Source organism: Pipistrellus hanaki, assembly GCF_964339955.1.
Source record: "Pipistrellus hanaki genome assembly, chromosome: 3".
Lineage (NCBI taxonomy): Eukaryota > Metazoa > Chordata > Mammalia > Chiroptera > Vespertilionidae > Pipistrellus > Pipistrellus hanaki.
In genome coordinates this window covers 37,231,101-37,372,477 of record NC_140505.1, presented here as the reverse complement: position 1 = coordinate 37,372,477, position 141,377 = coordinate 37,231,101, and the positions used below count along the sequence as shown (strand labels likewise).

The 141,377-nt window shown below is 40.0% G+C and overlaps 1 protein-coding gene across 1 annotated transcript; it reads left to right on the top strand.

The window, feature by feature from the left end:
* The first annotated feature begins 72,566 nt into the window (after positions 1–72,566).
* On the top strand, positions 72,567–130,554 carry IPO5 (importin 5). Its single transcript, XM_084880261.1, has 26 exons — positions 72,567–72,797; positions 80,594–80,674; positions 85,591–85,783; positions 90,480–90,582; positions 92,119–92,215; positions 92,803–92,907; positions 94,680–94,802; positions 94,888–95,008; positions 98,528–98,615; positions 100,322–100,428; positions 104,594–104,718; positions 104,811–104,900; positions 104,986–105,159; positions 108,077–108,295; positions 109,991–110,074; positions 111,714–111,846; positions 111,932–112,053; positions 113,274–113,370; positions 114,416–114,588; positions 115,699–115,810; positions 115,898–115,953; positions 116,952–117,074; positions 117,766–117,985; positions 126,358–126,586; positions 128,703–128,844; positions 129,798–130,554. The coding sequence occupies exons 1-26, from the start codon at positions 72,708–72,710 to the stop codon at positions 129,882–129,884; spliced, it is 3,294 nt and encodes a 1,097-aa protein (XP_084736387.1). The 5' UTR covers positions 72,567–72,707; the 3' UTR covers positions 129,885–130,554.
* Positions 130,555–141,377: the final 10,823 nt, after the last annotated feature.

The following is a 141,377-nucleotide window of genomic DNA, read 5'->3' as shown; positions in this document are numbered from 1 at the left end:
TGGTGATTCCCTAAGACCCCACTTCACCCATCTTGCATGCCCTCCCAAGCTGTTCCCAGTTGCTTTTCCATGTGAATTGCCTGTCTTGGCTCATGCTCCAGACTTACTTAAAATCTCTCAAACAAGCAACATCTGGCTTCAGTGTACCCCATACCTCATGCTAAGTGGCCTCAGGCCCAGTACTAGCAGCAGCCATCTGCAGATCACTTTGTAGCTCACATCTGGTGGTGCTGAGCAGAACACGGGTGGTAGCTCACCTTGACCTGTACCTCCTGTTAGGTCCCATAGCTAGAATACCTGGTAGACAGCTTCAGACCATGTCAAAGCACCACTACCCAATCACCTCTACAAGTGACACACTCAAGGGGTGGACTCAGCAAACACCAGCGCACAGCTAAACAAAGTCCTACTCTGTGGGGTGGGCCCCTGAACAGCTGATCCTCCATGGTGGTCAGTGGTTAAAGCCAGTCCTTGCAGCGAATCAGCCTGGAAATAAATCCCTGTGTCAATAGCAACCATGACTCAACTATAACAGGAAGGTGAATACAACCCACACAGGGTAGTGGAGAGGGCACACTTCATAAGGCCACTCTACCAAGCCCAGGAGACATAGCAGCTCTACCTAATTCACAGAAATAGCACAGGGAGGCTGCCAAAATGAGGAGACTAAGAAATATGTCCCAATGAAAGAACAGAAGAAAACTCCAAAAAAGAACTAAGCAAAATGGAGCTAAGCAATCTACTAGGTGCAGAGTTCAAAACATCAGTTATAAGGATGGTCAATGAACTTAGTGAGAACCTTCCTCAACAGCATAATAATAATAAAATAAAAAAAGACATGGAAACCATAAAAAAAAGAACCAGTTGGAAATGAAGGATACACTAACTGAAGTAAAGAATAATTTACAGGAAATCAGCAGTAGAGTAGATGAAGCCGAGAATCAAATCAACAATTTGGAATTTGAAGAAACAAAATCTACCCAATCAGAATAGCAAAAAGAAAAAGAAATGTTTAAAAAAGAAGATAGTGTAAGGAGCCACTGGGACAATTTCAAACATACCAATATTCAAATCATGGGGGGTGTCAGAAGAAGGAGAGAGAGAGGGAGCAAGAAATTGAAAGCCTATTTGAAAATAATAATAATGATATAAAACTTTCCTAGCCTGGTGACAGAAATCAATGTATAAGTCCAGGAAGCACAGATATTCCCAAATAAGATATTCCCAAAAGAGGCCCACACCAAAACACATCATAATTAAAATAGCAAAGGTTAAAGACAAAGAGAGAATCTTAAAAACAGCAAGTGAAAAGCAGTTAGTTACCTACAAGGGAACTTTCTTAAGACTTTTCAGCTGATTTCTCAACAGAAACTTTGTAGGCCAAAAGTGACTGGCAAGAAATATTCAAAGTCATAAAAAACAAGGACCTACAACCAAGATTATTCTACCCAGAAAAGCTATCATTTAGAATTGAATGACAGATGAAGAGTTTCCCAGACAAGAAATAGCTAAAGGAGTTCATCACCACCAAACTAGTATTACATGAAATATTAAAGGGTCTTATTTAAAGAGAAGAAAAAATATAAAAAATATGAACAATAAAATGACAATGAATACATATCTATCAATGAATGATTGAATCTAAAAAAACAAAGTAAATGAACAAGCTCAACAGAAACAGACTCATAGATACAGAGAACATTTTGATGCTTGCCAGATGGGGGTTGGGTGGAAAAGGTGAAAGGATTAAAAAGTACAAACTGATTGGTATAGAACAGTGATAGGGAGGTAAAATATAGCATAGGGAATATAGTCAATAATCCTATCTAATAAAAGACTGCTCAAGCCACGCCCACCAGTCACACCCACCAGCCAATCAGAGCGAGTATGCAAGATGACTGCAGCCACAGAGAGCAGTTGAGAAGCTTGGGTTTCCCCTGCAATGGAAGCCAAGCTTTCCACACACCCTGGCGGGCCTAGGCCTCCACCTAAGGATACAAAGTTTCAATTATAGAAGATAAATCCCAAGAAAAATGGCAGCAGCCACGGAGCATGAGAGAGCAGGATAGGGTTGCTCCTGGCAATGGAAGAAGCAAAGCTTTCCACCTGCTCTGGCTGCCCTAGGCCTCCACTCAAGGCTACAAAGTTTCAATTATAGAAGGTAAACAAATCCAAACAGAAATGGCTGCTGGCCACTGAGCAAGCAGAGGCTTGGCTCTGCTCTAGGCTACAAAGTTTCAATTGTAGAAGGTAAATAAATTCCAGATACCAGGGCCTCTGCTTGGGTAGCCAGGGGGTGTGGCTGGCCCGCAAACCACCACAGGCCCCTTGCCCAGGCTGCCCCATGCCCCAAGGGAACCCCCACCCTCATCCAGCTGGCCCCCACCCATGCACTAAGCCTCTATCCTATCTAATAAAAGAATAATATGCAGATTGACCATCACTCAAAGACCCTGCCCCCATGTGGACACAAGATGGCCATCAAGGGAGGGCAGTTGGGGTGATCAGGCCAGTGTGGGGTAGAGGGGGGACAGTGGGGGTTGAGCAGGCTGGCGGGGGAGGTAGTTGGGGGAGAGCAGGTCAGCAGGCAGAGGTGGTTAGGGGCGATCAGGCAGGCAGGCAGGCAACTGGTTAGGAGCCAGCGGTCCCAGATTGTGAGAGGGATGTCCCAGATTGGAGAAGATGCAGGCTGGGCTGAGGGACACCACCCCCCACACACCCCCGTGCAGGAATTTTATGCACCAGGCCACTAGTAATAATAATAATTGAGCTTCTGAGGCTGCAATTTCTATTATGAGCAGAAGTTTTGCAAATACATCTCACCACTCTGACTTTAAATTAATCTTGTATTGTCAGGATACCAGATTCTAAAATAAAGCCAGGGGTAATTTTTAGAATCAGAGTGAATGACAGAGCAAGCATGCTCAAAGTCAGAGTAAGACAAATGCCTCTGATGAATGAATCAGCAAAAAAAAAAAATCAGTTCAGTTCAAACTCCCAAAGTCAGACTCCACTATTTTTAGAATATGTAAAGGTTCTGCTAACTTCAACTCAAATTCCATGTAAAAGAAGAGGTGTGCAGGCGCTCAATTGTCATTGTAATATAAGAGGAAGAACTCTGGCTTTGGAGGAAGGGAAATGGACGTCAGTCCCATTGCTGACTTAGGTGGGCACATTATTTAACTTCTCTGAGGCTCAGAATCCTCTCCTTTTAGAGAGACAATAGTGCCTACTTTGCTGTGAAGAATCAAAGCTATATCCCCATCTACAGAATAGTCCTGCCATAAAGGAGACACTCAATAAACATTTACCATTCAAATAAATAATGAGATAAAGCACCTGGTATTTATTCACTCACAGGGGTGCTATATAAGGGTTAGTTCTTTCCTCTACATTAAAACCATGGTGAGATTAAGATCATCCAGGCGCAGCATAAAGAGTGAAAAGAGAAAGGCCCAGACTGAACAGCCTGCATAGGACAGACAGACCAGGCAATGCCCTGACCACTATACATAGGAAGTGCTAGGAGGTGGGTGACATCCCAGAGAGGGGAGATTTATAAATGCAGAGATAGCCACGGTGGATGCTGAAAATAAAAATGGAAATATGTCTGGGTAATTGGGAGATTAGGAGGTCCTTGGGGACCACGGTCAGGGCTCCAACAGAAAACAGATGGCAGTTCCAAAGAGTTTAATGAGAGTATTTACGAGGCTGTGGGCAGACTTATGGGAAAGTGGCCAAAGTGAAGTGGCCCTGGGCTAGAAATGGCAGGAAGCCACTAACATTCCTTAGTCGTAAAGGAGAAAAGAGAACAGATTCTCCCAAACCCAGTGCCTGTGATTGTAGAAACAGCTTTCCAACAAGAGCTGGAGTCTCAGAAGAGGAGGAAGCCACTGTCAAGCCCCGCCCTTCGAGACTGGGGGGCAGAGGAGGGACCAGTGCCTCTGATTCCTCCTACCTTCCATCTGCCCCACTGCCATATCCCTCCACCTTCCCACATCTCCCCATCCTCCATTTCCCCACCCTCTATTTTCCCCACCCTCCCTTTTCCTCCCCATAACTCCACTCTCCATCCCCCAACTCCATCTCCCTCACCCTCCCTTCTTCCCCATACCCCACCCTCCATCCCTATCCTTTATTTCCCCACCCTACCTTCTCCTCTCTATATGTCCCCTCCATCTCCCTCACCTTCCATCTCTTCTACTTCCATTCCTCTCGCCCTCCATCTACCCCACTCTCTCCTGTATCCCCACCCTTCACTCTCTCCACCTTCCATTACCCACCCTCTCTTCTTCTCCCCACATTCCCCCTCCATTTCCCTCCACCTACCTTTGCTCCAACTTCTATCTCCTCACCCTCCATCCTCCCCATCCTTCTTCCTCCTCAACCTTCATCTCCTCCCACACTCCCTCTCCCCACCCCTCCCCCATCTTCCACCTTACCCTACCCTCTCCACTAACCTTACTATCTTCCCCTAGAAGCCAGAGTCAAGGGATTCCAGCTGTCATCCACAGAGGTCAGCCTCCTGGGGAGGAGGGCATGGGGGGTGAAGGGGGAAGAGTAGGCGAATGGGAACATCCAGCATCAGATGAAAGAGCAATTTTAGTAGGGAGGTGGGGACAGGAGGAGAGAAGGTATGACAGGCCTTCTACCCACAACTTTGTGCACAGCTTGAATCTCTATATACATGTGACAAGAAACAAAAACAAACAACAACAACACATCTTTTAAGACTGTCTATTATTCAGAATTTTCACAAAGTTGAACTGGCCTTCCTCCAGCTGGTCTGAACTGAATTTTACTGCCTGCTGCAGATCAGGCACATTTAATACTGAATAAAAGCACCTCAGTGGCTTTATCAGATGGCAATGAGCCACTGCTCTATTCCTTTCAGATACTGTAATTCCAAAATCTGAAAACAATTTGAGAAAATACAAAAACAAAAGACAAAACAAAACAGCTATGATGTCTGCTCTGCGTCATCCCTGTGCAGGAATGAGAACTATTTTGGCTCCTTGTGCGAGTACAGATGTGTCCTGACCTACCTTCCCTCCCTGACTGCCCTGAGCTATCTTTGAAACTGGGTCTGTCCTGGGGCCCGTGTGTCCTCAAAAGCCTGGGTACTAAGGACAGAGAAGCATGGCTTTTGCTTTTCAGACCTGCCTACCACCACCATCAACCCCACATGCACACACACACACGCATACACATTCACATGCATGCTCTGACACATTTCACGGTGCAATCTGCAACCACCTCCACACGTGGAAAGCCTAAGTGTATCAGCCCACCGGGAGCAGAAGCCAAACTGCACTTTCCCAGCTGAATGTCCACAGGCCAAGGAATCAGAAATCCTGGTGCAGGGAGGCCTGGCAGCTCCTGGGTAATATGGTCAGTGCATTAACTCTACAGCCGCTGCCTGACTGCATCAACAACTCGACAACTCTGGCTTGGTTCATTTCCCCCCAGGCCCTGTGCAACACATTCTTTGCTAGCAGTGTCCCAGACCTTGTGAATGTGAAGTGTGGCAGGGTCAGGGACAAGAGGCTTTATACTTACCCTCCCTCCCTTCAGGAAATTCCACCCTTAAACATTTGGATTGGACCATATGGAATTGCTGTTATTCTTAGGTCAAAAATGGTCAAATGTTCGTCTTCATGTAATTCAACCTAAATCAGAGAAAGGACCAATAGTCAAAGCACCAGCTTTATGAACGGCTTGGAAAATGCCCCACAATGTTCCAAAGACCAGGCTCTCTGGAGAAAATTGGGTTCAAAGACACTTATGACCAAGGCCTAAGTGGAGTGTCCAGTTGCCTTTGGCTAGAATTGATAAGGAGGGCTGCAATACCCCTCCCTCTGGAGCACAGGGAGAATGGGAACCCCTCGCCCCCTACCAACCAGGAGGTGATTCACCGAGTTGTGCCCGTGGCCTGAGTGACTTCATTAGAGGTGACAGGAGGTGATAGGGTTGCTCCTTTTCTTTACTTTGAACCCTGAAAAGAGACCACCATACAGGTTGCCCTGCATTAGCCTGAGGAGTAAGTATATCAAGGCATATCTGGAAGCACAATGTGGCTGTGATGCTTACTTTTATGTCAACTGGACTGGATTAAACACAATTCCTGATGTGTCTGTGAGGGTGCTTCCAGGTGAGATTAGCATTTGAGTCAGTGGACACAGTAAAGTAGATTGTCCTCCACAATGTGGCTCGGCATTATTGAATACACTGAGGGCCTGAATACAATTAGAGGTGGAGGAAGGAGGAATTCTCAACTCCCAATTTTTTTCTGCTTACTGGCTTGAGCTGGGACATTAAATCTATTCTTCTGCCCTTGGACTTGGGTTTACACCAAGGACTCCCCTGGTTTTCAGGCCTTTGGACTTGGACTGAATTATAACCTGGGTCTCCAGCTTGTTGACAGCTGATCATGGGATTCCTCAGGTTCCATGATCACTGGGCTTCAGGTCTACCATTTAAGTCTTTACTTCGTTTTGTATCTTTTTTTAATTCTCACTCTAGGATATTTTTCCATGGATTTTTTACAGAGAGTGGAAGAAAGAGGGAAAGACAGAAGAAAATATCAACGTGAGAGAAACACATCAATTGGTTGCCTCTTGCACAAGCCCCGACTAGGGCCCCGGGCTGGGGAGAAGCCTGCAACTGAGGTACGTACCCTTGACCAGAATTGAACCTGGGACTATTAGGTCTGCAGATCATTGCTCTATCCACTGAGCAAAACTGGCTAGGGCTTTAATTCATTTTGGATAGTGGCCTAGTTTTATTCTTTTGCATATGGTTGTCCAGTTTCCCCAACATCATTTATTGAAGAGACTATTATTTCCCCCTTGTATATTCTTTGCTCCTTTGTCATAAATTAATTTAATTTTTTAAATCCTCACCCGAGGATGTTTTTATTAATTTTAGAGAGAAAATGAGGGAGGAAAAGAGACAGATAGACAGAGACAGAAAGAAAGAAACATGGATATGAGAAAGAAACATCGATTGGTTGCCTCCCATATGCATCCTGACCGGGAATCGAACCCACAACTTGAATATGTGCCCTTGACTGAAACTTTAACCCATGAATCTCCAGTGCACAAGGTGATGCTCCAACCAACTGAGCCACACCAGCCAGTGCTGTCATAAATTAATTGATTATATGCTAGTATGTCTGGGTTTCTTTCTGACCTGTCTATTCTATCCCATTGACCTATGTGTCTGTTTTTTTATTACTTTGTGCAGACATACCTTGTTTTATTGTGCTTTGCTTTATTGCGCTTCACAGATGTTGCATAGATGTTATAAATTGAAAGCAAGTCTATCAATGCCATTTTTCTAACAGCATTTGTTCAGTTCATGTTTCTGTATAACATTTTGGTAATTCTCACAATATTTCCAACTTTTTCATTATTATTTCATTTGTTATGGTGACCTTTGATGCTACTATTGCAATTGTTTTGGGGTGCAATAAGCCCAGCCCATATAAGATGGCAAAAATTAATCAATGTTTTTCTATTCTGACTGCTTCACCTGCCTAACTTTGCCCATCACTTTCTCTTCAGGCCTCCTTATTCCCTGAGACACAAAATGTTGAAATTAGGCCAATTAATAACCCTACAATAGCCTTTAAGTGTTCAAGTGAAAGGAAGAATCATATGTCTCTCACTTTAAATCAAAATCTAGAAATGATTAAACTTTGTGAGGAAGGTATGCTGAAAGCTGAGCAAATGGTTAATGCAAAGGAAAGTTCTTAAAGGACATCAAAAGTGCTACTCCAGAGAATACACAAATGGTAAGAAAGTGAAACAGCCTCATTGCTGATATGGAAGAGGCTTTAGTGATCTGGATGGAAGATCAAACCAGTTACAACATTCCCTAAGTCAAAGCCTAATCCAAAACAAGGCCTTAAATCCCTTCGATTCTTTGAAGACTGAGAAAGATGAAAAGCTGCAGAAGAAAAGCTTGAAGCTAGTGGTTGGTTCATGCAGTTTAAGAAAAGAAGCCATCTCCATAACATAAAAATGCAAGGTGAAGCAGAAAGTGCTGATGTAGAATCTTCAACAAGTTTTCCAGAAGATCTAGCTGAGATAATTAATGAAGGTGGCTGCACTAAACAACTGAAGCACAGTAACCTCAATCTTGTGTAGAAACTGTTGTTTGAAATTTTAACCCTGATATTTTGGCTTCTGTAAATGCTTGCCTGCTTAAATAATAAGGAAAAATAACTCCCATTCCAGAGAGGCCATAAACTATGCCCCAGACAGAGTTGTCAGTGGTGGCACCAGGCCAGGCCTTGAGATATGGTCTCATGGCTCAGTCCCAGCACACAGGACTTTTTTCTCAGAAGGCCCTGAAGTCTCATTCCAAATTTGGAAGACAAAGAGCTAAAAAAAAAAAAAAAAAGTATAAATAGAGAAGGCTTCTACTATGTTGGGGCCCAGAATTTGACAGAGGTATTCTACTCTGAGGCTGCTAGCGCTAGCATAATAGAAAGACTACAAATTAATTTGGCTTATTGATTAAGGCATCTTCTGGCTTAAAATATAACACAACAGATATATAATGTAGATGAAGCAGCCTTCTATTGAAAGATGATGTTGATACAGAATTTTTGGACTGGAACCCAGATTGTTTGTCCTCCGGAGTCAGAATGAATCCACTGACAGAAGGTGGGTTAGCAAAGGTGGAGATTTATTAAAGAACAAGTATAGACTTCCACGTAGGGAGTGGGGAGAGTCCCACAGAGTTCCTTTTTCCTATGGTTTATAAAGGCTACAGATCCATGTGCCTTGATATCCCCTCTGATTGGTCACTATTCCCTTAGACTGGTTACTATAGTAACTCCTGAGCTCAAAGGTCCAACCTCACTTGGGACATGTGAGGTTCTCTCCCCACTCCCCACTCCCCACTCCCACTTCCTTATTGTTTCCCTATTCCCTTTGGACTTCCTTCTTTTCCTTCTGGATGAAGGGCTTCCTTCTCTTTATTTTGTAAATATAGAACTTTTTCTGTTCCAGCTCCCTCATTCTTTTTTTTTAAAATATATTTTTATTGATATCAGAGAGGAAAGAAGGATGGAAACATCAATGATGAGAGAGAATCATTGATGGGCTGTCTCTTGCACGCCCCCGGACCAAGGACCAAGCCCACAACCTAGGCATGTGTCCTTGGCTGGAATCGAGCCCGGGACCCTTCAGTCCACAGGCCAACACTCTATCCACTGAGCCAAACCAGCTAGGGCTCCCTCATTCTATGGAAATGTACCTGTTGCAGCTTTTGAGCTTCCCTATTCTATGGAAATATACCAGCCCTGTGCTTCCTTCATGGTCCCCTTAATTTCTAAATTTTCTAAAATTTCCTGAAACCTGTCTTTTTCATCTCCCAAAATTCCTGTTTCAATGTCATCTAGAACTTTCACAGCTAGAAAGGAGAAGACAATGCCTGGCTTCAAAGCCCTTAACAATTAGGCTATGCCCTAACTGGTTTGGCTCAGTGGATAGAGTATCGGCCTGGGCCTGAAGGGTCCCAGGTTCAATTCCAGTCAAGGGCACATGCCCAAGTTGTGGACTCAATCCCCAATGAGGGGCATGCAGGAGGCAGCCAATCAATGATTCTCTCTGATCATTGATGTTTCTATCTCTCTCCCTCTCCCTTCCTTTCTGAAATCAATAAAAAACATTTTTTTTTAAAGAATTAGGCTAAATTTGCCTGTGTCTATAAATGGAACAACAAAGCCTGGATGACAGCACATCTGTTTACAACATGCTTCACTGAATATTTTAAGCCCACTGTGGGGACGCACTGCTCAGAAAAGCAGGTTCCTTTCAAAATACTACTGCTCATTGACAATCCCCTGGTCACCTAGTAAGAGTTCTGGTGGAATGTACAATGAGATTAATGTGTTCATGCCTGCTAACAGAACATTCACTCTGCAGGCCAGCGAGGAAGGAATAATTTCAACTTTCAAGTCTTATTATACTTATTATAAAATATACTTTCAAGGTTATGGCTGCCATAGGTCGTGATTCCTCTGATGGACCTGGGCAAAGTAAATTGAAACCTTCTGGGAAGTATTCGCCTTCTAGATGCCATAAGGACATTCACGATTCTTGTGAAGAGATCAACATATCCACATGAACAGGAGTTTGGAAGAAGTTGATTCCAACCCTATGGATGACTTTGAGGGCCTCTGGATCTTACTGGAAAAAATAACTGGAGGGGTAGTGGGGATAGCAGGAGAACTGGAATTGGAAGTGGAGCCTGAATATGTGACTGAATTCTACTGCCTCATGATAAAGCCTTAATGAGGAATAGCTTCTAATGGATGAGGAAAGAATGTGGTTTCCTCAGAGGGAATCTACCCTGGGGAAGATGCCTGGTGATTGCTGAGATGACGTGAAAGGATTTAGAATACTTCGTAAACTTAGCTGATAAAACAGCGACAGGATTTGAGAGGATTGACTCTAATTTTGAAAGCAGTTCTGTTGTTGGCAAAATGCTATCAAACAGCATTACATGCTACAGAGAAGTTGTTTGTGAAAGGAAGAGTCAATAGTGTGAGATCCCCTCTCCCCCCAAATGGTGGGCAGAGTTATGACATACTGGCATCTGCCACAGAGCCATCCCCAAGACATTGAACCACCAATCAGCACGTGACGAAGTGCCCTGGAGCCCACCCCTTCCTGTTCCACCCTGGTTCCAACCCTTTCCTGTTCCCCCCACAAAAGGCTCCCCCCACCCTCCATGTGCTGCTCTCTCCATCTCCATCTGTGGAGGCAGCCCAGCTGGGTCCTTTCTCCTCCCCCCCTCCTTCAATTCTGATTTCTCTACCTCCGTAATGAGTCCCACTCATTACTGGGGAATCAACTTTACTTTAATATGTCTTGGTGGTCAGTTTCCTGTGCCTCAAACCTTACAAATAGCTGTGGTAAACCTCATTGTTGTCTTATTTAAGAAATTTCCACAGGCAACCCAGTCTTCAGCAACTACCACCCTAATCAGTCAGCAGCCATCAACAGTGAGGCGAGACCCTGCACCAGCAAAAAGATTACAATTCACTGAAGGCTCAGATGATAGCACTTTTTAGCAATAAGTTATTCTTAATTAAGGTATGCAATAATGTTTTTAAACATAATTCTATTGCACACCTAGTAGGCTACAGCATAGCGCTAACATGACTTTTATTTATACTGGGAAACCTAAAAAATGTGTGTCACTTGCTTTATTGAGATATTAGCTTTATTGCAGTGGTCTGGAACCAACCTGCAATATGTCCGAGGCATACCAGCCTGTAGTATAGTTGAAATTAAGGACCGTCATGCCTCCAGCGATTACCAGTTATAATGAAATGCATTTTCTCCATTTGAAAAAGAAGACCGAGGGAGCTTTTTCTTCACCTCTGGGGGGTAGAGGCTCATGCTCCCCGGCCTTCCTCCCACACTTTTCTACCTGGCACCTAGAAATCTCTCTGTCCCTCCCACTGTGCTCACTTACCTGCTTCCCACATTATGTACATCCAGTTAGTTCACCATAAGAACTAGAGTTGGAATGAAATAAAGGCATTTAGAATTCCATACTGATTTGCTATTATAGGGATCTAGGTCTACGTCTCTTGGGAACACGAGTTGCTTTGTTCAAAATAGTCCCCAAGGTTACCATGGATATATTAGTACTGGATTAATTTAGAATTTCCAAAGTGAAAAGAAAAAAAAATCAGATCTTTTAATAACTATGGCCACAATCTTAAAAGACCATGAGACTAAGAGAGGGTAATCAAGAAATAGTATTGATGATATTCAAACCTTTTACATAGTTAATGGCATCTGAGCTGAAAAGGAGATTTACACAGTACCCATTTCCATGGGCTTTTTTGTAGAGACCTGGGCAGCTGACCTATTTCACTGTTTGAAGCAATGACATGAGCTCATATGTGACATCCTAACATCTGTAGGCTTGAAAATAATTTTGAAAACCTGCAGTTCAGCAGTTGGCATTTCACCAGAACTTTCCCAGTTTCCAAAAGCCAAATCTGTTTCTTATCCACTATAGACTGCCTTGTTTATCTTTCCCAGAAGAAATGGAATAAAAACTAGAGCATTTGCTTCAGATGATATATTATATATAATAGGACACTTAAAATTATCTTAGAGTAATAGTTTCTTATGAAAATTATATCAGGCCTAGAGTTTTATATATATATATATATATATATATATATATATATATATATATATATATATATGATGATAATCTACTACCCCAATTTTTATTGCACTTGATCTCTTCATTAGTAAATTAATAAAATGTCAGATAAGAGAAATCAAAACATCTAAAACAGGAAGACCAAAGATGATATATTTTTTAGTAATTACTTATAGAACCCTGAGAATAAATTTCATACTATTGATTATATCATACTTTTATTCAATAGGGGACAAAAAAATTTGGTGCCATCTGTATAGATATGAAAAATTAATTTCTTTTTACAAAGAGGAAAGGGATAGAAAATTGATTTTATACAATCCTTTAATTAAAAAAAGATGTTTCCACTATGGGAGAAAATTTTAATATTGCAGACATATTTTGCTGAATTCTAGAAGTATAGATTTAGACTGCCCTTTAGTGGTCAGATTTATTTCTGTGAGAATAATCTAGAAAACCCTCTATGTATATAAACTATCATGGGATTTAGGATAGCAACTGGCCTGACACATGCCTGTTGATTTTAAACATGTACCTATATTATTTGACCAAAATTTTAAATGCTATAGAAATGTTTTAAAATATTCAAATTAGTCCTGGCCCGTGTGGTTCAGTTGGTTGGAGCATCATCCCATACACCAAAAGGTCAGGGGTTCAATTCTCAGTCAAGCCACATACCCAGGTTGGGGTGCATGTGGGAGGCAACCAACTGATGTTTCTCTTTCACGTCAATGTTTCTCTCTCGCCCCCTCCCTTCCTCTCTCTCTCTAAAATCAATAAAAATATAAAAAGATAAAAGATAAAAAAGAGCCGAAACCGGTTTGGCTTAGTGGTAGAGCGTCGGTCTGCAGACTGAAAGGTCCCAGGTTCGATTCCAGTCAAGGGCATGTACTTGAGTTGCCGGCACATCCCCAGTAGGGGGTGTGCAAGAGGCAGCTGGTCGATGTTTCTCTCTCATCGACATTTCTAGCTCTCTATATCTCTCCCTTCCTCTCTGTAAAAAATCAATATATATATATATATATATATATATATATATATATATATATATATAAATAAGTGAAAGCAAATTATCATTTCCAGATAGTCCTCCAAATGGAATGCATAGCCACCTCTGTTATCGCTTTGCCAATGGCAAAAGCTCTCCTCTGTAAGTGTCTGAAAGTGCCCAGTTAAGCAGTTTTCCCAGGGGAAAACTTGAGGGGAGGTGTCAAAGGTCAAACAGCTACTCAAGTGCTTAAGCTGGCCCATAGTGCACCCCAGAGATAAAGCAAGATAAACAGAAGCTGCTGTCCCAGGCTATCGAAGGGAGCTGCCAACTAAGGGGATGTTCCCACTGAGACCACCTGTTCCTTGAGCAGGTGTTAGTGCTGTCATGACCTGTGGAGAACAAGCAGGCTCAGCTGGTGGCGATTACACACATACTCATCCCATGGAGCTAGTTGTCCGCCTGCCCAACTTATACTATAAAATGGGAGGTCTCCCGTTCATAATCAAGAGAAAGGCCAGATTGAGATGTTCTTTTTTTATAAAAAATTTTTATTGATTTTTTACAGAGAGGAAGAGCAAGGCATAGAGAGTTAGAAACATCAATGAGAGAGAATCATCCATCAGCTGCCTCTTGCACACCTCCTACTAGGGACGTGCTCGCAACCAAGGTACATGCCTTTGACCAGAATCAAACCTGGGACCTTTCAGTCCACAGGCCAACGCTCTAGCCACTGAGCCAAACCGGTTTCGGCCAGACTGAGATGTTCTTGTTCACAGAAAGACCTGCACCACCATTGCCTTCACATAGGTTAACTTGTAAGACAAAGAAGTTAAGCCGATGGTTATCAAGACCAGTTACAATAGACATATGATGAGACGCACCATCACTGGGAGGCAACATCAAAGATTAAAAAATTAATCTGTGGCTCTCTCTCTCATCTGGAAGAGCAAACGCTAAAGATCTTGCCACCAAATTCATATAAAAGTATAATGCTAACTTTTCTCTTTATATATATATATATATACTAGTATATTTTTATTGATTTCAAAGAGGGAGGGAGAGAGAGAGAAAGAGAGAGCGAGAAGAGAGAGAGAGAAGAGAGAGAGAGAGAGAGAGAGAGAGAGAGAGAGAGAGAGAGAGAGAGAGAGAGAGAGAGAGAGAGAGAGAGAGAGAGAGAGAGAGAGAGAGAAATATCAATGATGAGAGAGAAACATTATTTGGATGCAATCTTGTGATGGCACCAGTCCCACCTTCCATTGCCCTGCCACTGCTGCCACTGGTGTCCTCCCTCTGCAGGAGGCAACCGGGCAGGTCTATCAGGGGACAATGCCAGCCAGTGAGTAGCTGGCCCCACTCCCACAATTGCCTCTCCACCACCGCTGGTTGCTGCCACTCTCGCATCGATATCCCCCTTCTGCTCGCTGGCATGTGCCTTGGCTAGTCTGGCACCACCTGTTTGTCAGCCCCACTCCCTGCTGACCAGTCATTCTGCCGGTCGGCTCATTTGCATATCATGCTTTTATTATATAGGATAGTGTGGTTACCACAGTAAGTCTAGTAAGCATTTGTCACTGTGCAAACTTACTGCATTATGATTAACTATATTCCCCTGTGCTGTATGCTACATCCCTGTGGCTTATTTATTTTCTTTTTTTCTGTCTTCACTTCATTTAGGCAATCATATACTTTATAGAGTGTTCTCCCTGGTATTTCCAGTACCCAACAGGCCCCATACATAGGTATTACAATATTATTGACTATATTTCCTATGCTGTACTTTATATCCCTGTGACTATTTTGTAACTGGGAGTTTATACCTCTAATTCTCCTTCACCTTTTACACCCATTTTCTCACAACCATCCCTTCTAACAACCATCAGTTTGTTCTTTGTATGAGTCTGTTTCTGTTTTGTTTTATTTGTTCATTTGTTTAGTATTTTTAGATTCCACATGTAAGTGAAATCATGCAGTATTTGTCTTTCTCAGTCTGATTTATTTCACTTAACTTAATACCCTCTTGTTCATCCATGTTGTCACAAATGGCAAGGTTTTATTCATTGCTATTGAAGAGTAATATTCTATTATAATATATAGTGGAATACTATCCTATATAATAAAAGGCTAATATGTAAATTGTCCCCTCGACTGGGAGTTCAACCAGGAGTTTGACCAGAGGGAGGGGCCAGCTGGCCCAGTAAGATCAGCCCAATGGGGGCAGGCTGGCCAGACCTCACCTGTGCATGGATTTGTGCACCAGGCCTCTAGTCCTATCTAATAAAGATGAAATATTCAAATTGACCATCACTTTGTGACAAAGATGGCAGTGCCCACAGTCAATAAGGAGGAAATATGCAAATTGATGCAACAAAGATGACAGAGGCTGGGCCAGGCCTCTGAGCAGCTTGTGAAGGTGGAAGGCAGCTCTGGGCCAGAGCGAAGGCAGAAGGTGACTCCAGACAGGAGCGAAGGCAGAAGGTGACTCCAGGCCAGAGCAAAGGTAGAAGGTAGTGGCCAGAATGAAAGCCCAGGTCCCAGGTGCCAGCAACCAGGGGAAGGAAAGCCTATTCTTGCACAAATCTTCATGCATCAGGCCTCTAGTATATTATAATAGAATATACAATATCATATATTCTTTACCCATTCATATATCAATGGACACTTAAGTTGCTTTCATATCTTGGTTGCAATGAACACAGGGTTCTTTTGAATTTGTGTTTTTATTTTCTTTGGATAAATATCCGAAAGGGAAATTGCTGGATCATATGGTAGTTCTATTCTTAATTTTTTTTTTATAACCTCCATACTATTTTCCATAGTGGATGCACCAATTTAAAATCCCACCAACAGTACATAAGGGTCCCCTTTTCTCCACATCCTTGCCAAAAACCTATTATTTGTTGATTTTTTTTTTTATAATAGCCATTCCGACTGGTGTGCTGTGATATTTCATTGTGGTTTTAGTTTGAATTTTCCTGACAATTAGTGATATTGAGTATCTTTTATATTTCTAAACCTAGACTTATTTTATAATGGCCTTGAAGCAGACAGATGTAACAAAAGTCTGTTTCACTCATGGTCCAGTGGCCTAATCTAGACACGTGGCCTCAGTTCACTTACAAGGGAGACTGAGAAGTGGGGGAGCCCATGAAATATCTGGTGAGTATTGCCCTCTATCACACAATTGAATTAAAACAATGGAACCAGAGGACCCGCTAAGAAATGCCATTTATGTATAGAGATGACTATACCAACAAGGTACATGACAATCATGTAATGTTTTATTGTATCATTGACTCAAAAGCTCCACCTTTTTTTAATTTTATTATGAGAAAGTTTATTTAGAAAGTTAGAGGTAGACGTGAGCCAGCTGGGCTTTGTAGGCTCAGGAAACAAGTTATAGAGGCAGAAAGACCCGTGGAGCCTGGGCTAGAGAAAGGCAAAGGTAACTGTCTGGAGGGAAGAAGAAGGGGAGGAGGAAGATGGAAGTGTGCTTGCTAGTCTAGAGGGAGAGTGTGACTTTGACATTTTCAAGGAAGAAAGTCCTATAAAGAAAATGTGCTTTTGCCCAGCCTGCCAGTCAGCATGGCTCAATAGTTGAGTGTTGACCTATGAACCAAGCAGGTCACAGCTTGATTCCTGGTCAAGGTACATGCCCAGGTTGCAGGCTCTGTCCCCAGTTGGGCCTTGTCAGGAGGTAGCTGATCAATAATTCTCTTTCATCATTGATATTTCTATATCTCTCTCCCTCTCCTTTCCTCTCTGAAATAAATAAAAATATATTTTTTAAAAAGAAAATGTTTTCTGCTTCACACAGAGCAATGGGGACTTGGCTTTGGAAGAAAGTTCTTAAAATAATATATCAGGCTCATGCGTTGAGGCCATCCCTTCTGCTGCTGCTTGCTTTTGCCCAGTTTTCTCTTTCTTATAATAGTAACCAGCTTTGAAGCCAAAATATATTCTCTCGTTGTTCTTTAGAACACCCCATCTGCCTCATCCTTCAACACCAGACGTACTTCCAGAGCTCTTCATGGCCATGGCAGCCCATATGATAAATCAATTGTCACATGGCTTCCTTTCATCAAAGCTGAAAAGATGGACCCATTTCATCACTATTGCACCAACACTTAAACATTTTAATTTTATACAGAAATCTTTCCCAGATCACTAGCTTAAAGATCATCCTTGAACATGATTTCACTCATATGTGGAATCTAATGAATAAAATAAACTGATGAACAAAATAGATCCAGAGACACAGAAGCATGGAACAAACTACGGAACCTCAGAGGGAAGGTGGGGGTGGGTGGGTGAGTAGAAAGCAATCAGCCAAAGAACTTGAATGCATATACACATAACCCATGGACATAAACAATAGGGTCGTGAAGGCCTAGGTGAGGAGTTGAAGGGGCCAATGGGGGACGGGAGGGCACATGTAATCCTTTCAACAATAAAGATTTAATTTTTTTAAAAAACACTATAAAAAGGAAAAAAAAGAAAGATCATTCTTGAAATGGTAGATGAAAATAGTCATTTCCCATGTGAAAAATAATCAGATTCGAGATCAAAAAATATCAAAAATAATCAGAAAAGTTTTATATCTATTAACAAATGCATTTATCTTATTTATATACATACAACAATCATTTAATTATAGCCCTTTCCTTAGTTCATTTCAGTAGAAAAAAATAATAGCAAAACTCTATAAGTAATATTTTTATAACATATTTTGGATGACTTCTTAAAGGCTGTGACAGAAAAACTGTTTTAAAAATTACATTGATGTTTTCCAATATTAGAAAAGTTTTAAAATGCAAAGGTAGCCCAGCCAGTGTAGCTCAGAGGTTGAGCATCGACCTATGATGACCCAGGAGATCACTGTTCAATTCCTGGTCAAGGCACTGGTTGTAGGCTTGATCCCCTGTGTGGGGCGTGCAGGAGGCAGCTAATCAATGATTTTCTCTCTCATCATTGATGTTTCTATCTCTCCCTCTGCTTTCCTCTCTGAAATCAATAAAAATATTTTTAAATAATAAAATTCAAAGGTAAAAACATAATCCCAAAACAGCATCTAGTCAACTCTACTTCCTCTTTTTATTTCCCCCTGAAGGTGTAAATGAAACTTAGTCTTCTACAATCTCTCCCATGTGTTTTATGATGGTATCACTTTCAAATCATAAAACTAGAGCTGGGAAATGCCTGCAACTGGCAAAAGAAATATTTTTGCAGTCACTAACATTGAGAAATGGTCACCTCAAATCATAACTACAATACACACACATAGACATATACGAATACATTTATTTAATAACATGTATATCCTAGGAAAAAGTAACTATGTGGTTTCTTGCCTTTTATAGGATTCAATCACTGTATTAGTTCAGATACTTTGGGGTGTGAATTGAAGAAAACAGAACCCATATAGTCTTAAACAATAGGGAAATTAATTAACTCAACATAATTATTGAGTTTTGAGTAATGCTTCTCTGACTACTGTGGTGAAGAACCGTTGCTGTTGTTGCATTGTGCTTGTTTTTTCCAATCCAGTTCAGATTGCTACATGGCCCTAATGCACAAGACTTGTACACAATTGTCACCACTTTCAACTCATCCCTTTGCTGAGCAATATCCATTCTGGTCTACAGCCTATTCAACACAAGTCCAGTGGTCACACACTTAGATGTCCCAGCAATGTCAAATCACTATAAAATTTTCTAAACGCTTACTCTCAATGTCTGTGTCTATTTCATTGCAGAATGGTAGCAAACAGTTCACCCTAAGTTTTGAACAGTGCTGGAGCCCTCTTCCACCTTAGTCCCCCTGAGAACAGAGGAACCTGCTGGCGACACCAAAAAAAAATTGACACCCTATAATGAAAACAAAGAAGTGGGCTGTAGAGAAAACCAGAACCATTCAAGGACTCATTGACTTCATCAAAAAGTTCCTTAAACTTGTGGCTTCAGAGCAATTATTTATTTATGTGAATCAGTCATTTGCCCCTTTCCCTGACCAGGAAGTTGGAACCTCTGTGAGTGTTTGGCAGTGATGGTAAACTGGGCCTACATTACTGCAAATCTCAGGCCTGGGGATGAACAACAGAGAAAAATATCTTGATAACTAAAATGAATTTTCACAAAGGACACAGCTCTGAAAAGTTTGATACTTATAGCAAGATAGTTGTGGATATGATCTCTTCAGTGTGTTATCTGCTAAGGCCCATGTTTATGCATTTTAAAAATCCAAAGAGTAGCCGAAGCCAGTTTGGCTCAGTGGTAGAGCATTGGTCGGCAGACTGAAGGGTCCCAGGTTCAATTCTGGTCAAGGGCATGTACCTTGGTTGCGGGCACATCCCCGGTAGGGGGTTGCAGGAGGCAGCTGGTCGATGTTTCTCTCTCATTGACGTTTCTGGCTCTCTATCTCTCTCCCTTTCTCTCTGTTAAAAATCAATAAAATATATTTTTTTAAAAAATCCAAAGAGTAGACTCACAAAAATGTGATTTGCATTAATACAGAAAAAAGATTGACATTAGAGTATACTCAGTACTACAACTATTGTTCCAGATATGCCTCCAGGATATTGAAAAGGAGATGAAGATTGTACAAAGCCTCTTTTTGTTTGTTTGTTTAGTTTATCTTTATTATTGAAAGTATTACAGATGTCTGTGTCTGTGACACAGACAATATATAAGAAGCCAGGGTCCATCATACCAGACCAACAACCAAACAGCAGGCTGCATGGGGCAACCAGGCTGGCATGGGGGGTTAGTGAGGGACGACCAAACAACTGAACAGCAGGCTGCGTAGAGCAACCAGACCAAAGGGTGAGAGGGGAGGGGAGGGAAGTTGGGGGTGACCAGGCCAGCAGAGGAGGAGGTTAGGGATGATCAAGCAGGCAGGCAGGTGAGCAGTTAGGAGCCAACGGTCCCAGATTGTGAAAGGGCTGTCTGGCAGTCAGACATCCCCCAAAGAGTCCCAGATTGGAGAGGGTGCAGGCTGGGCTGAGGGGACCCCCTTTCAATGCATGAATTTTGTGCACCAGGCTTCTAGTATATATATAAGTTGTTTGGTTAATCTCTTCCCACCCACCCCCACCTTTCCTCTGAGATTTGACTGTCTATTTCATGCTTCTATGTCGCTGGAGCTATTTTGTTCATCAGTTTATTTTTTTCTTTAGATTCCACATGTGAATGAGATCATGTAATTTAAAAATAAAAATAAAATATAATCATGTAAGCTAGTCAGATCCATAGAAGTGTCTCCTGTAATAATTTAAAAAATAACTTCAGCACTAGCTGGTTTGCTAAGTGGATAGAGCATTGGCCTGTGGACTGAAGGGGCCCAGGTTTAATTCCAATTAAGGGCACTTGCCCAGGGTGCAAGCTTGATCCCCAGTAGGGGGTATGCAGTAGGCAGTCGATCAATGATTCTCTGTAATCATTGATGTTTCTCTCTCTGTCTCCCGCTCCCTTTCTCTTGAAATAAATAAATAAGTTTTTTTAAAAAAAGAAGATATCCTCAGGTAAGGATTAAAAAAAACAAAAACATGGTGCAGTTTAAATGTTTAACTAAACAAATTAACTTCATAACTCATCGTTTCTTAACTTCCTTCCAAAAAAGAACAGTAAGGAGAAGGAAAAATAAAAGAAAAACTTACAGTAAAAAAGCTTCCTCCAGATAAGTAAGGTCAGCATCAATAGTCACAAATCATATTGATTAGTAGATCCCCTTGGTATGATTGATGAAAATGGTGCATTATCTCTGAGGTCTTCTTCCCAAGACACAAGACCCCAGTGTAATCATGAGGAAAATATCAGATAAATTCCAATAAAGAAGTGTTAATGTATGAAAACATTCAAACCTGTAAAGAATTTTTGTGAGCTTATTTTTTAAATATATTTGTATTGATTTCAGGGAGGAAGGAAGAGGGAGAAAGATAGAAATATCAATGATGAGAGAGAATCATTGATCAGCTGCGTCCTGCACACTCTACACACAGGGGATCGAGCCACAACCCAGGCATGTGCCCTGACTGGGAATCGAACTGTGACCTCCTAGTTCATAGGTTGACACTCAATCACTGAGCCACACTGGCTGAACTGTGAGTTTATTTGAGCCAAACTGTCAACAATTGCCAAGAAGCAGAAACTCAACATATTGGGATAATGCTTCAGTAGAGAATGTCACTTTTTCACCTTATTTTACATTACAGTCAAAGGAGGAGATAGAAGTGGGTTATATGAAACCTATTGGTGATAGATTAGCTAAGTGGGAGAAAGCAAAGTGAGGAAACATCTGGGATTGGCTAAAAATTAAAATGATAGACCCATATTTTTTTTTACATAGGTGGGTACAGGATAGTTAACTGTCAACAATTAACAAAATAACAAAAACTCTAACCCCATCCTGGGTTCAGTTTTGTCAAAGACCTTGGTTGTGTGCTCAAACCCCAATAGGGGGCATGCAGGAGGTAGCTGATAGATGTTTCTCTCTCATGGATGTTTCTGGCTCTCTATCCCTCTCCCTTCCTCTCTGTAAAATCAATAACAATATATTTTTAAAATAAAATTTAATAAAAAAACAACAAACAAAAAAACAAGGTAACAATAACAATGAAGGAATTTGTGGTCTCCTTCCTGGCGCCCTTGCTCACTGGTTGTGCCCTGAGGGATCTGGGAAAAGGGAAGTTACAAGTAACATACCTGACATTTCACAGGTATGTTATCTTAGATGCAAAAAGACAATAGTCTCAGTAAAGATCAAAGTTGATCTTTGGGAAGATACTGGCCTAAGACATAACTACCTACTATAAACTGCTTTTTAATTAAAGGCTTTAATTTCAGACCATCCTTTGTGGTTAATTTAGGTGTCTTCAGTGCCATGCAGGCCTTCCCTGATTTAGTCAGATTAGCATATAATCCCTTTTTGACCACAGAAGCATCCTACAAAATGTCATTACTCAAAAAAAACAAACAAAAAACCATTCTTCTTCAAAACTGTCAAGGTCATCAAAAGCAATAAAAGTCTAAGAAACTGCCACAACCAAGAGGCACCTAAGAAGACATGACAAATAAATGGTACTGTGGTATTCTGGATGTGATCCTGGAGCAGAAAAGGATCAGTAGGTAAAAAATGGGGAAATCTGAATAAAGTACAGACTTTGGGTTATTATAATTTATCAACATTGTTCATAAATTGTAAGGGATGTGCCATACAAATGTAAGATGTTACTAACAGGAGGAGGTGGCCGGGAGAGAAGGGAACAGTACTACTATCTGCTCAAGTTTTCTGTAAATCTAAACCATTTTAAAAATAAAGCCTATTAAATTTTTAAGTGACTGCTACTAAATAAATGACTTTAAAATAACTTTAACAGGAAGACCACAAAAGAACACATTTAAAATAGCCAACAAAGCTATAAAAAGAGCCGAAACCGGTTTGGCTCAGTGGTAGAGCATCGGTCTGCGGACTGAAAGGTCCCAGGTTCGATTCCCGTCAAGGGCATGTACCTTTGTTGCGGGCACATCCCCGGTAGGGGGTGTGCAAGAGGCAGCTGGTCGATGTTACTCTCTCATCGACATTTCTAGCTCTCTATCTCTCTCCCTTCCTCTCCGTAAAAAATCAATAAAAAAATATATTTTAAAAAAAAAGGCTATAAAAAGATATTCAACATTGCTAGTCATCAAGGAAATGCAAAAAACAACAACAAAAAAAAAAACCCACATTGAAATAAGGCCCACCTAAATAATTAAAATGTAAAAAGCTGTCAATTTCAAGTATTGTTGAATGTATGGGGAAACCAGAATTCTTATATGCTGCTGATGGAAGTATACTAATAAAATGGAAACTCCATGTCAGTATTTATTAAGCCTGAAATTATACATCCCCCTGGATCCTGAAATTCTATTCCTAAGTGTGTGTTTGGTGTTGGGGTGGAAGATTGAGGATAGTACTGAATTGCTAATATGTGTATACACAACAGAAATACAAATATACATCAAAAGCCAGGTACAAAGTGTTTGTAACCATATTATTCTATCTAGTTTCTAAACCAACTAGAAATAATCCAAAAGTCCAACAGTAAAAATCTATATATATAAAAGGCTAAGCAACCATCTGACTGGCTGACTGGCCAATCGGCCATTAGGTATGACACACTGACCACTAGGGGGCAGAGGCTCAATGCAGGAGCTGCCCAGCTATAGCAACTCTCGCACTTCGGGACCCCAAAGGAATATCACTCAGCCTTTAAGAAAAAGGAAATTCTGCCCTAGCCAGTTTGGCTCAGTGGGTAGAGTGTTGACCTGCGGACTGAAGGGTCCAGGTTCAAGTCTGGTCAAGGGCATGTACCTCAATTGCAGGTTTCTCCCCAGCCCGGGCCCTGGTTGGGGCTCGTGCAGTAGAAAACAAATTGATGTGTTTCTCTTCCATCGATGTTTCTCTGTCTTTCCCTCTCTCTTCCACTCTCCCTAAAAATCTGGGAAAATATCCTCCAGTGAGGATTAATACAAAAAAGAGGGGAAATTCTGACAGGCTACAACATGGATAAACTTTGATGACATTATGCTAAGTAAAATAAGACAGACACAAGAGGACAAATATTGATTCCACTTATATGAGGTACTTAGCATAGTCAAATTCATAGTTAGAAAGTAAAATAGACAGTAGTAAATTAGTAGCAAGAGGGAGCCAGAAGAGGGGTGTTAGTGTTTAATGAGTACAGAGTTTCAATTTGAGAGTTCTGGAGATGGATGGTAATGGTGGTTGCATAACAATATGAATGAATGTACTTAATGTCACTGAACTACACACTTAAAATGGTTAAAATGATAAATTTTATATTATGCGTATTTTGCCACAATAATAGTAATTACACTAAAGTATGATATATGTCATAATTATCATATTACTCAGCTAAATGATAGGTTGTATAAGTACCAGGTGTGTGCTCTCTTCCCAGGAACTCCAATATATGTCAAACATTCATGACAATATAGTGTAACTCAAAGTGAAGGCTTAGGAAATGTTGGTTAGTTAACAGGGAAACTTTCCAGAAAATGATAAATTGAAATCCTTCTAGAAGAAAGAAAAGAACTTGGCTGAGAAGAGGTGTGGGTGGCATTTGACCCAACAATACTCCAAGAAGAACTAGGCTCCTACCTGATTTTGGATTTGAATCTGCTTGAGTTTTAGATTCAGGCAGAGAATCTGGTTGGCTAACTTGCTGACTAACCTTGTGGTTGCCACCACTCTGCCCACACCTTTGTAAGAAAACTTCCCTGAATTACTGAAAATTAAATAAGCCATCTATGTCTTGTTGGGACCCTGACTGATACACGGAATCAAATGATAAGTAACCAAATTTAAAAAAAAAAAAATTTTAAGGAAACTACAGATAACATGACATTTGACAAGAAGCCTCAAATATAAAATATTTGGAGGGGAAAAAATGTTGGCATAATTTGCAAACTCAAAAAGATAGTTGATATAGGTCAGCCTTCCACAGCAGAAAGCAGGATGGGAAAGAGTGGAAGATGAACTGGAATAGTAAAGGGAAACTATCAGCATATTTCACATGAAAAACACTACAGAAAGAGGTCTGTCAATTGTGATACGCAAGGAGTAGACCCAACTAATAGAAGTTTAAATAAGGGATTTATTATTTTACAGTAAATCCAGAAGAAAGTCCATTTCAAGGCTACGTAAATCTATGACTCTGATAGGAGGACTTATAATCGGATAGATAGAGCACCTGAATTAATCTGAAAAATAATCATATTATTTTAAATGTTAGAACACATATACTTATGTGAATAGGGGGTTAAGTTTTTCTTAAGTTTCCTTTTCAAGGCCTGTTCAAAGCGATTGAGGAGGTGATTCATCTGTGAATCCAGCTGGCACAACGGATAAGCATGATCAGACCGACTGTGGAGTCAAAACATCATCTCATCGCCGGATGACTAAGGACAGTAGCTGATGTCTGCAGACCTCCAGGCCTGCACGTAGCTGCATTCCTTTCCCAGCCTCACCCTAGCCCATTTTCCTTTATAATCCTGTCCTCTTCACCTTGCAATAAGACATGATTTGGCTGGCTGGACTTCTCAATAAATGCCTTATATGACTCAACCATGCCTTCATTATTGGACACAGTGACAGGCAGCCTGAGCCCATCCAGGGGGTTTCTGGTAACAATTCCAGCATGTTGCCAATAGCCAGAGGCGGTCCACCTCATTGGCATATCAACAGGTCTTATCTCGGAGCCACAAGATAACTGTGGATAGCTGAGACCAGTTTGGCTCAATGGATAGAGCATCGGCTTGGGGACTGAAGGATCCCAAGTTCGATTCAGGTCAAGGGCATGTACCTTGGTTGCAGGCATATCCCCAGTAGGGGGTGTGCAAGAGGCAGCTAATCGATGACTCTCTCATCGATGTTCTAACTCTCTATCTCTCTCCCTTCCTCTCTGTACAAAATCAATAAAATATATATAAAAAAATAAAAATAAAGTTTAACATTAAAAAAAAAGATAACTGTAGATATCCCTGGCATCAATGGAATTTATGGATTTTATGATGAATGTAAAAGAAGATATAACATTAAACTATGGGAAACTTTCACAGACTGCTTTAACTGTTTACCAATAGCAACCATCATGGATGAGAAAATATTTAGCTGTCATGGAGGTTTATCACCAGATCTTCAATTTATGGAGCAGATTCGGCAAATTACTCAACCAGCTGATGTACCATGGTCTTCTTTGTGATTTTTTTGTGGTCTGACCCCGATAGAGATGACTTAGACTGGGGTGAAAATGGCATAGGAGTGTACTTCACATTTGGTGCAGAAGTGGTTGCAAAATTTATCCATACACATGATTTGGAATTCAGCAGTTGCCAATCTTTCAGACCTCACGGACCACCGGGTGTCCAGGGACCACCGGTTGGCGACCACTGTTTGGATCATCAACCCAACAGCATCTTGTCAAGAATAAGAGCATTTTGCCCCCATAGTTTTCTTTGTTAAAGTGAGCAAAATCTTTCCCAAAGTCTCCAAATAGGGTACGCTCAGATCTCATTAACCAGAATTCTAGCCTAAGGTATTTCTAGCAATATAATTGAGACTGTCACTTAAATTCATCATGATTTACCTCTGGGACTGAATGAGGACCACATATCCAGGGCTCTGTCAACAAAGAAGAGGGTGGAAATTTCTTTTTTCTTTTTTTTAAAGATTTTTTATTGTTTTTTTAAACAATATTTTTATTGATTTAAGAGAGGAAAAGAGAAAGAGATAGAAACATCAATGATGAGAGAATCATTGATTCATTGCCTCCTGAACACTCCCCACTGGGGATTGAGCCAGCAACCCAGACATGTGTCCTTACCAGGAATTGAACCCTGACCTCTTGGTTCATAGGTCAATGCTCAACCACTGAGCCATGCTGTCCAGGCAAGATTTTTATTGATTTTTTAGAGACAGTAGGAGAGAGAAGGAAAAACATCTACGTGAGAGTGAAATATCGATCAGCTGCCTCCCGCACACCCTCCACTGGAGATCAAGCCAGAACCAGGACATGTGCCCTGACTGAGAATCAAGCTGGCAACCCTTTGATGCATGGGACAATGCCCAACCAACTGAGTCACACCGGCCAGGGTAAGGGTGGGAATTTCTGGTAATATCCAACACGCCATTCTCAAAAGAGCATAATACAGTGGTGCCTCGCATAACGAACGCCTCGCACAGCTAACTTTGGACAGGTTTTTCATGAAACCATCGGCCAAAAAGCAGAAAATGGATGAAGATGTGCAAGATTCGGTAGACTCTACTTAGTCTGTCTTAAAATTAAAAAAAGTGTGTTTTTTTTTAAAAAAAATTATGTTTTTAGATGTATCTAAATAAAAATATGTCATCTTAGCATATTTTTTTTATGTCATCTTAGCATATTTTATGCTACAGAACGAATTATTTTTTTTAACATGTATTGTTATGGGAAAACGCGTTTCACATAACAAACTTTTCGCATAACAAGCTTGCTCCTGGAACGAATTAAGTTCGTTGTGTGAGGCACCACTGTATAACAATCTTTCCTCAAGAAGAAGAAGAAGAAGAAGAAGAAGAAGAAGAAGAAGAAGAAGAAGAAGAAGAAGAAGAAGAAGAAGAAGAAGAAGAAGTGGAGGAGGAGGAGGAGGAGGAGGAGGAGGAGGAGGAGGAGGAGGAGGAGGAGGAGGAGGAGCTTTCTCATAGCTTCTCTCTCCTTTCCCCAAGTTGGAGAGATCCTCAAGGTCAAGGGGAAAAAATTTTAATCCAAGGATATGTTTATTGATTTAGAGAACAGAGCATAAGGGAGGGAGGAAGAGAGAGAGAGAGAGAGGGAGAGAAGAGGGAAGCATTGATCCATTGCCTCCTGTACAAACTCAAACTCCTACTGGGGAATGAACTCACAATGTAGGTATGTCCTCTGATGGGGAATTGAACCCACAACCTGTTCATATATGCCACTATGCTCCAACCAGCTGAGCCACCCAGACAGGGCAAGGCAAACTTTTTAGTGAGAGAAAAATTGCAAATTTCTCTTCCTCTCAGCATCCCTAACTTTAAGAAAGTGCATTTAGGTTTTTTTTTTTTAATCAATCTCTTTATTTTACTCATTCATTCAACAAATGTATGTTAAGAACTTAGTACGTGTCCCACTTTGGGGACATAACAGAAGTAGGACAATGCCACTGAATTCTAGGAGCTCTCAAACAATGTCAAGAAAGGGTAGTGGAAAACACTCCGAGGATGGGTAGGACTTAGAGGGTGGGCAAAGGTGGTCACATGGAGAGTTGGGAGAGGTGTTGGTTGTGAACAAAAGGAAACCCAGAAGACAGTTGCTTAAGATGTAATTTAGACTCCAACTTTAGAAGGGAGAAGCCAAGACCTTCCTAAGATATGAAAGTGGCAAGGAAGTAGGTCAAGCCTTATTTAGGCAAAGTTTGTGTGCCTGAGCTGTGTCTTAGGAATCTGAATGGAGTGGTGGTGATTCACACAGGACACCCCCTAAAACCAAGGTGTATATGAGGGAGTGGGGATGGGAGAGGGCGGGTTATAGGACCTCCCAGGCAGAAACATCACAAGAGCCATGATGATGACAATGACAATGATAATCCTGATGAATGACTCTGGTCACTTTTATAAGGCTGTTATGTCAATGTCCCTTGATTACTCTTACAGTGCCACCTACAGGTAAACTTGGGAAAGACCTGACCCTTTTAATCTTGACACATACCCCCTCCCCACCCCACCCCAAACTTTTTAATGCTTTTGGAGCAAGATATTGTTAATATTTCGCTAAGGATTTGCAGTTGGATTTTCACCCATACCAACATGAGCACTACCATGTTTGAAATGTTCCCACTTCAGAAGCTTGCACAACCCCACACATTAATGAGCTTTTCTATACATAGTTTCTTCCAGTGTATAATTACTGGCCTGACTTTATATTATTTTAGGATAGTGTCAGCTACTAATTGTGGTAGTCTGAATGCTCTGAAATGAGCCCAGCTGAGTATGAGAGTATCTCAGCAAATGTAAGGCTGTGCGTGCATCGTTTTTAATGTCTATGGTTTAGCAGGACACTGAACATGGCAGATTAATGGTGGAGTCCAATTCAAAGGGCAATTGACTGTGGAGTTTTCCCTGCCTCACATTTCACTTTGAACTTCCTAAACGGCTCATCCCTCAGTCCCTACTTGCCTCACTAAACTACCATTGGACTTTAAATGGGTCTAAGTGTACAGTGAAGCCTCAGGTCCTGGCATTGCTGAGTCCCTATAAGTGCTGCAGGCTCAGATATAGGAGGGAGCATAGGAAGACTACTATGGCCTCTTCTTTAATTGCTATTCCTTTATACACTAGGATATAGAAGTAAAAGATATGATAGGAGAGTTTGGGGAAAGGAACGAACATTACTGACTCAGCTACTTTCATCCACTCTATCCATATTTTTCCTTATCTTATTTTCCTTCTGTGGTCATCAGCATCCAGAATGGTTTCCAATATCCCCGCCTGCTGGTATTCATTCCCTTGTACAATTCCTTCCCCTTATAAAACTTGTGACTTGTTTCTAGTGAGAAAAATATAGCAAAATTATGGGATATCACATACAAACTGAGATTATAAAAACCCATGTCCACTATCTTGCTTATACTCTTTCTTGCTTTCTTGGCTTGCTAATTTCAATGAAGCAAGTTGCTGTGTTGGAGAGGCCCCTATGTCAAAGAACTGAGGGCAGCCCTGAGCCAAAAGCCCATAAGGAACTGAATCCTGCCAACAACAACATGAGTGATCTTGGAAGGGAATCTTTCTCCAGTGGATCTTGAGATAACTACAGCCTCGAACTACACTTGACTTGCAGCTGGTAAGAGGTCCTGAGGCAGAGAACCAGGCTACGCCTTTCCGGATTCCTGACCCACAGAATCCGTGAGACCATAGGCAGGTTGATGCTCTAACCACTGAGGCTCTTCCTTGGCCTGGGTTGTAGGTTCTATCCCTGGTAGAAGGTGTGCAGAAGGCAGCCAATCAATGTTTTGCTCTCACATCAATGTTTCTCTTTTTCCTTCTACCTGTATTTTTCTAGAAGCAAGTCACAAATCAATTTTTTTTAAAAAAAAGAATGAACTAGATCTATCTGTGTGAACATGGATATGTTTGGAAAATGTAGGGAGCCGTTATGGGGTTAAGCTTCGGACTGACCTGCTGGCAAAGCCGCAAACAAGTCCCAGCTTAGAGGGCACAGCCCACTTAGCATAATTAAGCCTGATCTTAATGACACTCCCTAGATCATTCCTAGGTAGCTAATGGGCTGTGGCAGGTGCAGCAAGTGCTGCCAAAACAAGTGAAACTCATAAGAACATTGTAACTATGGTGACCACTACCTTATTTACCTCTGACTATAAAATAAAGGTGCAGCTTGCCTTCTGGATCTGTTCTGTGGCCTCAGCCAGGCACAGAAGATCCACCTAGACCCAGCTTATTCTCTTTGTCTGTCTTTTCTTCATTCTTTGCTGGCCCTCTCTCAGGCTTGCCAAACCCTTGACTGTGCTCGTGCTGCACAGGAAAACAATGTTGAATAGAAAAATCAACATGTAGGTCAATATTTATGACATTATGTATATAAATTGAAAACAGTTACCCACTAATAAAATAGTATTATATACTAGAGGCCTGATGCACCGTATTTGTTCACAGGTGGAGGACATGGCCTGTGGGAATCAGCCCACTGCGGGAGCACCACTCATCCAGTCAGCCAAGTGGGAGCAGCTGCTCATCCCAGTCACCTGAGTGGCACTCACACTGTGGGAGCACACTGACCACCAGGGGGCAGCTCCTGCATTGAGCGTCTGTCCCCTGGTAGTTAGGGTGCAACATAGTGACTGGTCTTTCTGCCTTTCAGTCTATTTACATATTAGCCTCTTATTACGTAAGATTATTTTATTTTATAATGTTATTTATATTTTAAAATATATTATTTATATATATATATATATGTGTATATATATATATATATATATATATATATATATATATATATATATATATGGCTAATATGCAAAGTTTTCCCTCAGGAATTTGACTGGGAATCCATGATGTGCACTGACACCAGGGGGCGGTGTGGAATGGAGAAAGGCCCCGGCTGGCAGACGGAAGGTCCCAATTGGCCCTGCTTGCCAGCCTGGCCTAGGGACCCTACCCGAGCATGAATTTTGTGCACCGAGCTCTAGTTATTTATAATTCTATTGACACTGTTGTAATTAACCTAGTTATTAATAACAGGAAAAAAGTAAAGGGAAATTCAAGTAATACAGGCATGTCATTTGTGCAACTTTGCCACGAAGCTGCAGTTTAACGCTCCCCAGGAAGCCACAGGTCTATTCCCCAAAGATAGATTGCTGGGGGAAAGGACTGAACAGGGCAGAGAATAGCTGCATACTATAGACATAGTATCTTCTCTATGTCACCAGGAAAATCTGGTGACATAGAAAAGGTACTTGTCTATCAGTCACACCAGGGAACAGGTCATTGGCTGGAGTATAAGCGGCCACTAAAAGCGAGGGAAGATCTGAGATATTTAATCCCCTACCCAAAGAAGTTTGCTCTCTTGGTCACTCTTGTGCTCTTGGCTCTTGGTGTGCTGAGCTTGACTCCTGGCCTGTGGGATTCTCATGCTCCTGCTCTCTTGCATTCAAACAAATGACAAACTAATGGACTGCAACTAGCCTAATGCTAAACTGGACCCAATGCCAATGTGGAAGGAAACTCTGGACATGACTTTACTTTTATCCCTACTAAATCCTTAACTGCACTTCTTCCAGAACTGGATTAAGGGACATGGGACTTTGGAAATCCAAAAATGTAATTCCACACAAATACAAATCACTCATCCCCCTATGCGAGTCTCAGAAAATTCACTTTCTCAAGATATCTTAAGGACCCTACCCGCACACTCAGTAAGGAAAGGGACATAAGCCCCCCAGTAACACTCAAATAATATTATACTATTCTTTTTTTCCTTGCCTTTTTATTATGTAAGAAATAGCTCAACTATTCTACAACAATTAATTGGAGCAAAAGGAAAGTAGTTTGCATATTTATGACCATATGAAATTATTTTCCCTTGAGGAGATAACATTAGATCTCCTTTTTTGGACTCAAGGAGAAGATTAAAATGTTTTTACTGCCTTTGTGAGAGTAAAATAGGCCTCTCATTATTCATGTGAGGCCTCTGTGGCTTTGGGCCATTGAAGTCTCCTGTTAACACTCTTCAGAACCTCAGAGCCAGGGTCAATGTTGCTTTCATTATTTTATACGAAGAGCTCTGTTCACACAATCCTTGAGCCTACATTGAATCAATTAATTTAAAAGACACAAAATCTCTCCATCCCTGGGATGAAGTCCAAGGACTGAGATATCCTGTGGGCAGAGAGTGTTTAAACCAAAATACAGATTTAAGCTTTTAATGCATTGATTTTATTCAGCTTAGGAGACATAGATCAAAACCAGTTTCACCCTAGCTTGTTGGGCTCAGTGGATAGAGTGTTGGCTTGCTCACTGAAGGGTCCCTGGTTCAATTCTGCTCAAGGGCAAATATCTAGGTTGAGTTGCAGGCTCCTCTCCAGCCCAGGCCCTGGTCAGGGCATATGCAGAAAGCAACCAATCAATGTGTTTCTCTCACATCAATATTTCTCTCAGTCTTTCCCTCTCTAAAAGACAAATATCTTCAGGTGAGGATCAAAAAAACAACAGCCTCATTTGTTGTGAAAACTAGTAATAAATAAATTTAATTACATGTCTAACCACAAAGCAACCATGAGGTACATTGTGCTGATGCCTAAGGGAGAGGTGTGGGGAAAAGGGAAGGGAGATGCATTTTTTCCTCCTAGGCATTTTTTAACATATAATTTTGTTGGATTTCAGAGAGCGAGAGGGAGATAAAAACATCAATGATGGTGAGAATCATTGACCAGCTTTCCCCTGTACTCCCCATTCTGTGGATTAAGCTTACAACCCAGGCACATTCTCTGACCAAGAATCAAACCGTGACCTCCTGGTTCATAAGTCAGTGCTCAACCAATGAGCCATGCCAGCTGGGCCCTCCTAGGTATTTTTGCAAAATTTAGAGTTTATTTTTGTAGAGCCTCCTGTACACTTACACAACTTGAACTTATACTGATATTACAAAATCTGGCTTCACATCCATTTAGCTTACCTTACCCACATTTCTACCATGTTTTACATGTCCCAAGGCTAAGATTTCAACCACCAGGCCTGCTTTCTATGGGCAAGTTGATCTCCATCACCCAGACTCTTAAGCCCTTTCCTCTAGTCTAAGAAAGAAAATGAAAAGCTTTCTTCCTCTTCTCTGTGGCAAATGAGATATTTACTTCTCTCCACTCAAATATGAGAAACTGATATTTCTCTCTTTTTCTAAATCGGATGAGTCCTTTTGAGCCTCAGCAGCCCATCCCCTAAACAAGCCTGGTGATCCTGATCAGAAGAGGATCTGGCCCACTTTTCATGAAATTATATAAGAATCCTTGCCCTAGTCCTGGCTGGCTTGACTCAGTGGATAGAGTGTCAGCCTGCGGACTGAAAGGTCCAAGGTTTGATTCCGGTCAAGGGCATGTACCTTGGTTGTGGGCACATCCCCCATGGGAGGTGTGCAGGAGACAGCTGATTGATGTTTCTCTCTCATCCATGTTTCTGACTCTCTATCCTTCTCCCTTCCTCTCTGTGAAAAATCAATAAAATAAAATAAAAGAAGAATCCTAGTGCCAGTAGAGGGGTTCAGAACAGGCCTCTTCTGAAGAACGTGCCACTTTGATTTGTGAATTATTTTGAGCTGAAAGCAATCAGGACCTTGCTGGCTCAGAAGAAACGTTTACCTCCCAAAGAATTTAAATTAGGGGACCTTGCCCATAGTAAGAGTTATCATCAGAAATAACTTCTTATGACCTCACCTCATCCTTAGCTCAGAATGTCAAATACTTATTTTCCCTTTCTGTCTCTGAACCTCTCATGTATGGGGGGGGGGGGGGGGGGTTGAGGGGGGATTGAAGAGAATGGCGGGAGGGTCTCTGATTTTCCTATGTACTAGTATGTGGGGTTCTTATGAGTATGTGTATTTGGTTATTGGTTGATTTTCTCTCGTTAGTGGCTCCTGCTGATGTGATTATTAGACCAACAGCCGGAAGAGCCTTGAAGATAGAGGAAAGTTTCTTCCTGCCTCGTCCCAGAAAGCCTCCTCATCTTCCATCTCTCCATTCCTTTCAGGCCGAGGGAGAGAGCTTTTGTTTCTCATGCTCTTTGGGGCTAAGGAGAAATAAAATAAACATAGATGATCAAATCACACCCAAAAGCTGAATTTTATTTTTTACATCTCTTGACTCTTTTTTTTCCAGACTTCCACACAAAATGTGATGATAAATTAAACAGATATAAAGTATTCAACATGTATGCATAAATAAAGCTAATTTTTTAAAAAGCTGTCATATATTTTTTCTGATTCTAACATGTTTATATCTATCTTGCCTTGTTTCCTTCTTATGACAGCAACTCCCAGCTTTCCCAATCATCCCAGGTGTCTCCCCCAAACAAGTAAGAATGCCCCAGTTAGGAGGCTCTCCTAGACTAGGGTAAATTGTGTAACTATTAAGGAAGCCATTATCAAATGTCAGCGCTTCATAGAAATGTAAGCAGTTTGTGGCATATCTGATGAGAACTCAGTTCTGCGGTTGAGAACTCAATTCTACCTCATTTTGCTTCAATATGATTTCATCCTTGCCCTGCCTCTAAACTCAGCCCATGCCTGTCTCCTGCCACATTCCCCACCGCCCTCACCTGCCCCTATTTCCTGCTGGGATACAATCCATCTCTTCTTGTCTCTTTCTAAGATGCCAATCTGACCCAGTCCCTCTGGAGGCCCCTATCTCCCTTTAGAATAAGATACAGGATGCAGCCCACCCTGTGAGTGTGGTATGTGGTGCCTACCTCTCTCTCCCCAAAACCCAAGCCCACGCCCCAACCAGCAAAGACCCACCACAGTGACTTCTGCTGTCTAACAGCACCTGTCCTCCCCATGCTACGATTCTGTCTAGATGACCACTTTCTTTTCCTTCTTCTCTCCCTACCCCTAGCCCTGCCTTTGCCAAGTCAAGTGGTGTTAGCACATGTCGGCTCTCAGGTCAAACTGCTTGGATTTAAGCCCACCTACACCTTTGTGGGACCTTGAGCGAAACACTTAATCTCTCTGTCTTGGTCGCCTTACCTGTAAAATGGAGATATAATAATCTATAATAATAAAAGTGTAACATGCTAATTAGATTGGACAGCCGACGACCTTCTGGACGAAGCCCGGGCTGCAAGGGCCGAGGACAGCCACCACAGCTGTGAGGGCTGAACCCCTTGCATCGGGCCTCTAGTATATTAATAAAACTATTAAGCCTTCACCGGTTTGGCTCAGTGGATAGAGCATCGGCCTGGGGACTCAAGTGTCCCAGGTTCGATTCCGGTCAAGGGCATGTACCTTAGTTGCAGGCACATCCCCAGTAGGGGGTGTGCAAGAGGCAACTGATCGATGTTTCTCTCTCATCAATGTTTCTAACTCTCTATCCCTCTCCCTTCTTCTCTGTAAAAAATCAATAAAATATATATATTTTAAAAAAAAAAAACCAACTTAAGGATGACAAATCAATTGTAAATAATAATCATAGCACCTAGTCGTAGGATGGTGATACTCATTAATTAGCTAGTACTAATAAATGTTTGGAACAATGGCCCGGCACTTGGGAAAAGCCATACTAACAGCTCAGCTCAAGCTTGCTCCTCTCTGAGGAGTTTGCTCTCCCTCCTCCAAGCTGTCTCCAGCATCTCTTCTATCTGTATGGTGATGGTTTGCTTAGCATTAGGTAGTGGGTTCCCTGGACCAGAGATTCCTTTGTCATTAGCCCTGTGCCATAGAAGCTCATATTACAGTGAAATAGCACAGATGCTGGAGTTCAACCAAACCACGGTTTCCCAGCACTGGCTGCACATTGGAATCATTACCTGGGGAGACTTTAATATGCTGCCTGGGCCCCAAGCCAGATCAACTGCATCCGGATGTCAGAGGATGGGGCTCAGACTTCAGTGTCGTTTAAAACCTCCCCCAGAGAATCCAAGATGGCTGCACAGGTAAACACCTAGCCGCAGCCACACACAACAATTTCAATAAAATACAACTAAAATATAAAGTGGACATTACCCAGAACTACAGGAAAGTCGACTGACTGGAAATTCTACAATGAGAAGCAAGGAGAAAACCAGAAGGAAGAGCAGAGGAGCTGTAAAAGCCTAAGGTACGGAGACACACGGGGCGCACGGAGAGGACGGAGCCGGTTCGATTCCAGTCAAGGGCATGTACCTTGGTTGCGGGCATATCCCCAGTAGGGGGTGTGCAAGAGGCAGCTGATCGATGACTCTCTCTCATCGATGTTTCTAACTCTCTATCTCTCTCCCTTCCTCTCTGTAAAAAATCAATAAAATATATTTTAAAAATAAATAAATAAATAAATAAATAAATAAATAAATAAATTCCAAGGCACAAAATTGTGTATAGTATGACCTTTCTACAAAATATGCATGTGTGTGAGGGAGAGAACATAATGGTGGGATATGTACAAAATGTAACCCTGGCTAGCTTACAGTATTACAATTAAGAAATTTTTCCTTTATTCTTCTCTCTCTCTCTCTCTCTCTCTCTCTCTCTCTCTCTCTCTCTCAACATATTTTTCAAATTTTCAGCTATGAATATTTGTTTCCTAATAATGGAGGAACAGAAAAACTTGAGTTTTTTTTTTTTTAACTGTATCTTTATTGATTTCAGAGAGGAAGAGAGGAAGAGTGATAGACCCAACAATGACGAGAAAAATCATTGATTGGCTGCCTCCTGCATGCTCCACACTGGGATGGAGCCCACAACCCAGGCATTTACCCTGACCAGAATTGAACCATGACCTCATGGTTTATCGGTCAACTCCCAACCACTACACCATACCAGCCAGGCAAAACTATTTTTAGAAGAATCTTCTGAGGGTTTTGCTGTTGTTGTTGTTGTTGTCTTTTAATATATATATTATTGTTTATTTACAGAGAGGAAGGAAAAGGGATAGTTAGAAACAAACATCGATCAGCTGCCTCTTGCACACCCCACAACCAAGGCACATGCCCTTGACAGAATCAAACCTGGGATCCCTCAGTCTGCAGGCCGATGCTCTATCCGCTGAGCCAAACCAGGTAGGGCAAATCTTGTGTTTTTTAAGACTTTTGTCAAATTCTCTTTTATCTGAATCCAAAAGTACAAAATAAATAAAGTTTAAAATAAGACAACAACATATTTTAGTTATATCTAACAGTTTATTACAGTAAAATACAATTCTTACTACTTCCCCCATCCTCCAGCTTGATCCTTTCATACTGCACCTGCTCTACCTAGGTATACCTAGTTTTCCTGTCTCTGGGGCTTTGTGAACAAAACTTCATTATCTTCTAAGATTTTTCTGTGGAATAATTAAGAGTCCAACCTATCTTTTTCCTCTTATAAGTGGCTTTCCCTTTCCCACCCATAAAATATCAAGGATTCTTTTTGTTTGTTTGCTTGTTTGTTTGTTGGCAGTATTACAGATATCCTCCATTTTCCCTTCCTTTATTTCCTTCCACCCAACCCCAGCCCCACCCCAGGTCTTCATCACATTATTGTCTACTAGAGGCCTGGTGCATGAATTCATGCACCAGTGGGTCCCTCAGCCTGGACTGTGTGATAGGATCAAAACTGGCTCTCTGACCTCCCCTGAGGAATCCCGGATTGCAAGAGGGTGCAGGCCAGGATGAGGTACCCCACCAGTTCACGATCAGGGCCAGGGAGGGACTTGGGAGGTTGGCCAGCTAAGAGGGACCACAGGAGGATCTCCAGGGTGTGTCTGGCCCATCTTGCTCAGTCCCAATCAGCCGAACCCCAGCAGCAAGCTAACCTACCCATCAGAGTATCTGCCTGGTGGTCAGTGCAAGTCATAGTGAGCAATTGAGTGGCCTTAGAATATCATTATCATATTACACTTAGATTGGTTGAACGACCAACTGGACACCTAGCATATTAGACTTTTATAATATAAGATGTCCATGGGCTATACATATATGCATGTATGTTCTTTAGTTAATCTCCTTCTGTCCCCTCTCAGCCCTCTCCCCTCTGAGATCTGTTAGTCTGTTCTATGCATCCATGTCTCTGGACCTATTTTGTTTATTAGATTTGCTTCATCACTGTAGACCAGTAATGTTATCAGGATGTGTACTGCTGTTGATTAATCTATGTCAAATAAATAGGTTCTTTTAAACAGCAGATTCAAGACTTCTACTTCTAAATAAGTAAATACCTTGAATGTGTTTTTTCTCCTTTTCTAGGACAACTGAACATTCAAATCTGCCTTGACTTCTTAAAATGTTTCTTAAATATATCTTTAAGTATTTTTCAGTTCCATCATTTTAATTATATTTTTTATGTAATTATGCATATGTTAACTATCTTTTGTCTTCCATAGCTCTCAATTTCTCACTAATCCTTCTTAAATTTGCTCACTTATATTACACTAGAGGCCCGGTGCATGACATTCGTGCTCGGGGTGGGGCGGCATGTCCCTCAGGCCAGCCTGCACCTCTCACAGTCTGGGACCCCTCAGGGGATAACCGCCTGCCGCAGGAGCCACTGTGCTCACCAGCGGAGAGCCTGGCTTCTGGCTGAGCAGCACTCCCATAGGAGCACACTGACCACCAGGGGGCAGCTCCCGCATTGAGCATCTGCCCCCTGGTAGTCAGTGTATGTCATAGTGACCAGTTGTTCTGCTGTTCAGTTAATTTGCATATTATGCTTTTATTATATAGGATTTTATTTGCTTTTTTTCAATGTTATCCATATGCTACTTTGAGCTACTTTTAATAAGACTTTTATTTCTATAATAGTAAATATTCAGTTTCCTCTTCTTCCCTAAAGTGTGTTAGTCTATGTTGTCTATTATTTTACAAAAATTTATTTGAGCCAAACAGAGGCTACACCTGTAAGTAAGATCTCACAGATTCAGAGACTAACAGTTTATATTTTCTTTTAAGCATTTGAAAAAGAAACTGGACCACAAATGGGTCTGGGCTGCCTGTCACTACTTGAGCCAATTAAGCAGAGACAGGGTTGAAAGCGTATGAGCATTTATTCCAATACTGCTAGAAGGATTTTATGCCTGTGGTAAATTTGTATCAAGAGCTATGTATCATGCCCGGCCAGCATTGCTCAGTGATTGAGCATCAAACTATGAACCAGGAGGTCATGGTTCGATTCCCAGTCAGGGCATATGCCCAGGTTGTGGGTTCCATCCTTAGTGTGTGGGGTGGAGGAGGCAGCCAATCAATGATTCTCTCTCATTATTATGTATTTATCTCTCTCTCCCTTTTTCTTCCTCTCTGAAATCAATAAAAGCAAATATAAAAATTTTAAAGAGCTTATGTATCCATTATTTTTGGTGCTGTAACAAGCCATATGAAAACTGCTTAAAATAATTGTTTTGGCGTTGCTATTCATGATTTGAATAGGCCAATGCTTTTGGTGGCTAAGCCAATCAGGTTTTCTGCTAGGGCCACTCATGTGGGTGCAATTATCTAGCAGTTCAAGTAGGGTCAAGTGGGGTAAATGTCCTCACTTACGTCTTGGCTGAGACACACGTCTCCACAGGCCAATTTGGGCTTTTCACACAGGGCAGTTTTCGAAAAGGGATGATAACTAAAGCTGTAATGCTGCCTGAGCCTTAGGCCAAGCAAGTCACAAGGCCAGTTTATATTCAAGAGGGGAACAATATACTCCTCTTCTTGATGGGAAAGCCAGTTAAATATTATCCCCATTTTTTTTAATGATACCATTCATTCATTATCTTCCACCTGCTCACAGTGATTTATATTCCTCTTACATGCAAAATAAGGTCACACCCATCCCAGAAACCTCACATGTCTCATCCATTTATGACATCATGTTCAAAATCTAAGATCTCATCATCTGTACCAGGTCCAAATGAGGCTGTCTGGGTACATGTCCTTAGGTGCAGTTCCTCTCAATCTGGACACCTACACAATGAAAAGGCAAGTTTTCCACCCCTTACACACCCAAAATATACTAGTAAGGCAGGATAACCACAGCGGAGACTCCTATTCCACAGGAGAAGTTGGGGCTGACATAGAAATCACTGTTTCATGGCTATTGTGAAATGCAGTTGGTTTCATGTTGCCACTTCCCCCTAAACCAGAAGCAGGGAAGGTTTCTTGATTAGGGCCCATTGCTGCTCCCTGCCTAGACCAAATTAATTTCTCTAAGGGGCTCTTGGCTCTGCACTCAGGGTTCTTGGCTCAGCCCTCTGAGACAACCTTTCTTTTCCATCAGAAATGGCCCATTTTGCAGCTATGTAGTTTTCTCCGTTAACCTCCTACCTATACAGAGCTGGCAATGCTCTTCCCAGCAACACTCTCTTTAAAATGTTATGGATTTCCTATTAATCTGGTACAGATCTACTCAATGGGACAAAAATTACATTTACAATTCTTTTTTTGAGAAAGGTCTCTTTCTATCTTGGATTATAACTCAGGCAGCAGTGGGCCAGTGCTATTTTGTCTGCTGAGAGAGCCTAGTTGGCACTGCTTTAAATCTTTCAATGAATTTAGGCATCTATACTAATAAAATCCTAGTTTGTCCTCACGCCCTCACACAACATCCTCCCGTCACCACAAGATGGCCACCCTCACATCATCACAAGATGGCCATCACAAGATGGCCGACAGGGGAGGGCAGTTGGGAGCAATCAGGCTGGCAGGCAGAAGCACTTAGGAGCAATCAGGCAGGCAGGCAGGCAAGTGATTAGAAGCCAGCAGTCCCGGATTGTGAGAGGGATGTCTGCCAGCAGTCAGACATCACCCGAGGGATCCCAGATTGGCCAGGCTGAGGGATGATCCCCTCACTCCCATGTATAAATTTCATGCTCTGAGCCTCTAGTAATGTTATAACCATACACTTAATTTGAACTGTGGCCCTTGGCCTCATTTCATTTTGAGAATCTTTTCTTGGCTGTGGACACTGGGGATAATAAACAATTTTATTTTCCAGCCCAGCAAATCTTTGATCCTTTATGTTTTCTCTAACTACTGCTTGCACATCAAACCGTTGAATATTGACCTTATCTGTCTCTTCCTATACCTTATCATATGCATTTGGGACCAACAAACTGACACTTTGAACATTCTGCCTCATGATTTCTTTAGCCAGATCAAAAAGTTTATTAGTAGCATTTCCTTCCTTCCAAATTATTATAGAAAGCAGTTTTGCAAATTGTTATGCCACTACTCAATGCTGCCCACATTTCCTCACTGCTTTTCCAATCTCCACTCACAGCTGGTTGGACACTGATCCAGACTTTACAAAAAGTTCTCTCATCACTATCTGCTCTTTTTCTGGGCCAGGGTTGTTTACTCAGCTGGTAATCTTGAGAGATGAGGTAATATCTCCAGGAGGACAAGGAGCAGGTTTGCTTACTGCTTCCTTTCAAAGAGGTGAATTCCCCAAGCTGAGTGTTTCTCAGCTGTGTCACAAACCTACTGCATGGACAGCAGTCAACTGGGCCACATCGCATTATCCCAATAGGACTTCGGGCAAAGAAAACTGAAGCAAATAAGCTGATGCTCATGCTGCTTGCTTTGCAATGAATAATAGAGTCCTTTATCTCAGCCCAGGAATCATTGCCTATTGCTAGCACTCATGAAACATTAACAGGCTCACTTATTAGCTTGCAAGTAGGGAAAAATTAAATCCCAGATCTGGCAGTCTCCATCTCCAGAAGGCAATATCAGTGTAATTTTTAATAAAACATCAAAAGAATGAACAAAATCTGGCTATGATCTAGGAAAAAAATCTCACTTTCAAAAGATTTAATTAATTTAATTAATTAAATTAAAAGATTAATTTTTTCCCAAAAAATTCAAAACTATATCAGAATTCAGAAATTAAAGCAAATTCTGTTGCCATTCTTATGCTCATATTACCACATGTCTCTAGAGTTGATCTGCCCTCAGATCAACTGAAATATTGCAACATTGTTGAACATTGTGTGTTTTCTTTAAGAAAAAAATTTTTAAATATATTTTATTGATTTTTTTTCACAGAGAAAGAGAGAGGGATAGAGAATTAGAAACATCGATGAGAGAGAATCATCTATCAGCTGCCTCCTGCACACCATCCACCGGGGATGTGCCCGCAACCAAGGTACATGCCCTTGACCGGAATTGAACCCGGGACCCTTCAGTCCGCAGGCTGACGGCTCTATCCACTGAACCAAACTGGTCTCAGCAGAAAATTTTATCTTTGGGACTTTTATCAATCTAGCAACAGAAAAAATTCCACAACAGGCCAAATTCAATAGTTTCCATAATTTCTAAACGAACACAGTAATTTTTAAAGTTGTGATTCCCAAATATGTTTGTCTTGGAAAATAATATGTTAAAGGAAGAACAGGAATGTTAAGAGGTTTTCAAAAAAGAATAAATAACATTCATACAAGTAAGACAAATACTGTATGATCTCAATTATATGTAGAATCTAAAAAACTTGAATTCAAAGAAACAGAGTAAATTGATGGTGCCAAGAGCTTGGGAGTTTCGGGATAAAAGGGATATGTCAATCAAAGACTACAAACTTCTAGTTATAAGAATTTCCCCTATACCTTCTACTTCTGTGATTTTTCAAATAAATGCTCTTTTTATAGTTGGGGATCTAATGTGCAAATTGATGATTAAAGTTAACAATTCTGTATTGTCTATTTGAAAGTTGCTAAAAGAATAGATCTTAAGTGTTCTCACCACAAGAAAAAGATGTTAACTATGTGAAGTGATGGACATGTTAACCAACCTCATTGTGATAATCATTTCTTACTATGTACATATAGCAAGTCATCACATTGCACACCTTAAACTTATGCAATGTTGTCAATTATATCTCAAGTAGAGGCCTGGTGCACAAAATGTATGCATGGGGGGAGGGGGTCCCCTCAGCCCAGTCTGCACCCTCTTCAATCCAGGACCCCTCGGGGGATATCCCTGCTGGTTTAGGCCTGATCTCCGGGATTGAGCCTAAACCAGCAGTCAGGCATCCCTCTCACAATTCTGGATCACTAGCTCCTAATGGCTCACCTGCCTGCCTGCCTGGTAGTCCCTAGCTGCTCCTCCCCGCCCCCAATTGCTGGCCTGATCGCCCCTTGTTGCCTCTGCGCGCTGGCCTGATCACCCCTAACTGCTCCCCCTGTAGGCATGGTCACCCCAAACTTCCCCCACCACCCCCCCGCACTGGCCTGGTTGCCCCCAACTGCCCCCCTGCCAACCTGGTTGCTTCTCATGCCCCACCTCCATCACCATGCAGCCTGGTCCCCCCATGCAGCCTGCTGTTCAGTCATTTGGTCATCCTTCACTAACCCCCCTGCCGGCCTGGCCTTAGGCAGCTATCTTTGTGAGGGTGTGAGGATCAATTTGCATATTACCTCTTTATTGTATGGGATAAAGCTGGGAGTGGGGGGAATACATTCTTACAGCCTCTGCCATATGCCAAGGAACTGTAAAAAGTACTCTGCTGACATTTATGGGAAGCCTTATCATGACTGTTGTTGTTCTAATTTTCTAAAAAATATTGATAGCACCTAAGTGCTATTTAGTGCCTGAGAACACAGGCTCTAGAACCAGACCACCTGGATTCACAGCTTGGCCTGCTGGTAATTAGTTCTGAAACTGCGGTAGGCAGTTAGACATAAGCAGAGCAAGGACATGGACCAGATATAGATCATCAGGGTGGAAAGCCCCAGATGCCCAGCAAAAGCCTCATCCGCAGGATGACCTTTCCTCCCTTTGCATATCACTGGTCATGTGGTTTGGACTCCCTGACCTTTCCTCCCTAGAGATAACAGCAAAGGCCTCCGTTGTGTTTCAGCTCCAGGCCCAGAAAAGCAGCAAAAGCAGACAAGTGATGCCGCACTTGACCACAGGACCAGGTGCCTTGGATAATGACTCCGTGCCCTGGTGCTGGCCAGCCAATCAGTGGAGGCCTAGACCCTGAAAGAACACACCTGGAAAGCTACTGAATATTATTTGAGATCTTCCCCTGGGACCTCCCCTAAACTCTCCACCCTTAAAACTCTCAGCACAGAGGACCCAGTGCCTCTCTCTCCAGGAACCCTCAACTTTCCTTCCTTCTCCCTTCTCCTCACCATTCCCCTAGGAATTTTACCATTCCCTTCCTCACTTCTAAGCTCCAAGGGCCCTTCCTTTACCTCTATAGCTTATTTCCTAAACCCGTGGTCGGCAAACTGCAGCTCACGAGACACATGCAGCTCTTTGGCTCCTCTTCCACAAAATACCACGGCCTGGGCGAGTCTATTTTGAAGAAGTGGTGTTAGAAGTTTGAGTTTAAAAAATTTGGCTCTCAAAAGAAATTTCAATCATTGTACTGTTGATAGTTGGCTCTGTTGACTAATGAGTTTGCCGACCACTGCCCTAAACCCTTTTTCTTCTACAAATTACTTCTTCTTCCTCTGTGACTTTTCAAATAAATGTTCTTTTATAGTTTGAGTCTTGGCTCTGAATTCTCTGCTAGCCAGAATTCAAGTACTAGTACTGAGGTTGCTGAACCCAGCTCAGGTCTGACCCCACCAGTCTAACACTTGGTGCTATTCTCACAGCCTACAACAAAATGAGGGGTAAGTTACTCAGCCTCTCCACGCCTTGGTTCCTCATCTGTCAAATGGGAATATTGGCTCCTACTTCATTGGGTTGTTGTGTTATTTGAGTTAAAAGGGTTAACCCATGTAAAAGTGCTTATGACAGTGCTGTTTAATGTCAATGGGTAGTATCTCGGTCAAAGACAGTAGGTGAGTGAAAAGGATAAAAGAAAAAAACTGTTATAAACTACAGGAGAAAGAACGACCATGTTCAGTTTACTCTTAAAATTCCAGGAGACTGGGATGAGGAAGTAACATACCTTGAAGACCTGAGTTTGTGGATAACTATAAATTGACTCCAAAAACTTTTTGTTTGTTTGTGTTGACATCTTTCTAAAATATAGGAATCTAATTTCTTTTATCTTGGGCTTCTAGCCTACAGAACTGTGAGTCAGTATATTTCCCTTGTATTACCCACACAGTCTGTGGTACTTTGTTACGGCAACTCTAGAAAATGAATACAAGAGGCTATGCCAAATTTCCTCTCTGTCCTGTCCTTTCCTCTTCTGATCAAAGTAAGACATAGTACCAAAGAGCTTATAATGACAAATAACAACTTCTTGCCTCATCCCTCCCTTCTCCTAATCATACCCTAAAGAGCCTTTTAAGGGACATTAATTTCCACTTCTTCAAAGCCCTTTCCCAACTACCTGAAAATGAGGTGCTAGTCTCTCTCTCTCTCTCTTTTTTTTTTTTTTTTAAATATATCTTATTGTGTGTTTTTTTTTTTTTTTTTACAGAGAGGAAGGGAGAGAGATAGAGAGCTAGAAACGTCGATGAGAGAGAAACATCGACCAGTTGCCTCTTGCACACCCCCTACTGGGAATGTGCCCGCAACCAATGTACATGCCCCTGACCGGAATCGAACCTGGGACCTTTCAGTCTGCAGACCTTTCAGTCTGCAAACCGGATTTGGCTAGTTTCTCTCTCTTTTTTTGTTTTTTTTTTACTCAAATTATTCTGACATGAATGTTCCTCTTTGCAGTACATGAAACTCCTAGGCCGTGCATATGCATAATAACATTTTTTTCATGTGTTTGAATGACTCCATGTCAATGTGCTTTGGAAGGAATTTGTTTTTTGGAAGCCTGTTTGACACAGAGGTCAGTTGAAAATAGCACAGGATTCCCACTTGGGAAGACCTGGTTCCCTCTCTTGTCTGCCACTGGTCAGGTTACTTCAGTGCCTTATTCTTGGTCGCCCTATTTTTTAAAAATGGGGGAAGGAAAATAATACCTTAAAATATTGAACTCAGCTCTTCCTTCCTTCTTCTTTTCTTCATGTTGTCTTGTAAAATATGGAACAATTACAGAGTTGAGTATTAAGGATATATGCCATTCTAAAGTAACCCCTCCCTAAGTCAGACGGAAGAACATCTCCCAGTCAGTGAGGTTCATTATCACTAGCCACTAAGGAAATACAGATTAAGAACCTGGCAATCAATCATCGCACACCTATCAGAACAACACATATTAAAAATAGTGCAGAGAATGTCAGCAAGGATGCAGAGAAATTGGATTCTCACACATTGTTGGTGGAAATATAAAATGGTACAGCTACTCTGAAAAACACTTTGGTAGTTTCTCATAAACCTACAATTACCAGGCAAGCCGGCAATTACACTTTAGGCATTATCATAGAGAAGTAAAGACTTATGCAAGCGCGCGCGCGCGCGCGCGCGCGCACACACACACACACACACACACACACACACACACACGTCCTTGAATAGGTTAGTGGTCAAACAAATGGTGGTATATCCTAAAGTGAAATATTACTAAGCAATAAAAAGGCACAAACTTATGTTTTTTTAAACCTCACCTGAGGATTTTTCCCCCCATTGATTTTTAGAGAAAGTGGAAGTGATGGAATGGAGGAGGAGGGGAGAAAGAGAAGTACCTTGATTAGTGGGCTCTCTCACATGCCCCAACCAGGGCCAGGGTTTGAGCTGACAACCAAGGTACGTGCCCTTGACCAAAAATTGAACCTGAGACCCTTTGGTCCACGGGCCAATGCTCTAATCACTGCTAGGACAAACAAACTATTGATACGCACAACCTGGGTAGATCTCAAGGCCATTATACTTGAATAAAGCCAATCTCAAAATGTCACATATTGCATAATTCCATTTATATGAATTATTTAAATAATGAAATTATATAGGTGGAAAATAAATTTATGGTTGCCAGGGGCTTTGAAGGTTGAAGAGGATGTGGGTGGTGACTACAAATGGGTACCACAAGGAAATCTTTGTAGTGATAGATTCATTCTATGTGAAGTTGTAGGTGATGGATATGCCAAACTACACATGTGATAAAATGACAGAGAACTAAATACATATGTGTACCAACTCAATTTTTACTATAATTATGTAAGATGTAACTATTAAGAGAAACGTGGTAGCCTAGCCATCGTGTCTCAGTGGTTGAGCATCAGCTCATGCACCAAGAGGTCACCAGTTCCAATCCTGAACAGGACACATGCCTTGATTGCGGGCTTGATCCCCTATAGGGGCTATGTAGGAGGCAGCCTATCGATGTTAATGTTTCTCCCTCATCAATGTTTCTAGCTCTCCCTCTCTCTCCCTCCCTCTCTAAAAGTCAATAAAAAACATTTTTAAAAAAATAGGAACATAGTAAAGGGTATTCAGGACCTTTGCATTCCATACTATCTGTGTATTTGCTGTGAATCTATAATTACAGTATTTTGAAATAATCGATTAAATTCTGTCCTAACTGGCTTGGCTCAGTGGATAGAGCATCTGCCTGCAGACTGAAGGGTCCCAGGTTCGATTCTGGTTAAGGGAATGTACGTTGGTTGCAGGTATATCCTCAGTAGAGGGTGTGCAGGAGGCAGCTGATCAATGTTTCTCTCTCATCGATGTTTCTAACTCTCTATCCCATTCCCTTTCTCTCTGTAAAAAAAAATCAATAAATATGTATATATATTTTTAATTCTAAAGTACTCACCACCTATCATAAGATAGGCTAGTGCTTCCACTCCAGAAACCCCCCACCCAACACACTCTTCTTCACTCATGACATCCACATTGATCTTGTGGTAGTCCACTCTTGCTTTTGCTTATATATTTGCCATTTATACATGCTTCCTTAAAAATACAGTATATTTTTATCTAACTTAAATGTTATGCAAATGGAAGCAATTATATGACATCTTTTAAATCTGGCTTTTTTCACTGAACATCAAGTTTGTAAGTTTCATCCATAACGTGTATGGCTGTACTCCTGTGTTTCATCAAACAAATGTGCTACAATTTATTTGTCCATTTCATTGCAGATGACTTTTGGGGGGGGGGTGTTTCTAGTTTGGGGATATATGAGGAATGCTGTCATGAATATTACTGTACCTGGGAGCACATGGGCATGCATTTTTCTACAGACTATACACAGGAAAGAAACTTCTAGGTCATGGGCATGTTTATTTTCAACTTTGCAAGAGAGTGGTAAACTATTTTCCAAAGGGTTGTATCACTCTTCACTTTCATCAGCTGTCTGAGTTCTTGTTGCTCTTTTTGAGTACTAAAAGACAGATTTTAGGAGCAAAGTCAGCCTCAGAACTGCCTGACCCCTGTCCGGATGAACATCTTAGTGAGCCAAAGCTAGCAGCCACCACTGCTGTTTGTGAGCACTTCTAGTTGCTGTGTTAAGAAAGAAGCTGTTGCTGTGTCACCAGAGGGCCTCCCAGTAACAGCAAACAATGTCCCAAGTGATCCCCACCAGGAGGAACACCTGACAGCAGCTTCAGACTCTGCACAGCCCACTGGAACGTATCCAGAGCCGAGGACAAATGTATATGTTCCTGAATCAACAATCTTGATTTTTCAGCAAAGGACCACCTATCTCTAAGAGCTGTTATAAGGATGCAATAACACACTGAAAGCATCCAGAACAATGTCAGTCTCCATTTAATGGATACTCATTTTCCTTCTTAGGAAATGCTCATCCCTAACTCCAATTATTCAGCAATTGGCTCAGTACCGGAGTCACAAAACATCCTAATGTGCAGATAATTCAGTAGCGCCCAAGAGAGAAAAAACGGACACCATTAACCACATTTTGTGACTATAAGTAATGCGGTTGATTCTCCTGAAAGATAACAGTCGGGCCTGGCCAACGTGGTTGAGCCTCAACCTATGACCCAGGAGGTCATGGTTTGATTCCTGGTCATGGCACATGCCTGGGTTGCAGGCTCGATCCTCAGTGCAGGAGGCAGCCGATCAATGATTCACTCATCATTGATGTTTCTATCTCTCCATCTCCCTTCCTCTCTAAAATAAAAAAAATACATATTTTTAAAAAGAAAAGAAAAGAAAGGTGACACTCAGACTTTCTACAGAATTCACAACACAGAAATTTCCATATCATTTTGAGCAGTGGTGTGGTGCTGTCATTGGAAAAAGCAGTCTTTAATGATCAATATTCATTTACTGTGTTTTCCCGAAAATAAGACATCCTCCAAAAATAAGACCTACTTATAGGTTTCCTTCTGAGTGAAATATAAGGCATCCCCAAAAAAATAAGGCCTCCCCTAGGCTAACCATGAGACATTTGGTCCACTGATTCTGAAAGAAATGGAGTCACAAGAAATTCACCAGGAAATTCAGGAATTGGATTGTTATGATGATGTTCCAGAAGATGATGACATGATTGTCATTGAATAAATGAGTAAATTCTTGATACTGTAGGATTCACAGTTTGTCTGGTTTGTGTTGACAACTACCGTACTACCATACCATATACAGGTAATAAATTTCCTTTATTTTCATTTAACAATAAATGTGTACTGTATTCTTCTTCATGGAAAAATAAGACATTCCCTGAAAATAAGACCTTGCGCATCTTTGGGAGTAAAAATTAATATGACACTGTCTTATTTTCGGGAAAACAGGGTAGTTGTGTATATTCTCATGTCTGTTGTTCAGTTTTCTATCTCCTTATTATGTAGTTGACCCCATGAATATCATGTGATATTATGTAATTGACCTCATAAATATCATGAGATATTTGCCCAAGATGCTTTTAATTAGTTTTATGGTTCTCAGGAATCATTAGGCCCATACAAAATGTCTATCTAAAGGGCAAAATTTTCACTGTCATGTTTACATTTAGCACTTTAACCTCTTCCATTACTAGGCAACAAGTAACATCAGTATTTACAGAGTAATACCAGGTACACTCATTGTTATAGGCATTGAGGCATTACAAAGGAGAAATTGGATATGGTCCTTTGACTTCTGGTTTGTGAGATCTGACCAGAAAGATAAGACAAGTTAACAGTGAAATCAGTAAAAATGTATGGGAAGGGTCAAATAGAAGTATGCTTAACAGTTTTACAATTAATTGGCTTTACAAGGCCAAATTTGAAAGGAATCTATTTTTAATATATTTTTATTGACTTCATAGAGGAAGAGAGAGGGCTAGAGAGGTAGAAACATCAAAGATGAGAGAATTATTGACCAGCTGCCTCCTGTATGTCCCTTACTGGGGATAGAGCCTGTAACCCCAGGCATGTGCCCTTGATCAGAATCAAACCTGGGACCCTTCAGTCCGAAGCCCGATGTTCTATCCACTGAGCCAAACCGGTTGGGCTCATATTCATTTTTAAAAAGATGATGAGACCAAAGTGAAATGGCTGAAAAAGAAATTAAGTGATTTCAGTTTTCTTCTCTAAGAACCTTTCAACAACAGGGTTTTTATTTTTAATTATCAGTGACTGAGTGATCATAAGATGTATGAAGAACATTAAAAGAATGAATCCCAGCTGGTGTGCCTCAGTAAAACATTGTTAAAATCTTTGTGTTGCAATATTTTCTTCTTTAATTGTGCAATGGGAGCACTTAGAGAAAGGTAGGTAGATTATATGACACCCATTTTATATCAAAGAAGATGTATATATGAGAGGTCATGTGACTTCAAAATCTCACCTGAGTCATAAAAGCAGAAATCAAGTCTCCTCACCCTTTTGCTGTGTCCACTTCAGGCTGCATTCACTGACTTTACTTTATTTTTTAAAATGTTTTTATTGATTTTAGGGAGAGGAAGAGCAAGAGAGAGAGAGATAAAACATTGCTGAGAGAAACATCAATCAGCTGCCTCCTGCATGCCCCTGGCTGGGGAATGACTGCCACCTCTTGATGCATGGATCAACACTCAACCACTGAGGCACACCAGCTGGGATTCATTCTTTTAATGTTCTTCATACATCTTATAATCACTCAGTCACTGATTCTTAACTTGCATAATTTCTGGCTTTGGTCCCTTGAGCCATGAGGACACCTCACTGCCACCACCCCTGCCCATGAACCAAAACATCAGAACAAACTACATGGAAGTAAGGATAAAGAAGTCCACCATCCAGAACTGAAATATCATTGCTGACATGTACACATAAGGAATTGTTTGACATTGAAATTGGGTCTCAAAAGAGCTGTTGGCCCAGAAAGAAACTCGCTAAAAACTGATTCATTTGCCTTTCATCATAACCATTATTGCCTGTCTCATTTTCGATTCTTACTAGTATATTTCCAGTAGGACATGATCTCACTCATCTAGAGGACATGATGAACAACATAGACTAAAGAACAAGAACAAACCCAGAAATAAGGAGTCATGGGTCAGATTGTTGGACTCAGAGGGAGGGTGGGGATAAGAGGGAGAGATCAACCAAAGGACTTGTGTGCATACATATGAGCCTAACCAGTGGTCAAGGACAATAGGGGAGAGGGGGCATAAGTGGGGAGAAGGCAGAGATTGGATGGGGTGTTGAGGACAAATATGTGATATCTTAACAATAAAGAAATTTATTTTGAAGAAGAAGAAGAAGAAGAAGAAGAAGAAGAAGAAGAAGAAGCAGCAGCAGCAGCAAGGAATGGTGTTGAAGGAAGAATTTCAAGGCATTTTACCAAGAAAAAAAAAATTGTGACCCATCCAAACGGGTTTGTACATGTCTTCTAAAACAATTCTTTTTTTCCTTTTTTTTTTTGTTTGAAAATTTTCTCTTTTTTTATTTCAAGAAAAACAATTTTAAATATAATAATGTTACATGCAAGAAAAAATTATCTTAAATACAATAATGTTAGATGCAATAAACATTAATATCTCAAGAAAAACAATTTTAAATATGATAATGTTGCATGCAATAAACACCAATTATTTAAGAAAATTATCTTACATATATTACATGCAATATACATTAATATTTCAAGAATAAAAGGATTTTAAGTATAGTAATATTACCGAAATTGTACTAACATAATAAATCACAAAAGTTGTAGGAAATATTAAAAATCTGCAAATAACAGGATTACTTCTATTAGTTTATAGGATATACTCCCTCCCACCACTCTATTCTTGTTCATTAGTTATGTTGTTCATTATATTCCACAAATGAGTGAGATCATATGATATTTATCTTTCTCTGACTTATTTTTCTTAGCATGATGCTTTTAAAGATATGAGTATTTTGTTGGATATGAGTGTTATTACTTCAGCTTTTTTTTCTTTTCCATTTGCATGGGGGGGGAAATTTTCATCCCTTCACTTTCATCCTGTGTGTGTCTTTTGTTTTGAGGTGGGTCTCTTGTAGACAGCATATAGTTGGGTCATGTTTTTGTTTCCATTCAACTACCCTACACCTTTTGATTGGAGAATTTAATCTATTTACATTTAGGGTTATTATTGAGAGGTACTTATTTATAGCCATTTTAATTCTGTATGGCTAGGTTTCTCTCTCTCTTCTTCTCAGCAATCCCTTATAGCAATCCTTTTGGCATTTCTTGTAATGCTGGCTTGGTGGTGATGAACTCCTTTAGTCTTTTTTTTTTTTTTGTCTGGGAAGCAAATTATTTGACCATCTATTTTGGATGATAGCCTTGCTGGATATAGAAATCTTGGTCTCAGATCCTTGCTTTCCATTACCTTGAGTACTTCATGCCATTCCCTTCTGGCCTGTAGTGTTTCAGATGTGAAATCAGGTGTCAGCCTTATGGGAACTCCTTTGTAGGTAACAGTTTTCTTTTCTCTTGCTGCCTTTAAGATTCTCTTTGTCTTTAATTTTTGGCATTTTAATTAGGATGTGTCTGGGCATGGATCTGTTTGGGTTCTTCTTGTTTGGGGTTCTCTGTGCCTCTTGAACTTGTGTGACTTTTTCCTTTACCAGGTTAGGGAAGTTTTCTACCATTATTTCTTCAAACACCTTCTCTAATTCCTTTACGCTTTTCTGCCACTGTCTGGCACACCTGCTATTCTAAAATTGTTACATTTCACATTGTCCCACAGGTCCCTTAAGCTGTCCCCTTGCTTTTTAGTTGTTTTTTCTTGTTGGTTTTCTAATTGAGTGATATTTTCAACTCTGTCTTCTAATTCACTGATTCAATCCTCAGCTTTCCCTAAAAAAGGGAAAAGTGTATTCCTTCCAATGTGTTCTTTGTGTTATGTCATTCTTTATCTAAGACTGTTCATTTTTCATAATTACTATATCTTTTTTCACACTATTCAGCATTTTTAACATCATTATTCTGAACTCTGTTACATATAAATTTCTTATCTCTGCTTCATTTATCTCTTTTCTGGAGAATTTGCTAGTTCTTTCATTTGGGGATTGTTTCTTTGTTTTCTCATTTTGTTGTCTGTTTGGGTTTGTGACTGTGTTTTAGGTAGGACCTCTATACCTCTCAATCTCTAATGCAGGACAGTGTTAAAGGTTGCTTCTGACTAATTGGATCAAGCAAAGATTCAAAGCCTCTAGAGACCACCTCCATCTACAGACTAATAGGATTCTGACTTGAATTGCCCCCAGGCAATCTTCCTCAGAGCTTTTTCAACTGGATGGGGCAGTTGCTTCTGCCTGGAGGCTAGTTGTTACTTTTAATCTCTCTCTCTTTTTTTTTTTTTTTTTTTAAGTGAAGTTTTATTTTGTTTTATTTTATTTTTTCCCATTTTTTTATTAAATTATTATCTGTGTACATATTTTAACATTGTCCTCCCCCCCCATACATACCCTCCCTCCCCAGAGTTTTGTGTCCATTGGTTGTACTTATATGCATGTATACAAATCCTTCAGTTGATCTCTTATCTCCCCCAAGGTGTTTTCCAATAGACTTGTTGACTGTCTTTCCCCCTGGCAAGGCAGATGTCTATGTGGGAAAGATGTCTTCCACTGTGTGAGGGAATGGCTCAGCACGGGAAACTTGGGGTGTCTGCCTTCTGAGCTCTATCCGCTGAGTCCTCTGTCCTGGGTTCTGCTCTCACAGTTCCAGTCTACTTCACCCTCCCTCTGCCAGAGCATAAGGTGGGTGGCTCCACAGGAAATTTTTGTGCATTGGCCCTTTAAGGGGGTCCCCGAACTTTCAGCTGCCACTCCCTGGCAAACAGTACCTCTCTGCTTTTCACAGCTAGATGTTATGTGGGTATCCTCCTCAGTTTGGTGCTCTCTGCTGGGGAGCCCAGCTTCGGTATTAGATCCCAGAGTTCTCAGTGACAACCCACCTCCCCCCCCCAGCTGAGATATCCCTCCAAAACTTCAGTTGCCCTTTGGTGCCTCCACCCCTCCTACCAGTCTCTATGCAGTCTCCACCTTCAGTCCTTGGGTAGCAGGGTTCTCTCCTGTGAGTTTTCCATTGATTATTCAGGAAGCCTTTCCATATTTCAACTGTAATTCTGTTTTGTGTCTGGGAGCATCCTTCTACACTGCCACCATCTGAAAATTTTCAAGACTGTAGTTAGTTGAATTTGTGTCTGATCCTCTACATTGACTTGTTAGTACACTTCTGGTGGATAGGTATAGGAAGTATTCTGAAATAATTCCTGAGTATTCTGAAATGATTCCTCTGCAACAATTCTAAAAACCAAGAAGTTTGGTTTTAATTCATTATCTACAAAAATTAATAAATAGAATGATGGAATTCTAAGTGTAGTGAAACTAGGTCATTAAGGACTAGGACAATTTAGGCCAAACCTGCTAAGGTAATATATCACATAGAAATTAAACTACAAAATGACGTAAACTCATTTAATAGAAAATTTTCTTTTGCTTCCATACAAATTTTTCTTTGCCTCTATGAGAGGTCAGTTTCTCTCTTCAATATTGAGTTGGAGAACAGAATTGAAATCCATAGGTAAAGAAACTACAGTTTCAAACTGAAGTTGTGGCTATGTTTGTTTCTGGTCTGAGCCCTCAACATCATGAGGTTTGTTTTGAGTTCTCAAAGGCCAGACCTCCCCTTCGCTTCCATGGCTTTGGGGACAGTTGGTTTAGCCCATAATATCTGAATGCCCAAACGACCCATAGAAGTTGTCCGGTGGACAAACTGAAATGTGCCCACAGTGCAGCACTGCTCACCTGCAGCGGGTCACAATTGCAGTCAGACGTCTCCATGGTGACGTCTCTGAGCCAGGAGGCCAGCACAGTGGGCTTCATGACATGCCAGGACTGGAGTGACCATAGTGCTGAGAACAGCTTTGACTACTGTAAGCCATCCCTGTACCTCCAATTCAGATGAAAAAGTTTAAGAATTTAGTCCACACTGAGGGATCTTTGAGGGTGATTCTGGAGGAAAGTCTCTCTGTGTGAGATCCAGGAGGCCTTTTCAACCCTGTCACTTTCTGGAATCCCCATAGTAGTACCTAAGAAGAAGGCAAGGCCAGAAAAAAAGGATTCTGAGTACTTACTAGACAGAAACCAAGAATGAAAGAAAGAGAATTTCATGATTGCTCATTATTCTTGGATACTGTGTCTTAAATGGCCTGGTGACTACCTCCATGTACTTAAGAAAGTAGCTTTTTTTTTTTTTTTTTTTTTTTAGAGTTTCCCAGAAGAATATAAACTATTGTCCTGATTACCTGTGTTACCATCCTGAAACAGTAAAACTGAGTTTTTATTTCATTTAGGTGGTTCCGGGGAGAAACCTTTCCAGGACCCATGTATGGGCAGAGCTGTTTTCCCTGATAAGGATCCTTGCAGCACCCAAGTAAGACTGTAATTATCAAATGTATTTTTGTTCCGTCTCCGACCACTGCTAATTGTGTTCTTTATTTCCTTTCTAACAGAAAGCTCTTACTATTTTCTCCACAATTGTGATATTTTCTTTTTATTTAATTTTTATTTACTGATTTGAGAAAGAGAGAGAGAGAAGATGGAGGAGTGAAAGAGAGAGAGAAATATCAATTTTTGTTGTTTCACTTATTTATGCATTAATTGGCTGATTCTCATATGTTCCCTGATGGGGGATCAAATCTGCAACTGTAGCATATTGGGATGATGTTCTAATCAATTGGGCTACCCAGCCAGAGCATATTATTTATTTCTTGATCATTGTACCTTCTATTCACCAATTAATCAAAATCCAATCCACCAGGATATTTTACCGAACTTTACTATAAAAAAAAAAAATACTTAAAAGCAGTCTGACACTTAGGGGCTTAAATGTCTCAAGTGTTTCAAAGGAAGTTCTGTTTAAAATGTTTAGAGAACCCATCTTAGGCCTCTATACATTATGGTTCTGTCCTCTCATAGGCTGAGTACATTTTATTTTAATGTACTAGTAAATGAGAATAAACAATTCATTTTTATTATAGAAAATTAAATCAATCGCTAAGTAGTCAAAGGACTACATACTTATTAATGAACTACTTTATTTTATTTACTTATGTATGTATGTATGTATGTATGTATGTCAGTTAATTCTCACCCAAAGATATTTTTCCATTGAGTTTAGAGACAGTGGAAAGGAGGGAGGGAGACAGGGAGGAGAGAGAGCACTTGAGTGAGAAGACATTGATTGATCAGTTGTCTCCCCCCTCCACCAGGGTCAGGAATTGAACCTGCAACCCAGGTACGGGCCCTTGACCAGGAATCAAATCTGTGACCCTTCAGTGATCTAATCACTGAGACACACTGGCCAGGGCTGGACCACTTTATTTAACTGCTTCTCCTAAAATGTAATCACCTAAGTAAGTATAAAAAAGCCAAAATGTCATCTTAAGAAGAAAATTAGATAGAGAGGACTTGTCATTGGCTATGTCTTTTTTGAAATAGACATTTTTATTGGTTTTTAAAGAGAGAGGAAGAGAGAGAAGAGAGAGAGAGAGAGAGAGAGAGAGAGAGAGAGAGAGAGAGAGAGAGAGAGAGAGAGAGAGATGTGAGAGTGAAACATGGATCAGCTGTCTCCTGCAGGCTTCTAACGAGGATCAAGACTAACCCAAGCATTGCCGTGACCAGGAATTGAACAGGCAACCTTTTAGTGCATGAAAGGATGTCCCAAGCACTGAGCCACTCTGGCCAGTGTGGTGATGTCTTTATTATATAACTATAGGCCTGGTACATGAAATGCATGCAATTGGGGGGCGGGGGGGAAGAGGTCCCCTCAGCTGGCCTGCGCCCTCTCACTGTCAAGGAGTTCTCAGGGGATGTCCAACTGATGGCTTAGGCCTGTTCTCCATGGGGAGAGGGCCTAACCCATCAGTTGGACATCCTTAGCGTTGCCACAGAGGCAGGAGAAGCTCCTGCCACCGCTGCTGCGCTTACCAGCAGTGAGCCCAGCTCAGGGCTTCTGGCTGAGCAGTGCTCCCCCTGTGTGAGCACACTAACCACCAGGGGGCATCTCCTACATCTGCCCCATGGTGGTCAGTGTGCATCATAGCCACTGGTCATTCTGCCATTCAGTTGATTTGCATATTACCTTTTTATTATATAGGAAGTTTAATTTAGACCTCCCTAAATTTCTGCCACTTACGTGTGTGTGTGTGTGTGTGTGTGTGTGTGTGTGTGTTTGTGTACATATATAATTTCCATAATACCAGTAGTGAGAGATTTGTGTTAGCATTCTAGTAGAGTTACACCTCTAGAACAAAGTTATGAACCACAAAATGAAAACTACTTGAATAGCCAAATAATTGTCAAGCTCATGCATGGTACTCTATGTGAAATAGACTCAGCTCTCTACTTTGTGCCTATTCATATTCTATCTAATGCACTTGGGTACCTGATTTCCAAAGCACACAGCAAACCAGATAATGAGAACAGCTGAGAAGCAGACAGCTATCATTTTATGTTGTCAGCTACAGTACGTGGCAGCTGGATGACAGGGAAAACGGGGGGAGAAAAATCTTCCAAAATGCAAGCAGGGATATAAGACCTCGGGTCCCAGAGATCCAGAGCAATTTGGTTCCCAGAACAGCAGCTCTAAGTGGCCTCTGCAATCATCATTCTGTTTCAACATAGTGAGATAATTGATTTAATGATGCTCAAATGTAGCTGAAAAGATACCCTGGGGGTCTAGCCCAACTCTCCCAATTTACAGATGAGAAAACAGAGGTCTAGGGAAGCATTGAGAGCCCGGTTCAGGGTCAGAGTGAGTTAGTAGTGAAGCTGCGAAGGGAGCCAGGACCTCCTGACCCCAATAAATGTTTTCATGACAAAATCGCTGAAGCCTGGTTGGTTAAATATGAGGATTCACTGAGATAAAGTATAGAAAGTTAGCACTCACAGAAAATGGTTACAATCTTGTGAGGTTTTATTATGAATTAAAAACCTGCTATTTAAAAAAAAAAAAAAAGATTTGAGTACTTTTAATATTAATTTTAAAAATAACTTTGCTTTTCCACAAAATTAAGTTCCAAGAAGCCCTTTCTTCTCAGATGCTAAAATGTCGCCTCTTCAGAAAGGTTTCCCCTGACTACCTTATTAAAAATAGTATCTACCTCTTAGCCGAAACCGGTTTGGCTCAGTGGATAGAGCGTCGGCCTGCGGACTGAAAGGTCCCAGGTTCGATTCTGGTCAAGGGCACATACCTTGGTTGCGGGCACATCCCCAGTAGGGGGTGTGCAAGAGGCAGCTGATCGATGATTCTCTCTCATTGATGTTTCTAACTCTCTATCCCTCTCTCCTCCTCTCTGTAAAAAATCAATAAAATATATTTTTAAAAATATATATAAAAAAAATAGTACCTCTTAGCCCTGGCCCAGTACTTCAGTTGGCTAAGCATTGTCCCCATACACACAGATGGGGTTTCTTCTTTCTTTCTTTCTTTTTTTTTTTTTAATCACAGGGGGGGTTTCAATCCCTGGGTAGGGGCTCACAGAAGAATCAGCCAATGAATGCATAAATAAATGGAACAACATCGATGTTTCTCTTTCTCTCTCCTTTCTTTCTCCCTCTCTAAAATCAATATATAAAATAATAGTTTCTCTGTAACTTTATCCTTATATTGATTTTATGCTTTGTAAGCTATCAACATATGAAATTGGATACATATATATTTTACCCATAAAGCTTCTTTTAAAGTTAGTAGCTTAAATATTATGACTTTCTTCTAGTTTTAAAATAGAATAGTCCTCTTCTTTCCTTAGAAAAGATTTAGCCCTTATTCTCAATCTCATAACCATGAAATGATCCATTCATAAGGGCAGAGCGCCTGGAAGAGCAGAGTCTCTGCAAACTGAGTCTAACCAGCCTGATTAATAATGTCATGGGACCCCTTTCAAATGATGGCGCTTAGCTATAAGGATGCATATTCCATTTTTTAGCTGCATTCTATCAGTATTTTCTACATGTAGTTACATTTTAACAGAAAATATTTGGCCTGTGGTATAGCTGAATTCCTATAATGCAAGCATTTTTATAACATGACTCCAATATTATTATTTTACATAGCAGATAGAACTTAAAATACCAACCTGCTTTTTCCCCTCCCTCTTCTGCATTCTTTAAAATATGAGATATAGCCCAGCCAGGTGTGGCTCAGTGGGTGAGCATCAACGATGTACCAGGAGGTCATGGCTCGATTCCCAGTCAGGGCACGTGCCTGGGTTGTGGGCTCAATCCCCAGGAGGAGGCATGCAGAAGGCAGCCCATCAGTGATTCTCTCTCATCATTAATGTTTCTATCTCTCTTCCTCTCTGAAGTCAATAAAAATATATTAAAGATAAATAAATAAAATAATAGGTAAATATAGTAGGTATTTTGTGAGCATGTTTATTAAAGCTGGGAACAGTGAAACAAGGAAGGGTGTAGGACAGAAGAAGCAAGAGGAGGGAGCCTAGGAGGGAATGTTGGCTTACTGAGAAATTAGCCATAGCGACAGAAGTGAGCTTACTGAGAAGGCAGAGAAAGGGAGCCTCTGAGATAGGTTCCGGGGGTCAGCCGAAGAGGAGCTACCACTGCCACCGCTCCCCTGGCCACAAGTCTCCTGAGACCCTTAGAGTTTAAGAGATGCACGCATGTGGAGGAAGAAGAGGGGGAAGGGAAAGCAAGCATGCTCCTGGGAGAGAGGGTGCACCTAAAATAGCAGGTATACTATTTCTGATAATCAAGCACAAACTTAAGCATCAATAAAACTTACTGGATATGTCTTAGATTGAGATGGGAGGACAGCATTTGACATCTTAGTATTACCGTGTTTCCCCGAAAATAAGACATCCTCCGAAAATAAGACCTACTTACAGGTTTCCTCCTGAGTGAAATATAAGGCATCCCCCCAAAAATAAGGCCCCCATAGGCTAAACATGAGAGATTTGGTCCACTGATTCTGAAAGAAATAGAGTCACAAGAAATTCACCAGGAAATTCAGGAATTGGATTGTTATGATGATGTTCCAGAAGATGATGACATGATTGTCACTGAATAAATGAGCAAATTCTTGATACTGTAGAATTCACAGTTTGTCTGGTTTGTGTTGACAACTACCATACTACCGTACCGTATACAGTTAATAAATTTCCTTTATTTTCATTTAACAATAAACATGTACCATATTCTTCTTCATGGAAAAATAAGACATTCCCTGAAAATAAGACCTAGCGCATCTTTGGGAGCAAAAATTAATATAAGACACTGTCTTATTTTCAGGGAAACAGGGTAGTTTGATCTAATTTCTTTGCAAAACATTCTTTGTAAACAAGAAGTGGAGGAGTAGATTAGATGGTTGAAGAAAACTTAGAGAAGCACCAAGAAAATACCACTTCTCCAGAAATATCAAGCAGTAAAAGTAATCCCTTAAAATTGTTATATTGTAAATCATCAAATGAAATACAAGACGCCTTAATAAGCCAATGAATTAGGAGTTGTTTATTGCACGAGGCCCAGAGGAGGTGTCTCTTCCAAATCTCAGCCCCACATACAGGAAGTTTCCCCATATTTATACCCTTCGAGACTCTTTGCAGATATTACAAAGAGCTCTGTGTGAGTTATTGTTACAGACAGTTGTAACCTTGAATACATAATGAGTTTGTAAGAATATGGGAATTGTTATCGGTATTAGTCTATTTTAAGCTATCACATTGGATGGCTAGCTTGCAAGGTCAGACAGTTAAGTTTATCTTTTTCTATTATTTGAACTAAAAACAAAGTCATTTTATAGAATAAGAGACTCTCTTAAAGTGACAGAGTTTACAATGATAGAGTTCACAGGGACAGGGTTTACAGGAATGGGGTATATCTAACAATAGCAGAGAATTCAAACAGCAGTTTTATACAAGATGGAGGTTACTGTGGTTCAAAATAAAGTGTTGTGTAATTTTAACATTTGTGCCCACTTGCTGTTCCAACTATCTTTACATTTTACTGGACTCTTAGGTGTTAAAGAAACCCTTGCAATCAAAAAGGAATAAGAATTTAAGGTGACATAGTGAAGGTACTGCCACTAGCTCCCTCTTATGATATTGGTATTATGAATTAAAAACCTCCTCTGCCTGACCTCTAAGTGTTGGGATGTCTCAAGGCTGAGTTCTTCATCCTCTTTTCTCTTCCCCAGGTGACGCCATCTACTTCTAGAGCTTTAGATGCCATAAACATAATAAATTAAATAGGTATTTCCAACTCTGCTCGCTTCCTGACCTCCTGGTTCTTCTGCCCAACTGCTTCCTGAACATTGCCTCTTGTCTATTAGCATCTCAAACTTCCTATGAAGGAAACCTGACTCTTATTTTCTCCTTTCTAGGCCGTATCCCAAACATTTTCATCTTAATGGCATTGCCACTGCTAAGCCTCAAAACCTAGGCATCCTTGCTACATCCATCTCACCCCTGACAGAGGTGGAGCCCCCATGAAGCTCATGAAGTTTAAGCTGCAGGCCCTTCACTTGCACAGAACCCTCCCAGGGCACTTCATTTTGTGTTCGGTTTATTTTTCTTACAGAGGGCCCTCAAATTATGTAAGTTTCAGGTCCCACAAAACTTGGGTCTGCCTCTGCACCCTACATTTGGCTCTATTTCCAAAAGAAAAGTATCTAAATCTGACCACTTTGGACACAGTGGATGGCTATAATCCCAGCCACTATCTTCTCTGACCTGGAGTCCTATGATGACCTCCTAATGCTCTCTCAGCTTCCCCACTCCCTCCTACAGTGCATTTCCTATGTAGTAGCCAGGATGATCTTTTAAAGCTGATTTCCAGGTCATACCTCCTACTTAACCATCAAATGGTTTATCATTCCACTTATAAAGTCATACAACTAAACTATCACAATGCCCTAGTCAGTGGTAGGCAAACCACGGCTCAAGAGTCACATGCAGCTCTTTGGCCACTTGAGTGTAGCTCTTCCACAAAATACCACATGCGGGCGTGCACATACAGTGTAATTGAAACTTCTTGGCCCATGCGCAGAAGTCTGTTTTCAGCCTGGGCGAGTCTATTTTGAAGAAGTGGCGTTAGAACACTCAAGGGGCCAAAGAGCTGCATGTGGTTCACAAGCCGAAGTTTGTCAACCACTGCCCTCGGTGATCTGCCCACTGCTTAACCCCAGCCCCTTCCCTCAGAGCTTACTCCCCTCTCGCTATAGTCTTTCCTTGTTGGAATACACCAGACTCATTTTTGCCTTAGGATTTTTGTACCCCTGTCTCCTGTGTTTGGGGGAATAATTTCCCTCATTTCTTCACTTGTCTCCCCATTTTTCAAGTCTCAGTTCAAATATCACCTCACCTCAAAAGACTGTGTCCCTAAAGTAGTACCCAACTCTGCCCCAGTCATTCTTGACCTCATTTTCCTTTTCTTCAGTGGTCACCATTTAAAATTATCTTGTCTACCCAGTTTACTGGTTCATTGCCTGATATCTCTGAAAAGATTGTGAGCTCCATGGAGGTGGGAACCCAGTCTGCTTGCTCACTACTGAATCGCAACAGCCTGAGTGCCTACTGCAGAAAAGGTGTCCAATACATATTTGCTTAAAAAAATTGTTTGTTGAATAAATACTAACAATAAAATGTGGCATTAAATACTACTACACAGAATGGGTAGAATTGAAGAATATGAATATTATAAAATTCCTTTTGATTTTTTCCTCATGAACTTTAGACCATTAAAGAAATCTATCCTGCCAGGGGATGCTAGTTTGAGATGTGGATTGATGTCACAATTAATATTTCACTATATATGCCATCATAATGCAAAATGTGTATAGCATTGTGTCTAAACTGTAAGATACTTGCTATAAATAGCACATAGAGAGGAAAATGTATAGACTAAATCATATCTGAATTCCCCCCACCCCCAATAATGGTTTAAGAATGTTCAGAATGTTTGAGTTATGAATGTTATCATCCATGTATTTTGAACTGAGTTAAAAATATTGTGAAAATAGAAAAACAGTAATTGAAATCTGGATCCATTTCCTTCAGATCTCTAAGGAAAAACATTTTTAAAAAAAATAATAGCTTTCTTGAGATATAATTCACATGCCATAAAGTTCACCCTTCTATTTTCTTTTTTAAAAATATATTTTTTTATTGATTTCAAAGAGGAAGGAAGAGGGAGAGAAAAAAAATCAATGATTAGAGAGAATCATTGATTGGCTGCCTCCTGCACATCCCCCACTGCGGATGGAGCCTGCAACCAAGGCATGTGCCCTTGACTGGAATCTAACCTTGGACCAGTCAGTCCACAGGCCAATGCTCTATCCACTGAGCCAAACTGGCCAGGGCTCACCCTCTTATTTTTTTAGAGAAGTTTATTTAGGAAGTTACAAAGGTAGAAGTGAGCCATAGAAGAAATGGGCTCAGGAAAGAAGTTACAGCAAAAGCTTAGGTGTGTGTGTTGGGGGTTTTGGGGGAAGGGGGAGTGAGGGGGTGTGGAGAGAGGATAGAGGCTCCCTGAGAGAGAAAAGAGGTTCCAGCAGTGTGCTTGGGGTGGAATGTCCTGGGAAAGAAAGGAGGTGGGGAAAGGCTGGGGAGCCTCAAGCCACACAGTTCACCCTTTTTTAAAGTATACAGTGGAGTGTTTCATATATTCAGAGTTGTGCATCCATCACCACTATCAGATTCCAGGACATTTTTATCAACTCAAAAAGAATCTCCATATTCATTAGCAGTCATTCCACATTCCCTCCCCTCCTCTCTTGCTCCCTTCTCCCTGCCCACCCCACCCCCAATCCCCAGGCTCCTGACAACCACTATTCTACTTTCTGTCTCTGTAGATTTGCTAATTCTAGACATTTTACATAAATGGAACCACTTTTGATGTCTGGTTTCTTTAACTTATTATGTTTTTGAAGTTGATCCATGTTCTATATATCAGTACTTCATTTCTTTTTATTGCCAAATAATATCCCATTGTATGGCCACACCACATTTTATTTACCTGTTCATCAGTTGATGTACATTTGGCTGGTTTCCACTTTATGGCTATTATGAATAATTTTATGAACATTCATGTATATGTTTTTTGTGTAGACATGTTACCATTTCTCTTGAGCATAAATTGAGGAGTAGAATTGCTGCATCATAGAGTAACCCTGTGTAACTTTTTAAAAATATATATATTTTATTGATATTTTACAGAGAGGAGGAAGGGAGAGAGATAGAGAGCTAGAAACGTCGATGAGAGAGAAACATCAACCAGCTGCCTTTTGCACACCCCCTACCGGGGATGTGCCCACAACCAATGTACATGCCCTTGACCTGAATCGAACCTGGGACCTTTCAGTCCACAGACCGACACTCTACCACTGAGCCAAACCGGTTTCGGCAACTCTGTGTAACTTTTAAAGAATTACTGAATTGTTTTTTAAATCGAATATACCATTTTCTATTTCCATAGACAATGTATGAAGGTTCCAGTATGAGGTTTTCAATTTCTCCACACCCTTACCAACCTTTGCTATTGTCTTTTTTATTATAGCCATTCTAGTGGAAATGAAGTGATATTTCATTGTGGTTTTGATTTGCATGTCTGTAATGACTAATGATGTTGATTATCTTTTATTGAATTTATTAGCCATTTGTTTTCTTGTACATTCTTTGGGGAAATGTCTTACCCACTTTTGATTTGGGTTGCCTCTTTATTATTGGATGTAACAGTTCTTTATATATTCTGGATAAAAGTCCCTTAAAACATATGATTTGCAATTTCTTTTGTCCATTCTATGGGTTGTCTGTTCACTTTCTTGATGAAAAGACAACCCACTAAAGCACAAACATTTTTAACTTTAATAAAGTTTATCTATTTTTTCCTTTTGTCTTTTGTGATTTGGTATTACATCTAAAAAAATGATTGCTAAGTTCAAGACCATGAAGATGTGCTCTGCTACCTTCTAAGAATTTTATAGTTTTAGCTCCTACATTTAGGTCTAGACTCTGTTTTGAGGTTCATATATGGTGTGAAGTAGTAGCCCAGCTTCATTCTTTTGCATATAGAGATCCAATTGTACCATAACATCTGTTGGAAAGTCTGTTCCAACACTAACTAGTCTTGGCACCTGTAGCCATCAGTGTTCTCTAGAGAAATAAGATCAATAGTAAAGAAATTAGCTTACTTTATTGTGGAGCTGGTATGACTGAAATCTATTAGGTGCAGACCAACAAGTGAATTTCATGTAAAAGTTGATGTTGAATTCTGAAATTTGCAGAGCAAGCCAGCAGGTGTTTTGTGTTGCAGTCTTGAAGCAGAATTGCTTTTTCTCAGGAAAACTCAGTCTGCTTTCCATCAAGGCCTCTACTACTTGGATGAGACCCACGCCCCTGGTGGAGGTTAATCTTCTCTACTTAAAATCAACTGATTTTATTTATTTATCATTTATTCATTCATTCAATCTTCACCCCAGGACACTTTCTCCACTGATTCTTCAAAGAGAGTGGAAGGGAGGGCAGAGACAGAAACAGAGACAGAGAGAGAGAAACATTGAGGTGAGAGAGAGACATGCCGATTGGTTGCCTCCTGCAAGTGCCCAACCAGATTCTGGGATCAAGCCCAAAACTGGGACATGTACCCCTGCCTGGAATAGAACCTACAGCCTTCAGTCCGAGGGTCGACACTCTAACCATTGAGCAAAACTGGCCAAGGTTCAACTGATTTTAAATATTAATCACATCCAAAAATCTAGTGTTTGACCCAACAACTGGTAATAGCCTTACCAAGTTGAAACATTACCCATCACAGAATGCTTTTAAAACATCAATTGACCACAAATATAAGGTTTCCTTCTGGATCCTCTATTCAATTCCATTGATCTATATGTCTATCCTTAAGCCAGTAACAGTGTCTTCATTATTGTAGTTTTGTTTTTAAAATCAAGGTGTGAGTCTTCCAACTTCTGTTGGGTTCAAGATTGTTTTGGTTATTTGTAGTCTCTTGCAATTAATGTGAATTTTAGATCAGTTTGTCCATTTCTGAAGGGGGGAAAAAGCAGTTGAAAGTTTAACAGTTATTACCTTAAATCCTGTGTGTCAACTTGGAGAGTATTGCCATCTTGATATTAAGTCTTTCAATCCATGCATATGTAATGAGTTTTTATTTGTTTAGATCTTCCTAAATTTCATAATAAAATGCCCTCCTTTGTCTCTGATAACAATTTTATTATAAAATGTATTTTGTATGATATCAGTATAACCATTTCTGGTCTCTCAGATACTTTTTTCATGGTATATCTTTTTCCAACCTTTTTCTTTAAACCTATCTGTGTTCTAAAGAAAAATATTGAACTTAAAAACTTAAATTCTTCTAAGTATATTTTCATTTCAGGTGGGTGTTAAGATGTAGCAAATAGTGTTTTTAAATTCATTTACCACATTTAAGAGAATATAATCAACATAAAAAATAAAAGGTATTCTTCCTTTCCCCAACTCTTAATCAGTCCTTGATTTAAGTTATAAGTATGTATTCTACAAGATCAGATCTGGAGTCACTTACCTTCTAAAGGTTCACAAATCTGTTTAATGTCAAACCAGCAGGGAAAAGAAATTCCTCAGCAAGGAATTGCTCAGAAAGTACTGTACCATGTCTCCAAATTCCTGAGAATCAAGTCGGAAAACTGGAAGCAACCGAAAGCACTATAAGGTAGGTTATGTTCACTTTGTGACAAGCCACTTCCTAAATCTAATGAACAAAGTATGGAGGACACCTATGTACAGCTAGCTGGTTATCTTATTCTCTAGTAAAGCACTGTCCAATAAAAATATGTGACTCACAAATGTAAATTACATATGTAATTTTTAAGTTTCTAGCAGATATATTTTAAAAAGTAAAAAATAGGCAAAATTGTTAATATAGTTAATTATAGTTTATTAATAAATATAATTAACATATTTTATTTAAGCCAATATATTATCATTTCTACATGTGATCAATGTTAAATTGTTAGTTATTCTTAATTTCCTACTAAGTCTTTGAAATTTAGTGTGTATTTTAATTAAAAGCACAACTTTATTCGATAGAAAAGCACACATTTCAAGTGATTAAGAGCCATAAAGACTATTAGTTACTATATTGGACAATGCAGCTATGGCATTTAATGTTGAAAATGGCCTTAAAATGCTCTATGATGATCATAGCAAACTGAATTTTTTTCTTAACCACAATTATTATGCATTGCCATAACAAGACTACTTATGTAATAGGATTATAAAAACATAAGGCTGGATGGTGTGGCTCACCAGTTTAGTGTGGAACTATGAACCAGGAGATCATGGTTTGATTCCCAGTCATGACACATGCCTGGGTTGCAGGCTAGATCCCCAGTAGAGGGCATGCAAGGGGCAGCCAATCAATGATTCTCTCTCATCATTGATGTTTTCCTCTCTCTCTCCCCCCCTTCCTTCCTCTCTGAAATAAATTTTTAAAAATATTTTTTAAAACTAAAAAACACACATAATAACCTAACAGGTAGAGGTGCAAGCAGAATTAAATTTATAAGTTTTAAAGGTTTCAATCTGCATTAGTAATGATGGCTAACATTTAAGTATTTACTCTGTACCAGGCACTATGCCAAGTATTTTAACGTATGATGAAAGGCACTTCTATCTCCACTTCATAGAAGAGAAACATTGATCAGTTGTACATACACCACACATACACACACACACACACGCATTGCAACCAGGGATCAAACCCACCATTTGGGCATGTGCCCTGACCAGGGATGGAACCCATGGCCCTTCTGTGCATGGGATGATACCCCAACAGAACCACACTGGCCAGGGCTGTAGTAGTTCATTTATATTATATAAAGCAGGGGTCCTCAAACTTTTTAAAGTGGGGGCCAGATCACGGTCCCTCAGAGAGCTGGAGGACCGGACTATATGAACTACTAATTCCTACTGTAACACCTCGGCTGCGCTCACTGCCCAAAAAACCTGGCTCCTCTGCGGGCCGCATGTGGCCCGAGGGCCGTAGTTTGAAGACCCCTGATCTAAAGTGACCCTCATAAGTTGCGACATAGAGAGCACATGTGCTCACAACTATCAGGACAAGTAGTTGTAGTTCTTTTAGAGTCTTGGGGCAACTTTTAACAAATTACAGATTGTTCATTTGGTAGAATCTTCTTTTATTTACAGGCAGCACCCAATAAGCCAGAAATATTAAGGTACGGTGTTATTAAGGCAAGACCAAATTCTACCCCAGTTGAGAGAAGCTTTCACAGAGGTTTTATAAGCCTAACTTCTCCAGCCACCTCCCATGTCTAGGACACTCCCTTCAACATGGAAGTCCATACAACCAAGAAGAGTAGCTGGAGAAGATATTGCATGTTCTCTTTCTAAGGATTTAGGACCAGGCTGTGCAGAGAATTTTGACAAACATCAAAAATCCTAAGTTACCTGGGTTTCATAAAACAGTTGAGAGAAACTTCCAGTCCTTCATTTTCCCAACCTCACCCTTTTTCAGAAGGGGATCTAAATGCTCTAAGCAAATATTCTCCAGATCTTAACAGGGATCGTGTCAGGTCTAATAAGCTAACGGGAAAGGCATCAGGAGCCAGCCATTCACAGTTACTCAGCCCAAAGCAGTGGCAGCTAATCAGGAGTAAGCAAGACAAATTTTCTACCCTTCCATTTGATTTTCAAGTATAATGTATTGTTAGGACATTTGTGATGAATAACACCATACCTTTATTATTATTCCACTTCATAGGTGAGAAATTGAGGCTTAGAGATATGTGCTCACCCAAGTTCACATAACTACTTAGAAACTAAAGACCGAAATCCACTTGAGTTCACAGTTCATTATCTTTGATCATCTATTCTTGGGAAATAAGCTCCCTATTTTGAAATCTATAGACTTATGTTGGAATTTCTATTATTTAACAATTATTGAACAAATATATGTACTCTCCAGAGTCATTGCCAATAAAAACACTTACCACAACAGGTGTTAAAAAGTAACTGAAGATCAGGCCATACTCTTGAGTAAGCCTCTAGACAATTTATCTTATTTCAATGGTAACCTAGTAATTAAAAATGGTTTATAGTATGTGATTCCCAAAATCTTAATAACGATAGGTGAGGAAAAAGCCTCCTTAGGATCCAGACTTTACCACTGCTGACAAGACAAAAAAAAACAAAACAAAAAAACAAAAAACAAAAAACCTACTTCAAATTAATGTACATAATGATCTATCTTTGAAGAAATAATGTATTGGGTCGGCAACTAGGTAATTGCGGATGTTTTAAAGAAAATCAAAGACAATTTTTTCATGGAACTAAATAACTTTATTCTGTAATGTATTGCCCATTTTGATCAATGACCTTTTGCCATCTTTCAGGCAGCATCATAATCCCACGTTCAAAAAACTTCTGGTTTTTATTAGCAAAAAACTGAATCAGGTACGATTTGACATCATCATCATTATTGAAATTTTTACCATTCAAGGAGTTTTGTAAAGATCGAAACAAAAAGTAATCAGATGGTGCAAGGTCAGGACTATATGGTGGATGTGGCAAAACATCCCAACCAAGCTCCATTAATTTTTGCCGCGTGACCAAAGATGTGTGTGGCCTTGCATTGTCATGATGGAATACAACACCTTTTCGATTTGTCAATTCGGGCCGCTTTTCTTCAACTGCATTGTTTAATTTCGTTAGTTGTTCAATGTAGACATCAGAATTGATCGTTCGGTTGGGTGGTAAGAGTTCAAAGTAGACAATTCCTTTGTAATCCCACCAAACTGATAACAAAACCTTCTTTTGATGAATATCAACTTTTGATGTTGTTTGAGTTGGTTCACCTGGCCTGCTCCACGATCTTTTCCGCTTGATATTGTTGTAAACAACCCATTTTTCATCGCCAGTTATCAGTCGTTTTAAAAATGGATCATTTTCATTATGTTTCTTTAGCAAATCGCAGCTGCTAATGCGTTGCGTTAACTGTGATTCTTTCAGTTCGTGAGGAACCCATGTATCGAGTTTTTGAACATAGCCAAGTTGTTTTAAGTGATTTTCAATGCATGTATGTGATACATGAAGCTTCTCTGCAATCTCACGTGTTGTACTGTGACAGTCCGAATTGATTATTGCTTTGATTAGGGCGTCATCAACTTCAACTGGACGACCAGAGCGTTTTTCATCTTTGAGTGAAAAATCACCAGAACGAAATTTGGCAAACCAATTTTGACACTGCCGTTCTTTTAAGGCTTCGTCACCATAAACAGCACATAACTTTTTATGAGCTTGCGATGCGTTTTTCCCTTTGCGGAAATAAAAAAGCAAAATATGACAAAAATGTTCCTTTTGATTTTCCATTTTTCAACGAACGCCAAACGAAAACTACAAAACAGATCAAAAAACTTTTTTTACTGATTAACAGCTGAATAGCCAACTATCAAATAACAAAATGTGTTTTACATTTGTACTACGTCTGCAAACCTAAAAATTCAACTGAAGCCATATATGTGTGGAACCCGCAATTACTTAGTTGCCGACCCAATATTATAAAAATGACAAATTGTCACATCTAAGAAACTTCAATTCTACAGAGATAGGTCTGTAAACCTTTCATAGAGAAGCTTATCATTGTCACAGCTAGAACTTTCTAAGGGAGTTTTCTCCACAAATCAATTCGAATCCTTTAAAATACCTTGGCTGACAATCACAATTGCATGGGGATCCCAGGGCCTCTGCCCAGAGATTCTGGACACAGTGGCCCAGATTCTAATGTACAGCCACGGTTTCAAATTCGCCAAAAGGCAAATGTTTTTGTTTGGTTTGGGGTTTTTTAAATTATTTTTTAATTGATTTTAGAGAGGAAGGGAGATGGAAAGATAGAAACATCAATGATAAGAGAGAATCATTGATTGGCTGCCTCCTTCACTCCCCCTCCTGGGGCTGGAGCCCACAACCCTGGCATGTGCCCTTGACCAGAGTCAAACCCTGGACGCTCTTCCCTCTGCAAGCCACAGCTCTTTACCCATCCCCGGAGCCAAACCAGTTAGGGCAAGCAAGGCAAATGTTTTAAGTCGACTTCCAAAAGAGCAGAACTTCAGCAGAATAGTCAACAGGAAATTCAATTTCCTAAATTAAATACTATGGACTGCCAGAGGTGGAGTACTCTCTACCTCAACCAATGTGTAATCCTGTTAGAAACGTGGTGTCTCTTTTGAAGCAAAAATGAATTGTGTTCTTTTTTCCACTACAATGCAGTGAGCAGAGTAGGAGCTCAACAGAGGTGCCCTTTGGTTTCAACATTGCTCTCTCAGCCTTTGGCAGTTCCTGTAGTAAACGAAGATTGGATGTGTTATCTATGCACTAGAGGCCAGTGCATGAAATTCACATGCAAAAGTAGGCCTGCCTTCTCTCTGGCACCTGGGATTTGAACTTCCGTCTGGCCACTGGCCGGCACCTGGGACCCTGGGCTTCCCTTGTAGCCCCAGCTTCACCCTTTCTAATTTTTACTAATTAGTCCGGTCTAATTAGCATATTATGCTCTTATTATTATTGATTAGTGTGCTGCTACTTAAATAAGGTCTCTGAGCCCCCAGTACCTGTGAGGACCAATATACAGGAGAGATCAACCCTACAAGCGAGTGCTACTCAACTTCTCAAAACCAAAGGGCAGGACCCCCCAAACCCGGGATTGAAGGAAATAGTCAGGGAACCTGAGGTGGGGAGGAGCGGAGGCGTGGGTGCTACAGAGCCTGTTAGGACAGCCTGGGGCCGGGGAGAGGCCTGGCGGGAGAGCCCAGAGCTGAGGGATCCCTCTTCCGGGCCAGCCCAGGGCGTGAGTCACCGGGAGCACAGGCTGCATCAAGGGGTGGCCAGAGGGTCTGACAGATGGAGGTTCGGTCGGGGGAGAACGGATGTTGTGGAACTTAGTGGGAAATGGGTTTCAAAGGAGCTCTCTCCCTAGGGCGTCGGGGTTTGGGATCGCAGGGGCCAAGGGCGCAGGAGCTGGGGGAGCTCCTGGGGCCGCGGGGATGGGGCCAGCCAGCCGGCCGGCCGCGCCGAAATCTCCCGCGCTCTGAGCTGGCCCCTCCTCCAGGCCGGGCCTCGAGCCCCCACGCCGCGGCCAGGCCCGCCTTTCGGCTCCTCCCGCCTCCCCCGCGACACCACCGCCGGGGCCCCAGTTCAGTGGCTGAGTCCCAGCCAGCCTGACCCAGTCCTAACCCAGCGGCACGCCACGCGCCGCCAGTGACGGCACCGCAGGGTGCGTGGCCAATCGGCGTGGCTCCCGAGGAGGCGGCTTCGGCCCCGCCCCCTGCGCCCGGGGCCAATGAGGCGCCGACGCCGGCGGCCGCGGCGGGGTGAGGGGTCGCGAGGCCCCGCCCCATCCGCCCCTTTCCCCTTGGCCCCTCCCCTTCCCGCCCGGCCCAGCTAGTCCCGCGCGCACAGCTGGTGCCGGTCCCGGCGCTGGGCCCGCCCCCCGCCCCTCCCGCCGGCCCGCCAGCGCGCCTCACGGCTCCTGTCTCCCCTCCCTCCTTCTCTCTCTCCCTCTCTCTCACGCCTAGCGCAATGGCGGCGGCCGCGGCGGAGCAGCAACAGTTCTACCTGCTCCTGGGAAACCTGCTCAGCCCCGACAATGTGGTCCGGAAACAGGCAGAGGTAAGCGGGCTCGTCGCCCAGGCGCCTCGCCCCGGCCGGCGCGCCGATCCCGCCCGCGACACCGCCACACCGGGCCTCGGCCACTCAGCCGCGGCGGCGGCGCAGGCCGGGCCGGCGGGCGGCGGCGACGGCAGCTCAGCCCACGTGTGAGGCAGCGCACGGCGCCCCCCCCCCCCCCCCCGGCGCTGCCCGGGGCCCTCCCGACTCTTGCAGCCGCGGGGCCCGGCGCCAGTTTCCTCCCGCCGCCGCCCCTCGCACACACGTGCGGCCGCTCCTGACATCCTGCCCCCGCCCAGACGGGGAAGCCGGGCGGCGGGGTGGGCTGTGGGGTGGACCCCGGGGTTCCCCTCGCCCCTTTCCCGCTTTCTCCTAGTGGGAACCTCCCTCGCTCTTCTCCGTGGTATCCACCCAAGCCCGACTTTTTTTTTTTTTTTTGGTCTCCCAAACCCTGGCCGCCACCTGACCCATCATCACCTCTGCTTCTTTCTCTGCTGCCCCCCCCCCTCTCTAAGTACCATCTGCCCCTCTAGTCCCAACCTCTGCTTTTGAAGTGTCTGTCTAGCCCTTTTGCCTTCTTTCCACTTATTCCCACGTAGCCCTCTTTCCCTTCTCTAGTTCCTAATAGCAGAAGCTGGATGTCCCACCTCTTTCCCAAGGTCTTGTGAAGTTACCTTTTACGGTTTCTTCCTAGCAGCTTCCACCTTACTTTGCTCTTCCTTTCGGGAGAAGTCTTTGATCTCTTAGAGATTTGTGGTCTCATAACGTTAAACGGGATGTCCTGGGACTCCCGTTGTTTCACCGGGCCAGTGCCATATGTTGAATTCTTGCATTTTCATTAAATCTAACCGGAGAATCATTTTTTTTTTTTTAACTACCTCCAGCTCCTGGCCTCCGAAATGTGGAGCTGTGATAACAGTTTCAAAAGACAGTCTTGCGAGTTCATTTGCGAAGTAGCAATAAGACACCTTTGGTTTTATGTAAGACTGGTGGTATGCTGTCATTTGTTGAGGCCACAGTCTATTGGAGACTCTTGAAGGGAAGGGCAGAAACTTTTAAGTGCATTATCAGGAGCTATCTTCAAACTCGGTGATATAACGGAGTTCTTTGCCACCTTGTGATGGAAGATTTCGATGATGCAATGAAGGATGTTCAGCCAGATCTTTTTACAGAGTAAATCAACATTTATGTTACATATAGCTAATGAAATCAGGGGACAGGTCCTGTGGACTCACAAGATTTATAGTTGTCTTTAAAATCACTGTTGTTAATAGATTTTTAATAGGTTTAACAATGCTGGTTACACTTAGTGGTTTTTAAATGTGTGTGTATGTGTGTTTAATTGATTTGAGAGAGAGAGAGAAACTTCAGTGATAAGAGTGAATCATCAATCAGTTGCCTCTTGCTAACCTACCCTACTGGGGATTAAGCCTGCAACCCCCGGCTTGTGCCCTGACCACAGCAATCTAACCTCACCCTCCTGGTTCCTAGGACGATGCTCAAACACTGAGTGACACCAGCCAGGCCACTTAGTGCTTTTATAATTAGCAAAGTAGATACACTGAAAGTTCAGTTCTTTAAACAACTACTTTAAGCAACTACTAACTTTATCCTGATGACTGTTGATTTATTTATTATACATTTGAATACCTGTTCAGGGTAAAATTTCAAGTGGTGTAAATAGTTTCTTCTCATTCTTTAAAGGGAACCACTTTTAAGTGTCCCGTGAATCGCCCCTGAAAGAGCTTTTTATTAGTATATATATATGTTCATTTTTGCATGAATGGGCGTTTAATACACATTATTGTGCAGCTTGACTATTTCACTCAGTGTATTTCACATTGTCACGTAAGGGATTTTGTTAAAGCAGCTGTGAGGAATTCCATCCTATGGCTGTATTATGTATGCAACCAGTCCTCTTGAATGAGCATTGAGATTTCCAGTCTCCTGCTCTTGAAAACAGGGCTGTATGTAAAAGTAAATGTATTCCTATTTTTTTTCAACTTTGCCAGGTTTATTTGTAGAATACTTAAAAGTATTTGTCCATAAAAGTAATATGCATTTATTAGTTGCATCAACTTGTACTCTTGTGACGATGCCTGTTAAAACATTGTAATGCTCTCTGCTAACTCTAGAAGTAATTTTTCACAGAAATAAGTTCTTAATCCCAACCCATAATAGAAATTTCCATGTGTTGCAAAGCAGAACAGCATTGTAATTAGTAAGTTAATTTAATTCTGCCTCTTCCTTCTAGTTGCTTAAGTCTCTATTGTCAAGCTTAGCAGGGAATCTCTCTTCTGTAGAACAAAAATATGTGTCTGGTTCAGCTTGAATTCCAATTGGTGTCTGTTGTAAATTTTTTATCACTTCCATCACTTTGGGGATAGTTAGCAGCACTCAGTAAATTTTCTCATATAAAAAATTTACAATGGAAAGTAAGTACTGTTATTCTTAGTCTCTTTATTCCTAGTAAAAACATTCAAATAATATATTTTTACTTTTTTAGTATATGTGAAATATTATAATACAGGGTTTTCTTAATTTGACACAGAAAAAAGTGTTAGAGGGGAGGTTTCTTGGCACCACATAACTTCATAATATGCTAATTTGTAACAAAATATTATTTGAAAAAAGAAATAACCTGCACATAATGATACCCAATATCCTCTTTTTTGCATTATAAAACGAGCCCTTTATCACAGCCTGATATAACAAATACTTTTTTTTTTTTTTTTTTTTTTTTTAACTAAGGGCTTAGCCAAGGCTCAGGAAATATCTTTGTAATTTACTCAATCAAAATAAAAATACTTAGTTGACACATAAATACCAAACTGTTGACTAAGGTGACTTTTTTTATATTCAAATAGGAAGTTAAGTACAGTAAAATATTCTTTTATTGTGATTATTTAAATAATTGAAGAACTTCAGAACTTATAAAAGTTTAAGCTTTCATTGTATAAATCATTTGTTAGGCTCTATATCTTCTATTTAAAAATCTTCAAGGATTTTTCTCTTTAACTTTACAAAAATATGTTTACACTATTTGAAGAAATTATATAAATGTCCTTGTTTCAAAATATAATTAACATGAATGAACAATTGAATAAATAATTGACAGGTACTCCAGAGTTAAATATCCAGGATGACTTTTTGTTGTTGTTATCAATCCTCATCCAATGATATTTTTTCCATTGATTTTTACTGAGCGTGGAGGGGATTGAGGGGAGTGAGAAAAACATCCTTGTGAAAAGAGATACATCAATTGGTTGCCTCTCACATGCCAAAACGGATTGAGCTTGCCATCAAGATATGTGCCCTTGAACAGAATTGAACACAGGATCCTTCAGTCCACCGGCCAACACTATCCACTGAGCCAAACCAAAACCAGCTAGGACCATGATGACATTTTTATATGAAATAAGTATTTTATCAATCATTTGCATAGATTGTATATTTCCATTAATTTTTTAAATCCTCACCTGAGAATTTTTTTAATTGATTTGAGAGAGAGAGAAAGAGAGAGTGAGAGAGAGAGAAACTGATCAGTTTCCTCCCATATGTGCACTAACTGGGGTCGAACCCATAACCTAGGTATGTGCCCGGACTGGGAATTGAACCCACAACCTTTTGGTCTGCAAGATGATGCTCCAACATACTGAGCTACCTGGCCAGGGCTAATTAATTTTTCCCATTGACTTTATACCTCATTGATTCTAATATAGAACTTTAAATTGAAGAAGGGCAACATTGTAATATTGATTTGAATTGAAGGAGGGTAACATTGAAAACTACATCTGATTTTTGAGGAACCCAGATATTTACTAAGTAAAAGTTGTCTCTTTTATGTATCCATTCACAAGATAGGCTCTCTAAAAATTTATGGAATGAGTAAGATAAATATGTTAGCATTTCCCTAGTGGGCAGGAAAGTTGAGAGGAGAAATTTCCTAATGTGCAATTGTGCATGTAGAACAAGTGGAATTGAAATTTTATTTGCCATGACACTGGTGACATTCATTGAATTTGCCTGGGCTAGTGCTAGGAATAGTTCTAGAAGTTTTCTTTATATTTGCTTAGAAATATTCTTCATACTCTATTGTGCTAGGTTCTAGGAATAGAGAGGAAAAGATACCATACATGCCTTTGTGGGGCTCAGTCTGCTTAGACTTAAGAAAATTTTTATTTATTTGTTTGTTTACTTATTTGTTTACTAGGGGATTGGGCCTAAGCCAGCAGTCAGACATCCCTCTTGCAGTCTAGGGCTCTCACAGTCCAGGACCTCTTGCTTGCTTCTTACCGCCTGCCTGCAGTGGAGATAGGAGAGGCTCCCGCCACCACCACTGCACTCGCCAGCCATGAGCCTGGCTTCTGGCTGAGCAGCACTCCCCCTGTGGGAGCGCACTGACCGCCAGGGGGCAGCTCCTACTTTGAGCGTCTGCTCCTTTGTGATCAGTGCATGTCATAGCAACTAGTCATTCTGCCATTCAGTCAATTTGCATATTAACCTTTTATTATATAGGGTTTTTATATTTTTTTTTTAAATCTCTCCTGAGGGCACTTTTTAAAAATTGTTTTTATTTGAGAGAGAGAGAGAAACATTGATGTGAGACAGAAATCAGTTGCCTCTTGAATGCACCCTGAACAGACCCAAAACCTAGGTATGTGCCCTGACTGGGAATCAAGCCACCATATTTTGGTGACCAGGATGATGCTCTAACCAACTGAGCCGCCCAACCGAGGCAAAAAAGTTACACCAGATTTTAAAGCTATTTTCTTTTTATCAAACTGGTATCCTTTCTTTTGAAACTATTATCCTGTCCCATGTTTTGTAATACTGTATCTAATTGCTACTGCAGAACAGATCAAATGGGAGAAACCTCTCAGGAGTCAGGTGTCACTCCTGCTAAACTGTTCCTCCTTGATTTCTAATTTATGAAGAAACTAGAGGCTCGGTGCACAAAATTCGTGCACGGGGGTCCATCAGCCCAACCTGCACCCTCTCCAATCCAGGAGCTGTCAGGGGATGTCCTACTGATGGCTTAGGCCCACTCCCCGTGGTTCTCTGCTCTGCAGGGCTTGGGGACTTCGCCGCAGCCGTGGAGACAAAGCCCTTGTGCCCTGCTGTCCACTCTCTGTCTGCTGGGCCTGGGGCGTAGCTGCCATGGGAAGAAAGCCCCCAAGTCCTGCTGTCTGGGCTCTGTCTGCGATGTCTGGGGACTTCCCCCACCACTGCCAGTTAAGGAAACCCCCATGCCCTGCAAACAAAGCCCCCATGCTCTGCTGTCCAGGCTCTGTCAGTGACAGGCCTGGAAACTCCAACAGCGGTGGAGTGGTGAGGCTGGATCTGCTGCTTGTTCCCCGCAACCCCCAGCCAGGCTGACAGACCAAGACACTCCAGCAGCAGGGCTAAGGGGACTGGGCATCACCATCTTTGTGATGGTTAATTTGCATATTACTCTTTTTGTTTTTTAGGTAGAAGGATACTTGACTTAATCCTTATAAGTAACTCACACTAATAGTCTCAATGTAGCCAAGGTTAGAGATCATCAACATTTATAACAGGATTTCTGAAAGTGATATACTAATACTTCCCCCCCGCCCCTCGCCCCCCAAACTTGATTTAGCCATTGGAGATGTACTGGTTAAACATTTATAGCATCTACAGTACACTAGGGACTCAGCCAAGGTACAAGGAATAAAAAGACAGTTTTAGTGTTCTGTGCGAGATTATGTATAAATGAAAAGGCTATATTGGTTTTTTGATAAAGATTAAGTGAAAAATCTCAAAGTATATCTATTTTTGCAATCTTTTGAATATTTTTACATAAATTATATCATTTCTGGGTAAATAAATTCAAGCCATCTTCTCTCAGCTGTGACTACTTTGTGTTACAGTTTTCAGCACTGTTATGTTCTAAGTGCTTTTATTTTTATTTTTTTATTAAATTATTATCTGTGTACATATTTTAACATTGCCCCCCCCCCTCCTATACACACCCTCCCTCCCCAGAGTTTTGTGTCCATTGGTTGTACTTATATGCATGTATACAAGTCCTTCGGTTGATCTCTTATCTTCCCCAGATCTCCCTACCTTCCCCGCTGTAATTTGACAGTCTGCTTGTTGCTTTATGTTATGTTCTATGTGCTTTTATACTTGACAGAAATGTGAAGTTATCAAAAGATTTTGAATTCTTTCTACCAAATTTGTTCTTCCCTAGATTGAGATAATGTTTGAGAAATTTGAAAACTATATAGTGCTGTCTAAATAGAACTGGTTGTTTGGTGGAGTCATCCCCCAAGGGTGAAACCTAGAGAGCATTTAATGTCAAGGATGTTGAGTGCATTTAGCCTCAGAAGACCAAGGTCTACTTTGGGCAAGTCATTTAATTTCTAAGCCTTATTTCCTTACTAGAGGCCCGGTGCATGAGATTCAGCCTGGCCTGCACCCTCTCACCTTACAGGAGCCCTCAGGGGACATCCTTAGCACTGCCTCGCCAGCTGTGAGCTCAGCCTCTGGCTGAGCAGCACTCCCCCTATGGGAGCACACTGATCCTTCAGGAGGCAGCTCCTTCATTGAGCGCCTGTCCCCTGGTGGTCAGTGGGCATCATTGTAACTAGTCTTTCCCCTGTTTGGTCAATTTGCATATTAGCATTTTATTATGTAGGTTAGGATAGGTCATTATCTCCAGGACATCATGGAGCAATCACTTAATAAAAAGTGTAATGTAGATGTGGATTCAGAGACACCTTGTTTTCCCTTTTTTGTCCTTATCACTTCTGTCCAGAGAAACCAGGTAAATTTTATGGGGTGGTATCTAGTAGACAGCAGGCAAGCTCTTTGAATTAGACTGCTACAAAATTAACATTCTATCTACATTATATAGAATGTAGTGGATAGATCAGAATGGACTATCTATACTTATTGTCAATTCTAGTCAATCAGTTTAAAGAGGTTTCTTGGGGAAAGCAATTCAAAGGGTGCTTAAATTAATGATTTATTTTCCATAGTAAAAGACTGCTATTGTTAAAATTTTTATATATGCACATGGATGATACTTTCACTTGGTTTTGTAGATATTATATACTTAGGTCTTGTGTTTTGATCCACTCTGACCATCTGTCTGTTGGCGTCAACTTAGTTTTATTGTTTACCAATTTGCTCTCATTTGCCATTATTAATAGAAAAGGAGAGAAGTGTCCTGAGTCTCAAAAACCTAGATTTCAAAATCTAATAGTCTCTTGGCCAAATTTCTCCTGACTGTATGTATTTTTTGTGTATAATATGGTTTTAGTATAATCCTTGCTTGAAAAGAAAAGGTAGCATAAAGAATTTGAACACTTTCCCTTTTTCTGACTTGCTTCATCTGATAGATGTAAGAAGTGCTCATTTGAACCAGTTTCATATCTTCTGATCTAAAAATGTTGACAAGATAAGCAGTTTTCCATGATCTAAGGAGATAGTGAGTACTTACTTTGCAGCATGGCAGCTCAAGTCACGCTTAATACCTTCATAGGCCTTGAGTGTTAATCAGGGGAACAAAAGTTAGGGAAATGTGTACACATAAAAAAATCTAAAAGATAATGATAGAAAGGAATTTAATAAGTAACTCCTTGAACATCTTCTTTTCCCTAACCTATCTGAAGTATATTTTATGGTACAGGAGGAAATTTTAACCCCAGGCCTAGATTATATGACTTCTCATGCATTGATCTTTCCCAGCCTTCATTTCTTTTCACTGATGGTACTCATGATGTTTTCTAACTATATTCTAACCTTTCATGTTTTTCTTTTTCATGTAGGAAACCTATGAGAATATCCCAGGCCAGTCAAAGATCACATTCCTCTTACAGGCCATCAGAAATACTACAGCTGCTGAGGAGGTACTATAATATTTGAGAATATATTTATTATTATTATTATTATTATTACTACTACTACTACTAGAGGTCCGGTGCACGAAATTCATGCAAGGGGCAAGGAGGGCACCGTTTGTTCTTCAGCCCAGCCTGCACCCTCTCCAATCTGGGATCCCTCTCACAATCCAGGACTGCTGGTTCCCAACTGCTTGCCTGCCTGCCTTCCTGATTGCCCCTAACTGCTTCTGCCTGCCAGCTTGATCACCCCCTTACCACTCCCCTGCCAGCCTGTTTGCCCCCAACTTCCTTCCTCTGCCGGCCTGGTTACCCCTAACTGCCAGCTGGTTTGCTCTGAAGGGTGTCCTGGATCTGGGTGGGGGTTCCCTTGGGGTGTGGGACAGCCTGAGCTGGGGCCTGTGGTGGTTTGCAGGCGAGCCACATCCCCTGGCGTCCCAAGTGGAGGCCCTGGTATCTGGAATTTATTTACTTTCTACAATTGAAACTTTGTAGCCCGGAGCAGAGCCAAGCCTCCTGCTCTCTCCGTGGCCAGCAGCCATTTTTGTTTGGATTTGTTTACCTTCTATAATTGAAACTTTGTAGCCTTGAGTGGAGATCTTTGCTGGGCAGGCTGAAAGCTAGTCTTCCTTTGTTGCCTGGGAAACCCAAGCCTCCCTCATGCTCTCTGTGGATGTAGCCATTTTGGTTGGGTTACTTGGCATACTCGCTCTGATTGGCTGGATGTAGTGGAGTGATAGTTAATTTGCATATTACTCTTTTATTAGGTAGGATTATTATTATTATTTCAGAGAAAAAGGGAGAGGGAGAGATGGAGACATCAATAATGAGAAAAAAATCACTGCTGCCTCCTGCATGCCCCCTATTGGGGATTGAGCCTGCCAACCAGGCATGTGCCCTTGACCAGAATTAAATCTGGGACCCTTCAGTCCACAGGTCGATGTTCTAACCACTGAGCCAAATCAGCTAGGGTGAGAATATATTCTTTTTTTTTAATTTTTAAAAAATATATTTTATTGATTTTTTTTTTTTTTTACAAAGAGTAAGGGAGAGGGATAGAGAGATAAAAATATCGATGAGAGAGAGACATCGACCAGCTGCCTCCTGCACACCCCCTACCAGGGATGTGCCCGCAACCAAGGTGCATGCCTTTGACTGGAATCAAACCTGGGACCTTTCAGTCCACAGGCCAACAATGCTCTATCCACTGAGCCAAACTGGTTTCTGCGAGAATATATTCTCATAAGTTGGATGTTAGATGGTGGTCAAAGTGGATAGTGAGTACTATTGTTACTATGTAGACATTACCTTATTTGCTCAAAGCTATTGGAGTTTTAAAAAATGTCGAAGTGCTCATATTAAAAATGACAATGATACATCCCCCCATGTCAAATGATGTGTCCAGGATATTTAAAAGTTAATATTTTTAAAATAATTGCATTAAAATTATCAAATATGATTTCTGTGGCTATAAAATTTTTTCTAGCTCAAGACAGCTCATTCTAAATGAAATTTAATTCTTTATGTATTTTAATGTGTTGCTAAATGATCTGAAAAAAATACTTTTTATCTCTTTTAAAATGTTATCCTTATAGCTATCTCTAAATGGAGAGAAATATCTACTATAAAGTTGTTTGGAGAATAAAGGACATTTTGTAGAGTCCTTTTAAAATCATGGCTTTTAACAAATTAACTAATTACCAAATCAAATTTAATGTTTTTTCTACTTTTCTATGAATTTATAGCTAATTTCTTTCTTCCCAAAAGTAATATCTGTGTATAACATTGAGTGTGACTTGAATATCCTATTTATTTTGGAAAAAGCATTAAAATACCCGAATCGAGAAAACATATATCTATTCTTTAACTCAAAATGAATGTGAAATATGAACAATAAACTTAAGTCTCTACAGTTGGCTATTTTAATTCTTGAAGGTAGATGCAAGTTAGCTACAAGACAATTATTTTTTCAAATTATAAGAGAAAATTTATTTGGAAAGTTACAGAGGTAATAGAAGTAAGCTGTGTGAGTTGTGTAGGCTCAGGAAACATTTCAGAAACAAAGACGGCCCGTGAGCTCAGGGGAAAGAAAGGCAAAGGTTAGGACACCGGGGAAGAAGAAGGGGAGGGAAAAGGCCAGAGCATGCTTCCCACAGGGAGAGTGCACAGCTACAAAGCAAATTTTAAAACAGAACAATATAAAAATGGTTGAGTTTTACTTTTAAAAACCCATATTGAGCCCTGGCCAGGTGGCTCAGTTGATTGGAGCATCATCCCCTACACCAAAAAGTTGTGGGTTTGATTCCCAGTCTGGGCACATATGGGAGACAACTGATCTGTTTCTCTCTCACATTCGTGTTTCTCCCTTCTTCCTCTTTCTCTGAAAATTAGTAGAAACAATCCTCAGGTGAAGATTTTTTAAAAATATCTATATTGAAACCCATTTAAATCTTGATTTGATTTAGGAATTAGATGATTGTGAACTGGCTTCAGCATTTTTATTGTGGCTTCATTGTTTTCAGTATATGTGTGAGAATAGAAATATTTTAGCCACTTTTATAGGAATTTTAACCACTTTGGATTTTTGTGTTAATCCTTATCCAAGGCTATATTTCCATTGATTTTTAGAAAGTGTGTAAGGAAGAGGGAGAGACAGAGAAATATCCATGTAAGAGAGACACATGGAATAATTGCCTCCTGCAGCACCCTAACCAGGGCCAGGGATCGAGCCTGCAACTGAAGAAGGTGGCCTTGACAGAAATAAAACCCAGGACCCTTCAGTCTGCGGGCTGACAATCTATCCAATGAACCAAACTGGCTAGGGCTAGCATATAAAATATCACTATTTTTTTTAAAAATTATGGACTTGCCGGGACCGGTTTGGCTCAGTGGATAGAGTGTCGGCCTGCGGACTGAAAGGTCCCGGGTTCGATTCCTGTCAAGGGCATGTACCTTGGTTGCGGGCACATCCCCTGTGGGGGGTGTGCAAGAGGCAGCTGGTCGATGTTTCTCATCGCCGTTTCTAACTCTCTGTCCCTCTCAATTCCTCTCTGTGTAAAATCAATAAAATATATTAAAAAATAAATAAATAAAATAAAATAAATAAAAATAAAAATTATGGACTAATGGGAGACTATAACAGTTTTTTTCTATTTAAATGTTTTTATTGATTTCAGAGAGGAAGGGAGAAGGACAAAGAGAAATAGAAACATCAATGATGAGAGAGAATCATCAATTGGCTGCCTCCTGCATGCCCCCCATTGGGAATCGAGCCTGCAACCTGGGCTTGTGCCCTTGACCACAATCGAACCGGGGACCCTTCAGTCTATAGGCCGACACTCTTTCAACTAAGTTAAACCAATCAAGGGCTAGAGTACACATTTTTAAAAAAATATATCTTATTGATCTTCCACATTGATGTGTCCACATCAATGTACATGCCCTTGACCGGAATCGAACCTGGGACCTTTCAGTCTGCAGACCGACGCTCTATCCACTGAGCCAAACCAGTTTCGGCTAGAGTACACATTTTTAAATAAGTTTGCTATCTGTTTTAAGTAGTTCAGATGAAATGATTTCTCAGTGAAAAGTAAATGGAGGAAAAAAAATGGCAAATTTTATTTGTATAGTTTAACTCTTTTTGTTGATCATAGTCCCAAAGAAATTTGATAAAGAATAGCTGTAGCTTGCCGGGACCGGTTTGGCTCAGTGGATAGAGCGTCGGCTTGGGGACTGAAGGGCCCCGGGTTCGATTCTGGTCAAGGGCATGTACCTTGGTTGTAGGCATATCCCCAGTAGGGGGTGTGCAAGAGGCAGCTGATCGATGACTCTCTCTCATCAATGTTTCGAACTCTCTATCTCTCTCCCTTCCACTCTGTACAAAAATCAATAAAATATATTTAAAAAAAGAATAGCTGTAGCCCAAAAAAAGAAAAAGAACATGTATAATTTGGTTTATGGGTTTAATATCAAATTTTATAATGGTGTTTGTGTCAACTTTTGATTATCTTTAATAATACAGGAAATGCAGGTGATACAGAAAACACAAAACTTAAATTCTTTAGGTTTGAAAATGGGATAAGAATATGCACATTGAGATTGATTGTCTTTTTTTTGGTGTTGGGAACTTAAAATATTTGTTTGCATAAATGACATGTAAACATAAATAGATTTGATAGCATTTTATCTAAAGAGGTTAATGAAAAGTCAGTAATATAGCAAGATAGTCCAGGATGAGAGTATATGATTATGTGGAAGATGCACTTTGGATACTAGAGTGAGTGCCAAATGGAGAAGTAGGAAATACAGTTTTTATTAATATCTGATTTTTCTTCCCAGAGTATATTAAAAATAGGAATTTTAAATAGGTTTGTGATGCTGTGATGTGTTCCTATTTGAGATGTAATCTCAGGTCTTTTACTCAGCTATAAAAAAAATACTTTTGGGTAGTATTTTCTTATATAGTAGGCTAATGTGATTAGAAATACTTTCATATTTTTTCAAAATCAAATAAAATGCTTTTGGAATGAATTGTCAAAAGAGTTGTGAGCCCTGGCCAGTTTTGCTCGGTGGTTAGAGCTTCCGCCCCAGAAACAAAGGGTTACAGGTTAAATACCTGGTCAAGGGTATATACCTTGGTTGCACACACCCCATCCCAATCCTCATCCCCCTGTCAGGTGTGTGTGGGAGGCAACCAATAAATGTGTCTCTCTCATATGGATGTTTCTCTCTTCCCTTCCTTCCATCTCTCTCTCTCCCAGTTCTCCCCCCTTCCACTCTATCTTTTCTAAAAATCAATGGGAAAAATATCCTTGGGACAGGATTAAAAAATAGTGAAATACATAAATGGCAGAGGGAATCTAGTTTGTTAGAAATTTTTTTCTTTAGGAAGACAGTAAGTTATTAACAATGTTATCTACTTATAGGCTAGACAAATGGCTGCTGTTCTCCTAAGACGTCTTTTGTCCTCTGCATTTGATGAAGTCTACCCAACTCTTCCTTCTGATGTCCAGACTGCCATCAAGAGTGAACTACTAATGATTATTCAAATGGAAACACAGTCTAGCATGAGAAAGAAAATTTGTGATATTGCTGCAGAGTTGGCCAGAAATTTAATAGGTTTGTATGCAAATGCATTTATTATTATCTATATATATAAAAGCCTAAGTGACTGAACAACTGAATGACCAGTCGCTATAATGCACACTGACCACCAGGGGATAGATGCTCAATGCCCCCTGGTGGTCAATGTGCTCCTGCAGTCCCTCCTGCCAGCCCCAAGCGGCCCCCATCAGGACTGGGCTAGATGGCTCTGATCAGCCTCGATTGCCTACCAGGTCTCTATGTTATAAAAGAAAAAGCACAGTTGACATTGAATAATATATATTTGAATTGCATAGGTCCACATATATGGGAGTATTTATTTATTTATTTTGCAATTTGCTGTTGGGAGTCTGGATACCATGGGTTGACTGTATGCATTGTTCTATACAATCTTAGATAATACACTTGAGCATCTGTGAATTTTGTTACCTGACACAGGTCCTAGGATCAATCCCCAGTGGATACTGAGAAAAATAGGAGAAGTAAAAGTTAATTGTGGTTTTCTGTTGTGTTTGGGGTGGGTACCCCTAAAGTTTACCGACTGCCCCCACCAATACATTGTTCAAGAATCAAATGTTAATATTATCTTTTTTTTTTTTTTTTTTTTAAGTGGAATCTGTAGAGGAAAATTCTCAAGAACATGAGTATCATTTATTCTGTTCAAAATGATAGTTATTATGGATTCTGCATTTAGGGCCAAAATGATAGATGTTTGTGAAATGCAATCATACCATCGGTGTTTATCATATGGAGAATTAGTATTATAGTTTGTTTGAAAATTGGGTGTGTTTTTTTTTTAAAATATATTTTATTGATTTTTTTATAGTAAGGAAGGGAGAGAGATAGTTAAAAATATCGATCAGCTGCCCCCTGCATACTCCCTACTGTGGATGTGCCTGCAACCAAGGCACATGCCCTTGATCGGAATCGAACCTGGGACCCTTCAGTCCACAGGCCAATGCTCTATCCACTAAGCCAAAACCGGTTATGGGAAAATTGTTGCTTTTATTCCCCCTTAATCTGTACAGTTTTGAAAGCATAGACTGACTTTTAGCCTACTTTGTAGACTTGGCAATACAAGAAGAAATTAGTGGAATCCAGGTGCTTTTGCTATTTTTTTTTTTTTTTAATCTTCATTCACCCAAGGATATTTTTTTCCATTGACTTTTAGAGAGAGGGATAGACTGAGTGAGAACTATCAGTGTGAGAGAAACACATTGATTGGTTGCCTCCTATATGTGCCCTGCGTCAGGGAGGAGCCTGCAACCAAGTTATATTCCCTTGACTGAAATTTAACCCAAGACCCTTCAGTCTGTAGGCTGATGCTCTAGACCAGGGGTCTTCAAACTACGGCCCGCGGGCCATATGCGGCCCGCAGAGGAGTCTGATCCTGCCTGCCAGGTTTTTTGGGCAGTGAGCGCAGCCGAGGTGTTACAGTAGGAATTAGTAGTTCCTATAGTCCGGCCCTCCAGCTCTCTGAGGGACCGTGATCTGGCCCCCATTTTAAAAAGTTTGAGGACCCCTGCTCTAGACACTAAGCCAAACTCACTAAGGTTGAAACAATATTTTTAGTATGTATTTTTATTGATTTTAGAGAAGAATATAAGTCTGTTGCCTCCCATATATGCCCAACTAGAATCAAACCCGAAACCCTTCAGTGCTTGGGACAACTCTCCAACCAACTAAGCCACATTGATCAGGATGAAACTGCTAATTTTGAATTTTTAAAAAAGCTTAGGAAATCCTATTTTAAAATATTATTATTTTTTTTACTTATTTTTATTATTTTTTATTAATCTTCACCTGAAGATTTCCCCGCAATTAATATTTAAAGAGAGTGGAAGGGACTTGGCGGGGCGGGGGGGGGGGGGGGAGGGGGGGGGAGGGGGGGGAGGGGAAATCAATATAGATTGCCTCCCATGAGTGCTGTGACCAGGGCCAGTATTGAGCCTACATCTGGGATATGTGCCTTGACTAGAATCAAACTTGAGACCCTTTGGTCTGAGGGTGGACACTCCTAACCACTGAACTGGCTTATTTTTAAATTTTTTAACTGCATAGATAAGAGGTTTTTTTTAAATCAATCACTTGATAATAAAAACATTTTCAAAATGTTTCAAGGTGTTCTCTTCGTAGTATTTTAAATTGTTTTCATTTATTGCCAGGCCAGTGTGGTTTAGTGGTTGAGCATCGACCTATGGACCAGGGAGTTATCATTCGATGCCAGGACTGGGCACATGCCTGGGTTTTAGGAGACAGCGGATCAATGATTCTCATTATTGATGTTTCTGTTTCTCCCTCTCCCTTTCAAAAATCAATTAAAAAATATTTGAAAAGTTTTTCTTTTATTAGTTTGAGAGAAAGAAATAAGTTCATTGTTCCACTTATTTATCCATTCATTGGTTGATACATGTCTGTGCCTGACTAGTGACTGTACCTGCAACCTTGGTGTATCAAGATGATGCTCTAACCAACTGAGCTACCCAGCCAGGGCCAGAAGTGTTTTCTTTTAAGCAGCTATTTTATTACAACTCAAAGCAACATTTTTAAAAAAATATATTTTATTGATTTTTTACAGAGAGGAAGGAAAAGGGATAGAGAGCTAGAAACTTTGATGAGAGAGGAACATCGACCAACTGCTTCCTGTACATCCCCTACTGGGGATGTGCCCACAACCAATGTACATGCCCTTGACCGGAATCAAACTGGGACCTCTCAGTCCGCAGGCCCACGCTGTATCCATTGAGCCAAACCAGTTTTGGCAAAGCAACATTTTTATGTTAAAGAGATAGGTGAAGGGTATTTTTCTTAATCTCACTAATTAGCACTAATTTCAGAAAATCAGCAAATAATGGAGGGAAATTTTTAACAAGAAAAAGTGCAATCGCAATTTCTACAATTCTACATTTTTTGTATAAATATAAATGGTGAGTTAAGAACGCAGTATATTTTTGTGGTTGCTCATTTTTATTACAAAGTAGCACAAAAATTTTGTATTTTAAAATCTTGTTTAAAAGTAAATACATTGAGCCGAAACCGGTTTGGCTCAGTGGATAGAGCATCGTCGGTCTGTGGACTGAAAGGTCCCAGGTTCAATTCTGGTCAAGGTCATGTACCTTGGTTCGGGCACATTTCCAGTAGGGGGTGTGCAAGAGGCAGCTGCTAGATGTTTCTCTCTCATCGATGTTTCTAACTCTCTATCCCTCTCTCTTCCTCTCTGTAAAACATCAATAATTTTTTTTAAGTAAGTACATTGATAAAATCTGATAACACTTAAAACTGGAATGTGTGAGCACCCTACTCTGGGTCCTGGGATTCCCACTCCTATATCATCTACAGTTTGAAATTAATAATTATTTTGGTTTCAAGACCTTGTTATCATATGTTAGCTTGGCCTATTTTTGTAAACTCTTTAATAACAATAGTATATATATTTAAAGATACAACCAGTCAAATAGTCACAGTGATGCCTTTTCTCCAATCCCACTCCTTAGAAGTGACTCCTTTTAATACTTGTGCTATGTAACACAAATATAAACAATTGCTTTTTATAAGATTACTAGAGGCCCCGTGCATGAAAATCATGCACAGGGGTTTGGGGGTTTCCTTCAGCCCATCTTGCACCCTCTCCAATCTGGAACCCCTCGAGGGATGTCCAACTGCCCTCTCAATCCGGGACTGCTTGCTCCCAACTGCTCGCCTGCCTGCCTTCCTCATTGCCCCTGACCACGTCTGCCTACCAGCCTGATCACCCCTTAACCACTCCCATGCCAGCCTGATTGATGTCTAACTGCTCCCCTGCCAGCCTGTTTGCCCCCAACTTCCCTGCTCTGCCAGCCTGGTCACCCCTAACTGCCCTCCCCTGCAGGCCTGGCCCTCCCCTGCAGGCCTGGCCTTCCCCTGCAGGCCTGGTCCCCCCAACTGCCCTTTCCTGTAGGCCTGGTTGCCCCCAACTTCCCTCCTCTGCCAGCCTGGTCACACCTAACTGCCCTTCCCTGCTGGCCATCTTGTGGTGGCCATCTTGTGTCCACGTGGTGGCAGGATCTTTGACTACATGGGGGCAGCTATCTTGATCTTGTTTGTTGGAGTGATGGTCAATCTGTATATTACTCTTTCATTAGATAGGATAGAGACCTGGTGCATGGGTGGGAGCCAGCTGGTTTGCCCAGAACAGTGTCCCGGATCACAGTGGGGTTTCCCTTGGGGTGTGGGGAAGCCTGGCGAGGGGCCTGTGGTGGGTTTGCAGACTGGCCACACCTCCTGGCAACCCAAGCAGAGTCCCTGGTATCTGGGATTTATTTATCTTCTACAATTGAAACTTTGTAGACTTGAGCGGAGGCCTGGGCCCGCCAGGGTGTGCAGAAAGCTTGGCTTCCTCCATCACTGGGAAAGCACAAGCCTCCCTCCTGCTCTCTTTGTGTCAGCAGCCATCTTGGTTAAGTTAATTTGAATACTCGCTCCTGATTGGCTGGTGGGCGTGGTTTGTGGATGTAGCAGAGTGGTGGTTAATTTGCATATTACTCTTATTATATAGTAGTATATCATTTTTAAGTTAAAAAACCTAATTGTTAGAAGTTTTTTTTTGTTTTTAATGTAGAGTAGATGACATTTTCTACTACTATTTTGAATGAGGCTTATAATGAAAGGATTCACCCTTAATGATTTGAAGTTCTGACTTACACGCTTTATGCCTGGATTTTTTTACTTTTAGATGAGGATGGTAACAACCAATGGCCTGAAGGTTTGAAGTTCCTTTTTGACTCAGTCAGCTCTCAAAATATGGGACTGCGGGAAGCTGCCCTTCACATTTTCTGGTATATACATAGATCTAATTTTCTGAAAATGTTAATGTGATGAATATGCAAAGCACATTTTTATTTTCTAGTGTAACAACTTTTTATTCTTAAAAGTCCTTCAGATAAGCTTTGTATTTGTGTTGGAAGTAGAATTGGGGGCGGGGGGAACCAAAACTTTTTATTTCGTATTATGATCCTCATTTGTATATGAGGGCTCTCTGGAGCTTTTTTTTATATATGTATATATATATTTTTTTTATTGATTTCAGAGAGGAACAGAGAGGAAGAGATAGATAGAAACATTAGTGATGAGAGAGAATCACTGATCAGCGGCCTCCTGCATACCCCACATGGGGGATCTAGCCCACAACCCAGGCATGTGCCCTTAGCGGGAATCGAACCTGGGTCATAGATCAATGCTCAACGGGCTGGAGCTTTATTTATTTATTTAATTTTCTTATTCTGAAAACATTCTGGAACAGTTTCTTCGGCTTTATTTGGAAATGGACACAGTACTAAATGTAGCTTTTACAAAACCTGCTTTAGTAATGGCGTCTTGAAGAAGAGAAAGAAAAGACTCATGCATCCCTTTATTTTCTGGGTCTTCTGTGGTCAAGCTTTATAAAAATGTAATATTTTAATAAACTGCTATGTATTTATAAGCAGATGATCGAAGTTTATAATGCAGTAACTATTTGCATTAAGAAAAAATTTGCCCCACCATGTTATACAGATCACTGCATTTAAAGTAAAATTTGGTTTATAAATTTTAATGATTATATACATTTTTTTCAATAAGGTATACCTTGAGCATCTGAAGAGGATAAGGGTAGATATTAACACCATTTTCTCCTTTATTTGTCAGATGTATCTAATTTATATCAATAATCCAGAGTAGAGAATTAAGTAAAAGTATTTCATTTGTTTACCTAGTTTAAAGTAGAACATAACTTAAACTACCCTGGATCACCAAGACTAAGAGCAGACAGTGAGAAAGCATGGTTATGGCAGCTACCGGGTGGTTGCTCTTGTCACATCCTGCACTTTAGGTTAGCTTCCCACTGAGACAGTATCAGAAGAAAGCACTGGGCTAAGATGGGTGGCTTAATCATGTATCCCTGGGTCTCCCCCTACTCCTAGTCTAATCACCTCCACTATGTTAATCCTTATGGTTGGAAAATACCCACCCCTCCACCAAAAGAGGATAGCTTGGAGGGGAGGGTATTTTTCAACCTTAATGATTAACACACACTTTTGAGTCAGGTAGACATTTAATTAAATATTCTAGTTATCACTTTACTAAGATGAAATGTAATTTCTTTTTATTTTTTTATTGACTTTGGAAAGAGAAGAAAAAAGAGAAGCATTGATTTGGCTTTCTACTTATTTATATATTCTTTGGTTGATTCTTGTATGTGCCCTAACCACAGGTCTTACCTGCAGCCTTGGGGTAATAGGACAGTGCTCTTAAGCAACTCAGTTATCTGGCTGGGGCATATGTAATATAGTTTTTTATATTAAAAAAAACAAAAAACATTTTGAATCATTTTTTAGGAACTTTCCTGGAATTTTTGGGAACCAACAGCAGCACTATTTAGACGTCATCAAACGGATGTTAGTTCAATGTATGCAAGATCAGGAACATCCAGCGGTAAATCATTTCAATTTCTTTAATATTAACATCTAATTTAAGATAACATCTAATTTGTGAAAGAATTTATGTATTTGGAAATTGTCTTTAATACTTTAAAATATAAATACTAGGCTGGTGCCATTTGGGGCTCAGCCCATCTGGTTTTCCAGATGACCTAATAAATTTATAATTCTTTACCTCATCTCCCACTCCCAAATCTATATATATAAAACTGACTTATATGTACGTCTGACCGACCGGCTGACATACATATGACTCCCACTGGCAATTTAAGAATAAATGTTGACTCATACATGCATCATATATATAAAGGCTCTTGCCAGTGCCAATCGCATGTGTGTGTTTTGATCTGTGATTTTCAGTCATGAATTTGGTTGACACTTATAGAGAAAGGGCGAATAGCAGTATTGAAATATGCCTTCTAATTAATTTCCTTTCAATGTGCACAAATCTGTACACCAGGCCACTAGTGTATATATAAATAGTTTTATTGGTATGATAAAGAGAAATCCTTAGTAACAAATCTGAACTTGCATCCATTAAAAGTGTCTCATGTTTGATATTTTTTACTCTCATCGCATTAGATCCGAACACTATCTGCTAGAGCTACAGCTGCATTTATACTTGCAAATGAGCATAATGTTGCTCTGTTCAAACATTTTGCAGACTTGTTACCCGGATTCTTACAGGTAAGAAAACCATTTAAAATAGATGATAATTATATCTTAATTGGTTTCTGTAATTTTATAAATGCATATCAGAGTTACATTCATTTATTCAGTAAATATACATTGTCTGTGTACTGGTACTAGGCACTGAGGATACAGCAGTGAACAAAACATGCAAATCATTGTCCACTTTGAACTTAAATCTATTAGCTATGATAGGTTCTTAGACTTTTAAAATACTTAGGTTAGAGTTTTAGAGTTTCAGAGTTTTTCTATAATACAGATGATATAAGCAACTTATGCTTATTGAATATGTAATCACATGGGTTACTTCCATTGAATCGTCCAAATAACCTATGAAATTAAATGCCCATTTTACATTCAGGAAAATTAAGGAGGAAAGCATAAGAAAATTGGCAATTCCACAGTGTTGGAAAGTGGTGGAATCCTGCATGATTCAAACCCAAATCAGACTGCAGTTCTTAACCTTAGCCAGAAGGTTTATAGCAGTTTGTATTATAGTTTATGGTTAATTCCCATTATTGAATGTCAAGGATAGGTTATTATGTTAAGGTCACCTGCCTCAATGAGAAGGTAAAGTAAGATTGAGTAAATTGGAGCAATTAATCTTCTTAGACTCCAAACCCATTTTTAATAACGTATTTTGTAACTTCCCATATTCTGTCCTAAAATGAAATGCATAGGTAACATAACTAACACACATGCACAAATTTTTAAAATATCAATACATGGTTCTAAGTGAATAAAATTTTTTTTTAAGTAACATATAATAAAAATGGCATACTTTCTACATATAAATGCTAAAGCATGACTACCACAAAAGAAATAGTAGATTAGGTGATTTTTAAAAATTTTTTTTTAAATATATTTTATTAACTTTTTACAGAGAGGAAGAGAGTTAGAAACATCGATGAGAGAGAATCATCGATCAGCTGCCTCTTGCACACCCCCTACTGGGGATGTGCCCACAACCATGGTACATGCCCTTAACCGGAATCGAACCCTGGACCCTGAAGTCCGCAGACCGACACTCTATCCACTGAGCCAAACCGGTTTCGGCAGATTAGGTGATTTTTTTTTAAAGGAATCACGGTACATTTTTTTTTTTCACAGTACACTTTTAAAACTATGCAAAATAGCCGAATCCAGTTTGGCTCAGTGGTAGAGCGTTGGTCTGCGGACTGAAAGGTCCCGGGTTTGATTCCGGATAAGAGCATGTACCATGGTTGCGGGCACATTCCCGGTAGGGGATGTGCAAAAGGCAGCTGGTCGATGTTTCTCATCAACATTTCTAGCTCTCTATCTCTCTCCTTTCCTCTCTGTAAAAAAATCAATAAAAATATATATTATACAAATGCTAAAACTATGCAAAATATTTTGTGAGTTGGGTTCCAGGTTCTGATTATTATATGTAAGTTCATTTTGTAAGTGTTTTATATTTATGATTTTGTGAGATGCATGATAAGAAGGTCTTGTGAATTCCTTGGAATCATTTGGGTCACAAATGGAGGATAGCTACTACTCCTTGTTTTTGCCCATCTTTAGTGATAACAACCAAGTAAACATCTAAGAGAAATAGCAACCCTGTTGCAAACTGGTTAGACAGAATTAGAGAAGATAAAACTGAAATATTCTGCATGGGTCAGAGGGTTTAGTAGATATTTTTCTTTCATTGTTATCAAACTAAAAAGAGTCTATGACAAAACATTAACTTTTCCATTCTATTTTAGTAGTTCGTTACCAAACTTTACATTCTGTTTCATCTTTTCTAGGCTGTAAATGATTCATGCTATCAGAATGATGATTCGGTCCTAAAATCCCTTGTGGAGATTGCAGATACTGTTCCAAAGTATTTGCGTCCTCATTTGGAAGCTACTTTACAGCTAAGTCTAAAGGTAAATTAAATACTTCAGTAAACGTTGTGTTTATTATTTTCAGTGAATAAACTACTAAATATATGCAAATGTGTCTTCCTTATAGTTGTGTGGAGACACTAGCCTCAATAATATGCAACGCCAGCTTGCCCTTGAAGTAATTGTGACCCTCTCTGAGACTGCGGCTGCTATGTTAAGAAAACATACCAATATTGTTGCACAAACTAGTAAGTCAGAGATCTTTAAATGGTTTATATTAATATAGGAAAATTGTTGAATAAATGTGCTGAGAGTTGTATAAGCTCACAGGTTTGTTAATGTGCTTTAAAATTCAGAAGTGTATGGGGAAGTACATCTCTGTACATACTTAATGTATGTACCCAACTTGCTGGCTTTACTGCATCTCTCTGAAACCTAACATGATAGCAGGCATGACTTGTAATAACTAGAAATCAAAAAATTTTATGGAGAAATTTTATATAATATTAAAAGACCAAAAGAAACATTGAAAGAACTAAGTATCAGTTCTCAAATGGATCTATAAATTCAGTATAATTTTACTCAAAATCCAATTTATGTTGAAGAACATAGGTTCTCGAGTAAAATGTTATTAAAGAGAATTTTGTTAAACCAAACAGAGGTCTTGCCCTATCAGCTGTGAAAATTTAGAATTTGTTGATGGTTCAGGTGTAGACAAATGCATTGGGTGGAGCAAAAGGGTGTGGAGCAGAACCACTCAGGTGGAAGCAAAACTGACTTCATGAAAAGTCCTTGCGGCGATCGGTTATTTCTCCTTTAAAAAGTACCACAATCTTAAATATTCTGTAACAACCAATTTAGGGTTGATTAAAAACTAATGCAGACATGTTTTATTTTTTTAAATATGTTTTTATTGATTTCAGAGAGGAAGGGAGAGGGAAAGAGAGAAAAACATCAATAATGGGAGGGAATCATCAATTGGCTGCCTCCTGCCTGCCACACACTAGGGATCGAGCCCTCAACCTGGCCATGTGTCCTGATTAGTAATCTAACCATGACCTCCTGGTTCATAGATGTACACTCAACTACTGAGCCACGCCGGCTAGGCCATAGACAAATTTTATAAGTAAAGCTTGATAGATAGTAGGGAAGGATTTTTTAAAAGACTGATTTAAAAACCATATATGTAAAAATATTCCTAAATTTGCAAAAAGGAAAACAATTTTCTGACTCTCCAGGGACATCATAAGTGAAACAAAGTTTTGTTATCCAGAAATTAGTCAAAAGTTAGTAACAGGAAATTCACAAAAGAGGAATCTAAAATAGCTAAAGAACACTGCTCTTTCTCAATAAAAAAGTGTAATTGTGGAATATAGTGTATTGGAAACTTTGACAATATCAAGAATTGATGAAGTGTATAGATAGAAGACATTTTTACAGTTCTAGGACACTTCACACATTGTGATGAAATAAGATAGGCCTTTTAACAACTCCCTTTAGCAAGCTTATAAAACCACTATGGAGAACAGTTTAGTGCTGATGAAGATACTTGTAGGTACTTAAACTCACACTTGTCAAAGAGATATGTATTAAGAATTTCATCAAAGTAAAATTTGTAATTGGAAACAACCAAAATGTCCATCAACAGGATAGTGTTTATATAATGGAATGCTATGAGAAAAAAAGAAAATTGCCAGAGGATACATATAGTATGACTAGGGGCCTAGTGCATGAATTTGTACACCTTGAAAGGAACTGTGAGCTGTGAGGCTGTGTTCGGCTCGGGGGCAGGTGTTGGCACATCCTCCGTGCCCCCACCCAGCACTTCCTGAAGTAGCCCCTGGTCTCTTCTCTGTCAGCAGCCCTGCTCCTGCCACCACAGCTCCTACACACTCATAGCACCAGCACTGGCTCTGCTCACACCTGTGGGGCCAGTGCCATTCACAGGTGCAAGCATCGACTGCTGCCCCAGTCACCCCTCAGGAGCAGGGGAAGGCAGAAAAGCCCTCAGGCGATCAGGACCAGCAGCCGCTCCTCGCATCCTCTGGAGGTGCTGAGCAATAGAGATGGCACTGGGCACCAGCTGCTGGTGTGAGCGGCAGCGGGTGTGAGCACCAGGCAAGACTGCAGGGCATGGGAGCAAAGAATTTTCAGTAACCACTGGAGGCTCTCCCCAATGACAGTGACCGGCGCCCCACCTTGATCTGACACCCCCACTCACCTGCTCCACCATCCCACTGCTGCTAACACCCACCATGTTCCACACACGCCCCTGGGTGATCATCGTACATCATAGTGACCAGTTGTTCAGTTGCTCTGCCATTCAGTCTATTTGCATATTAGGGTTTTATATATATAGATACCATCTATCTAATAATAAAGAAATATGCAAATTATCTGGAACACCATCACAGCAACAGTAACTACCAGCAACCTGCCTGGGGCTACCAGGCCAGTAAGGGGGTTAGTGAGTGACAACCAAACAACTCAACCAGGGGGCAACCAGGCTGGCGGGAGGGTTGGGGGGTTGGGAGGGGATTTGGGGGTGACTAAGCTGGCAATGGGGGGAGTTAGGAGTGATCAGGCTGATGGGCAGGGGCCAGCAGGCAGGCAGGCAGGTAGGCAGGTGAGTAGTTAGAAGCCAGTGGATCCAGACTGTGAGAGGGATGTCTTAGATTGGAGAGGGAGCAGGTTGGGCTGAGGGAACCTGCTCCCTGTGCCCAAATTTCCTGCACTGGGCCTGTAGTCCTACATAATGCTCTATGATAAAAGCCTATATGCTAAGTGTCTGGTCAGCTGCTCAACCAATCAAAGCGAAATATGCTAATGATGTGCTATGGCTGCTCAGCCACTGGCTTGACATGCACTGACCACCATGGGCCAAACAGTCGACCCAATCAGTCACTATGATGTGCACTGACCACCAGGGAGCAGATGCTCCAAACTGTAGGTTAGCTTAATGCTGGGGACACGCCGTGGAGCCCTCCCGCAGTCCCTCCCCAGCTGGCCAACCTCCTGTGTCTCTCCCTGTCCCTGATTGCGCATGGGGTGTTAGGGGGAGTCCCTCTGCCTGGCCTGTGCCCCCTCACTATCCGGGATCCCTCTGCGGATATCGGAGAACTGGTTTCGGCCCGATCCCACAGGGGGAGTCCCGCTCAGCCAGAAGCCAGGCTCATGGCTGGCACGCGCAACAGCAGTGGCAGGAGCCTCTCCCGCCTCTGTACCAGCACCAAAGATGTCCAACTTGGGCCTGGGGAGTAGGCCTAAGTCATCATACATCCCCCGAGGGCTCCCAGACTGCAAGAGGGCAAAGGTCAGGCTGAGGTAATCCTCCACCTCCAACCCCGCCTCTAGTGTATTATACATAAAGTACAATTTTGAAATAGTGCTCCTTTGTATGTAAATACAGAGGTTGATAGTTCGAGTGTAAAAACAGTTTGGGAATGGAAATATTTGAATTTTTTATTATGGAGCTCTCTCCTGGTGAGGAAGGGAGATAATATAGTAGGTTTTGTGAAGTTTGACTTTAATTCTTAATGTACTTCTTAATAAGATTTAAAGTAAATGTGGCCTTCCAAAAACAAAAACAACAACCCACAGTTAAAATTAAAAACAGGTGATGTGCACACAGGCAAATAATTTTTTTTGTTTCACTCTCTTAGAGGCAAAGTAAATCCTTCATTTTTTACTTAGTGAGATTCTTGTTTGTAAATGATAATATTGACAAAAATAGCCATGTTCTTCGGGTATAAAATTATTTCCTTTAGTTCCTCAGATGTTAGCAATGATGGTTGATCTAGAAGAGGATGAGGACTGGGCAAATGCGGATGAACTAGAAGATGATGATTTTGACAGGTAATCAATCATACACAACAAATAGTGTATAAAGGTTCCTCCTTGACAAGCTAGAGCAACATGAGAGACAATGAGAGCTTTAGGCTTATGAGGCCCCACCTTTCTCCCACTGTATTCCATCATTTGAAGTTAAACTTTTAAGTTTGGAATATGGGGCACTTAGGCTTCTTGTATGCATTTCTGCATCTGATTTTGTAAATATTTTAAAGTAGCTATCTTTTCTACCCCAATCTAACTTGAGGCTAGAAAGGAGACGGTGAAATCTGTACACTAGGTGACATAACACTGGAATTGCTAGTTTACTTGTTGTGACTTAGGAGTCCCCCATGAATATAGATTTCTATGGAAAAGTCAACCAAAATCTATATTTACTATTCCAATAGTGATGATGGCCCCTTGCATGTACACGAAATAGCACTTCAGAGATCTGTTAATTTGATTCTTTCAGTAGTCTTATAGGTATATTATAGATACAAAATGGAGAGAAATGGTTTAGTGATTTGCTCAATATTGCATAGCCAGTTAATAAACTGGGCTTTAATACCATTTCTCTTAGTCTTCCCAGGGTATCATACTATCTCTGTTTCTTAAAAAGAGCAGAAATTATTCTCAGAAAGACTAGCAGTCAGTATAAGCTACTATAACAATACTAGAAATGAAAGACATTTGACTTATAGATTATATGGTGGCTTCTGAGGCTAACTCCCATTATTAAAAATGACTGAGTTCTGACTTAAAATACTGTGTTGAAGTGTATGAAAGTGGTCCTTCACTGGAAATATCCTAGCAGGGCTGAGGAAAAGATAGGGCTCGGATCTGGTTTCCTTTCCCTGGTTCAGTTACTCTCATGTGCTGCTACCTGACCTGGAATTTGCCCTGCAAAAGGCCCTTGAATTTATATGGTTTATGAAGCTGTTTTTTCTGGGCTAGGTGACTAAGGTTTTCTTATCTATGAGTAAATGGTCATGTATTTATTTTCAAGATCAGTTTAAGTCTAAGAACCTGTTCTAAAGATAATTTGTAGCCTTTTCTTTGTACACATGTGGAGGCCAAAGTAGGTTTATAGTTGTAAGTATCCAAAACAGTTTATTCTATATTACTATTCATTAATTACTATATTGTTTTGCATACAAACAACTGCAAATCTATTTTTGTCCACCCTGTATGTTTTATCTTCAGAACAGTTGAAGATTATGCACATGACAAACTCAATGCTTATCTTAGAGTTACAAGGCAGGGCAAAGAAGTTCACAGTGAGGAGAAAATCATATACCGTCTCAGCCCCCTTTCAGTTTTCTATGTTCTGTTCACTGGTCATTTTGAAGGATATTTGTCCAGGAAATGAAAAATACAAAGGTTCTCCTAAATGCTCTGCACACACTTCTGCATCTTGAAAGTATCAGAAGCTAATACTTGTTAGCCAGTGTGCATGTAAAGAGAGAGAAAGGAGAAAAAAAACCTTGAAAAATAAAATTTGGACATGAGACTTACTAAACTACAGTGAATCATAAGTTTATTTGCCTCCCATCCCTTTTGTAACTCTAGGGTTTTTAACTCACAATTTACTATATACATTCAAAAGGCTGCTTGACTTATCTTTTTCAATCCTAGTTTAATAACGACCCATGTTTAGAAATATGTCTGTATAGTGTACTATTATTGTATATCTTGAATATGTTGAGTACATTACATGCTGTTTTGTGCAGCAATGCAGTTGCTGGTGAGAGTGCTTTGGACCGAATGGCTTGTGGACTTGGTGGAAAGCTCGTTTTGCCCATGATCAAGGAACACATTATGCAGATGCTTCAAAATCGTAAGTTCTTTCTTTCAAATGCTAGAATAATGGAAAATTGCTTTCTAAATCAGAAACTCTTAACAAATGCTTAACCTATGTCTAAAAATTAATCTTTGTCTTTTTATATTCTATGTTTAACCTGATTTTTATATTGTGTTGATAAAATTTTATTTAGTAGTCTTTGGGGCCATTCAGTCTTAAGCCAAAGAATTTTTTTTTTTTTTTTATAAATATATTTTATTGATTTTGTACAGAGAGGAAGGGAGAGAGAGAGTTAGAAACATCGATGAGAAAGAGTCATCGATCAGCTGCCTCTTGCAAACCCCCCACTGGGGATATGCCCACAACCAAGGTATATGACCTTGACCAGAATCGAACCCGGGACTCTACAGTCCCCAAGCCAACGCTCTATCTATCCATTGAACCAAACCGGTCTCGGCAAGCCCAAGAATATTTTTCCTCACTATTAAAAATAACCCCAGTCTCCTCAGTATTGGCCTAATTCTATAGGAAGAATATGTAAATTCTAAGGAAAATTTTACAGTTTTCTCTTTAGCCAAAACATCTAGATTTAATTTAACTAAGATGATATTATTTTACTATTTATAAAACATTTGATTCAAAATTTTATGAGAGATACTTGATTTATATAATCTCCATTCAATATCTTTTATTTTAAAAAATATCTGGTATTTCTTAATAAATATTTGGTCATATCAATACTAAACATTGTCTACATGTTTTTTTGTGGGGATGTTTTGTTTTTTTAATTACAAAGTAAATGTATTTGAATTTTTTTTTAATTCAAATATCAAAATGTATTAACTAAAAGTCCCTTACCTTAGATTCAGAGGTGGCCACTGTTAAAAAGTTTTTGAGAGTGTTTTATTTGCCTCTCTTCCTCACCCCCTTTCCGTTTTTGTTTTTCTCTTTATCTATGCATATTGGCAGGGGGCACTTTTGGAATGTGACCATTCCATACAGACTCCCCATACTTACCTTAAGCTTTTGCTGCACAGTACAGTATATCACCACACAATAGCCTCCCTTATTTAACAGCACATAGCATCCCACACTTCCCCATTGAACGTTAATAGTTTTTGTTTATTAAAATAATGGTGCTGCATACACTTGTACAAAAATAAATCATAGTTTGCTTGTATGAATATTTCATATATAGAGTACATTATAGGAGACTCTGAGGGGCAAACTCTTGATTCATGATCTTAAAGTAGTAAAACAGTTACAATACTAGCCTCAAATGAAATTGAACTATTAAGAATTCTAGCTAGCCCTTAAGACTGTTTACCTTGCTCCTTCTTATTCTATTAAGATTCTTATTTACCTTGAAAGGCATTGCCCAAATCACGGTCCCTATTTAATAATGTGGTTTTACATTTGGGTCTTGAGTAGTAATTTTTCCCCTTTTTTTTAACTCCTTGAATTTTTTGTGGTTGGGGTTGGGGTTGGGGTTGTTTTGGGTTAATCCTCACCCGGGGACACTTTTCCATTGACCTTTTAGAGTAGGGGTGTCGAACTCAATCAGAGAAGGGGCCAAAATCTAAAATCCAGCCTAAATCACGGGCCAAATGGTTTACTGAACAGTCATAAAATGACAATGTCATAAACTGACAGCGGAGTGCAGTGATGACAGCGCGGTGCGGGCCACATTGCAAGGCCTGGCGGGCTGGATTTGGCCCGCGGGCCTTGTGTTTGACACGTGTTTTAGAGAGAGGGAAAGACAGAAACATGGATGTGAGAGAAACACATTGATTGGTTGCCGCCTGCACACGCCCCAACCAGGGCCAGGTCAGGGAGGATCCTGCAAGCAAGATACTTGTCCTTGACCGGAATGGAACCTGGGACTCTTTGGTTCACAGGTCCGATACTCTATCCATTGACCCAACCCAGCCAGGGTAATCCCCTACTTTTATTTTTTTTAGGGTTTTTCACAAAAGGATAGGGACAGATAGCATAACAAATTCCTCAACCTCTAATTACCGCTAAAAAGAATCTAGCTTTTTCATTTTAAGATGAAAGTAAAGCCCAGAGACATTTTGCACAAGGCCAATCAGTCAACAGTGCTTTTCCATTGATTCACACTTTTTGGGTTGTTTTGTGGAGTGGTTTTGTGATTTGCAGTTCAAGAATTTGACTTTTAAAGTCTTGTTACAACTTACTAGCTAGTAAAAAAGGTTTTACTTGTATGGCAATGGACACATTAAGATTTGTTACTGCTGAATGTATGACTTTGAGAAAGTCTTTTATTTTCTTGTGTATAAAACTGGAAAATGATGCTTGCCCTACACCCAGGATTATGATTAGAATCCAAAGCTGTATTTATGTGAAAAGTGCTTTAACAATGGCAAATGGTATATATTTCTTAGTAACATACACTCCATTTTATTTTTCAAAAGTTTTGTTGTCTTTGCTTTAGATAATGAACTGCAGAATTTTTTAAATCTTAACATTCAGAGGAAAAAACCCATTTCCAAATACCCATACCATGCCATCCCATTTGCTCAGCATTTTTTCATACACTGCACAAATGAATGTATGTGTCATATCTCTGAATCAAATATAGATATCTTTCTATATCAGTGTTTATTGCATTTCTTTAATTTTTTTTTTAATATATTTTATTGATTTTGTACAGAGAGAAAGGGAGAGAGATACAGAGTTAGAAACATCGATGAGAGAGAGTCATCGATCAGCTGCCTCTTGCACACCCCCTACTGGGGATATGCCCGCAACCAAGGTACATGCCCTTGACCGGAATCGAACCCGGGACCCTTCAGTCCCCAAGCCGACGCTCTATCCATTGAGCCAAACCGGTCCCGGCAGCATTTCTTTAATTTTAATTAGTAAGTACAGTATGCACAGATTAGTATAAAAAACTGATATTTTGGTTTCTTAGGATTATTATTCCTTACTTGACTCAATTTTGGTTTACTGGTATATTGAGTAATTAAACACATTAAAAACAAATTTATGTGATAAAGTTTTAATACTTAGCATCAATATTAGCAATTTTTCAGAAAATTTTTACAGTAGAATTAATTACAACAGAGTTCATCTTTACATAGGTTTCAGGCTCCCCAAAGTGAAAAATGTAGTATGAAATATTTTAGGATTTTTCTACAATGTGGTTTAACCTTTATGCCAGCAATTCTCAAACTTCTTTTTTCTAGATGCCTTCCCACTCTTAAAAATTACTGAGATTTTCAGAGTGCTTTTCTTTACGTGTGTTATATCAATTTGTATTAGAAATTAAAACATATATTAAAAATCTTTATTTAAAAATAATAAGAAACACATTATACATTACCAGAAATAACATTTTTGTGAAGAATGACTCCTCTAAAACAAAACAAACAAAAAAATACTAAAAGAATGTCTGCTATTTCTTAAATACTTTTAGATGCCTTAGCTGAATTTATATAGACAACTACAATAATTAATAAATAATATAAGTATAAACTGTTATGCATATTCACAACTATATACCTACTTTTGCCCTACCATGTATTTATGTGTACCTTGGTTGTTCTAGAAGGAATTTTAGACATAAGAATCAGGGAAATTACATATTAGAATAGGATGTGAAGTCTAGTAAAAAAAATAACCATTGCTTAGTGAATATTCTGTTAATAAAAAAGCAAATACACATTATTATATTAGAATACAAATTAAACTCATCCATATTCATTTACCATATTACTAAATAAAAGTTCTTTAAAAGCGGCAATGTTTTTCTTTTCTTTTTTTTTTTTCTTTTTTTTTTTTTTCTTTTTCCTTTTGGAAATCAACACATCTGGATTCAGTAAGCAGCAGTGTGTGACAGAAGATCCAGGCATTTATTGCTTATAATATCAGAGGAAAAGTCTCTTATTTTAAGTAGTTTATAAATACTGATAAGCTCTTTGCTTCTATTTTGCCATTTAACCATTTAACCTTTGGCATGCAAATGCTTGTGTGACATAACCACTATTACAGTGAAATAATACAGTCGGGTACTTTTTCTATTTAGTTTTTAAATTAATAAATATATAAAAATATTTTATTACTCTTTTTCAGAGTTAAGGAGAACTTTTAATACTTCTGCTAAAATGACATGTTTGTAGTAATGACATGTTTGTAGTGTCTCATTGCTGTTCTTTTATTTGCAATTTTTTCTCTGTAGCTGACTGGAAATATCGACATGCAGGATTAATGGCTTTATCTGCCATTGGGGAAGGATGCCACCAGCAAATGGAAGGAATTCTAAATGAGATAGTAAATTTTGTTTTGCTTTTTCTTCAGGATCCTGTAAGTACCAATAACTGTTTGATTCATAATTATTACTATAGTTTCAAATGGAAATTAGAAAGCCTTTACTAATATCAAGGAGTATATTCCAGCATCCAAGGGTGAGGTATGCAGCCTGTAATGCAGTTGGACAGATGGCTACAGATTTTGCACCTGGTTTCCAAAAGAAATTCCATGAAAAGGTAAGCAACAAGTCCTCACATGCTCAAACTCTTAAGAAGAGGGGTAGCATTTCAAAATGTATGCTTATGTGATTTCTTTTCACAGGTGATTGCAGCTCTACTACAGACCATGGAAGACCAAGGCAATCAGCGAGTGCAGGCCCATGCCGCTGCCGCTCTCATTAACTTTACGGAGGACTGTCCCAAGTCACTGCTTATTCCATATTTGGATAATTTGGTGAAACATCTACACTCCATCATGGTACTTAAACTTCAGGAGGTAAATTTTAAGATCTTCAACCCCCTATTTAGGTGTTAATTTAGATTAATTTGATGAGAGCAGGGGGACTTTTCAACATGGCTATCAAGAATAGAAAGTTGAGTCTGGCCAGTGTGGCTAAGTGGTTGAGCATTGACCCAGGAACCAAGAGGTCACCAGTTCAATTGCTGGTCAGAGCACATGCCTGGATTGCAGCTCAGTTCCCAGTTAGGGGGAGTGCAGGATGCAGTTGATGGATGGTGTTTCTCTTTCATTGATGTTTCTATCTCTCTGTCCCTCTTTATTTTCCTCTAAAAATTAATTTTAAAACATTTTTGTAAGATTATTTAAAAAAAAGAATAGAAAGTTAGAAGGACATTATAAGCCTGATCTGAAAATGATCCAGTTTTAGAACTAGGTAATATATGCCCTAAAGGTTAGGTAAAATCAGTATATGAATTATCTTGAAAACAAGGAAGAGTTATTTTTTAACTCTAATTTAGGTAAATTTGGAAGAAATAATTTATGTTTTTAATTGCTCTAAGGAATCATGGTAATATGATTTTAGGAAATTAACAAAGTAGCATTGTGGGACTTAAAAGGGAAGATGACTTAAGGCAAGAGCATCATGGTCATTTTTCAGGGAACTTGGATGGTAATAGTGGAAATTGGGGGGAAAGGTGACTAAAAGACATTTCTCGAGAAAAATGCAGTTTCTTTCTGACAGTTTGAATTTCAAAAGATGAAAGAGAAGGACATAAACAATGTTGATCTCCTAAACCAGGTCACATAAATAGACATGTGGAAAAGGATTTTATTTGTTTGTTTGTTTGCTTGCTTTAAGTATGTTGTTTTTAAAAATAAGACCTGGCCATTCAAAAAGAAGATGGTTTTAGTTATAGGTTAAGTAAGAGGGGCAGCCTACAAACAGTAGAATGGTGTTAGTAAGCAGTGTGTAAGAAGAAAGATGCAAATAAGAGAAGCAAAGATTGCCCTAGCCAGTTTGGGTCATTGGATAGAGCATCAGCCTGAAGACTGAAGGGTCCCGGGTTCAATTAAGGTCAAAGGATCGTACCTTGATTGCAGGTTCCTCGGCCCTGGTCAGGGAGCAGGCAAGAGGCAACCAATGGTGTTTCTCTCTGTCTCTCCCTCTTCTTTCACTCTCTCTAAAAATCAATGGGAAAATATCCTTGGATGAGAATTAACAAAAAGAGAGAGGCAAAGATTGAGTCTCAGTTTTCAAGTATAGTGAAAATAAATTGCTACTATAAAAATAAAATAAATAAAAAGAACATAAAAAGCCTTTTTTCCTATTATATTTAAAAGATATAAAATTAGATTGCTGTAAAATTTCTAACACTCAATTCCTATACTTTAATATGAATTAGTAACAGACAAGTTCACAAACCACACTCTTCATAGCACTGGTCTAAAGAACAACAGAAGGACACAGGCTGAAGTACAAGATAAGCAAAAAAACAACAACCAAACCAACAACTCATAGCCACAAACAACAATATCGTGATTACCAGAGGGAAAGGGGATAGTAAATACACAATAAAATATACAGATGATGTATTAGAGAATTATATACCTGAACTTTATTAACCAATGTCATCTTAATAAGTTTAATATTTAAAAGAGATACAATGTCTCAGAAGGCAAGTCAATTTGTAACAAAAAAGTATGTACTATATTGCCGAAACTGGTTTGGCTCAGTGGATAGAGCGTTGGTCTGTGGACTGAAGGGTCCCAGATTCAATTCTGGTCAAGAGCATGTACATTGGTTGCGGGCATATCTCCTGTAGGGGGTGTGCAGAAGGCAGCTGGTCGATGCTTCTCTCTGATCGATGTTTCTAGCTCTCTATCCCTCTCCATTCCTCTCTTTTAAAAAACCAATAAATATATATATATATATATATATATATATATATATATATATATATATTTTTTTTTTTTTTTTTTTTTTTTTTAAGTATGTACTATATGATACATCCATATGATAGCAGAGTAGGAACATGAGTGTATCTGAAGACAAAGATGTAGATCAAGGTTGAAGGCAGATTGGTTGGCTGGTAAAGTCGGGAATAGATCAATCAAATGTGATTTTAGGCTGAAGTGTGAAGAGCATGAGCAAGAGCATCTATATTTCCCTCCCCTTCCTGCAGAGGGGCAATGTGTAAGATACAGACTGAAGGAAGTAGTTGCTAAGATAGGATGAAAAGGAGGATAAATTATGTGAGCAAGAGTTTTATGAAAAGCGGGTAACTAAGGAAAAAGGACATTCCTTCTTAAACATTAAATATGGAACAGTTACTGAGATACAGAAGAAGAGAATAAATTAACCTCTTAAAGTTGTGCTGGAACCCAATACAAGTGAGGAACTCTCTTAGAGTGTGTTGTAGTAGATGGGGAGAAGAAAATCTGGGTGTAGTTACTAAAGCAAGTATTCATGTGAATCCAAAAGGAAGTATAATATTACCAGGTGTCAACATAAGCCTAGCTACAAATACCCAGTTAGTATTAATTACTGCGTAGGTCAGAGTATACTGTAGATCTCTGCTTCAGGAGAAAGGATCATCATATCAAAGACAGAAGTGAGTAAAAAGGAGGGCACCAGTAGCATCATTAGTGTATCTTCTCAGAAGAATCCAATTAGAAGAAAGAGGAGAGGCATTTGATGGCAAATTTGTGCTCGAAGACTTGCTGTGATGTGAGATAACACAAAAATGAGTAAGGAGGCCTATAGTAACTGAAGAGAGAGAAATCCACATAAATAGTTCAATAGGGATTCTTAAATTTGCTCTAAAACCTATTACCTTCACTCTGGCTGCTGAAGAGTGGTTTCATCTTGCCATTTCAGAAAAGCATTTGGAAACTTAGAGTATTTCTTCCAATTTCTCATTTACGTAATGTATTTTGTATGTCTTCCTTCTAGTTGATTCAAAAAGGCACCAAGCTAGTTTTGGAACAAGTTGTGACATCTATCGCATCAGTTGCAGATACTGCAGAGGAAAAGTTTGTCCCCTACTATGACTTATTTATGCCATCACTAAAGCACATTGTTGAGAATGCAGTTCAAAAGGAACTTAGACTTCTCAGAGGAAAAACTATTGAATGCATCAGTCTCATTGGTCTGGCTGTTGGGAAGGAAAAAGTAAGTGATTTACAGTATGTAGAATTTACTATAATTTGTCTATGGAAGCATTGAAGGTGCAAGAGGGTTTTTTCCTTCTGATAAGTGGTTTTCTGGGTGCTTTTTTTTCTCCCATCAGCTTACCCTCACATTCCCATTTTATAGATAAACTAAAGGCCTGGTGCGCGAAATTCGTGCGCTGGACATGGGGGTGTTCCCCTCAGCCTAGCCTGCACCTTCTCTAATCTGGGATCCCTTGGGGGATGTCCCAGGGATCAGGCCTAAACTGGCAGTCAGACATCCCTCTCACAATCCAGGATCACTGGCTTCTAATCACTCGCCTGCCTGTTTGCCCCCAACTGCACCACCACTCCTAACCTGCCCCCGACCCCTTGCCAGCCTGATTGCCCCTCACTGCTGGCCTGGTTGCCCCTAACTCCCACCTCTGGCCTGGTTGCCCCACACAGCCTGCAATTCAGTTATTTGGTCATCCCTCATTAATCCCCCTGGCAGCCTGGTCATAGGCAGCCAGCCACCTTGTGAGGGTGTGAGGGTTAATTTACATATTACCTCTTTATTATATAGGATAAATTGTTGCCTTCATTTTTTCATTGTTAATAAGGTTTTTAATTCAAGTTAAACTCTTGAGAACTTCCCCTTTCTTATCACATGTACAGTTTATCTCTTGGGAGCATGTGGAGTTCAGGATCCATGTTTAGTTTTGCTCATTTAAACATTTGCTTGGAAACATTCCAGTTGCTTTCCTGTTCATTTAAAAAACAATCAGGTGACCCTAGCTGGTTTGGCTCTGTGAATAGAGCATCAGCCTGCAGACTGAAGGGTACTGGTTGATTCCAGTCAAGGGCACATGCCTGGGTGGCAGGCTCAATCCCCAGTAGGGAGCATACAGGAGGCAGCCAATTGGTGATTCTCATCATTATGTTTCTATCTCTCTCTCCCTTCCTCTCTGAAATTAATATATATATATTTTTTTATCAGATGTCCTAAGAGAGAAATCTTTATATATATAGCTTTTCAGAATATAATTACCAAGGAGCATTGGCCATTGTGTTTTTTCTTCCCAGCCAACAACTCAGAGTTGTCAAAGCTAATCCAAAAGACATTCTTCTGTCATCTACCCCTCATGTTCTGATTCTCAGAACTACCAACATAGAACCCCTCACTGTGGTCTCTAAAACCAGCATCAGTATTAACTTACCTTATAAATTGTTTTCTGTGGGATACCGAGAAGCTAACCCTTAAAACATTTTTATGTTACATACTCTGTATATCTGGCTTTCACATCACTACCTGTTTATACAATAGAGATTGCCAGAAACACAGTTAAATGAAAATCATATAGGTCTATGGAGCAATCCAAAAAATTTTTTTCTGGATTTGGATTATCATTTTACTGGTGGAAATGCATAAGCCATAGACCAGAATTTGATGCCATTAGAAAAAAAATTTTGTATTGCAATTCACTTTGACTTTAGCAGAAAGTATTTTTATAGAAAGAGCACTATGTCTGTTGCAATATGGTGAAAATTTTTCAGTATAATACTTTTTTATCTGAGGGGATATGTCCAATATGGGAAATGTAATAGATCTTTAGGGCAAGTTATATTATTACATAAGAAACATTAAGTACCTCTCTGATTTGATATTATACAAAAGTCATATTGGTGTTGTTTTTTCTTAAATATTTTTTTCTAGTTCATGCAAGATGCATCGGATGTGATGCAGCTATTGTTGAAGACCCAGACAGACTTCAGTGATATGGAAGATGATGATCCTCAGGTAAAGCAGCCTCAATATGTTCCATCCTTAATCCATTTAGGAGTTTCAGCTAGTACAAGGTTAAATGTACTTTAAAAAAAAAAAAAAAAAAGCCGAAACTGGTTTGGCTCAGTGGTAGAGCGTCGGTCTGCGGACTGAAAGGTCCCCGGTTCAATTCCAGTCAGGAGCATGTATGTTGGTTGCGGGCACATCCCCGGTAGGGGGTGTGCAGGAGGCAGCTGGTCGGTGTTTCTCTCTCATTGACGTTTCTAGCTCTCTGTCTCTCTCTCTTCCTCTCTGTAAAAAATCAATAAAAATATATTTTTTTTTTTTTAAAAAAAAAGGAATAATAGGTTTCCTGAACAATATCAACCATACGTTTCAGAACCATTCTTCACTGGTTTGACTTCAACTTCTCATACGTATTCAATGCCTAACATAAAATAGGCACTTAAATAGTTTTAATTGAATTTTTACTTTTTTCTCAGTTTGCTGTACTTGCTCCTTCTTCTCAACTCTCAGTGTTTTGGTGCTCTTGAGAGTCTGTCATAGACCCTCTTTTTTCATGCCCCTCGAGCAGTGTCATTCACAATGATGGCCTCGGTTCTGCTTGTGACTTCCAGATCTTTCTCTGAATTTGGGCTTCATTTATCCAAACACGGGGCATCTCTATTTGGATGTCTACTAGTCCTTTGAATTCCATATAAATTCCCCTCCCCTGTCAAAAGAAAAGAAATGCAGAAACCTAACTATCTTAGAACATGCCATGCTCTCTTCTCTGCCCATGACTACTACTAAACAGATATTTTTTAACTTAGAAAGAACCCTCTCCCACTCAACCTGGCTAACTCCTGCATATATTTCACATCCAGTATCAGTTTCAATTGCAGGTACTTATGACACTTGTAATAATTGTAATTGTTCATCCTAATCTTGATTGTACTTAGAATGCCTAACATAACACAGGCACTCAATAAATAGTTGGATTAAATTTTGGCCTTACACAGCCACACTATAATTATTTCCCTTACCCTCAAAATTGTATTTTTGTTTTGTTTTTCTAAATTAGAAGTGGGAAGCAATGTATGTGAGATAGATATATAGATAGATATAGGAGAGTAAGAAATCGCTTTCTGGGTTACAGAGCCTAGATTCTCTATAGGTAAGTAAGTCTATGTAAACACAGTAGTAGAAGAGGTGTCAAGTAGACGAGCCACTAACACAGAAAATTACAACACCTACAAGAAAGGGATGTTTTGTTTCTTGGGTGTTAATGTTTAATGGATGGAACACTAGGCAGTAGGGATAAAAAGTCAAAGTGTCTCTGTCTTCAAAAAAAAAAAAAAAATAGTGCCTAGGATTTTAAGTAGGTTTTATTTATATGACTCAGGTGACAGTAGGGAAAACTATGTTACTTCTTGAATGTAGAAAAGATAGATATGATCCTGGTCTTTCTGTATTGCTTCACTTGCTGTGACTATATCCCAGTGTAGAGGTTCCCAGCGATGTTATTATTTCTGAACATTTTAAGTTTATGACCTTAGAAAATGCTTAAAAGCCATGAATGTAAAATAAAACATTATTTCTATGAAATAGGTAATTACTTTGTCTTATTTACCTATTGTTTTTTAAATTAATTTAATTTTCACTTTCTCCCCAGATCTCTTACATGATCTCAGCATGGGCCAGAATGTGCAAAATCCTTGGAAAAGAATTTCAGCAATATCTTCCAGTGGTCATGGGGCCTTTAATGAAGACAGCTTCAATTAAGCCTGAAGTAGCCCTTTTAGATAGTAAGTGTCTTCATGAAGACAGGAATGGTAAAATTTCTCTTTGTTACTAATTTTAACATGATTTTTTTCTCTCTCTCTGTAATAGCCCAAGACATGGAGAATATGAGTGATGATGATGGTTGGGAGTTTGTGAACCTTGGAGACCAGCAAAGTTTTGGTATTAAAACTGCAGGATTGGAAGAAAAATCAACTGCTTGTCAGATGCTGGTAAGTGATAATGTTTAAACATTATTTAACAACTTCTCATAAAAACATATAAATATATATATATGGTAGCAATGCTTTTAATAGATGCTAAGAAAACTATTTTGAAGAGCAAGAATATATTCTTTGAAAAATGTAGAAACCTTTTGACCCAACATTTCTACTTCTGGATTTTCATCCTGAAGAAATCATGTGGATACAACTTTTCATTATCAGTGCTTTTTTTAATAACAAAAAAACAAATAGCCTGAATGCTTATTATTAGAAAGGTGATCAATAATTACGATACTTTGGAGTATTACAAAGCCATGGAAGGCAAGGATTTTTGTGTTTTGTGCTTAGTGTATAAGTAGGTAAGCCAGGAATATTTTTTGAATGAACAGAAATATACTCATGATGTTAAAAATAAAACTGGTATCTTTTCAGTTGTGTAAACAAACATGGTAGCAAAATTAAAATGTTCACAATAATTATCTTGTGGTATTAAGGAGTGTGTGTTTAATCTTTGAGTTTTTCTGTTTTATTTTTTTCTTTATGAGCATGTTATAGACCACATGTGTCAAACACAAGGCCCGTGGGCCAAATCCAGCCCGCCAGGCCTTGCAATGTGGCCCGCACCGCGCTGTCATCACTGCACTCCGCTGTCAGTTTATGACATTGTCAGTTTATGACTGTTCAGTAAACCATTCGGCCTGCGATTTAGGCTGGATTTTAGATTTTGGCCCCTTCTCTGATTGAGTTCGACACCCCTAACAGTGAGGTTTAATGTATTTCACTATTAAAATGAATCTTTACAAATTAGCATGGGCCTGTTGCTACAGATTTACAAAATAAATGATATGCAAAATTAAGTTTAAATATATCACTTAAGAGAAAAAAAACAATTTACCTTTAAATTGTTTTGTTTTTTTTTCTTAAGTGATGTATTTTGTTGGTAGTATTTTCATTATAAGAGTGCTGAAACTTGATAAATTTACACGAGACGTTAAAAAAAAGGAGCATTCCGACTTTGAATGACAATATACTATATATACAATAATAATTTCATGGCACTTTCCATTTTAACTTTTTATGTTATAAGACTAATTTGATAGTCATGCATGCATTAAATGTAATTCTAGTTAGATACAACATTCTCTGGTTCTTAGATTCTGCTATTTGTGAATAAAAATACCTGTAAACTAATGTGGATCTTGATTTCTTTTCCAATACTTTGGTTTCAGGTTTGCTATGCTAAGGAGTTAAAGGAAGGCTTTGTGGAATATACCGAACAGGTTGTCAAACTGATGGTTCCTTTACTGAAATTTTATTTCCATGATGATATCCTACAATATTTGATGTAAAACATGTTTAGATTTAGTTAAATTGTAGCTTGTGCAGGTATTATTAATTGAAGGGTACATCATCATTATTGTTTGTGTTTGTACTAACTGTACTTTCAGGTTATAAACTTGGTTCTTTGTTTCACCTGTGCCAAAAACACAAAAAAAGAAAACGTTACCTATCCTCTAGTTGGCAGTTTTCTATGGCCCACTGAAGGATTTTAAGGATTAATACTTTATTATTAGCAAATGTTTACATTGTATATAATTGCTACTTTTCCTAAATGTCTTTTTGTAATGTTAAAAAAGTAAGACCTTTCATAATAAGTTAGAAACTTACTAATCCTTAACTTACTGCAGCACAGAATCCTACATTTCAAATGAAGATAGCACCTTTGGGGAGAAACATCTCTTGGTAAATCTGCATATTAAATGTTTCATTCCTCAACTTAATTAATATATATAAGTGCATTTTTGTTTTGCCTTTTCGCACACACAAAATTTCATAGATGGGTATAAAAAGGGACAACTGAGCCCAGATCTGTCTGCCTCTGGAGTCCTTGGTTGTGGTTCCTCATTTGATATTCTGTGAAGTGTCCTTTACAGAAGAGGCTTTTGCCCAGCAGACACTTCCCAAGATGCAAAAGGACAAAACGTTGTTTTTGAGAGGAAGTCTTGAGACCCCATTTTACAAATGGTGTTAGATTGGGAGAGGCAACTTAATCATTGAATCAGAAAAGGCTAGTATAGGAAGAGACCCTCAAGGGTCCCACTGGTCTTTTCATAGTCATTTTTTATGTTTTTGGTTTACATTGGAGGTTCATTCTTGCTATATTGTAGGTGAGATAAAAGATAGAGGTATGCCTTATGAGCAGGGAGATTTCCTGCTCACATGTCATATTTAACACAAGCTCTTGGATGGCAGTCTTAGATAAATAGAAGTTGCCTACCACTCCTGTTAACTCAATGAGCACTTAATTAAGTAAGCAAAATGATAGAACAGGCTTTTGAGGACAGTGATTATATTTCCTTAACTATAAAACGTGTTCGAGTGGCAGCAGCAGAATCCATGCCTCTGCTCCTGGAATGTGCAAGAGTTCGAGGTCCTGAGTATCTCACACAGATGTGGCATTTTATGTGTGATGCTCTAATCAAGGCTATTGGTACAGAACCAGATTCAGATGTCCTCTCGGAAATAATGCATTCTTTTGCAAAGGTAAATACTTTTCTCTTAAAAATATGTTTAAGGTTGGGTGTTCATTTATTAGTCTTGCTAAATATATTCGGGGATTTTATTGATTTCAAAGGGGAAGGGAGGGAGATAATAGAAACATCAGTGATGAGAGAGTACAATTTATTGGCTGCCTACTGTTCACCCCTTACTGGGAATTGAGCCCACAACTCAGGCATGTACCCTGACCAGAATCTAACTGCAACCTCCTGGTTCATAGGTCAACGCTTAACCACTGAACCACACCAGCTGGGCTAAAGTCAAACCTTTCAGTTCTTTTAATGTTTTATTGTCATTTTGTATTGTGTGTTTTTGTTTACTTTTGTTTTTTTTTAAGAGTAGCGCCTCTGGTATTCCAGGCTTGAGTATCATCTCCAACTCCCATGTAGTTTCTGTCCTAGTGTCCCATATTCCTCTTTTTTCCTCCCTGTTGCTTTTTCTCTCCTTTGTGCTGTTTTTATATCATCATTTGGTTTGTTCCAGAGGTTGCTTTTTCTTTTCATTCCGGTTCTTTTCTCAAGAATTAACTTGCCCTTTGTTTCAGTCTCATTCACTTTCCCATGTTCTTGGTTACCACCACAGCACACAGCTCCACAACTTGCTCCACAGTTTGGTTTAAAAATTCTTCAGCATCTTTGTTTGTCCCCATTTACACTCCTGCACTTTAAAATTTTATTTTTCCAAAGGCCAGATTTTTCTGTAATATCCTTGTCTGCCCATATTATTCCCTCTGTCTGTAAAAGATGTACCTTTTCTCCACTGCTGTCTTTTAAGGAGTATGTGTGTAATTGAGCTCCTAGAAGTGAGTTGGTCTGTTCCATCTTTGAACCCTCAGCAACCAGCATAATGCCTGACACTTAAGATATGCCAAGAACAAGTTTTTAAAATATATATTTTAAATTTTTTTTTTCTTTAAATACTGGCATGTTAACAAAAAAAAACCCACAGAGGTGTATCTACTCACTTAATAGTTAGTTTCCATGGTACTGAATCATGTTAATTTTTCTCAGATTCTGTGTGATTCTTAATGAAGTTCAACTTTTGACTCTTAAAATAAATCTCATGGGTTGCTTTCTTTGCTCAACCTCATTTTAGTGCATTGAAGTAATGGGAGATGGATGCCTTAATAATGAACACTTCGAAGAATTGGGAGGTATTCTGAAAGCTAAACTCGAAGAACATTTTAAAAATCAAGAATTGCGGCAAGGTAAGTTTTTTATGCTTTTATTTTTTAATGTAATACCTGGCCATTTTGATGACCATTTAAAAAGACATTTATTTGGGTGTGTTTTAGTTAAAAGACAAGATGAAGACTATGATGAGCAAGTGGAAGAGTCACTACAAGATGAGGTAAAACATTAAGAAATTAATTTACATAACCATTTGCATCTGGAAGATTTTTAAATGCTTAAGACTATAATTCATCTGACTTGTCATTCTGTTGTAATTATCAGTAATCTTTAGCAGAATACTGACATATTTCATTCATGTGTGAATGAGTAATTTGAAATTAGCTGATTTGTGTTTTGAATGCTGGTTGTGCATTTTGTTGCAATACTTTATACATAAAAGTACTTTGGAGTTCTAGTATTTTCTTTTAAATACCTTCTTATCATAACCATTTGTATTTGGTGGTGCTTTCACTATGTTAAAGATACTTGAATGCGATTCAGATGATAAATGACTGCCTAAAGCCACACGCTGTTGAAGACCTAGGGCTTAAGGCCAGATTTTTTTGTAACATCAGCTGTCTTTCTAATGGACCACAGGATAATGCAGATTTCCTTCTAGAAAATAATGTACGTGCACTGGTTAATAGAATTCTTCTTCACCTTGTGACTCAGTTCTCTCCTCATCAAACCACTTGACACCATCAAACATATTTCAGCTATGTATTTCAAATCCAGAATATGTGGCATGTTGCCATCCTGGAGGACCAGGTCTTCCCAGTTCTCTGCAGGGTGCTCACATGCTGCTGTACTAAAGTCGACTAGACGTTATAAGTGACTGACCCACCATCCCACTCCAAAATTAGAAACGTTCTTGAAAAGTAAAAAGTAAAATACCTTTGTTTCAGAACTTTGAAATTTTGGGTAATTTTTCAGTCACATATATTTTACTGTGTACCAAGAAAAATCTGCATTGAGTGCAGTACAATACTTGCAAAACATTTATCTTCCCCTAGATAAGAGGCATGACACCCAATCATTGAGGTGTCAGATTCTTGCTATGCTTTTAAGAAAGTGATAAGAAATTTAATTTTCTATGTTTCTTAGATATTAAAAAGATGATTTTTAATGTTAATAATGGGGGTACTTTTTAATACATATGAGTGTGTTTTGTTTTAGGATGATAATGATGTTTATATTCTGACCAAAGTGTCAGACATTTTACACTCAATATTCAGTAGCTACAAGGAAAAGGTGTTACCATGGTTTGAACAGCTGCTTCCATTAATTGTCAACCTAATTGTAAGTATTGCCTCTCCTTGACAGTTACTTTAGATAGTTGGTTTGGAATTTTTTCATTGCAACATTTGGAAACTTATACTTTGAAATTAAAATGGGTCTTAGAAATCACAGTTTTTCACTGTGCATCTTTAATTTTGTCAAAATTATTGCATTCCCCTGTATATTTTCTCACTCTGTGTACTTTAAGTTTGCTAATTCGTCTTCCCATAGTCCAATTAAATTATAATCTAAAGACATACATGAGATTTTAAATTTCAGATTATCTATGCCTTGCTAAATTAATAAATGAAAACAAAATGATTACATTTTTTTGCAATGGACCCTACAGAATTCAGTTATGACAACCAGTAATCAGATTTGGGTGATAGCCTCATATATTTCGTTGTGTTTTTTTTTTTAATATAAAGTAAATGTATGTACATTGTTGCCACTGTCAGTTCTTCCTGGTATATGGTAGTGTCACATTGTGGAATTCTGTAACAAATTACACAAGGCTTTTAAACCTTTACTTATTTAAATCTGTATAGTACTTTGAGGATTTTTATTCACTAGAAGTGATTGTTGCTTTTGTCTTTCCTTGCCTGTATCAGGAATATTTGTGGAAGCCAATAGCCTATAGTGACTATTTATGTATTTATTTATATTTGTATGTATTTCAATATTCAAAGCTAAAAGAGTATCTCTTTTGTAGTGTCCACATAGACCATGGCCAGACAGACAATGGGGATTATGCATCTTTGATGATGTTATAGAACACTGTAGTCCTGCCTCATTTAAATATGCAGAATATTTCTTAAGGCCAATGCTCCAATATGTATGTGACAGCAGCCCAGAAGTCAGGCAAGCAGCTGCGTATGGCCTGGGAGTCATGGCACAGTATGGTGGAGATAACTATCGTCCTTTTTGTACAGGTACTGGTGTTTATTTGGTTACACACATGTCCTTCCAGGCATCCCTTTTGTTTTTACCTCATGCTCCCTCTGTACCCCCAAACATTCTCTACCTATTTCTGTTTTATTCACTCCCTTTTTCAAAAATTTCATCTGTAGCCCTTTATTCTCATAGAAATGTAAGTGAAATGTGAATGGAATCAGAACCTCTCCACCTTGATTTTATTTTGGGTTTGGGGGATATATCACAGTTCTAACATGGGACTTTTTAAAATGTTTTTATTAAATTTATTGGGGTCACATTGGTTAATAGCATCATACAGATTTCAAGTGTACTTCCCCCCTCCCCCCCTTTTTATTAGTCCTCACCTGAGGATTCCAGTGATTTTTTTTTTTTTAGGGAGAGTGGGAGAGAGAGGAAATGACAGAAACGTCTATGTGAGAGAAACAAATCGATTGGTTGCCTCCTGCACGAGCCTTGATCAGGGCCCGGGCTGGACAGGACCCTGCAGCCAAGGTATGTGCCCTTGCCTGGAATTGAACCCAGGACCCTTTGGTCCGCAGGCTGACACGCCCATCCGCTAAGTCAACCCAGGGCAAGTGTATATTTCTGTGATACAAATCTGTATATTGCACTGTGTGCCCACTACCGAAAGTCAATCTTTCTAGACCCCCTTCAACACCTCTTCTCCCCCCGCCCCTCCCCCCCCCCCCCCCACACACACACACACCATCCTTTTTCCTTTGGCAACCACCACACTGCTGTTTTTGTCTATGCATTTCAGTTTTATATCCCACATTTGAGTGAAGCTTTTTCTGACTCTCTTATTTAGTTGAGCATAATATTCTTTAAGTCCATCCATGTTGTCACAAATGGCAAGTGTTTCATCTTTCCTTATAGTCTAGTAGTATTCCATTATGTATATACTAGAGGCCCGGTGCATGACAATGGGAGTCCCCTCAGCCTGGCCTGTGCCCTTTAGCAGCCCAGGGGCCCTTGGGGGATGTTGGACTGATGAGACTGATGATTTAGGCCTGTGGGCCTAAGGCGCAGTCAGACATCCCTAGTGCTGCTACGTAGGCGGGAGAGGCTCCCACCACCGCCTCTGCATTCAACAGCCATGAGCCTGGCTTATGACTGAGGCAGCACTCCCCTGTGGGAGCACACTAACCACCAGGGGGTAGCTCCTTCGTTGAGTATCTGCCCCTTGGTGGTCAGTGTGTGTCACAGCGACCAGTCGTTCCACTGTTCGGTCGATTTATTATATAGGACTAGAGGCCCAGTGCATGAATTCATGCATGGGTGGGGTTTGGCTTGCCCACCCTGTTGGGGGCCATCGGGGCCAGGCCAGCAGTCGGGGGGGTGGGACATGGGCTGGGCGTGGCCGGCCTAGGGGAGAAACCACAGGAGGTTGGGTGGGCCACTGATTGGGCCAGGCACCGCAGTGTACATCATAGTGACTGGTGGTTCCAACCACTTGGCTTTTATATCTATAAATGTACATCTTCATACAATCCTCTGTCACAGGACACATTGGTGGCTCCATATCTTAGCCACCATGCATAAAGCTGCAATGAACAAAGGGGTGCATATATCTTCACAAATATATGTTTCAAGCTTTTCAGGTATATGCCCAGGAGAGTGATTGCTGGGTCATATGTAATTCTATTCTTAATATTTCCAGGAATCCTCAGACTGTTTTCTATAGTGACTGTACCTGTCTATATTCCCAACAGCAGTGAATGAGGGTTCCCTTTTCTCTACAACCTCACTAACACTTATTATTACTTGTCTTATTGATATTAGCCATTCTAACGGGTGTGGGGTAGCAGTAATCTCATTGTAGTTTTGATTTGCATTTTCCTAATTGCTAGTGAAGTTAGTTAAACATCTTTTCATATTATCTGTGGGCCATTTATTGATATATGTCTTTTTGGGGGGCAGTGTCTGAGTCCTCTGCCCATTTCTTAATTGGGTTGTTTGGTATTGAGTTTTATGAGTTCTATATATATTTTGGATATTAAATCTTTTTCAGAGCTATTGTTTGAAAATATCATATCCCGTTTGGTCTGCTTCCTCTTTATTTTGTTGTCTGTTTCTTCTGCTATGCAGAATTAGTTTAATATAGTCTCATTCATTTACTTCTGTCTTTACTTCCCTTGCCTTTGGTCAAATTTATAAATGTTCTCACAGACAAAGTCCATAAGTTTAGTACCGATGTTTTCTTCTGTGTGACTTACTGTTTTAGATTTTATAATCAGATCTTTGATCAATTTTTAATTAATGTTTATACATGGTAACAAACTAATCTAATTTCAGTCTTTTGCTTGTGGCTTTTCAATTTTCCCAGCACCATTTATTGAAGAGGCTTTCTTTTCTCCATTGTGTATTTCTGGCTGCTTTTTCAAAAGTTATCTGCCCATTTACATTGACCTGTGTGTCTGTTTTTCTGCCAGTATCATGCTGTTTTGATTATCATAGCTCTGTAGTGTAATTTGAAGTCCAGTAATGTCTGGGCATTTTAATTTTTTTTATTCTTCCAATCCATGAACATAGAATACTGTTCCATTTTGTTGTGTCTTTTTAAATCTCTCTTAATAATGCTTTGTAATTTTCAGTAACTAGGTCTTCCACATTCTTTGTTAAGTTTATTCCTAGGTATTTTATTCTTTTGGTCACAATTGCAAAAGGAATTTTTTTTTCCTATTAACTTTTCTGAGGTCTCATTGTTAGTATTGTGGAAGGCGATGGATTTTTGCACATTGATTTTATATTTATAAAATGTTCTCACAGCCAAAGTCCATAAGTTTAGTACCTATGTTTTCTTCTGTGTGACTTACTGTTTTAGATTTTATAATCAGATCTTTGACTGTATTTGTTTATTATTTCAAATAGCTTTTTGGTATAGTCTTTAAGGTTTTCTAAATATAGAATCATGTCATCTCTAAAAAGTGACAGTTCCTTCCCTGTTAGGATGCCTTTTATTTCTTTCTCTTGCCTTTATTACTCTGGCTAGTACTATGTTGAATAAGAATGGGCATCCTTGTAATGTTCCTAATGTTATTTCAGATTTCTGTTGTTTCTTGAGGTAGGCCCATCCTCTATAATAAAAACCTAATATGCAAATCAGCTGAGTGGCAGAACCCACTGATCGCTACGACACGCACTGACCACCACAGAACAGACATTCAACGCAGGAGCTGCCTCCACCCCACAGGCCACAGGCCAGCCAACGCGGGTGCCAGCAGGGACCCCCTGATCGCCCCACAAAGGGAGGCGACTGGCGGGAGGCAGGACCAGCAAGTGCGCGGTGCCAGGCAGGCCGAGGCAGGTGCCAGCGGGGGCCTCTAATTACCCTGCCAGTTGCTCCACACATCGGGCCTGAACACTGGCCAAGCCTAGGGACCCTACCCGTGCACCAATTTTGTTCACCGGGCCTCTGGTAATGATATAAACTTGTCCCTTATTACTGCTTTCACTGCATCCCAGAAGTTTTGTTATATCAGATAGAAATTCTCATTTGTCTCTATCTTTTGATCTCATCTTTTATTTCTTTGACCCAGTCATTTTGTAGTAGTATGTTGTTTAATCTCCACGTATTTGTGGGTTTCTTTACTTCCATTTTGTAGTTGATTTCTAATTTCAAGGCATTGTGGTAAAAAATATACTTGGTATAATTTCAATTTTCTTGAATTTGTTGAGGCTAGTTTTATGACCCATCATATGGTCTATCCTTGAGACTGTTCCTTGTGCACTGGAGAAGAATGGTATAATCTGGTGTTCTGGGATGAAGTGGTCTGTAAATATCAAATATATCCATTTGGTCTAGTGTATCATTTAAAGGCCAGTATTTCTTTATTGATTTTCTGTTTGGATGACCTATGTGGCACTGTCGGTAGAGTATTAAGGTCCCCAACTATGATTGTGTTTTGATCTTTCTCCCTTTTTTTCTGTTAGTAGCTGCTTTATGTATTTCAGTGCTTCCTGATATTTTTCAAGAAGAGTTAAGTCTTCTTGATGTAGTGTCTCCTTTATCATTATAAAATGTCCATTATTGTCTCTTATTACCTTGAAACCTATTTTGTTAGATATAAGTATGGCTACACCTCTTCTTTTGTTGTTGTTGTTGTTGTTGTTAACCTCACCTGAGAATATTGTTTCACTTATTTTTAGAGAGAATGGAAGGGAGGGGGAGATAGAAACATCAGTGTGAGAGAAACACATTGATTGGTTGACTTCACATGTGCCCCTACCAGTGCCAGGGATCAAGCCTGCAAACATGGTACGTGCCCTTTACCAGAATCAAACCCTGGACCCTTCGGTCTGATGACCGATGCTCTATCCACTGAGACAAACTGGCTAGGGCTGCACCTGTTTTTCTGTGGATGTTATTTGCTTTAAGAATCTTTTTTTTTTTTTTTTTTTTTTTTTTTTTTTTTTTTTAACTCTTATGTTTTATTGATTTTGGAGAGAGAGATAGAAACATTGGTGAGATGGGAGAAACAGCAATCAGCTGCCATCTGCACACCGCCTACTGGGGATCAAGCCTGCAACTGGGGCATGTGCCCTGACTGGCAGTCAAACCAGGGCCTCTTATTGCATGGGACAACACTCAATCCATTGAGCCACACTGGCTAGGTTTCACCCTTTGAGTTTATTTTTGCCTTTGCAGCTTAGATATGTCTTTTGAATGCAGCATGTGGTTGGGTATTTTTCTTTTTATCCAATCTGCTACTCTCTGCCTTTTTATTAGTGAAGTCAGTCCCTCTACATTTAGGGTAATTTTGATGTATGAGGATTTCCTATACCCATTTTATTCTTTGTTTTCTGGTAGCTCTGTGACTCCGTGTGTTCTTTTCCTTTGTGTTTCTGTCTGTTGTTTTTGTTTGGAGGTATTTTATACTTTTCTCTGTTTCCTTTTTTTTAAGCCATGTGTCTGTTTTGGAGGTTGTGTGTGGTTACCATTAGGTTTATGAAAAAGTTGCATATACACAACAGTATATATGCATCTGATCTCCATCCTCCTTTGCCAGTTCAGGCCTTTTTCCCCTCCCCTTTTATGTTTTTGTTGTCATAAATTATCCCTGTTTATGCTGTAAGTTGATCTTTACTCACACATAGTGTTGTGACCTTATGCTCTTTGTTTCAGGTGGAATAACCCCCTTGAGTATTTCCTGCAATGGAAGTTTTCTGGTGATAAATTCCCTCAGCATATGTATGTCTGGAAAAGTCTTTATTTCTCCTTCATATTTAAAAGATAACTCTACTGGATATATTATCCTATATAATAAAAGGGTAATATGCAAATTGACCCTAACAGCAGAATGACAGGTCACTATGATGTTCACTGGCCACCAGGGGGCAGACACTCAATGCAGGAGCAGTCCCTGGTGGTCAGTGCACTCCCAAAAGGGGAGCTTCGCTCAGCCAAAAGCCACAAGCTGGCTGACAGCTGCAAGCACAGCAGTAGTCGCGGGATCCTGTCTCGCCTCCTCAGCAGCGCTAAGGATGTCTGACTACAGCTTAGCCCTGCTCCCCTGAGGGCTCCGGAGCTGCCAGAGAGCTGTCTGACTGCAGTTTAGGCTCATTCCCCCAGGCAGTGTGCCTAACCCCTCACCTGAGGGGTTCCAGACTGCAAGAGTTTGCAGACCAGGCTGAGGGACCTCCTGAGTGCATGAATTTTCATGCACTGGGCCTCTAGTTGTAATATGTTAATCTTGGCTGGTATTTTCTCTTTCAGTCATTTGAATATTTGGTTCTACTCTCTTCTGGCTTGTAGAGTTTCTGCTGAGAAGTCTGATGATACCCTGATGAGTTTCCTTTATAGGTGACTTCTTTTCACTTGCTGCTTTGAGAATTTTTTCTTCGTTATTAATTTTTGGATAGTTTTAATACGATATGCCTTGTTGAGAACCTCTTTGGATTGAGGTAACTAGGAGTTGTGTTTGTTTCTTGGATTTAAGGATCTAGTTCTTTCCATAAATTTGGGAAGTTCTCATCCACGATTTGTTTGAATAGGCTCTTTGATCCTTTCTCCCTTTCTTCTTCTGATATGCCTATTATTCTTATATACTGGAGGCTCGGTACACAAAATTCCTGCACTAGCGGGGGGCATCCCTCAGCCCGGATTGTGAGAGGGCCCAGGCCAGGCCGAGGGACTCACTGGTGCACAATCGGGGCCAGGGGAGGACACGGAAGGGCTCCAGAGTGTGTCCAGCCCATCTCACTCAGTCCTGATCGGCCAGATCCCAGCAGCAAGTTAATCTACTAGTCAGAGCGCCTGCTCCCTGGTGGTCAGTGCATGTCGTAGTGAGCAGTGGAGCAGTCTTAGCATATCAGCATATTACACTTTGATTGGTTTAATGGATGACCAGACACTTAGCATATTAAAGTTTTACTATATAGAATTGCTTTTTCTGAAGGAGTCAGTTTTTGTAGTGCTCTTCCTTTTTTTTTTTTTTTTAAATATATTTTATTGATTTTTTTTTTTTTTTTTTGCAGAAAGGAGGGGAGAGGGATAGAGAGTTAGAAACATCGATGAGAAAGAAACATTAATCCTTCTGGGGATGTGCCCACAACCAAGGTACATGCCCCTTGACAGGAATCGAACCTAGGACCTTTCAGTCCACAGGCCAACTCTCTTATCCACTGAGCTAAAAGGTTTTGGCCCTTTTTTTAAAAATTTTTTTTTTTTTATTTTAGAGAGGGAAAGGAAGATAGAAAAATCAATTGATGAGATAGAATCATTGAGCAGCTGCCTGCTGCATACCCCACACTGGGAATTGAACCCACAACCTGGGCATGTGCCCTGATTGGGAATCAAACCATGATATTTTGATTTTTAGGTTGACAATCACTGAGCCACAGCAGCCAGGCTTGTTCCCTTCCTTCCTTCTATCCTTCCGTCCTTCCTTTCTTTCTCGTTCACTTTCTTTCTCTCTTCCCTTCTCTCTTTTTTTCTTTCTCCCTTTCTCCTTTTCCTTCTTATGTTCAGGTCTCTTTTCTTCCTTCTGCATCATTTCTAGATTCCTAATTCGACATCACTAATTTTTCTCTCCATCTGGTCTGCTCTGTTTCCTATGCTCAGTAGTTTACTCCTAATCTCCATAATGGAATGCTCATTTCCAGGGTTTGGTTTTTTTTTAAGTTTCAGTCTCTTTAATAAAGTATGTAATGTTAACTAATTTGTTTTCTGATTGCATTGAATTGCCTGTCAGTATTTTCTTGTGTTTTATCACACATTTCCATGTGTTCCAGTTTTCTTTCTGGGGATTTTTATTTTATTTCTGAGCTTACTCACTACCATGGTTATTCATTGTATTTGCTGGTCTCTTCTTTCTAGGCATCTATGTATTATTGGCTTTCTCGCAAGAGGTCTTCTACTATTTTCTAGTAGGTGGTGCTGAATCACAGATTTTTACCTCTGTGAAATCTTACAGCTGACCTCCACAGCTGTTGTACAACCCTGCTGCTTGGGGGTGTGGTTATTTTTTGTTTTTGTTTTTTGCCTCTTGGTAATGTTGATTCCAGACCTGCTTACAGAAGGAAAAGGGAGCCAGTGATTCTGCTGCAATAGCTCTCTGTTTGCAGATAATATGCTCCACCCAAGACCATGGGCGCTGGGAAGCAAGTTTTGAGAGTCCAAGGGGTACGGCAGGGTTCTGTGGATCCGTTCCTTTGTCTGAAATGCCTATTGCTCGACAGCAGACAGCAGCAGCAAAACCGCTGTACTGTGTCCTTGCTGCAGTCTCAGCTGGCTCAGCTGCTGTTCTCACTGCTCATGGAGTGCCTGCTGAGATTCTATTCCTCCCAACCAAAGGAAGTGCCTGCTACCACCATCTTCCTCCATTTCCAGGATGAGCTTTTTTCCTTCTCACCTCCCCATTCTCATTTGCCCACCATTGGATGTTTCCATGCACAGGTCTCAGGCATGCCTCTGTATTGAGCAGAGAATCCTTTATTGAGTTATAGTTGATCAACTTGCTCAAGTTCGGGGGCAGGGGGGCAAGAGAACCTTTCACACTGCCATTCCTCTGACATCACTTTTAGGACTTTTTAAACATACTGGAGGTCCCTGTGTGTTTAACATGAATACAGCTGGGCAGCTTTTAAAAACTTAAGAACCCTAAGTTGACCAGGAGAGTAGTAAACCTGGGGTGACTGCTAACTTCTCGGGGTCTCTTAAGTTAACAGAATGCTAATGTTCCTGATTCTGTCGGGGCGATCCCCCTTTCATTACTATGTCTGTAGTAAGCAAGATAACAAAACATTACTTACATTTGAACATTTCTTCTTTATAACCAATAACTGGACCAAAGATAAAAGAAATATTTATGTTCATTTGCAAGAAAATGTGAGGTTTTAACTGGCCTTTTTCAAATGCTTATTTTAGAAGCACTTCCACTGCTGGTAAGAGTTATTCAATCTGTTGATTCCAAGACCAAAGAAAATGTCAATGCTACAGAGAACTGCATTTCAGCAGTAGGGAAAATTATGAAGTTCAAACCTGACTGTGTGAACGTTGAAGAAGTCCTGCCGCACTGGTTATCTTGGCTTCCACTACATGAAGATAAAGAAGAAGCTGTTCAGACTTTCAGTTATCTGTGCGATCTGATTGAAAGGTAAGAAAAGAGACAGACCTCATTTCTTTCCCCTTCACATAAAACAGTGCTTCTTGTGCACAGCCCTCAGGTCTGTAAGTTTGTAATAACACTTGCTTTCAAAATCACTAGTGCTCTGGTCCATGATTTATGCACATTGAAAGGAAATTAATTAGAAGGTGGCCGACGGGGCAAGACTGGACCGGACATACCCTGGAGCCAACCTCCCATGGTCCCTCCCCAGCCGGCCACAGCTGGGATGGCAACGTGGCTCTAAGGACGTTTCCAGAGTGAGCAGGGTCCCTCTGGCAGGTGGGGTCCCTTGGCTTGGCATGTGGGAATCGGGCTGAAACCAGCTCTCCAACATCCCCAAAGGGTCCTGGATTACAAGAGGCCCTTTCTCAGATGATGCTTCCCAGAATCGGGCTCCCTCCTCCTCTCTGATTCCAGAGTGCATCACCCAAGAACCACCACTGCCAAGTCGCCACAGCTCCGCAGCTTCTTCATTGAGTGCCTGCCCCCTGGTGGTCAGTGCGCATCATACCTACTGGACAGTTGACGATCACTTAGCCTTTTAAATATATAGAATATTAACAAAGTATATTACAGTTAAGATGGCCTCATAATCTGATTTGGGTTATTATTTATGGAATTAATTTCAACAGATGAGGCATTATAGAATGTTGATGTTTTATGGTTTCCTTCTAAAGTTTTCTCCCACCTTATGTATCTATTTACTTGGCTTTAGGTTTTCTTAAAAATTTCCTTTTTATTGCAGTATAATTGAGGTAATATAATTTATTAGTAGATTAAAGTTGTTACATTGTTAATGCCATTATTTTGAAATTCAGGTGTTTTTGTTTGGATTCAAGATTCCGTGATATGGGCAAATATACCAGACTGGCAATAAGATCTGGCCCTGGGTCTTGGCATTATTAATATTATTTGTGCCTATGAGTAAATATAGGAGTTACAACAACCTGGAGGCTACAGAAGCTATTAAATCAAAGGCGTGTTCTTTGGTGGTCTGTTTTCTAGTCCAAGTTCTCCTGAAATATTAGTCAGATCTGGGCTCTTGTCACTATTGATTATTGCTGTAACAGCCCTCCTGGAGACCACACACTCCTGCCTACGTCTGCCTCTAAAGTGACCAGTTCTCCACCATGCTATTTGATCATTTTCCTTTGGAAATGACTACTTAAGAATTCTAGTTCAGTTCACCATTGTATTTCTTTGTAGTAAATCTGCCTGCAATTTATATTCTGGCTTATTCTCAAAAAGCCTATCTAGCATTTGAACTTTAAATTTAGTTTAGAAACCATTTTGTAGTACGTAAACGAAGTTTGTGTAAAAGAGCTGTTATTCTTGCCCTGGCTGATTTGGCTCTGTGGATAGAGTGAGTGCCAGCCTGCAGACCTAAGGGTATCAGGTTTGATTCCAGTCAAGGGTGTGTACCTCAGTTTCTGGGCTCAATCTCTAGAGGCACCCAATCGATGTGTGTCTCTCACATGTTTCTTTCTCTTGTGTCTCTCCCCCTCCCTTTCACTCTCTCTCTGAGTATCAATGGGAAAAATACCCTTGGGTGAGGATTAACCAAAAAAAAGAACATGCACTTCCCAGCCCCGGCTGGGTAGCTTGATTGGCTGGAGCATTATTCTGATATACCATGGTGTGACTGTGATCACTGGTCAGGGCACATACAGTAATCAACCAATGAATGCATTGGTTTCTCTTTCACAATCTCCTTTCCCCTCTCTCTAAAATTAATAAAAATGAATTAATTTAAGGGGAAAAAAGAGCTGTTATTCTTGTTAATATCTTGTTTTTTGGGTGGTTGTTTTTTTTTGAATGTCACATTTTTAAAGTACTTAGAGCAATCTATTTTTGGCCCTTAAAACAGCCCTAAGAGATAAGCCTGTATTTTTAATTTACATGGAAAGAAACTGAAGAGCTAATAAGTAAAATTAGCTGGCTTTTCTCCTACTGAATTGTAAAAGGTAGTTGATTTTAGTGAATGCATAATCATTCTGTAAAAAAACAGCTAAATTCATTGGAGGGAAGTTACACTCAAATATGAGTGCTTGAGTGGTTTCTCCTTGTAATTTTTATTTATAATGATTTTCTTCTCTTTTGTCAGTAATCATCCAATCGTTCTTGGCCCAAACAATACCAATCTGCCCAAAATATTCAGTATAATTGCAGAAGGAGAAATGCATGAGGCAATTAAACATGAAGATCCTTGTGCCAAACGTCTGGCTAATGTAGTTCGCCAAGTACAGGTAAGCTGATTTGATTAAATTGGGGAAGGGGTTTTTGGGGTAGGGGTTCATGTTCTCTATTACAAGAAGCAAATAATCTAATGAACTAAGGAAATTTTATTTTTCTATCCTTCTGACTCCAAGCCTCAGATAGATTATACATATGTGTGTGTGTGTGTGTGTGTATGTGTGTGTATGTATGTATATGTTTTCATTATATATTACAACTAAAACATGTCTTACACTTGAAACATTTTGAACCTTTCAGTTGGTGCTTAACACTTACTCATTCTATATAAACTAGAGGCCCAGTGCATGAAATCCATGCATAGTAGGAGGGTCCTTCAGCCCCACCTGCACCCTGTCTGATCCGGGACCCCTCAGGGAATGTCTGACTGCCCTCTGACAGACGGACAACCCTCTGACAATCTGAGAACACTGGCTCCTAACCACTTCTGCCTGCTGGTTTGATCACCTCTAATTGCCCTCTCCTGCCAGCCTGATTGCCCCTAACCACCTCTGCCTTGGCCCCTGCCACCGTGGCTTTGTCCAAAAGGAGGACCAGATGACCAGAAAATGTCCGGTCGACTGGGTCTAATTATCCTATTACCCTTTTATTAGTATAGATTTCCTAATACATCATGGGGGGTGGGGAGGGGGGTATTTACAGTGCTTAAAACACTATATTTTTAAATTATTTTTACTCCCTAAATTTGTGTGTGTTGGTTACTTACTAAGTAACTTACCTAAGCATAGCTTTCTCTGTGCAAAAATGAAGAAAATTTACTGTGAGTGCAATGAACTTTAAAGAAATGATCCAATTTCTTGCTTTTATAATATTCATCTAACTAATCTATTTGTAAAGATAGTACATTGTCATTATTGCCATCCACCAGATGGGTGATTATTAAAATATTTCTGAATGATCATTGATTGCACTTGATCTAAATCTGTGAAAATGTTTTTTTCCCTAGACTTCTGGAGGATTATGGACTGAATGCATATCACACCTCAGTCCTGAGCATCAGGCGGCCATACAGGAGCTCCTGAATTCTGCTTGAAGGACCTTAAGATCACCACCAGAAAACTGACTCCGAATAAACGTTTACCCTTTTGTTTAGGTTTCTTTGTTTTGTTTTTGAGCAAAAGAGAGCAGTAGAGTTGTGTGTAGGCCATTCTTCTGCAAAGCCACAACAGCAGGAAAAGAAGCACTGGGTTTCAGAATGGTGTTCAGATGGCTATCATACCACTGAAGAAGTCCCCATAAGCCCTCCAGTAGCACTGAAGAATATTTTTCTATGGTATAGCCCACCCATCTGAAGGTGAAAGGGAAATTAAATTCACTTCCTCATTAGACATAAGGAAATTTAAGATCATCAGCTTTAAGATCTGTTACTCAACATAGATGTATATTAAAACAATTTGCTATACACCTATAGTGTTAATTCTATTAATTGAGTGTGAGTCTTTTGTAGGGTAGAAAGAAGGTTACCCAGCAAACTAGTAAATCCAAAAATTGAGGGAAAAGCTGAAGACAAAAACAAGCACAAAGATGTCATGTTTAAGGTCATGGGTTCTTTTTCCCAAAAGGCTTGATGTGGTGACTCAGTTCTGAAAGCTTTTCAGCTTTCAGCCCTTGAATGTGAAGTGTGGTTGGCATGTCTGGCAGTAGTCTCTCGTTCACTCCTCAATAAACAACATTGAAATACAAAGAAGTTTGCGTAAAAATTCCATACGGTCTGGCTTTGATTCATTTGTTTTGACTGTAAGAATAATCTAATATTTTTTTAAAGTAGCAACTATGGCTCTGAATGTTTATTTTTCCCCTTATATTTTCTCTGTGCCATTCGAATTTGAAAACATTTAGTTTTTACCAACTTCCACTTTAATTTAAGCTAAGTTATGCTACATCTACTCTTTTCACAATTAGTGATTTTTTTAAAAACTAGGATTGTTCCAGTTAGATAAAAGATTTGGCTTATGTTTTTATTGCAAATTGTAATTGCTATAGAGCCACACACAACTTTTAAACTTAATTTTATGAGAAATATGACAAATTATTTTCTGATAAATTCAATAAAATGTGTGAATGCTTTTTCCTTTATGTATTAACCTCACAGCAGTAAATGACTTGTTTCTTTAGTTTTTCTAAAGGATCTTAATAGATTTCTGTTGAAACATCAGTGTTAACATTTTTATAGTTTGTACTAAATTTAACCGTGGTATATAAATGCATTTTATGCTTAGACCAGAATTAAAAGGTTTTTTTCTTTAAATGATTTGCATTACTTTATTAAAACTAAATCTGAAATGGAATAGAAAATACAGCAGATTATATTAAGATGGTTCACTTGGTAGCAGATACCTTTCAAATATATTTTCAGTTTTCAGCACACCATTGGCCCAGAAGCTTCTGTGTCTGGCAGAATAATGTGTTTAATCACTTCACACCATTATAGTCATTGCTTTTAGTATGTACCTATTTGACATTTATAATGTGAGTGGGAACTACTTTATACCCCATAGTAGAGGCCTGGTGCACAACATTTGTGCACTGGGGTGATCCCTCAGCCCAGCCTGCACCCTCTTGCAGTCTGGGCTCCCTCGGGGAGCAGGCCTAACCGCCAGGCAGACATCCCCTGAGTAGTCCTTAGCACTGCCACGGAGATGGGAGAGGCTCCTGCCACCACCAATGCACTGGCCAGCCGTGAGCCCGGCTTCTGGCTGAGCAGTGTACTCCCTATGGAACATTGAGCATCTGCCCTTTGGTAGTCAGTGTGCATCATAGCAATCGGTGGTTGTTTGGTCAATTTGCATAGTAGGGTTCTATAAAATTTTATCTTTAAAAACAATTTTGAATTTATTGGGGTGACAGTTAATAAAAATATATCTTTCAGATGTACAAGTCTATATAATACATCATACTGTATTGTGTGTTCACTACCCAAGCTAAATTTTTAAAAAATATATATTTTATTGATTTTTCACAGAGAGGAAAGGAGAGGAATAGAGAGCTAGAAACATCGATGAGAGATGCATCGACCAGTTGTCTCCTGCACACCCCCCACCGGGGATATGCCCGTAACCAATGTACATGCCCTTGATCGGAATCGAACCTGGGACGCTCTATCCACTGAGCCAAACCAGTTTCGGCACCAAGCTAAATTTTTTAATATCCCCCATACCCTCATCTATCGCCCCCTACTCCCTTGCCCTGTGGTAATCATACTGTTGTCTGTCTATACACCCTGTATTCTTGGTGTGAATGTGTGAAGACAACCCCTTTCTGCTTTCTTACATAGAATAGAGTTTAAAAAGCCAATCAACTGGAACAGGGGTTTTTTGTTTTGGGGTTTTTTTTTTAATTATTGCTACACTTACTAGTAAAACGTGGTAGAAATAGGGCATGTCTGCCTAAGTTCAGATGGAAGTATGATCTGAAGATGACTACATTGTTTTATAGAGTAGTGTTTGCAAAGTGCTTGTGGTTAAGAACCTCTTAGCAGCTAGTTTAAATATTAATGGGAAACTCAAAAGATGGACCACTAAACAGGGTCTGATGAGTAAATGGGCGTAAGTCTATCGCAGACTAACAATTCTAGATAGAAAAGTTGGAGACAAGCTGGTGTGGCTTGGTGGTTGATAGTCAACCTATGAACTAGGAAATCATATATTCTGAGGAGGAACAGAGGTATTTGACAACACTAATTTCTGATTCACAATAGGGATCACTTGCTCCCTCCTGCAAAAGAAACTCTAGGTCTGTCACCAGTGATACTGAATCAGAGGCTCTGTGCTGGCCTTCAGGGATCCCCTCGCCCCAAAGTGAAGTGCTCCCCTAAACTGCCCAATGTCAATGCAGTGAGCATCTCCAAAACCTCATCCAAGGCCAGCACTGCCGGTTCCCTTCTGGCATTTGATACCAATCGCCATCCCTTAGCCCCAACTCCCCATCTGAAGAAACCCTGGACCCACAGGCTTTCTGCTGTTTTGAAAACTTGCCTCAATTCGAAGGCTTTTCTTTGCTTCTGCTTTATTATGCTAGGAGAGTTTGCTTCACACCTGGATATGTTTTCATTGCAAACACCTATTTTGGCCTTTATATGAGCTATTGAGAGTGGATTACATTATTTCTAAGAAGTGACTTTTGGATGTTCCAAAGGCCCCTCTGACTGGTATGTGGTAGAGAGTACTGGTGACGGCTCAATGAAATAATCAGAGTGCTGGTGTTGCGGGGGGGGGGGGGGGGGGGGGGGTGGAGAAGGAGGGAGGGAGTACATGGGTGATAGGTGTTACTGTGGTAGCTCATCCAGGCCCTGGGGACCAATCCATGTTGATGTTTCTCATCATTGTTTCTATCCCCCACTCCCATCCTATCTCTAAGATCAATTTTTAAAAAACTTAACCATATTGCCCTAGCCGGTTTGGCTCAGTGGATAGAGAGTAGGCCTGTGGATTGAGAGGTCCCAGGTTCAATTCGAGTCAAGGACACATGCCCGGGTTGTGAACTCATGCAGGAGGCAGCTGATCAATGATTCTCACTCATCACTATTTTTATCTCTTTTTCCCCCTCACTTCTGCTCTGAAATCAATAAAAAAGTATTTTTTTAAAAAACTTACCATCTTAACCATAAGGTCCCAGTTTGGTAGTGTGAAGTAGTACATTCACATTGTTGTGCAGTAACATCTAAGCATGGATTAGAGCTGCCTTCCACACTAGTTTTCAACTTGTCAGGGCCTACGTGGAACAGGTGCTCGCTAAATTGAATGGAAGGGCTAGAGGAAAATAAAAGACTGGATTAAAATGAATAAATGCATTTTTTTTTTTTCATACAGACAGAAGCATGCATTAGAAAAAGCATAGAATTTGAAGTCAGACCCATGTGGATTTGAACTGCACATGTATTCTTTACTAAGTGTGCATTGGAAAATGTACTTGGCACTGTGGTTTTTCTGCCTCGGTGGGAAATGGGAAATGCCAACTCTGCAGGGTTGCTCTGAGAATTCAGTGAGGTCAGGAATGCAAAGGCCTGGGAAACAAGCTGTTCCAGAGACAGCTTATGCCTTATGGAACAACAGCGAGCCTGCTTCCAATACTGTTTACAAATAGCTTATAAGACATGCAAGTTGACACTCAGCAATGTCTTATTAAATTATTGTTACTAATTTATGCATTAGACAGCTAAAAAAGGTTTTGCTCTTTTACCTTAAAATGTATGTAAAATGTCAATTATACATTTTAAAGATTCATCATCCCTGAGTTTTGCTAATCCTATATAATAAAAAGCTAATATGTAAATAGACCGAACTGCAGAACAATGAACAACTGAACAATTGAATAACCAGTCGCTATGATGTGCGCTGACCACCAATGGGTGTTGGCCACAGCAGGATGGTGGAGCAGGTGAGCGGGGGTGCCAAACCAAGGCTGGGTGCCAGTCACTGTTATCGGGGCAAGCCTCTGGTGATTACTGAACATTTTTTGCTCCCATGTTCCACAGTTCTGCCCAGTACTCGCACCTGGTGCCAGTGCCTGGTGTTAGTCCTGATCACTCAGTGCCATCTGCAGCTCCACCTCCCCCTGCTCCTGAGGGGTGATCAGGGCAGCTGCCGCCACTCTTACCCCTTGACAGCGCCGGCCCTACTCGCTCCACGCCATCAGCGGGTGTGAGTGGGGCTGGGGCCATCAGCGTGTGGGAGCTGAGGTGGCAGGAGTAGGGCTGCTGGCAGACAGGGGACCAGGGGTGTGGTGGGAGGAGCCGGGAGGGGCATGGAGGATGGGCCGAGACCTGCCCCTGTGCCTACTGCAGCCTCGCAGCCCACAGTTTCTTTCAAGATGCACAAATTTGTGCATTGGGCCCCTAGTAGGAGTAATAGCCACCCCACAAATGAGTGGAAGATAATATTACCATTTTTTACTAATTGAGGCTACCAGACATTTGTATTATGAGCACCTTGTGTATGGTTTTTATGCTTATTTGGGGGTGATATTTTCGGTTATTTAAAATGTCTTTGGAGAAAAGTGTGAGAACCTTGAGGGGGCAGCAGAGAAACATCACAGCTTAAAAAGTTAAAAGGACAGTGGCTGAGTTTCATCATTTGGGGGACTAATTTATACTGAAACTGTTTCTGTTTCTAAGGATTATACCAATTATTTAGAAATACCTCAACACTGAGGTCTTCCCTCCAGTCATCAGGTTTATAATGTGGCTGCCATTCCCTGGTGCTGGTCAGGATTATACTTTTATCTTCCCGTGATCAACTTTCAGAGTATAAATAGGCAAGAAATTTTGATTATAATGAACAATTAGAGCCTTTGGGGTAAAAAGATAGAAAATAATTCCCAATTGGAATAATTCTCTCCTGGGTTAATTATTGTGTTTTCATTTTCTTTACTGACATGCCCTATTGTTGGGACAAATAATCTAATTAACAACCTAAATGTAGCAAGTAAGGCTTGAGGCCTGAGCTATTGTTTATGTAAAATTACTTTAAAATTTTTTCACTTTAGAGGATTTTCTTAAAAACCCATCCTTTCTATACAAGCAAAGAAAATCATCAACAGAATGAAAGGACAACCTACTGAATGGAAGATATTCACCAATGATACATTTAATAAGAGGTAATATCCAAAGTGTATAAAGAACTCATAAAACTCAACACATACAAAAAATAAACAATCCGATTTAAAAATGGGCAGAGGACCTTTATAGACATTTCTCCAGAGAGACATACAGATGGCAAACACATATGAAAAGATGTTCAGTGTCACTAATTATAAAAAAAATACAAACAACAAGTGTTGGCAAAAATGTGGAGAAAAGGAAACCTTTGTGTACTCTTGATAGGAATGCAGCCACTATGGAAAACAGTTTGGAGGTTCCTCAAAAAATCAAAAATTGCCCTACCTGGTTTGGCTCAGTGGATAGAGCATCAACTTGCAGATTGAAGTGTCCCAGGTTCTATGCCAGTCAAGGGCACATGCCTGGGTTGTGGGCTAGATCTATGATGGCGGTATGCAGGAGGCAGCCTATAGATGATTTTCTCTCATCACTGGTGTTTCTCTCCCTCTCCCTTCCTCTCTCAAATCAATAAAAATCTATTTTTAAAAAAATTAAAAACAGGACTGCCTTGTAACCCAGCAATTCCACTTTATTGATATGCATATATGAAGAAACCCAAACCACTAATATGAAAGAACATATGTACCCTTTAAGTTCATTGTACCATTACAATAGCCAATATATGGATGCAACCCAGGTGCTCATTAATAAACAAGTGGATAAAGAAGATGTGGAATATATATATGATGGAATATTACTTAGCCATAAAATAAAAAAATAAAAAGAATGAAATTTACTATTGGGACAGCACAAATGGACCTAGAGGGTATTATGCTAAGTGAAGTAAGTCAGTCAGAGAAAGACATATACATATGATTTCACTTATATGTGAAATCTAAAGAACAAAATAAAATTGAAACAGACTTATAGATGTAGAGAATAGACTGATGATTGCCAGAAGGCTTAGGGGACTGGATGAAAAGGGTGAAGGGATTAAGAAGTACAAATTGGTGGTTACAAAATAGCCAAAGGGATGTAAAGTGCAGCATTGAGAATATAGTGAGTAATCCTATCTAATAAAAGGGTAATATGCAAATTGACCATCACTCCAACACACAAGATGGCCGCTCCCATGTGGTCAAAGATGGCTGTCCCCATGTGGACACAAGATGGCCAGCAGGGAAGGGCAGTTGGGAGGGACAAGGCCTGCAAGGGAGGGCCTTCAGGGGAGGGAAATTAGGGGTGACTGGGTCAGCAGGGAAGGTCAGTTGGGGGCAACCAGGCCTATAGGGGAGGACAGTTAAGGGTGACCAGGGGAGGACAGTTAGAGGCAACCAGGCCAGCAGGGGAGGGTGATTAGGGATGACCAGGCTGGCAGGGGAAGGCAGTTAGGAAAGCCAATTGGGCTGGCAGGGGAGCAGTTAGGCATCGATCAGGCTGTCAGGGGAGTGGTTAGTGGCAATCAGGCAGAAAGGCAAGCAAGCAGTTGGGAGCCAGCAGTCCTGGATTGCAAGAGGGCTGTCCCAGATTGGAGAGGGTACAGGCTGGTCTGAGAGACACACACACCACCACCACCCCAACCCCATGCACAAATTTTGTGCACCAGGCCTCTAGTGTTGGCTATTCTAGTTATTACATAGTATTGTAATAACTATGTATGGTGCCAGGTTATGAGGTGCAGGGGAAAAGCACTTTATAAGGTATTTTATTTTCTAACCTTAATGTTGTACACCTGAAACTAATACAAAATAATATTGAATGTAAATTATAATTGAAAAATATTTTCTGTACATCCAGTGACTAATAATTATTTGACCTTCAATAAGTGTGGGAAAGAATTCACTGCTATTTTATATCTAACATTATTTTTAAAGCAATGTTTAGATCCAAGTAAACAAATGACTAAAAAGAATGTGCAGAAACCATGAGTTTTGTGATCAAAATAATAACATAGTAAAATTAAGACAATAAGTGAGGATAAATATTAGAAAATATGATAAACAACTTGTTACCCTAAAATACAGGCTAAGCTATCTCTATGTACTTACATTGCTGGAAAAAAAAATGTGTGTGCCATATGGCAACCACTTTTTACATTGTTATAAATTTGGCATATGCCTCTGAAGAAAATGATAGCCTTTATATATGATACAAAGACATAATTTGGGCATAACACTGGATATTTAAATGGTCTTAATCCTCCCACACTAAGCAGTCAACATAAACACTCAATTTCTTAATTTCTGTGTGAACAGGGCTTGTGTGAACTACAGTATGATATGGGTAATGATGTTGAACATGTTGTGTGCTATTTGCCATGTGTGTCTCCTGCTTGGTGAAATATTTGGTTATATCTTGACCTATTTTACAACTGGATTGTTGCTAATATGTTTGGGGTTTTTTGCTGTCAAGTTTGGAAAGTTCTTTATATATTATAGGTATAAGATCTTTGTCAGATAAATGATTTGGTAATATTGTTCTCAGTTGGTAGTTTATCTTTTCATTCTCATAAGTGTCTTTTGCAGCACAAAATAGGACAGAATCTATATGCTGAAAATCACATGTTAATTAAATAAATCAGGTAATATCTAAATAAATAGAAAGAGATATTGTACTTATGGAATGGAAGACTCAATATAGTGAAATGTCAATTTTCTCCAAATTGATATATAGAGTCAACACAGGTCCTATCAAAATCTCAGTAAAATTTTTTGTAGATTTAGACAATCTGATTAAAAATATATACAATCTAATTCTAAAAAGTTAAGTTCCTATCACTTGCAGTGGAATGGCAAACTAGAATAGCCAAAACAATTTTGACAAAGAAGAATTAAGTGGAAGGAAATACTCTGCCTGATGTTAAGACTTACTGTCTAGTTATAGCAACCAAGACAGCTGGTATTGGAAGAGGAACAGACACATAAATTAATAGAAGGAAAAAGGGAGCCCAGAAATAGATCAGTGCAAAAATTCATTCAAAAATGAATATGAATTTAATGCAAAATGTAAAACTATAACCCTTGTCAAAGAAAACATAGGAAAAACTCTTTAGGATTAGGACTAGGCAAAGAGTTCTTAGATATGACACCAAAATCATAAACCATAGAAAAAATTATAATAAATTGGATGTCATCAAAATATTTGTGTCCATCATCTTTTGAGGAACCATTCTTCCTCGAACCTCCCTCTCCAGATAAGGGAGCTGCCATTTTCTTACATGATCCCATCTCTATGGTTAGAAGAGATGGGACACCTGACCCAAGCCAGGCCAACTGCAATACCTAGTCATCTGGTCATGAGAATTGATAGAGCATGAACACATAATGTAAGCCGGCCAATCAGAATCCTGTTGGGCTTTTATACCTGTGCCCTGGATTATGTGTTCATGCTCAATTCTGAACAAGGGCACATCTCCTGTGAGGAGTGTGCAGGAGGCAGCTGGTAGATGTTTCTCTCTCATTGATGTTTCCAACTGTCTATCCCTCTCCCCTTTTCTCTGTAAAAAAAAATTAATAAAAAAAAAAATATTTTTTTTTAAATGGTGTTTCCTCTGCAGCTCATGAGGCCCCCATGTTGTGTCCACTGGGCTAGGGAGTGTCCCTGCCACCCGATGGTAGCCACTGGGGTCTCCACACAACCCAGAGAATGGCAGCCAGCCCTCCCCCCATCATGGGCTCTGGGCTGGGGGCATGCGGAGACCCCCAGGCCACGTGCAGCAGCAGCTGCTGGGATCTTCTCACACCCTAGAGGCCAGCAGCCAGCCCCATCGTGGATGCTGGGCTGGGGGGCATGCAGGAACCCCTGGGCTGCACATGACGGCCACCAGGGTCTCCTCATGTTCCAGAGGCCAGCAGCCAGCTCCCTGCCGGGCTAGGGGCATGGAACTGAGCTGCCACTTGGCTCCAGAGCACGCGCAAGTGGCTGAGGCGGGGCGGAAACATCCCTGTGTCACCATTACTATGCAGGAATGTTCCCGCCCCACCCCCAGCAGCTTGGCTGCTGCACCCATAGTCCTGGAGTGGCTTTGGGTGTTCTGGGACTCCTGCTGCTCAGGGCCTAAGTGCGGGCCTACAGGCTAGGAATAGCCTGGGTCCCAGGGATGTTCCCGGGAACCAGGCTGCTTAGTGGCTGCATATGCAAATTAACCACAATCTTGGTTGGGTTAATTTGCATAGTTGTTCCTAATTGGCTGGTGGGTATGACTGGTGGGTGTAGCAGAGGTATGGTCAATTTACATGTATCTCTTTTATTAGATAGGATGACTGTGTATTGGTCTTCTAGCAAAAACTGAAAGAAGACCCTAGTTCAGTCTACAATGTTTGCTATACGTTATTTGTTCTCCCTTCTCATTTCCTTAAAAGTCCTCTACTTCTGTTCTTCATCTATTGATATCCAAGGTCAATGAGTCAGGTACTTGTATTTTATTTTTTGAGTCAGGTACTTTTAAATTGTTTTTCCAATTGTGCCAATGGACATAACCATTGGGACCAGTCTTGGGACCAGTGACTTGCATTTTTAAGAAGGCCAAGGTCGAGGAGCAATTTGTAACTATTAGGAACAAAGTTAACTTGTCCACATTGGTACTGAACCCAAAGCCTAGGCCCCATTACTGCCATGCGTGAACCGTGGAGACAGCCAGTGATGAAGATAATTAGCTGAATAAACAGACTCTCTTCCCATGTGTCGTTAATAACCTGAACAATCTTTTGAAGCAAATAAAACAAGCTCAGATTGTCTTTCTGCATTAAAATGGAATCTTTTTTTTTTTTTAGCTTTCTCCATAATAAGATTTCTTAAAATATATATATATATTTTTATTGATTGCAGAGAGGAAGGGAGAGGGAGAAAGATATAGAAACATCAATGATGCGAGAGAATCATTGATTAGCTGCCTCTGCATGCTCCACACTGGGATCAAGCCCACAACTGGGCATGTGCCCTGACCTGGAATCATGACCTCCTGGTTCATAACTCAATATGACTGCTGGGCCACAATGGCCAGGCCAAAATAAGATTTAATAATAAGAGTTAGTAGTTTCAGAGGTTAATTGCACAGGTGAAAAAAGTGGAGAAATATCTCTTATTTTGTTCATCCAACTTGCTGACATCTGAAGCTATTTTCAATTGTTTGTAGGCAAGGGGGAAAGCACTTAAATTTATGGAGCGTACCCAGCACAGCAGGTTGCCAATGCAATGTTCTTCCCAATGTTCTTCGTCCCAGGAAAGTGCCAGCTATTGTTATTGCTCGCAGAATGAATGAGTGGTCTTCACTAATGAAGATTAAGCCACGGGCTGGGTAAGTTTGTAATCCTTGAGGGTGAGATAAAAATGAGAAATGGTGCTAGGCTAAGACTTGCAAAGTCACAATGGCCTCAGCTATTCCCACACGGCTCTCCTAGTAGATGCAAAACATGATCTTGCTGTTTATCAAAGGAAGGAAAGCAACTACAATTTTATAGCAGGGATGTTCCAGATTTGGTGCCCTTGAAAGTTATACAATGCAAGTAAAAGAATACACAAATATATTACTTTTGCACATTTTACAAAAATTGGATGGTCATTTCTAGGGGACTCAGAAGGAACTTATACTAATAGCGAAACCTGAAGCCTAAACTCCATTTGCTCCAGTAAATCCATCCCTGCTTTTGAGGACCTACTATGTGCTAGAAATTTTCACATGTGTTCTCTCATGTAACCCTCCCTACAATTTCATGAGTTTGGTGTTCTTACATCCATGCTTTCAGCATAGTAAGAAAAATAACCATTTTTTTTTATTGTTTATATCTTTTTGTACTATTTGAATTTTCTATATATTACATATTTTCTTACCATAAACAACAGTGAAGTCGTTTTCATTTTGGAAAAATATGAGGAAGAAGGAAATATAACCACAGGTTTGTGTAGGTTTAATGCCATTTTACTATCATGTGGCTAAAAGCCTGGCACACAGTGGGTCCTCAGTAATATTTGTCATCTATTTAAACAGATAAA

What these genes read in the sequence shown, in the direction of transcription:
- IPO5 (XM_084880261.1), top strand. Translation starts at nt 72,708, where the DNA reads ATGGCGGCGGCCGCGGCGGAGCAGCAACAGTTCTACCTGCTCCTGGGA. An exon ending in TGTTACCCGGATTCTTACAG is followed by an intron (nt 92,908 to 94,679) that starts GTAAGAAAACCA and finishes CATCTTTTCTAG; the next exon opens with GCTGTAAATGATTCATGCTA. An exon ending in CAATATTGTTGCACAAACTA is followed by an intron (nt 95,009 to 98,527) that starts GTAAGTCAGAGA and finishes TATTTCCTTTAG; the next exon opens with TTCCTCAGATGTTAGCAATG.